Source organism: Planococcus citri, chromosome 1 (genome assembly GCF_950023065.1).
Source record: "Planococcus citri chromosome 1, ihPlaCitr1.1, whole genome shotgun sequence".
In the NCBI taxonomy this organism is placed as follows: Eukaryota; Metazoa; Arthropoda; class Insecta; order Hemiptera; family Pseudococcidae; genus Planococcus; species Planococcus citri.
In genome coordinates this window covers 85,770,906-85,915,084 of record NC_088677.1, presented here as the reverse complement: position 1 = coordinate 85,915,084, position 144,179 = coordinate 85,770,906, and the positions used below count along the sequence as shown (strand labels likewise).

General features: G+C 34.5%; 5 protein-coding genes across 6 annotated transcripts; all 5 read left to right on the top strand.

Moving 5' to 3' along the window:
• The first annotated feature begins 12,366 nt into the window (after positions 1 to 12,366).
• Positions 12,367 to 14,754, top strand: LOC135837066 (uncharacterized protein K02A2.6-like). Its single transcript, XM_065352218.1, has one exon. The coding sequence runs from the start codon at positions 12,367 to 12,369 to the stop codon at positions 14,752 to 14,754; it is 2,388 nt and encodes a 795-aa protein (XP_065208290.1).
• Positions 14,755 to 52,876: 38,122 nt separating this feature from the next.
• Positions 52,877 to 65,975, top strand: LOC135839237 (uncharacterized). 2 transcript variants are annotated; one of them, XM_065355172.1, is made up of 7 exons: positions 52,877 to 56,576; positions 56,721 to 56,854; positions 57,209 to 60,571; positions 61,201 to 61,461; positions 64,570 to 64,632; positions 65,074 to 65,134; positions 65,358 to 65,975. In XM_065355172.1, the coding sequence occupies exons 4-7, from the start codon at positions 61,210 to 61,212 to the stop codon at positions 65,759 to 65,761; spliced, it is 780 nt and encodes a 259-aa protein (XP_065211244.1). In that variant the 5' UTR covers positions 52,877 to 56,576; positions 56,721 to 56,854; positions 57,209 to 60,571; positions 61,201 to 61,209; the 3' UTR covers positions 65,762 to 65,975. The 2 variants fall into 2 exon arrangements, with proteins under 2 accessions (XP_065211244.1, XP_065211250.1); XM_065355178.1 differs by lacking the exons at positions 52,877 to 56,576; positions 56,721 to 56,854 and having other exon boundaries at positions 56,912 to 60,571.
• Positions 65,976 to 80,264: 14,289 nt separating this feature from the next.
• On the top strand, positions 80,265 to 85,041 carry LOC135839226 (uncharacterized). The gene is made up of 5 exons (XM_065355162.1): positions 80,265 to 80,854; positions 82,973 to 83,233; positions 83,908 to 83,970; positions 84,073 to 84,133; positions 84,318 to 85,041. Exons 2-5 carry the CDS (start codon positions 82,982 to 82,984, stop codon positions 84,704 to 84,706), a joined length of 765 nt encoding a protein of 254 aa, XP_065211234.1. The 5' UTR covers positions 80,265 to 80,854; positions 82,973 to 82,981; the 3' UTR covers positions 84,707 to 85,041.
• A 6,916-nt stretch (positions 85,042 to 91,957) lies between these two features.
• LOC135839219 (uncharacterized) lies at positions 91,958 to 95,188 on the top strand. The gene is made up of 5 exons (XM_065355150.1): positions 91,958 to 92,236; positions 92,958 to 93,206; positions 93,800 to 93,862; positions 94,346 to 94,406; positions 94,505 to 95,188. The coding sequence occupies exons 2-5, from the start codon at positions 92,967 to 92,969 to the stop codon at positions 94,876 to 94,878; spliced, it is 738 nt and encodes a 245-aa protein (XP_065211222.1). The 5' UTR covers positions 91,958 to 92,236; positions 92,958 to 92,966; the 3' UTR covers positions 94,879 to 95,188.
• Positions 95,189 to 110,028: 14,840 nt separating this feature from the next.
• On the top strand, positions 110,029 to 131,520 carry LOC135839213 (uncharacterized). The gene is made up of 17 exons (XM_065355136.1): positions 110,029 to 110,215; positions 112,060 to 112,533; positions 113,459 to 113,764; positions 116,385 to 116,855; positions 119,023 to 119,496; positions 120,436 to 120,738; positions 121,202 to 121,504; positions 121,968 to 122,270; positions 122,718 to 123,023; positions 125,062 to 125,158; positions 125,231 to 125,336; positions 125,493 to 125,727; positions 125,860 to 126,125; positions 129,326 to 129,519; positions 129,584 to 129,724; positions 130,389 to 130,488; positions 130,610 to 131,520. The coding sequence occupies exons 1-17, from the start codon at positions 110,134 to 110,136 to the stop codon at positions 130,712 to 130,714; spliced, it is 4,266 nt and encodes a 1,421-aa protein (XP_065211208.1). The 5' UTR covers positions 110,029 to 110,133; the 3' UTR covers positions 130,715 to 131,520.
• Positions 131,521 to 144,179: the final 12,659 nt, after the last annotated feature.

Sequence of the window (144,179 nt, the reverse complement as noted above, 5' to 3'; positions counted from 1 at the left end):
AAATTTTTAAACTCAAATTCTATAACTTAACAAAGCAGGAGGTTGACATAAATTTCAATGTGAATGTTGATCCATCCACATCCGCCACTTTTGGATGCCCCATGTCTATGTGAATTTTGACCCTGTGTGAAGCCAATTGTCGACACGAATGTAGATCAACATCAGTCGACAATTACATCGACAATTAGCTCAACACAGGGTCGAAGTTCACATCAATATGTGGCATCCAAAAGTGACGGATGTGGATGGGTCAACATTCACATCGAAATTAGCATGGTCATTGTTGTACGGGTTATAACTAAGGGAGAATAAAAACTAAATATCACTTTATAAACTGAAAAGAAAAAGAAATAAAAAATACAAAAAATATAAAAAATACAGAAGATAAGGAGGTAAAGTGAGAAATTATCATAAACAAAAGAAAATATGATACTAACAACAAAAGATAAGTACCTAAGACCATTAATAAGTGGTGATTTATGAAGAGAAGAAAAAACAAAAAAAGAAAAAAAAACAAACTCTACCAAAAAATAAAGCAAAAAACAAAAAAAATAGTAATAATAATAACAGGGTAATAACAACGTGGCCCACAAGTAACTCCCAATGCACCCAAGCCCCTACTGGCCTACTCCCATGCCCCCTCACCAAACGCCTGAAGGCTGACCTACCCATACTAAAAATGTCAGCATCTGCACATCTACTGAGAAAAGTATCTGAGATGCCCATGACATTATTCATAGGAGACACCTTCATCCTAGATGTATAGGTAAGAATGTTTTTTTTTGTCTAGAATGGATTTTGGGGGCTCAGAAATTGATTTTTCCCCAAAGGTTACTATCATTTATGTTACCATGGATAACATCATTTATAGGAACATCAGTGCTATTATTTCTCTCCTTTCTTCTAATGAGTTGATTTCAAATCCTTCTAACAGTTTCTTTTGAGTTAGGTCATGAGGATAATATTCGAAGGTCTTTAAATAGGTATATATGTAGGTATTTTAGAAATCAGTTTTGAATTTTTTCAAGTTCTTTTATGAATTTTTTGGTATGAGGAAACCAGACTAGTATTCCAAGCTCAAGGATTGATCTTATGTATGAGAAATATAAAATTTTGGATGTGCTTATCCTCCTGAAATGCGAAGAATTTCTGACCACAAAATACGCCTTCCGTCTTGCCTTGACTAACACAGTATTGGCATGATCCTTGAAGGTAAGCCCCACATCTAGATTGAAAATTAGTTCAATGAGTTGGTCAATTCGCCATAATCAAATTAGGTAGGTACTAAATTGAAATACAAATTCTGAATTAAAATAAAATAAACAAAAATAAACTGAATTAGTAAATTGAAATTGAAATTGGTTTTAAAAAAATTGAAGATGAAGATTGAAGTAGATGAATTACCTGCGCCTAACATATCTAATTTTTATCAATTCAATAAATCGAAACTGATTAAAAGTAAGTAAATGGAAATGAAAACTAAACTCAAATTATATTTGGAAACTAAAATCAGAATCAAATCCAAAATTAAAACTAAAAATTGAATAGGATTTTAGAATAAAATTAAAATCTACTTACAGTTGAAATAAATTAAGATGATTTGAAACTAAAATTGCAAATAAAGTCGAAATCTTCCAAATAAAAATTCAACTTAAAAAGGGCAAATAACAAAACAACCCGACAATTTCAACTGAATCAAAATAATTTTCCAGGCTTTCTCTTCCATTCAATCTACTCTAAACTAACTCGCGTTTCTTCGAGGGAAAAAACATAGTAAAAGTTGTAGGTAACGAAATTTTAACAATATAGTAGAAACATCGAGTGAAAAATGTCCATAATAAAATTCACTAAAAACAGTCAACTTTACTAAAAAAAAAAAGGAAGTAAAAGTTGCCAAAAAACGACACAATTCACAAAAATTATGGTAAAACCCAATGAAAAGCTGCAAAATTTACAAAAAAAAAGTTTGAAATTTTTAAATAACGGAACAAAGAACAGATATTAGCATTGTCAAAAAAAATAAACAATCGATAAAAAGTTGAAAGAATTACTTACTATTCTTCAAGTTGCAATCGCTGATTTATAATTTTTTTATTAAACACACGCCAATGTGCTGGGAAATCGAATGATACGAAACGCGAACTGCGCATTGTCTGGTGCCGGCATATGAGCTCAACCGAAACGAACAGCCCTGCGAAATACACGTCGAGCTACCAGTGGGTTCAACTCGTGAACAGAATTAAAGTACTCCTATGAATACTACTGCGTACCTCTCGTATGTCCTTTCAGTTACATACGCGGAAAACGCATTCTGATGTGGTGTTTTCCTCGCTACCAGTGACGTCGCGAAGGGGGGGGGGGCAAGAGGGACGAGTCGCCCCTCCCAGTCAAAAATTCAGTCGTCCAAGTCGACTCCGTGTCTTCGGAATTCGTCGGCAAAACCATTTGCCGAATAAATCACTAATCTATTTTTCAAAATTGTTATTTTTTCAACAGCTTCTGCCCTCGCTTCGCTCGGGCTAATTTGTTGTTTTCTATTTCACAAATAATTCATAATTGTGCTTGGAAAGTATTTTTGTTGAAAGTTTTAAAAATGTCAGTAGTGGAAAAACTGACTTTTCGCATCAAATTTAGTGCTGTTTTGCTTCTTAAACTGTAAATTTTGAACAGCTTTTCCCCTCGCTTCGCTCGGCCAATTTAATTCCCTTCTTTTCACTTGGAATCTTAAGAAACCATTGATAAGATTGAGAAAAAATTGAGGTTAGAAAAACCGAATTGTTACATTAAAATCGATGCTTTTCTACTTTTCAAATCACAAATTTTCCAAAACTTTTGCCCTCGCTTCGCTCAGGTCATTCAAACTACTGCTTTTAAAACTGTTAAGAAATATGAAAATTAAACAGAAAAATTCAAAATTGCAGAAATACTCATAATACTTAAAGCGTATGAAAAACCAAAGTTTTTCATTTTTTAAGAACAGAAGCTAGCTTTAATGGGTCAATTTGGTTCGCTTCTACAGAGTTACAGTTAGGTATCGAGAAAATTATGATAAATTTGAAAATTGTTAAGATTCGAAAAATTGAATTCTCTCATTAAAATTTTTGTTGTTTTCTACTGTTCAACCCACTACTGCCCTCTAAAAAACTAACTATCTGTAATATGTACATTCCTCCCCATCAGAATATATCGTCGTCGTCGTTTCCTTATAAGCGGTAGGCCTATTGGCCTGTCTGCTGTGGTGTGGAACCTGCCGAGGATGAGCCTGAGGTATCAGTGAGTTTCCTCCTTGGTCTCCCTCTGCTTCTTTTCCCCGTTGGTGTATATTGGAGGACCTGTTTTGGTGATCTTGTTTCCTCCATCCTTTTGACATGATTTCTCCAATCTTTCCTATACTTTTTTATCTTTTTCATGACTGGCATCACTCCGAGATCTGCTGTTATTTTCTCAGATGGGACTCTGTCTCTGAGAGTCACCCCTGCCGTTCTCCTCATGAACTTCATCTCAGCTGCCGTTATTCTTCTTTTATCAGATTTCTTCAGTGCCCAAACCTCGCTTCCATAAGTCATCATTGGTATTGCTAGGGTATTGTACACCTTCAATCTTGTTTCTTTTCGCACCTTACTGCTTCTCAGGGTCCTATTTATCAGTCCTGTGACTCTCAGGAACTTTGCAATCTTTCCACCAACATCTACTTCTCCCTGGTATGATATCGTGTTTCCCAGGTATTTGAAATTATCGACCTGTTCAATGATTTTTCCGTTTATTACAATCTTGCTTCTTACTGGTTCCTTTCCTTTGAAGGCCATTGTTTTTGTTTTCTCTGATGATATTCTCATATCATACTTTTCTGATGTCTTTGTTAGATTGTACATTGATCTCTGTAGGTCATCTTCTGTTTCGGCTAGTACTGCTTGATCATCTGCGAAAAGTACTGTTGATATTTCCTGCCTTCTGTCTGTCTTGATTCCTTTTGGTTTCATTTTCTGCCATTCTTTCACCATGTGATCCATGTACATGTTGAATAAAACACAAGACAGTGGGCATCCCTGGCGAACTCCCCTGTTTATTTCTGCTTGTTCTGAGAGTTTATTTCCAATTCGTACTCTTATTCTGGTGTTCTTATAAATGCTGTTTATTACTTTTCGCATTTTATATGTTATCTCTTCATCTTTTAGCACTTCAAACAGTTTTTTTCTATTGACCCTATCATATGCTTTTTCCAGGTCTATAAAGCACATGTGTGTTTCTAGGTTGTATTCGATCCTTTTTTCCATCAATAGTTTTACTGTAAAACTTGCATCAGTGCATGATCTTCCTTTTCTGAATCCGTTTTGACTTTCTGACATCTTTTCTTCTGCATGGTCTGCCAGTCGTTTTGCCAGTATTTTTGCATATATCTTGTAGCAGGTATTGAGTAGACTTATTCCTCGGTAGTTTTTCAGGTTTGACATATCACCTTTCTTGAACAGTGGTATTACAATTGCTGTTTTGAATTCTTCAGGTACCTTTTCTTCTTGGTACATCCTATTTAGGAATTCCAGCAGTCTTCTTTTGAATTCACCACTTGCATATTTGTACAATTCTGTTGGTATGCCATCTTCTCCTGGAGCTTTTGCATTTTTTGCTGTTTTCAAAGCCTCTTGTAGCTCTCTAAATGAAATTCTGTCTTCTGGTTCTCCAATTTCTTCTTCTATCTCTATGTCTTGTGCGTTTTCATCACTCCAGAGTTCTTCAAAATATTCCTTTGCATCATTGATTTTTATTTTTGGCAAACCCACTCTTTCATTAAAATTTGTGTCAATTCTCCTTATGATCTTATACACCTTTGGCCGTAACTTGTATGTGTCATGCTCCAGGAATGTGATGAAATTTTCCCAGCTCTCTCTCTGTAATTTCCTGGACTTTCTCTTGACTTTTGCCGACTGTTTTCGATATTCTTCACCATCAACCTCACTTTTTGAGCTCATGAATTTTCTAAATGCCTGTCTTTTCTTTTGAATGAGTTCTTGGATTTCGTTGTCCCAATTCTTTATTCGCTTTGCCCCAATTCTGCATGGAACCATTCCTAAGCTTTCTTTTGCCGCTTTTATCACAATGGATTTGATATTTTTCCATTCTTCTTCTATGTCCTGGCTTTTTGGTATTTCTTCACTTATGATGTTCATCCGTCTTTGGTACAGCCATTGGTTGGTTGGGTCATCCAGGGCTCTTGTGTTGATTTTCTTTTCATTTTTCCTGGCTGGTATTCTTGTTGTTTCCATTCTCATTACTCCTTGAACAAAATGATGGTCAGTGCCTATTTCTAGACCCCTGTATGTTCTTACATCCAAGAATTTCTTAGCAGCGTTTTCATTGGCTATAAAATGGTCGATCATTGAGCTTTGTCCTCTTGTATTGCTCCATGTCATCTTGTGATCTTTTTTGTGTTGGTAGAATGTATTCATGATTCTCAGTCCGTTGAAAGTGCAAAAATCTATCAGTCTCTTCCCATTTGTATTCATTCCTTCTGTTCCATACATACCAGTTACTGTCTTGACACGCCTATCTCCTACCTGAGCATTCAAGTCTCCTGCTATTATCAATTTATCTTCTGGATTTACTGCTTGTACTGCCTTCTGTAGTTGTTCGTAGAACTCTTCGCTTTGTTCCTCTCTTCCCTCTTCTGGTGCATATACTCCGATTATTGTAAGAAAGTCTTTTTTCAATCTCATCCTTGCTGATACAATTCTTTCATGCCATATGTTGTATGAGTCGATGTTTTCGCGGTGTTTATTATGTATGTGTAACATCACTCCGCCTGCAGCTCTGGTTTTCTTATCAACTCCACTGTAGATAACGATGTAATTTCCAGATTCGATTGTTCCACTTCCTTTCTTCTTTGTTTCAGACATTACGGCAAAGTCTATATTTCTGCTGCTTAGAATTTCGTTTATTTCTGCTTCCTTGGCTGCATATCCTCTTACATTCCAGTTTCCGAGTTTGTATTTTCTTTCGTTTGCGGGTGTTTTTATTTTAACCAGGGGTTCACCTCCGCCTGGGATCCCATAGTTCCATCCGTTTCTTGTTGTTTGTGTATTTTGAGTAAGGTTAATTTTCGTCTGACTTGGTTACCAGCCATGCCAGATATATCACGGTGATAGGGCTGCTATCTAGGCCTCCGTGCTTGCCTGGTCCTCTTTTAGTCGCCTTTTACGACAGGCAGAGGGTACCATAAGGATATTCTTAACCCGTCCCTACACGGGGGATCAGAATATATCTGTTGATGAAATTTATGACTTAATCAGTCAACTACCTACCCCCTACATTATACTAGGAGATTTCAATGCCCATTCCCCTACTTGGGAATCCCTAAAATCAAATAATCGTGGAAATGTTATAGATAAATTCCTTTCAAAAAGTGACATTTTTCTTTAAAATAATGGTTCTCATACCCATTTCCACCTCTCAAGTGGAACCTTTTCATCAATTGATCTCTCATTTTGCTCTCCAAACATTGCTCATCTTATTTCATGGAAACCCCAAAGTGACCTTTATTTTAGTGATCACTTCCCCATAGATATTGAAATCTCCACATCTAGAGTCACACCCAGGTCCCTAACTAACTGTCGTTAAGCAAGAAAGTTCTTCCCCATTGGCTGTATATGTGCAATCTGTACCATTTTTTTTCGAGTAAATGTAACTGTAGCACATTTAGAAACATTTAGGGGAAGTTTGTTTTCAATGCTCCATTCAACAAACCTATCCAAATATGCCTGAACCATATTGTCGATTCTTCACTGTAAAACAAAATATTACAACGAATTAAATGAAGAACATAAGTATTCGCTCGAATAAAAAATGATCCACGCTAGTACATAGCCCATTTGACCATTCACAAATTAAGAACTAGAAAAGCAAGTTGTCAGGAAATGAATCAAAATTCACCCAAATTACCTATTATTTTTTTGCTTTTATTCACTCGCTGCACTGCCCACCATCACGTGTTACAGGTATACAGATAGGTAATACAAGCTACTAGCCTATAGCTGTATCTGGCTCATTAAATGAATAAATAAATAAATGAACTAAAAAAAAACTTGCGAGTGAAAGCAAACTACCTACATTGATTTCTCATCGTTTACGCCATCATAATGTATTACACATGGTAATTAGATAATTAATAATCAAAGAAGATACCTTAGCGTTCAGAGGCATTGCCTTGTTTGTACATATAAGTTTTTTGTGTTGGGTGTGTAACATTTGTTATTATCTCTCATCAACATTAAAATGTTCATTTGGTTATAAACAGTATGTTGCCTACTTCTTTCTATGTTTTTAATTAGTTGAAAATTCTGAAACGATTTGCACGTTTCACTGGTTGACTCAGTGAGCCGGAGAGCAAATTCCGGATACTAAGCATTTTATGGCTTGCGGTTTTTTGTCTTTTTTATGTGGTTGGGAAGATGGTGAGAAATAGGTTTGAGCGTAGTCTGTATTTGTTTTTGGTATATTTTTGAGAAGGAATTGTATGTACCAGCTTGGATGAGGATATTAGGGAGTGCTGACGTGAGGTGAAAAATAAATTTAAAGTTTTCACGAGCTAATAAATCATTTTTTTGCTGATCAAGATTCATCAAGAAGGTAGAATTTTAAAAACGTATTCTTATTTTTAATTTTTAGTGAAGTAATTGAAATAGAGAAAGGAATAATTTATATTTTCTTGGGATAGTATACTTACCAATACCTATTTCATAAGGAGCGAAAGTGCAAGATGCATTATTTGGATCTACATATGTAGATACAATTTTTAACCTTAATTGAAAAACGAAATGAAAAAGATATTTGAATATTTTTAAAGCTTTATTTATAACAATTTAGGTCTTTCCAACAGCTAGAAGCCAATTACAGATGAGACCGCTGATAATTAAGGGGAAATAAAAACTAAATTTTGTTTTAAAAAACTGGAAGAAAAAAAATGCAAAAACAAAAATAAGGAAGTAAAGCAAAAAAAAACAAAAAACAAAAGATGAATAAACATTAATAAAAATGATGATCTATTAAGAAGAGAAAAAAACAAAAACCAAAACAAACTAGAGAAAAACTGATATTTACCAAGATGGCTCTTGAGGAGCTTGTAATTATCTTGGCTGTCCGACTGTCAACGGTCGAGTAATGCTCACTATTTTTTTATTTGAAAAAAAGGTCAAGTTTTAAGATCTCAAGGAGAGAAAAGGGAAGGGGAGGCGAAATGTTCCATCTCATTAAAGATTTGCTGAGACAATCTGATGTCAAGTCTCCATCAATCGAGAATTTAAAGAAGTAATTGAGGATTCAAATCCTACACCAAAGTTGAAGAAAAATGTAACATTTTGGTTAAAAAATTATGAAAATGTAGCCGATAAAAAAACGACGTAAACTACTGCGAATACCTTTACCTACCGAGGAAAAGTAGAAAATTTGTAATTTTGTAATTACCCCCCCTTTGGTTTTTTTGCTCGTCTCTTCAAATTGTCTGAAAATATTTTCCAGGGCATAATACGACAGGTTTTCAATCATCCATTATATGTATAAATATTAATCAAGTATGTATAATGTGGTATCTAGGGTTACAGAAAAAGGGGATTTTTATTGCAATGAAGTGACGGTTTCAATTGAGTAGGTATAAAGGAAAATAGGTTCGGAAGAAGATAGGTAGATGATTAAGAGGACCGAGACTTGGGAAATAGGAATCGACTAAGTAGGATAAGAAAACCTCCTAGACACCACATTACTAACCAATAATTCAGATTTTCAGAAATCATCCAAAATGAAAATATCTTCTACATACATAAAAAATTAGAATTTTAAACAGCCAAGAAGGTAACAAGATACACTTGTAACAATAAATTTAGTACCTAACGAAATCATTTCACGAATGAATTACTTAATTATTAAATTAAATCAAAGAAGTTCCAAAAGAGAAAATAAATTGGATCTCATAATTGAGATACATCAAGTAATTTAAGGAGATAGGATGAACCTTTCTAAGATTTATAATCAAATCATATCGAGATAAATAAAATAGGTATATAATAAGTCAATAATTAGACTATTTCACATATTTACAAAGGTATTCTAAAGCATTTGAATTAAGGCATATCTAACCTGAAGGGGACTTGTGAGCTCTCACCACATCTCGATGCAAAGCATCGTCACCTGCACCTCTGTGCTCTTGCATTAAGCAGCCATTTCCGATGACATATCAAAGCAGGAAGAAAACACAAGTCGCGTAATTCGAAGAAATAAGAGCCAATTCGAAGTTCAAATCATTGTAATGGTTTTTCACATTACATAAAAATAACAAAATATCAAAAATAAATCAATTGCGAAAGAATGCACAAAAACGTACGTTAGTAAGTCTTTTCGGGCGACCCTCCACAACTCCACAATCTGTGGAAGTTCCACAACTTACTTCAGGTCAAATCCCAGAATTTATCAAAAATATGAACAACCTACAAATTGACCTAGTAAACCTTATCCATAAACCAATATCTTATCCCCCTTGGTCTCTCAAATCTATACAGATGGAATTCTATTTAAGAAACTACTCAAAACATGATCACTCCCCATCATTAATCAAGAGTCATTCCTTAGAACTGTTATCAAACTATACAGAATATAACTTATGCTTCACAGATGGTTCAAAAATTTCCAACATTCATACTGGTTATGCTTACTCAATTAATGACAAAGTTCTCAGTTTCAAAATTCACAACTGTGCCTCAATTTTTACTGCTGAACTCACTGCCATAAAACATCGCCTAATAGATATAATTTCCATTCAATCAGAAAATAAAAAATTCTTAATCCAAAGCGACTCACTAAGTTCACTGCTATCCATTCAAAACATTTTTTCTGACTATCCCATAGTCCGAGACATACATAAGTCCCTTTTTAACCTCCAAAATTATGATTACTCAATTAGCTTCATGTATGTTCCCAGCCACATAGGTATCACTGGAAATGAAACTGTTGATAGATGAGCAAAAACAGCCACTGCCTCCTCTCCTCTTACCTCTCTCACTCCTGATGATATTAAATCTCTAATCACTCGCAACACATTCACCAACTGGCAGAACTTTTGGTCACAACAAACTTCAAACAAACTCTTCCAACATAAAAAAAACAATCCTCCCCTGGAAAAATCTAGGCCACCTGAACAGAAAAGAAGAAATCCTTATTACTAGACTAAGAATAGGCCACGCAAAAATTACTCATAACCACTTATACCATAAAGAACCAAAACCCCCATGCCAATTTTGCAGAAACGAACCCGCATCCATTCAACACATACTTTCCAACTGTCCCCAACTGAAACAATACAGACTTATTTTACAGATAAAAGAAAATCCACCTACTATCCCTGACGAACCCTCTGAAATACTTACAAAAATTCATCTCCCTAATAAAAAACATCAACCTGACAAACCAAATCTAACCCCTTAACCCCCCTTCTTTTACAGGTATAATATTCTTGTAGTTACTCGTATAAACACCCCAAAAAAAAGAGTTGATTTTATTGAATTTTCAACAGTTTTTTTTTGCCCTAAAAAACAAAAAAAAAACAAAAAAAACATTACGGAATTTTTTCGTTTATCGTTTTGTTTTGGCATGAAGATTTTTTCATAACGTTATAATTTCGTTAACGTTTGTTCCGCAGAAAATTTCGTTTTCGTTTATTGATGTTATTCATACATAATAACGCATGATGGCTCAGGTTTCCCAGTTGATGCTGAGAAGCGGACTAGTGAAACAGCTTTCAGAGACAAGTTCTGCAGTGCTGATACTAGTGATACATCAGAATTTGGACCACAGATAGATTAATATTAGTTACCTATTTATTATGTCATTATTTTTTACATAGGTACCTAGTTAACTACTTATGTTTCCTTGACCGTTAATTTTATGTTAGGTAGGTATTGATATTTTGTTTGTTAGTCAAGGACAATCAAAATTGAAAAAAGAGTACTTAAACATCGCTTCATGTTACGTGTCCAAAGCGATGCCGAATCAGTTAATCAGTTTGTTACAGAACTGAAACGCCAAGCCGCTTTATGCAATTTTACGTGCGGTCATTGTACTAAACCTACAAGCGAGCTACATCTACGAGCACAATTTATTCGAGGTATTCGTGATAGCGACACACGAAGAGAATTTCTACAGAAAGGCGGCAGTGAATCTACTACTACTTTCACATTCGATAAAGCAGTCGAATATGCCGTTGCAGCTGAATCGTCCAAACTTGGCAACGATGTAATTCAAAATTCTCATTTCAATGCCTCAACTTCCGGACCAAAACCTGTAAACAAGCTTCAAGTAAATAAGAATAAATCCACCAGGCCATTTTCACAGCTCCGGGGATCTTGTTTTCGATGTGGTGATAAAGATCACCGAGCAGACAAATGCCCTCATTCTAAAGAAGTCTGCTCATTCTGCAATAAAGTTGGGCATATTACGAAGGTTTGTCAACTTAAACTACGGCGTAATAAATCAAATTCAGGTCGCGGAGGTCACAGTGGACGCGGTGGCCGTTCGAAACGTCCATATTATCGCCAAAATATTCCTAGTACTGGTGCAACGAATCCTACGAATCCGAACGAAGTAAATTATTTCGATTTTCACGTTCTTAACCTACAATGCAACTCGAATTCGAATAATTCCGATAAGATACTTCTCAACTTCGATATTGGTAATAAAAATAAGCAGCTTGAACTCGATACCGGCGCAGCTGTTACTACTTTACGTGTATCTGTTATCAGAGAGTTGATTCCTGGTATAAAAATACTTCCAACTACTGATGAGCTTAGATCTTTCGATGGCACTATTATTGATCCGAACGGTGTGGTGAATCTTTTCGTCAAGTATAAATCGAATGCTGAAAACCTAACAGCTTACATAGTGCCAAATTCTCATCCTGAAGTTGTTGGGCGTACGTGGATAAAAGCGTTTCGAATATTACCTCCTGAGTTGTTGGAAATTAATACTGTTTCAACCGAGGTGAATTATACTGACGAAATTAAGAAGTTGATTCGCGAATATTCAGATTTATTTTCCGGTGGATATGGCAAAATTCCTAATTTTCAATGCTCACTACGTTTGAAAGATAATGCTGTACCTGTGTTTATGAAGCCTAGAACTTTACCATATGCCATAAAACCATTAGTCGAAGCTGAAATTGAGAAATTACTTGCCTAAGGCATACTTTCACCTGCTAAACACCCTACTTGGGGAACACCAATTGTACCTGTTATTAATTCAAAAGGTGCTTTACGAATTTGCGGTGACTACAAGGTGACAATCAATAAGTACCTGATTGCTGAAAAGTATCCGATTCCGAACGTCGAGGAAATGTTTAGTAAACTTGCCGGTGGTACTCACTTCGTTTCGCTCGATATTTTCAGAGCTTATTTCTGCATGGTTGTAGATGAGCTAAGTGCTATATTACAGTGCCTTAGTACTCATTTAGGCGCATTCTACGTTCACAGACTTATGTTCGGCGTTGGCAACGCTCCATGGTACTTTCAGAAATTTATGGATGAAATATTATCGCATATACTCGGTGCTGCGGCGTTTTATGACGATGTCAAAGTTCAAGGAGCCACAGCCAAAGAGTTACTTGACAGACTACGTATGGTTTTCCAAACATTCCGTGAACATGGTTTGAAATTGAACAAAGATAAGTGTCAGTTCAATTTGAAATCAATTACTTACCTTGGTTTTGTTATCGATGCAAACGGAATTCGAAAAACACCAGAGAAAATCGAAACCATCGTTAAATGCGATTATCCGAAGAATATCGAGCAGCTACGTAGTTTTATTGGTCTCATCAATTACTATGGCCGTTTTATTCCGAATATGGCCGATATTCTCGCTCCAATGTACCAATTAATGCAGAAAGATGTTCAATTTGTTTGGAATAACCAATGTCAAGCAGCTTTCGTTCGATTAAAACAAGAAATGACAGAAGATCGTATCCTAGTGCCATATGACCCTAAATTACCTCTCGTTTTAGCTGCTGATGCGTCATCGTATGGTCTAGGCGCCTGTTTATCGCATATTTTACCAGGCAATGAAGAAAAGCCAATTGCTTTTTGCAGTCGTACGTTATCGAAAGCTGAACGTGGTTATAGCCAACTGCACAAAGAAGCTACAGCTATTTACTGGGCTGTAAAAAAGTTCTTCGTTTACCTTTTTGGTCGCAAATTTATTCTACATACGGACCATAAACCGCTGACTGCGATCTTTCATCCCAACAAAAACTTACCTGATTTAACTGCAGCCAGATTACTTCGTTACGCTTGTTTTCTGTCGAATTTCGACTACGATATACAGTACCGAAGAAGTGAAAAGCACAGCAATGCCGATTTTCCTTCTCGTTTTCCACTACCGATTTCCAGTAACGAGAAAACTGATGCAGCTAGTTCAGTTTTACTGCTAGAGCAGATCAGCATTTTACCAGTTACAAGAGCTGAAATTGTTTCAGAAACGGCTAAAGATCCAGCGCTAATTCCTGTTCTCAATGGCTTACGTTCGAATTCCGGCCTTGAGAAAACCTGCTTCGCTGGCCAAGAAGCTGAATTTTCGATTGAATCCGATTGTATTTTCCGAGGTTGTCGAGTCGTTGTACCTAAAGCTCTACAGCAACGAGTTCTTCAAGAATTACATACTGCTCACATCGGTTCTACTAAAATGAAAAACCTCGCTCGAAATTACATTTATTGGTCCGGTATTGATCGAGACATCGAAAATATTACAACTCAATGTACCGGATGTTCTCAAGTTAGAAATAATCCTCCTAAAATCGATCGTCATCCCTGGTTGTATCCAGAAATATCGTGGTATCGTCTTCATTTAGATTACGCCGGACCATTTCTCAATAACTACTTCCTACTTGTTGTTGATGCATACAGCAAATGGGTAGAAATTTTTGTAATGAACTCGATAACAACTTCTAAGACGATATTCTTTCTTCAAGATCTGTATACTCGATTTGGTCTTCCGGTTATGATTGTCACCGATAACGGTCCTCAATGGACGAGTGAAGAATTCAAAATGTTCAACTCTTCAAACGGTATTATCCATAAATTTTCTGCTCCTTACCATCCTGCAAGTAATGGGCAGGTTGAACGTTACGTGCAAGTCCTAAAAAACAGCTTAAAAGCTAGCTTGTTCGATAGCAGTCAAAGTTCATCCATTACGGAAAGAGTGAATCTGCTACTCATTCAGCTACGCAGAACTACTCACAGCCTGACTGGCAAAACTCCGGCTGAGTTGTTATTGCGCCATGGTTATCGGACCAAGTTAGATTTGCTTATCGATCCTCATACGAAACGTATCCGTTCGGATCAAATTCAACAAATCGAGAATACCAAAATTCGTGACATCAAACCTGGAGATCCAGTCAATTATCGAGTTTACAACGATACGAAACGTAAATGGGCAACTGGCCTAGTTATTTCGAAAGGTCCATTAAATGCTGTGATACGTGGTGAGAATGGCGAAACTCACAGAAGACATCTCGATCAAATGGTATCAGCTCCTCATGCCGAACCTTCTTCTGCAGGGGAAGGTACTAGCGATCAACAACAAGGAACTACGTCGACCAGCAGCGAACAGCAGCCTTCAACTTCTCAAACTCAACCGTCTCAACCTGATCCTCCGAAACCTCCTTCTACCGACGCTGAGCTCCGTCGATCAAGTCGATCTCATAAAATTCCATCTAGATTGGATATTTAGAAATTTAGAATTTACCTACCTAAATATTTTACCTTGTTGTGTCGTTTCGTTTTATTTTTTTAAATGTTTTATTGCATTTTCTTCTTATTGTTTCAAATTTTAATGTCTTATTAAGGGGGGAGGAATTGTTGTAACGTTATTATTTATTTCTGCGATAGATAGCGCTTTATTAATTTACTGGCTCAACCGGTTGTATGCTATTTTTTACTTACTTTGTTATTATATTATTATTCGTTATTATGTTATTAAAAATGGTTAGAAATGAACGTGTATTTTATCCTGGTTTACTCCGTAATGGTATAATAATTTCCATACCTGGTATTTAGTTCCTTACAACCTACAAATGTGGGGAAAAGATAAATAATGTAGGTACCTAAAATACATAAGTATGTAGGTATGTACTTTCAATAAGTTCACGCAGTTGTGTATGTGTATGAGATGAATAATTTAAAATTAGAAGCTGGTATTCTGCTGACACACATCTAGAGCTAAAACTAATCATAACCTTAACCTCAACCCTAGATGTAATCTATTTGTAACAGTAATCACTGGGATGGGAGCAAGACTGGTTGTCTGCCTGACCCAGACCCCCTGGATATTTGTCAACAGTGTGGCCACAATTTCAGTTTCACAATTCCTGAAACCAGAATTATTTTTGATTTGAGAAGTCAATTTTTCTACCCTCCAACTTCGGTCTGAGAAAAGGAAAGAAAAATGATCTAGCCCGAATGAAGCGAGGGCAAAAGCTGTGGAAAATTGATAAAATGAGAGGTAAAACAACACCATTCCTGATTTTGATCAAGTAGCAGAATTATTTGAAAATTTGGAAAAAAGAAGTACCTTTGGGCAAAAAGGAGGGCTTTTTACCAACTTTTTCGAAAAGAAGGACCCATATAGGCAAAAAGACAAACTTTTACTGACCTAGAAGGACCGGAAGGACTGTTAGACACCCTGGCCATCCATCCTAATGTAGGTTCAGATACAAAAAGATATCAGGGCAATGACCCAGACCCCAGAATAAAAATGCGATTAGAAAATAATCTTAATAATGACTATAATCATCATTAAAAAAATTATTATTATTCATTAAAATTCAAAAAAAATCAAAAAGTCATAAATACTACATTTTGAGTTATAATAATGCGTTTGCAATCCCTATCACATTCTGAATCTCGTCCTGTACCTAGTTTCTCTTGTTCTACATGGTTTTCTGTTCTTTACTTTGGTTTCTTTTTATTTTCTGTTTTACTTTTTGAATTGCTACAATAATTTTCAGCAGAATGAATTTGTTGAATAATACAACTGCAACGACTGTTAATATGAAACAAATTCCACGCTGAATATTCAATTCAGATTCTGTGTATACGGGGCTCTTGTTTTTTTTTTTTACAATATCAACACTACTGTAGGGGTATGTGTTATCAAGTCAGACAAGCAAGAGCATTTTGTGTTATGTTTGACTCAACCTAACGGAACTCGAGATATCTAAAAGTGGTTCTTGTGGAGTCCGACTCATTCCACATCCACCCTCATATTGTACAGTGATACTGCATTTAGAACTCACTCTTTTTGTATATGTATCACAATGTAATACCATAGGGTAGAACACTCTAAACTGAACCTTTTTTCTTACAAAGTTTTCTGTAATGTGATTGGTTTAACCATCTACATGACAAAACAACATTATTGAAAAAGGTTTCAGGCTAGCTTCTTCCCTATTGGTCTATAGAAATAAGGGGTTTTGTATATCTATATATAAGCTGTATCCAGCTTAGAAATTAGTCTATGTTAGAAACTGGGTGGAATAAACTTCACTGTTATAGTACTCTCATTTCTTTTGCGACTCAGTCTCCCTTGTCGGCCATTAAGTTGACCATTACAAGGAAGTTTGTAAGACCATTCAGTTGGTCAACATGGAAGATAGGCACTAAGCAGCCTGTGTTTGGCCATTCAGTTGGTGACAACAGAGGTAGGACAGCAGCCTGCGTACTGCCATTAAGTTACCCATGATGGGGAAGCCTGTATGGCTCTTCAGTGAGCCACCACAGGGACATGGGTACATATCATCACAGCCGCGAATCCATATAAGTTGCGACCAAATAGGTATGTACATAAGAAGGTCTATCTCGCTCTCCCCTCTATGACCTTGTACCAAACCCACACTACTATCGATATTCATGTTGTTGTTGTTGTTGTTGTGCACAGAATTGTCTGTACACTTCAAGTAGTTTTCACTTTAATGATGATTTGGTATTTAGAAATCCATTCTGTGTCGTGGTATTTGCATGTGTACGTACCCGTCTCATCAAAGTTAATATCTTTTAAGCTCACTCTGCTGGAATCATTGCAGGAACATTGATCAGTAGTTTTTATCGTATCATCTAGTGCCTAAAATAAGAAATAAATTTTTGAAATATGTAGCTAATTTAAGAGAACTTCACAGACCATTGCTTCCAACTCGTTTTGAAGCTTCTAGTTACTTTTTGGTCTTTCAAGGTTGACATACACAAAACTATACAGGGGATAAAGCTATTGATTAGAATAGACCTCCCTCCCCAAATTTGTTAAATTTTAAAAACGTCTTTCCAGACTCAACGAATCCGTTCAGTTTTTTAAATTTTTAGTTCTAATAAAGGGATCTATTTACCAGGAATGAGACTGAATAAGAAGGGTATTTGCCAAATTTTCCCAAGTCCTGTATATCGTATATGCTTGCGTGCAAAGTTAAATGCATGAATAGTTTCGTTTCATTCAGGCAACAACCGTGTGTATTATTTGCAGCGTCTTTTTTAATGCGGTTTCGTCGAGATATAGTCTTTACACACTACACAGGTATATACTTGAAAGTTATTCGTTCGAAACATGCATTACCTTAAGTTACTTATCTTCAGTTGTGTTTGTCATGTACCTAATGATTATTTACATTTGGGAATTTGTTCAGGTACATCTCCACATTGGATTTTTAATTACTCGTACCTAGCGCCCTAGCGATACAGTTTTCGTTTAAGTTACAATCATTTAAGTGAAAATAGCATTACTGCGAGTAACTACTTACCTAATGCAAAAATCTCTTAAAATTACTCTTAGTTGAACACATACTTACATACAAAACATCGTATTACATAGATGTTGGATTACACAAGCATATTTGTAGTACCTATTCTACATATACTTAATATTTTGAGTGGAAAGACTTGTATGATCAAGGGATCCTATTGAGCTACGCCCGACCTTGAATATGTAAATCAAGAGATATTTTCATTTTATTTCTTTAAAATTTTATTTATAGTATCTAACAATAATTTAGGTCTCTCCAACAGCTAGAAGCAGATTACAGGAGAGTTCGCTTAATAACTAAGAGGAAATAGAAACAAAAAATTTTGTTCTAAAAAACCGCAAGAAAAAAATTACAAAAACAAAAATATGGAAGTAAAGCAAAAAAAAAACAAAAAATAGATAAACATTAATAAATAATGATCCATTAAGAAGAGAAAAAACAAAACAACAAAACAATGTGGAGAAAAACTGGTACCAATATGGCTCTTAAAGGAGCTTGTAATTTTCTTGGGTGTCCACTGTCAACGGTCGAGTGATGCTCGGTATTTTTTTATTTGAAAAAAAAAGGTCATGAGGAGGAAGGGAAGGTGAGGCGAAATGTTTCCTCTCAAAAAAGATTTTTTTCAAATTCAAAAACACTTGCCTCTTGACAAAATTTTTTCGAAAAAAAATCAAAAAGTTATCAAATTTTCAGAATAATGAAATATTAAAAAATTTCTACACAGGAGGTTGAAAATTTTTAAAAGCCATGTACTCTTAAAATAAATGGATTATTGGTGGACTAGAGTTTAAGTACTGATTGTGAGTAGGCACTAAAAGATAGAGGTTTTGTAGACTTACCCTATAATAATCGCTAGTGTAAATATCTCGACTCATTCCGAAATCCGAGATTTTGACCGTCAGTCCTTCCCCAACTAAACAATTTCGGTAAGCTAAGTCTCGATGCACAAACCTTTGAGCAGCTAAATACTCCATTCCAGAAGCGATTTGCAATGCAATAGATAATAATTCTTTCTACAACATTGGTCAATTTATTTAAAAATTTACTTTTATGAAAACTTTAATTCACTCCAAGCTTTTATTATTCTTTGATTTGTGAGATTAAAATTTATTATATTGAATCCATAAGAAAAAATTATCGACGAAGCAAAAAATGAGATTAATCTCGTTTGTAAACCTCAATTTTCAAATTCAAAACAGAATTTTTTCTGTCTTTTCAATTTTGAAATTAAAGTTTATCTACATTACTTACCACACATTTAAAAAAAATTAAAAGGGTCATCCTTTATAATTGATCAAATCTCCAAGCAAAAGGAGAAAGATGAAAAGAAGGGGAGTTGTAAAAAAGACTCATCTCCTTGGAACTGAATTCAGTCGAGTGTCACGGGTATTTTTCACTTTATTAAAATTTTATTTATTTATTTATTTATTTACCTATTTAAAATTATCCTCGCTTCAACCTTTGTAGGTTATTTTGCGATTTACATAATAATTCATACAATAAATTTGTACAATTTTGTGTTTAAGAGATAATGTGCCAGATTTTAAAGATTTTTCAGAGAAAGAAGATTTGTTTTATATTTTCTTCTTTCACTGTCAAAGTTGGTACAGTTTAAAATTATATGTTTGACGTCAAATTCATTATCACCGCAAAAGGGACAATACCTGGGTATGGAAAACAAAAAACAAAAAAATTGTTTACTTAAACCTCAATTGAGTACCTTAGAGTCAAACCCAGAATTCTCCAAATTTTTCAAAAATGAGGTTATGATCGTTTTGGGTACAGTTAGTAGGTGTGCATCGATTGCCATTCTCCGTTTTTACCTATCCGACACAATGACGCAGTCAGGGGGGTCCAAAGTACTGGGTCAGAGTCAAATTCCGAAAAATGTCCAAAATTTTCAAAAATGAGATTATGGTTGTTTTGGGTACAGTTAGTAGGTACGCATCAATTGCCATTCAACATTTTACCCCATTCGATACTATGATGGTTGGGGGATCCAAAGAACCGGGTTCGAGTCAAACTTTGAAAAAAATACTTCAAAAAAAAATTTTTTTTTATTCTAGTCGACTATAAACAACCTTGAGATACTTTCAACGGACTTGAATCTAGAATTATCCCTCATTTTATCATGCATTTTCGTGTATTTTCGATATTTTTTACAGACTTGGAGTCAAAACCAGAATTCTCCAAAATGGTATCGTAAATTACTGCTATGGAAAGACTTGAAAAAAACTTTTTTTTTGCCAATTCGATTGTTACCCGAAGCACTATATATAGGCGAGATCAGAAACCTGCTACTACTGATTCCCACCTTTCATCAGTTTTTTGCGTTTTTCTCAAAATGGTGAAAAGTGGAGAATTCTGGGTTTGACTCTAAAGTACTCAATTTTGAAATTAGGTTATCCTTTTAGGACGTATTGTATCTAAAAGTGCTAACAAAATAAGAAAATCAGGAGCATATCATCAGGTCAGATGGTTTGGATGGCAAAAGCCATCTGTCACATCAAATTGTTTTACCACCGCAAGAATTTAGAATTATGAATATAAGGTAAAAAGAGATTGTTAATTTGGTGAAAAGGAAGAGACTTCGGCAATTTTAGCAAAAAGTAGCAATTTTGGCAGTTATTGACAAAAAATAGCATAACAATTCATACAAAATTGGAGAAAAAATCAATCATTAGGTAGTCAAACTGACAAAAAGAAACACTTAGCTATTCAACTTTTACTATTTTCTACAAGTGAATCGGTGTGAACAGAAAGGGGCTAACATAAGTCCATTTTCGCAGTTTTCAGGAATAACAAATAACTAATTTATTCGGAAATCTTAAATTTTTGGTAAACATGCTTAAGGTCCTTGAAAGAGAACCCCAAGATTTGGGGACAATTTACCTTGCGCAATTTACCACGCGCAATTTATCTCCAGAGAAAATTGTTCTCAGGCGAAAATTTACCTCATAAGATGATTGATCTCGAGAGAAAATTTACCTTGTAAGAAAATTTACCTTTTGAGAAAATTTACCTATTTGAAATATTGAACATGTATGTAGAAACAATCAGGACAAATTCAGGAACACAACTCGTTGCTTCGGATTTGAAATTCATAATGCTCCAATCGATTCGAAATGTCGAACTTGTGATAGGATTAAATTTTCAGTTCTGAAGTTGAAACGATTTGAAATCACCTACTGGATAAAGGTTGTGCACCCTAGATATATAAATATTGAGATCTCATTTTGAAAATCGACTTATTAAATAACAGCTAAAAAAATTCCCTCACTGTATTTTGTGCAAATTTTTCAACAGTAGCTTTCAAATTTTTACTCATTTTAAAAAGATGAGTTTCACTCTGCTTATCTGAGCGGCACGGTAGTGCCGCCCCCCCGCCCTCCCGTTCCGAGATTTCCATGGAAATCCGCGGAAAAGGCCGAGATTGTCCGATATACGGCCGAGCGTGCATGCTTATATATTCTGTAATCATTTAGAAATTTATTTAAAAAATTATGTATCTCGTAAATGGTATGGTTTTAATGAAAATTAAAATTGTACCTAGGCTTATTTTCATGAGCTCTATCTAGGTACACCAAAACCAATATTGTATGTTGAATAGTTTTTAAGATACGAAACCACATTTTGCATTTACTCTAAATTTATTGTAGAATTTTTAGTAAGCGATTTTATGGCAAAACTACTGAACGGATTTTGATGAAATTTTGAATACTGTTATGAATCGTCTCAATGAAGACAGTAACGTCGAGAAAATTCTAAAATTCTCAATTTTCACTCTTCCTTCCCCTTTTTGACCCCCTAAAAATGTTTAAAATTTCCTGAAAATAACAAAAGGCACTAGTCCTATGTTCAAAGTGCCTATATTTAAAATTTCAGCTTTCTACACCTTATAGTTTTCCCTGTAGCCTTGTCTAAAGAATACATTTTGTATGAAATCAGTGTTGATTTATTTGTAATCAAAATATCTCTATAACATTTGCTGAATTTACCCCCTTGCTAGGCATTTAATTAAAAATCGAAATCAATCTATAGGGAATTTCGTTATCTTAAGTTTAAATATATTGGTAGCTTGAAATTCACTGTGCAATTTTCCGATTTTCTGAATAATTATTTTTTTTAAGGACATTTATGGCAAAACTACTGAACGGATTTTGATGAAATTTTGAATACCGTTAGGAATCGTCTCAATGAAGACAATGTCGTCGAAAAAATTCTAAAATTCTCAATTTTCACTCTTTCTCCCTCTTTTTGACCTGCCAAAAATGTTAAAAATTTCTTAAAAATATCAAAAGGCACTAGTCCTATGTATTCACGGAGTTGTTATTTAAGCTTACATTTATTTTTCAGCGTATTCAGTTTTAAACAGGAGATATACTTGAACGGAGTTGTAATTGAATCGGTCAGTATGGAAAGGTAACAAGTCACATTTTTGAAAAAAATTTTTTGTGGAAATGGGGGTTTTAAAGTACGGCGGATCGACCGGTGATGTCAGATTTCCGCAAAACTGCGGATGCCGGGAAAGTGGTATTTGGGCGCAGAAAAAGGGCGGATCCGCATTTATGTCTTTTTTGTAAAATGTTTTAAATTCCTTGAAAAATAACTAACATTTTTGAGAAGACCATTTTTTGAAATTTAAGTTAATCTCTGAACTGAAAAATGATGAAAAAATTAACAACTTCGGCAAAAAGTCTGATACCTCAAGGGGTTTTTGGTCAATTTAAACGAGATAGCAGTCTAAATGATGTACTTAGATGTAGGTCAATTGAGTGCAGAAAGGGTCTAAGTCCCATTTGTTTAGGCAGCAACAGCACCGGCGCACGTGAATATTTTTTTTTGGAAACTGCGCTAAAAGTTGTGTCTTGGGGTCCTCTTTCAATGACCTTAAGCATGTTTACTAAAATTTTTTGATTTTTGAATGAATCAGTTTTTTGTTATTCCTGAAAAATGCAAAAATGGACTTATCCCCTTTCCATACTGACCGATTCAATTCGTAGCAGAATTTTGCAGCATTTTAAAGGAAAAGAATTTCACAACCTAGGATATGATACTCCTACATAGGTGGGCAATTACACCGCACAATTATTTTCGACCATCAATTCGTTCCATGAGTAATTTTTTTCTTCTAATAGACAAACCTGTTTTCGCTTCAAAGCCTCAAAGGTCCCTTTTATAAATCACAGATATCAGGCAATGATGAACGAATTTTGCAAAAATTTCTCATTCAACCTATGCATAAGACAAAACTACCCTCTAAAATTGAAAAAAAATAAAATCGAAAAAATCAAAGCAATTCGATGTTTTCTCTATTCTGAAAAAATGTAAATATCAACACAAGGGCCATTATCGTGAAACCCCTCTCATATATATATATATAAAACAAAATATAGAAATATGAATCAGTATAGGTAATGTGAATTTGAGAAACTATAGCCTAAAACAAGATATAGGAATATGAATATGTAGGTAATGTGAGTTTGAGAATTGGGTTATCAAATGCATTAAAAAAATTATCTGATATCCGCAAAAAATCTTTGGGAAAGAATTCTAATCCCTCCGCCCTCCCTCTAAGGAATGTTATTAGAATTATGAAAATAGAGGTTGGAAATGAAAAATTATTTTTAAAAAAAATTAATAATAATAGTATTAAAATTTATTGATATAAATAGAGTAAATCCCCGCCATTCAATACATTACTCTATAATTGAAGTACCTATGAATGTACATTTTGAAAATGTGGTTCGGTTAAGAAACAATTGTAAAAATGATGCATACTGTCAATGGAGATAAGATATTTTAGAAATAAAAAATTATTGAAAAACATAATGATAATTAAAGTAACAATATTTAATGATATTTCTAGATAGAGTAAATCCCCGCCATTCACGACATTAGGTACTTGATGATTTGAATGAATCAAGAATTTGAAAATGAAGTTGAGTTAAGAAATAATTGTAAACATGGAGCATTAACTGTTGATGAAAATGAAATACCTATTTTATATAATTTGACTGAGAAATGTATATGATTGAAAATGGTAATGTTTTAAGAAATTTGCAGTAATATTCTCTTGTCAAAAAAAAGGGCGGACAAAACCTTTTTCTAATTTTTTTTTACTTATCAAATTAAATCGTTTCCCTTTCATTATGAATTACTTGAAATTTAAAAAATTTGTGGTTTTGTCCGCCCTTTTTTTTTTGACAAGAGAATATTACTGCAAATTTCTTAAAACATTACCATTTTCAATCATATACATTTCTCAGTCAAATTATATAAAATAGGTATTTCATTTTCATCAACAGTTAATGCTCCATGTTTACAATTATTTCTTAACTCAACTTCATTTTCAAATTCTTGATTCATTCAAATCATCAAGTACCTAATGTCGTGAATGGCGGGGATTTACTCTATCTAGATATATCATTAAATATTGTTACTTTAATTATCATTATGTTTTTCAATAATTTTTTATTTCTAAAATATCTTATCTCCATTGACAGTATGCATCATTTTTACAATTGTTTCTTAACCGAACCACATTTTCAAAATGTACATTCATAGGTACTTCAATTATAGAGTAATGTATTGAATGGCGGGGATTTACTCTATTTATATCAATAAATTTTAATACTATTATTATTAATTTTTTTTTAAAATAATTTTTCATTTCCAACCTCTTGTTATAAAGGGGATTGGAGTAACTGGTATTGAGGAATAAGGTAGACATCCCTCTATAAGGTGTTTAGGTTTAGAATTATTCCTTACGTGGGGAATAATTACTAAGGTCCAGACTAGCTCAATTCGGACACTGGGTAACTCCAACCCTCCCATATACATCATACTAGAGAGTATAAAACAACAAATAAAACGAGTCATATCCGTAAGGTGTACGCAATATGTTTAATCGTCGTAATATACAGTATTTATAAAGTAGTGTCTTTCGGTAATCATACACACATGTGTATGATTCCGAGATTTAAGAGTAATTTAAAGAATAGCGTGAACACATTAAATGGGAAGCATAACATATTCATGTTATTCACTGGGGTCAAAGCAGTATTATTAAGTTTACATAAATACAAAAATGAGAACATTGAAAATATTCATGCAGACTTACTGAAATGTGCTAATTGCAACTCATTGCAATTAAGTAGAGATATGCGATATTTACTGACACTGTCACTGTCCAGCCGTCTCTCCGTTGCACTCAGGCATTCGACGACAATTAAGAGTTGTTCGCGTTATTTCATCAAAATAATAATTTTATTCAGTTTCGTTTAGCAGAGATATTTAAATTACGTTAATGCGTTATTTGAGTATTTCAGAGTCATTTATAAAGTTTTCACAAGTTATTTATGTTTTATTTTCACGAATTCACGAGTTGTTTATTTAGAAATTCACGAGTTATTTAAATTTTCACGAGTTATTTAAATCATGTGTAATTTAGCGGATCACTCGCGAGGTGAGATGATCCATGTTAAAAACTAATAAGAGATATTTTAAATAGCTCTTGTCATAGTTAAATCTCCACGCTAGAAGTGGTACAGACAGATAAAAGAAAGACACAGGCAAAATGCCTGTGCATTTATGCATCTGGTATGCCAACGGATCGACACACCAATCGAGGTGACTTAATTCCAGAGAGCTCGAGATTCCGATGCTAAGTAAAGATCTTATTTTTCGCGATGTACCTGGTAGCTACCAGAAAACATCGCGTCTATTAGGAACGCCCACTTTACCACACTTCCAGTTTAAGGGTTGTTCTTTTAGAAGAAGGAGAACAGATCGCACTTTCTCCTCTCAGGGATGATTATCATCATTTCCCCTACTGTGATTATTACGAGAATAACTGCTAGGCAGTTGGGCCATACTTGTACCTTACACTCTATTTTCATAATTCTAATAACATTCCTTAGAGGGAGGGCGGGGGGATTAGAATTCTTTCCCAAAGATTTTTTGCGGATTTTAAATTCCTTGTTTAAAACGCCGCAAAGGGATCTTCTCCAACTTCACAATTCCTGAATTTAAAACTAGTTTCAAAAATATACATGATAATATGATGAAATTAACAAGAGTGTCTACAACTTCATGTTCTCATCACTATTATAGAGTACCTACCTAATGTAAATATAGGTACATATTCAAAATCAAACATACAAATTACCACCTACAAAATGTATTTGGCTTTATAAAATGAAAATTAATAGGTAATTTAGGTCTAGACACCTATAGGAATGAATACAAGGTGTGCAAAAATAATGTGAACCCCAAAGAAAGTTTTGTATTAAAAATGTAGGTTGGCAATGTGAAATACATATGTAGATGCATATGATTGGTGAGATGTTACCATCTCAGTCTAATAACCAATCATGTGCTACCTATCATTATTATCATTCACTGTGATCAACCAAAACATTGAGCAGAAAACTTTTTTAGGGGTACACAATATTTCTGCACACCCTGTACTTTGCAAAAACATCATTTATCAATATGCCTAGTCTTGAAGGAAGCCCACCTAAAATTTACACAGCATAAAAACAATGTTACTTATCCACACACAGAACATGAGTCAAGTGGCTGTACTTGATCTTATTATTAAATCACCATTTTTCTCACTGATGGTGGGAATAAAATAGTTAATAAGTGACAAATACTTATCATTTTACCACATACTTCATTCAGGCCTTTGCTATGCTTGAGTAAATCTACATTGCTCTGAATAGCCAGATCTGTTCTGTAAAATTTAAATGAATTTTTGTAAAATTATAGTCATGTAGGTTCTTTACATTCTACTACCTAATTCTATTTTTAAAGTTAAGGTTCTTGAGCTGAAGATGATAGATGAACAATTGTAATTTGATTCTCTGCAATATTGGTTATTCTTATCATCTGTTTCTGCCCATGAAGCATGGTTTATTTATAAAATTTCAAAAAAACGTTTTTAATTAGGTTTTTATAAAATGAAAAATATTAGCTTTGCCTTTAAACCTACCATTTGTAGGGATAAGCAATTCAGCATGTAAACCAACTCAACTTAATTTATGTGTATACAGTATATGTAATGCAATAGAGCTGACTTTTCAATTGACAAGAAATCGTTAACCTAGTAACTACTTCCATATTAGTGTGAAAATGTATTTGTGTAGGTAAAGTTCACTACTCTTTATAGATGTACTGACGAGTCAGGTAGAACTAAATGACCAAATCCATGCTTTTAACCCTCTTTGTTCCACTGACTGTATATAATTGGTGTGATTATTGTATTCATAAGCGCCAATTACACGAGTGAATTCAGCTCTCGAAGCTAAAAGCAAATAAAAATTCGACAAAAAGTAAATAAATTTTGAGTTTGACTCGAAACAAGTGATACTTACAACTAGCCATTATCGTGATCACACACTTTGTAGGCTCAAATTATGGTATGACCTAATAGAATTGCATTTGTGACGGTACCTATGTTATCAATTCAAAGCTCATATTGTGTAAAGCTTCGTGTAGTTTCACCTTAAGGCACATGAAGTTACTGCATTGTTTAGTTATGTTTTGAGTAAGCATAATTTTGCCAAATCCTTATTAGGACCATTTTGAAAATATAAAATGTCCATTGCTCAAGTCAACTTTTTTCCTGATCAGATTTCACAAGATCAGGTCCTCCTCTCTGATGACTTTCTCACACAGACGATGTTATTAAATTTCTGCTTTCCATAAAATTAGATGAAAAAATTTGAAACTACTAAACGCAGTGATTGTACTTGACTTTATTTCCTATGTAACCTAATCTTGAGTTTTTCACTTGTAAATACAAGCCACTAGCCTATAAGTAGCTGTATCTGGCTCAATAAATAAATAAATAAATGAACTAGAAATAAACTTGCGAGTGAAATCAAAATACCTACCTACGCCATCATAATGTACACAAAGTAATTAGATAATTAATAATCAAAGAAGATACCTTAGCATTCAGAGGCATTGCCTTGTTTGTATCATGAAATTTGCTGTTCTATGTCGGATGTCTAACTTTTATTATTATCTCTCGTCAACATTAAAATGTTCATTTGGTTAAACAGAGTGTTGCCTACTTCTTTTCTTTCTATGTTTTTAATTAATTGAAAATTCTTACACTATTTGGACGTTTCACTGGTTGACTCAGTGAGCCAGAGCAAATTCCGGATACTAAGTAAGCATTTTATGGTTTGCGGGTTTTTGCCTTTTTTATGTGGTTGGGAAGAGGGTGAGAAAGAGGTTTGAGCGTAGTCTGTATTTTTTTGTTGGTATGTTTTTGAGAAGGAATTGTACCAGCTTGGATGAGGATATTGGAGAGTGCTGACGTGAGGTGAAAAATAAATTTAAAGTTTCCACGAGCTAATAAATCATTTTTTTGCTGATCAAGATTCATCAAGAAGGTAGAATTTTTAAAAAGTATTCTTATTTTTAATTTTTAGTGAAGTAATTAAAATAGAGGAAGAAATGATTTATATTGTCTCGGGATAGTAGGTATGCATATTTCACAATGAGCAAAAGTGGAAGATGCATTAAGTAGTTGGATGGTTTGGTCTTTCACTATTCTAATGTACTTGAGTACATAGATACAATTTTTACCCTTAATTGAAAAACGAAATGAAAGAGATATTTGAATATTTTTAAAGCTTTATTTATAACAATTTAGGTCTTTCCAACAGCTACAAGCCAATTATTACAGGAAAGATCGCTTATAACTAAGGGGAAATAAAAACTAAATTTTGTTAAGAAAAAAAAATACAAAAACAAAAATGAGGAAGTAGGTAAAACAAAAAAAAACAAAAGCTGAATAAACATTAATAAAAATTATGATCTATTAAGAAGAGAAAAAACAAAAAAAACTAGAGAAAAATTGTTGCGAGGAACTTGTAATTTTCTTGGTTGTCGACTGTCAAGGGTCGAGTAATGCTCGCTATTTTTTTATTTGAAAAAAAAAGGTCAAGTTTTAAGATGGTAAGGAGAGCGAAGGGAAGGAGATGCGAAATGTTTCATCTCAAAAAAGATTTGCCGAGACAACCTGATGTCAAATCTCCATCAATGGAGAACTTAAAGAAATAATCGAGAATTCAAATTCTACACCAAGGTTGCAGAAAAATTTAACATTTTGGTTAAAAAATTATTTTAAAAACTCGGAAAATGTAGCCTGAAAAAACGACGTAAACTACCGAGAATACCTTTACCCTACGGAGGAAAAATAATAGCGACAAGAGAAATTATTAAGTAATAAACTATCTAGCGCCAGTGGCGTGCATACTGATACTTTTCCCGGTAAAGTTTTGGGGTGGTGGTGGTGGTGGTGGTGGTAGTAGTGGGCAGATATTTAATGAGTTCATAAAGAAAAATTGTAGGAAACAGAAGAAAAATTCATCTTGAAATAAATCGTTGTCTTCACTAAACACAGCAAGTTGATAATTGCTGCATACACTCACCATAAAATAGTACCTGGTATACCTCTCTATACATATATTACATAAGTTATAACTTGAATGAAAAAAAAAATGGGTACCTAAATGTTGTATTTTACAACAATTTTGAAAAGTGATCTCTCTCATCCATATTTTAAAAATTCGGAATCGTCAGAGGCCCCAAAACACCAAGCGGCCCCCGGGGCCATTTCTAAACCAAAAAATATGATATTTGGACTTTCTCCAACGAAAATTTTTGTGAGCTTTTGCCCTCCTTTCGCTCGGGCCAGTTTGTTTCATTTTCTTTAAAAATCTAAATTTTCAATTTTAGTACCTAGATATATTCAAATTCTGAAATTGTGTGATCAATAAAATAAACTCATCAGTCACCACAAAAAAAATTGTTTTTTCCACTCAAAATACAAATTTAATTTTCTGTCCTCACTTCACTTGGGCTTGTGTGGTTTTTTTTCAAATTGAGATCGAACTTTTATAAAAATCTATTAGGTACCTAAGTAGGTATTCAAATTTCAAGAAATTATCTAATAAAAAAAACACACTTTTCACCGCAAAAAACGTTGTTTTTCGATTTCTCGAAAGTAGCTTTTGCTCTCACTCCGCTCTGGATCTGTTTGCTAAAAAATGAATTCAAAAATTTCGAGACTTGAAAAAAAATGGCTAAAAAGTTGAATTTTTTGACAATCAACAAAATTGTTATTTTTTAAAATGTTAAATCATGATATCAAAATTAATTCAGGAAGAAAAAACGCAAAACTTTTTTCAGAGTTGAAATTTTGTTTTGGAATCTGAAAAAAGTGAGGTGTACTTAAGCATCTGATTTCGGTGTAACGATTGAGAAAATGTCAAATTTTCAAAATTTAATTCCAAATGGGAAATACTTAAAGATATCCAGACGGCTCTCAAAAGCCAGATTAACAGGTCAATGACCTTCGAAAGCCAGACCGAACTCCAGATGGCCTTCAAAACCCACGCATGATCAAATTGAGGTTTAAAAACATCAAATAGTGTTTTCGAAGTGTGGAATCAATAAGCAATAGTTTCGAATCGTTAATCAGGAATTTCCAACAAAATTTTAGTGAAAAACTTATTGCGTTTCACAGTACATTACAGAAATTACTAAAATTTTGAATTCTCAATGCTGGAAGCCAAAATCCAAAAATCGTTCCGTGGTACAACAGCTTCCCCTATACTGCACTCAACTGTCAATTCAAAAAAAAAAATTACTTACTGCGACGAGCTGACGTTGTCCAAATGCTATGAAAATATTGGCGACATTTAAAAACATGCACTACTGCGAAGATGAATCCTAAATTACGCATACCTTTACATTTATTCAATCGATGACTAACTGTCAGTAGGTATTAGATATCAATTTCTTTTTACAGCAAGTAATGCGCTCTTATCTTCACAATACTGTAATTCACGCTTCTCAATATTTAGGTATATTTACAACTTGGTTTTCGCGAGTAAACATTTGTACCTACACTCGATCAATCTATCACGGTAAATAAAATAAATTACACCCCCCCCCCCCAATGAAGTTCAATTGTTTCATTAAGTATGTACCTACAAAGTATCAAAAATGAGCTAGGAATAGCCAAACGACTAAATGGCTGGGTACGTTTCATTAAAGGTTGTTCAGTGGGCTAAAATATGTACAGGGTGCCCAAAAATATTGGGAACCCCTAAAAAAGTTTTCTGCTAAATGCTTCGGTTGGATACACAGGTCAATGACCTCCAAAGGCCATGATGAGAAAATTGAAATTTGGTGTATCAAACATGAATTACCTGTAGCAAACTGGAAGGGAAATGAGGCAAAATTCCTTCAAAATTTTGAGCATCAGTATTGAATTCCTAGAAATCAGAAATATGCAATTATAGCCAATTTATGACTCACCAAATCGATTGGAAATGGTTTTGATTCGTTTTGAGTACCTAGGTCTGAAGCTTCCAGCAGATTTTTGAAACTTGAAAATTCTACAAAATTTCACCAAATAAAGCTGGAAAACCAAATGGGAAGAGACTGATAGATTTTTGCACTTTCAATGGACTAAGAATCATGAATACATTCTACCAACACAAAAAAGATCACAAGATGACATGGAGCAATACAAGAGGACAAAGCTCAATGATCGACCATTTTATAGCCAACAAAAATGCCGCAAAGAAATTCTTGGATGTAAGAACATACAGAGGTCTAGAAATAGGCACTGCCCATAATTTTGTTCAAGGAGTAATGAGAATGGAAACAACAAGACTACCAGCCAGGAAAAATGAAAAGAAAATCAACACAAGAGCCCTGGATGACCCAACCAATCAATGGCTGTACCAAAGACGGATGAACATCTTAAGTGAAGAGATACTAAAAAGCCAGGACATAGAAGAAGAATGGAAAAATATCAAATCCATTGTGACAAAAGCGACAAAAGAAAGCTTAGAAATGGTTCCTTGCAGAATTGGGGCAAAGCGAATAAAGAATTGGGACAATGAAATCCAAGAACTCATACAAAAGAAAAGACAGGCATTTAGAAAATTCATGAGCTCAAAAAGTGAGGTTGATGGTGAAGAATATCAAAAACAGTTGGCAAAATTCAAGAGAAAGTCTAGGAAATTACAGAGAGAAAGCTGTGAAAATTTCATCACATTCCTGGAGCATGACACATACAAGTTATGGCCAAAGGTGTATAAGATCGTAAGGAGAATTGACACAAATTTTAATGAAAGAGTAGGTTTGCCAAAAATTAAAGACAATGATGCAAAGGAATATTTTGAAGAACTCTGGAGTGATGAAAATGCACAAGATACAAAGATAGACAATGAAATTGGAGAAACAGAAGACAGAATTTCATTTAAAGAGCTACAAGAAGCTTTGAAAACAGCAAGAAATGCAAAAAGCTACAGGAGAAGATGGCATACCAACAGAATTGTACAAATACACAAGTGGTGAATTCAAAAGGAGACTACTGGAATTCCTAAATAGGATGTACCAAGAAGAAAAGGTACCTGAAGAATTCAAAACAGCAATTGTAATACCACTGTTTAAGAAAGGCGATATGTCAAACCTGAAAAACTACCCGCCGAACATTTAGTGTCATTTTACTGTCAACTGACGCGTCAAAACATTGTCAATTGTGTCAAAGAATTTTGACCAATCAGAATAGAGGCGGCTCCGCCTACTTTCCAGTTTCAGGTTTGACGAAGATTTGACGCTGTCAGTAAATGGTCAAATTTGCGTCAAATTTGTGTCATGAAATCCATGACACAAAGTTGGCACAAATTTGACATATTATTGACAATTTTTCAAGGACACTGAATTGATTCATTTAATGTGGCAAAACGACAACAGGTCTTTGACGTGATTTTGACGCTTATGTGACACTTTGGTGAGACATTCCAAAAATTGCTGTTTGTTGAGCAATTTTTTGATTTGTAAGAATTTTTTTTGAGTAATATTGCCAATCAATTTTTTCAAGAGTCCTGTATAATAACAGTTACCTACCTCTTATCAATACCTATTGTTTTCGTCGATTTACGCATTCGTAAAGGTGAGTGTAACGATCGATCGAATAAATAGGACTCATCAAATTATACAAAAAAATCAACAATATTTATTTACACTAAAAATTTACAACAAAAAATGAGAAATTATAGGCAAAAAAGATCCTGTTAAAAAGCAAGTCATTTTTCTATTGGTTCAACATGTAGCTCAATACCATAAACAATGAGCATCTCGTTGCTCCGATAAACCGGTTAAAGCTTTCAAAGCTTCAACATGTCGAGAAAAACAACAAATAAATAAGTAGGTATAAATTCATCTACCCACACAATTGATAGCAACACCTATTTTGAAAAATTATTTTAAAATTGCAAGTAGGTACTGATAGGTAGGTACTTTGTAAAAAAATAAATCCAAAATAATTTTAAAAATTGCAAGTAGGTTACTTTGTAAAAAAATAAATCAAAAATTATTTTAAAAATTGCAAGTAGGTAGGTCTAGGTACTTTGTAAAAAAATGATAATTGAATTTTTGATTACCTAATATTTTTTTAAAAATAGATACCTACCTAATAAATTGAGTTTGAAATACCTACCTACATTCAATTTCTTATAAAATCGGATAGGTATTAAGTAGGTACCTATGCAAAAAATAAAATTAATTTTTTATATGCACTAATTAATAAATTAAGTAATTTAAGATCTAATCAGGAGTATGTTGTGTAATCCATAAATATCACATTTCCAAGTATTTAATGAGGTACTGGTACTTACATTAATTAGGCCTAAAAACAAATTAAAATTTTACTTACTATTGTGCATTTATTCAAATTTGGGTGTACCATTTTTCAAGCAAACTTCGTTCAAAATCAAAAATATATTTTATTTTATTTTATTTGAAATATCCAAGTAATTATTTAAATTTATTATTCATGTAAGAAATTTGAGGAAATTGGTAGATTAAATTTACTTATCCATGAGGCAGAGTTTTTAAAAAGTACATTGAAAATTATACTCGTAGGTATCTACTTATCATCTCACCCATATATGAGTATCTACAATGTACATTGCCTTTAATGCCTACATCACATACAAGTCAGTATAGCTCATTTGTTAGGTGTAGGTTGTAGGGTAGATGAAAAAGTAGGGTTGTGGGTTCAAATCCCAGTTAAGTAAGGAATTTTTGAATTTGAATATGAATTTTGGTTATGCCAATTGATTCCTATTTGTAGCAGAAGGGCGATCAAAGTGGAATTGCATTAGTCAATTAATTACTCGATTTTTAAAAATTAATTTTAATTGTATAAATTTGTCAAAAAGTGGTCAAAATATTGTCAAAATAACGTCAAGTATTTGCCAAGAGATTGTCAAAACAATGCCATGTTGTGAAGCAGCGTCAGTAACTTCCCAAACACCCTAATGCAAAACCAGTTTGGTGGCATGGTATTGACACGTTTTCAACACTTTCAGCCTCTTCCTGATTGGTTGAAAATTGTCAAAATAGTGTCAAACGCACTGTCAAAACTATCACGTCAAAAAAGTTGATATAGTTAGAATAGGATAGATTACTTAAGGGAGAGAAGGAAAGTAATGATTTCGTACTCAGTGAAGATAAGAATTAATCCTTACGAGGGGAATAATTGCCTATTGCCAGCTAGCTCAGAAGGCTGTAATCTATCAATTCAACCATACACATTCAATGTTTATAGTCATAAATAAAAACGCTGTTTTACTTATACTAGGTATATATTTACACTATTTACAAATCGTCATAAACATACATCGTGTGCAATTATGTTTTCACATAGCATTTGAATGAATGATATTTGGAGATGTAAATGACTTAACTCTACCTATAGTGAGAAAGCCTGCAGAGAGATATGAAATTTTACGAGTATTACTACTTCATCCATGCCACTTGCGGGTGGAATAGGAGGTGCAAATTATATACCTATTAGGCACCTGATAATATAACTAGGTATTTGTCTAATTAAGGTCATAGCACTAGACATTTTAGTCAGACGTACTATGACGAAAAACTTATAATTAAATAGTATACATATTTCACTACTTACAGAACACTATACACTTTTTTCCATCTCTATCAGTGGCCTCCCCAATACTAAAGGCATTGATGGAACTTAACTAAAAGAGATAGCGCGTAGCACTTTGCATAATCCAAATATGCCGCAGAACGTAACGAACTACCAAAAAGATACTATTTATCGATCACGGGATCGATCAATATATGTATTAAAACAAATTGAATTACCTTGCTAGAAGAGGGTACAAATAACCATCACTTGACCGTGGCCTCCCCTGGGGGCACATCCATGATCTGGTATATTAACAGGCGACAAGGAACCAGCTAACGCGTATTTACCGATACCAAGTGAGGATTTTTCTCAAGAAATCTCTAATATAAAGACGTACAAAGCAGCAAAATCCCAACCCCTAAAGAGTGGTGGTATATGCGCAATGTGCGAGAATTGCTATGTACAAGTACAGAGCTAATAAATAATTTTCTTGAACCCTATCTTCGATCATAAATGTCATCACGACACGAGCCGCGAGATCATTGATTAATTGACCTGTCACAGGGGGTGGATGCCGCCATATACGTTGCTAAATAGAGATCTCATAAATCTGCCATTCTAACATCCTTGTCACGAACCCTTCAATAATATAAGGAGGGTTCGGACAACGATCTGACGTCATGTACGTAAAGTACAGAAGAATGCGAGATTTTTACATTTCTTAATAATTTCACACGTTCTCAATATTTCCAATATAAGGGGTCAGTGAAATAAGCACTACCTTGGGCAGTGGGGCCCATCTGCCCTATGTCAAAGTGTCATTTGACACTCCTGCTTTGCACGGCGGGTACCAAGGAATAAGTCTACTCAACACCTGCTACAAGATATATGTGAAAATACTGACAAAACGACGGGCAGATCATTTAGAAGAAAAGTTGCCAGAAAGTCAAAACAGATTTAGAAAAGGAAGATCATGCACTGGTGCAAGTTTTACAGTAAAACTACTGATGGAAAAAATGATCGAATACAACCTAGAAACACACATGTGCTTTATAGACCTGGAAAACGCATATGATAGGGTCAATAGAAAAAAACTGTTTGAAGTCCTAAAAGATGAAGAGATAACATATAAAATGCAAAAGGTAATAAACAGCATAGGTATATAAGAACACTAGAATAAGAGTACAAATTGGAAATAAACTCTCAGAACAAGTAGAAATAAGCAGAGGAGTTCGCCAGGGATGCCCACTGTCTTGTGTTTTATTCAACATGTACTGTACATGGATCACATGGTAAAAGAATGGCAGAAAATGAAGCCAAAAGGAATCAAAACAGACAGAAGGCAGGAAATATCTACAGTACTATTCGCAGATTATCAAGCAGTACTAGCTGAAACAGAAGATGACCTACAGAGATCAATGTACAATCTAACAAAGACATCAGAAAAGTATGAGATGAGAATATCATCAGAGAAAACAAAAAGGATGACCTTCAAAGAAAAGGAGCCAGTAAGAAGCAAGATTGTAATAAATGGAAAAATCATCGAACAGGTCAATAATTTCAAGTACCTGGGAAACACGATATCATACCAGGGAGAAGTAGATGTTGGTGGAAAGATTGCAAAGTTCCTGAGAGTCACAGGACTGATAAATAGGACCCTGAGAAGCAGTAAGGTACCCTAGCAATACCAATGATGACTTATGGAAGCGAGGTATGGGCACTGAAGAAATCGGATAAAAGAAGAATAACGACAGGGGAGATGAAGTTCATGAGGAGAACGGCAGGGATGACTCTTAGAGACAGAGTCCCATCTGAGAAAATAACAGCAGATCTCGGAGTGAAGCCAGTCATGAAGAAGATAAAACCGTATAGGAAAGATTGGAGAAATCATGTCAAAAGAATGGAGGAAACAAGATCACCAAAACAGGTCCTCCAATATACACCAACGGGGAAGAGAAGCAGAGGGAGACCAAGGAGGAAACTCACGGATACCTCAGGCTCATCCTCAACAGGTTCCACTCCGCAGCAGACAGGCCAACAGGCCTACCGCTTATAAGGAAACGACGACGACGACCATTTTTCTCACTGATGGTGGGAATAAAATAGTTAATATAAGTGACAAATACTTATCATTTTACCACATACCTCAATCTGCTCTTTGCTATGTTTCAGTAAATCTACATTGCTCTGAATAGCCAGATGTGTAAAATTTGAATAAATTTTTGTAAAATCATCATCATGTAGGTTCTTTACTACCTAATTCTATTTTTAAAGTTAAGGTTCTTGAGCTGAAGATGATAGATGAACAATTGTAATTTGATTCTCTGCAATATTGGTTATTCATATCATCTGTTTCTGCCCATGAAGCATGGTTTACCTATATATAAAATTTCAAAAAAATGTTTTTAGTTAGGTTTTTATAAAATGAAAAATATTGGCTTTGCCTTTAAACCTACCATTTATAGAGATAAGCAATTCAGCATGTAACCCAACTCAACTTAATTTATGTGTAAGTATACAGTATATGTAATGCAATAGAGCTGACTTTTCAATTGACAAGAAATCGTTAACGTAGTAACTACTTTCATATTAGTGTCAAAATGTATTTGTGTAGGTAAAGTTCACTACTCTTTATAGATGTACTGACGAGTCAGGTAGAACTAAATGACCAAATCCATGCTTTTAACCCTCTTTGTTCCACTGACTGTAACACTTGGTGTGATTATTGTATTCATAAGCGCCAATTACACGAGTGAATTCAGCTCTCAAAGCTAAAAGCAAATAGAAAAATTTGACAAAAAGTAAATAAATTTTGAGTTTGACTCGAAACAAGTGATACTTACAACTAGCCATTATCGTGATCACACACTTTATAGGCTAAAATTATGGAATGACCTAATAGAATTGCATTTGTGACGGTAAGTTATCAATTCAAAGCTCATATTGTGTACGGCTTCGTGTAGTTTCACCTTAAGGCACATGAAGTTACTGCATTGTTTAGTCATTTTTTGAGTACCTCTACCTAAGCATTTTGCCAAATCATTATTACGACCATTTTGAAAATATGAAATGCCCATTGCCCAAGTCAATTTTTTCCCTGATCAAATTTCACAAGATCAGATCCTCCTCTCTGATGACCATTCTTACACAGACGATGTTATTAAATTTCTACTTTCCGCAAAATTAGATGAAAAAATTTGAAACTACTAAATACATTGATTGTACTTATCTTTATTTCTTATGTAACCTACTCTTGAGTTTTTCACTTGTGAATACAAGCCACTAGCCTATAAGTAGCTGTATCTGGCTCAATAAATAAATAAATGAACTAAAAATAAACTTACGAGTGAAATCAAACTACCTACATTGATTTCACATTGTTAACGCCATCATAATGCACACATGGTAATTAGATAATTAATAATCAAAGAAGATACCTTAGCGTTCAGAGGCATTGCCCTTTTCTGTCGGATATTCATCTTTTGTTATAATCTCTCGTCAACATTAAAATGTTCATTTAATTAAAAATTCTGAAACAATTTGGACGTTTCACTGGTTGACTCAGTGAGCCAGAGCAAATTCCGCATACTAAGCATTTTATGGTTTGCGGTTTTTTGTCTTTTTTATGTGGTTGGGAAGAGGGTGAGAAATAGGTTTGAGCGTAGTCTGTATTTGTTTTTGGTATGTTTTTGAGAAGGAATTGTATGTACCAGCTTGGATGAGGATATTAGGGAGTGCTGACGTGAGGTGAAGAATAAATTTAAAGTTTTCACGAGCTAATAAATCATTTTTTTGCTGATCAAGATTCATCAAGAAGGTAGAATTTTAAAAACGTATTCTTATTTTTAATTTTTAGTGAAGTACTTAATTGAAATAGAGAAAGGAATAATTTATATTTTCTTGGGATAGTATACCTACCTATTTCACAACGAGCAAAAGTTGAAGATGCATCAAGTAGTTGGATGGTTTGGTCTTTCACTATTCTAATGTACTTAAGTACATAGATACAATTTTTACCCTTAATTGAAAAACGAAATGAAAGAGATATTTGAATATTTTTAAAGCTTTATTTATAACAATTTAGGTCTTTCCAGCAGCTACAAGCCAATTATTACAGGAAAGATCGCTTATAACTAAGGGGAAATAAAAACTAAATTTTGTTTTAAAAAACTGCAAGAAAAAAAATACAAAAACAAAAATAAGGAAGTATAGGTAAAGCAAAAAAAAAACAAAAAACAAAAGATGAATAAACATTAATAAAAATTATGATCCATTAAGAAGAGGAAAAACAAAAAACAAAACGAACTAGAGAAAAACTGTTGCGAGGAGCTTGTAATGTTCTTGGTTGTCGACTGTCAAGGGTCGAGTAATGCTCGCTATTTTTTTATTTAAAAAAAAAGGTCAAGTTTTAAGATGGTAAGGAGAGGGAAGGGAAGGAGAGGCGAAATATTTCATCTCAAAAAAGATTTGCCGAGACAACCTGATGTCAAATCTCCATCAATGGAGATTGGAGAACTTAAAGAAATAATCGAGAATTCAAATTCTACACCAAGGTTGCAGAAAACTTTAACATTTTGGTTAAAAAATTATTTTAAAAACTCGGAAAATGTAGCCTGAAAAAACGACGTAAACTACCGAGAATACCTTTACCCTACGGAGGAAAAATAATAGCGACAAGAGAAATTATTAATAAACTATCTAGCGCAAAGCACAGCCAGTATTGATAAAACAGAGTTGTGGACAAGATTTTCTTTGCATATATACGTCTTATTATTATGCTCGGCGAATTCTCTACTATTCTGACAATCATAGACTTAATTTTACTGGAGTAGATACCAATTTACCATATATTTCAGCGTAAAAAGCATTTTCGAGGAATTGGATCTAAATCGTATTTTGATGGAAGGAATTGTTATTGGGGTGTGTTTCACGTTTAAGAAAGATACATTTCAATCTTTATATACTACAACTCGGATCACCCCCCCCCCCACATCACTACTAATAGTTGTTAAACCAATAAGTTGTAAAATACCAACAATTTTGAAAACTTATGTAGGTAGATACTTGATATTTCCTTACTCAGCAAAATAGCCTTTGGGTTAAAACAAACATTTATAGTATAAGTACATAATCGCAAGTAACTACCAATTTTATTATAAGTAATTACCTTACGTTAGAATTAAGATGAAAAATTATGAAAGAAAACATTAAAGTTAATACCTATAATTTCCAAAGGCTCGCTCGTAGATAAATCAAAAAAACAGTTTACAACCTATTAATGAATTTCGAAAATCAAGGTCATTCAACCAAAAAAAGGCGATTTTGAAAGTCATGTCTTTCGATTTCGCTCAAAACTTGTTTACAATGTCTACCCACCCAGTAAGTAAGAAACCCGCAATTAGTTTGGCCCCAGCCCCCTCAGGGGGCTCCCATTATTTTCACATTGTCTCGAGGTACTCAACTTCAGCAGCCCATTTCTCCAAAACTCTGATACTTTGATAAAAACTGATTTCACAGTTCAAAAGTGCATTGCATTAAGAACTTTTTAATAATTTGAAATTCTCAAAAGTTGAAAGTTGAACTTCCAAATTAAAAGTCCAAATTTCCAAATAGCGCTGTAAGTGGGAGCTACCATTTAAAAATTTGAAAAAATTTCCATAGATGTACCTTTTGATGTTTTTTCGAAATATTCAAGTTTCGAGATGGGAACTCTCATTGGGGGGGGGGGAGCACTTCCACCCCCAATTTTGGGTGGAACTTTTGAAAGAAAATCTGGGGCATGTGATATATCGAATGGTATGTTTATGGTGACGCTGAACACGAATATGACGTCAGATTTTTGATAGGACCCCATCCACGGCCGCCAGCACCTCCCCAAAGGGAGTAAAAATTCAAAAAAGTGTTTTGTTCGTGCGACAGCTGAAATAGGTAGTATGTTTTTTTGTGACGCTGAATACGAATATGACGTCAGATTTTGGATTGGACCCCATCCACGGCCCCCAACAATTTTTTTTGAATTCAATCTATTGAAGAGAGGTTCTGGGGGCCGTGGGGGTGAGGTCGATTTGAAAAACTATGGCTATATTCGTGTTCAGCGATATCGAAAACCTACTATTTCATGTGTCACACGAACGTAACCATTTTTTTCAAGGTTACCCCCTTTTGAACAGTAGCTTTCAAATTTTACTCATTTTAAAAAGTGGAGTTTCACTCTGCTTATTTTAAATTCCTTGTTTAAAACGCCGCAAAAAGGGATTTTCTCCAACTTCAACTGCCAGCCGTAAACGAAATAAAATCAAAAGACTCCACTTCACTTTTGGCTTGAACTTTGAATAACGTACCTACATATGTAGTAAAAACGTCGTTATTATTTACGGCAAACTAGTTATGCAAATTTATCAACATGCCAGGTCATCAGGTCGTACAGAGTTTCTATAGGGGAACCATCCCTCTGAACGTTTTATTTTATTAAAACAACATCTTCCTTCAGCATATAAAATTTAATACCTTCTGCTGAAAATTTCACTGTTACAAACACATATCCACAATGTTGATGCCAGTAATACGTACAAATGGTTTTCAGCCATCCATTATTTATTAAATATTAATCAAGTATACACTGTTATTATGTTATTCAATGAGGGTAGTTGACTGTATTGTGCCCTTGATAGTTGATTTTCTGTTATTTTATTTTATGTTTTTGATTTGTTAGTTAGTCAAGGGAAAAAACACTTATAAGATTCCTTCCTTCAACATATCAAATTTTTTGATATTTAAATGGAGCTTTACGGTTACAGCACGTCTACAGACTACAATGTTGGTGCCAGTAATATAACTAGTTTTCAATCATCCATATTAAATATTACTCGAGTATACCTACAATGGTATTATATGTTATACAATGGCTCAAGTTTCCCAATTGATGCTGAGAAGTAATCTATTTAAACAGCTTATACGCATCCACTTCACGTTGCCAACCTATTTTTTAAATGAAAAACTTTCTTTGGGGTTCACGATATTTTTGTGCACCCTGTAACTGATATTCTACGGCCTGACACTATTTGCACTGCACTTGCACGCAGCCCTCACACCAGTCAACACACTTACGCGAACGCTATATAAGCCTCTCCCATTGGTCCTCCTATAATGTGTATGTCGCCATCCGGTATATGGATATTGTTGAATAGCAGCCGTATGTGTGATGCATTTGCATCAAGAGGCAAGTTCTGAAGTCGAAGGATTATGGCCATGGTCAATTATCTAAATCAGAATTTGGATTACAGATGAATTAATATTAGTTATATGCATTATGTTATTATTTTTTCTGTAGGTAGGTACCTAGTTAACTATGTTTCCTTGACAGATAATTTTATGTTATTGATTTGTTTGTTAGTCGAGGACAATCAAAATAAAATTATTGAAGAAGCAAAAAATGAGAATACCCTAGTTTGTAAACCTTAATTTTCAAATACAAAATACATACAATTTTTTCTGTTTTTTCAATTTTAAAAATGAAAGTTTTTCTACTTACATTACTCATCACACATTTTTATGTAAAATAATTAAAAGCGTCGTCGTTTTTAATCGATCAAATCTTCAAGCAAAAGAAGAAAGATGGAAAGAAGGGAAGTTGTATAAAAAGATTGTCATCTCCATGGAATTGAATTCAGTGGAGTGTCATGGGTATTTTTCACTTCATTAAAATTTTTCTAATGCTTACCTGGGTATAGAAAACAAAAAAACAAAAAAATTACTTACTTACAAAGCACAAAAGTAGATATTGATTTTTTTTTTCAGTACATTGTTTTTACTACGCCAAAGCTTATTATGTACTTAGATAAAATCATATTAAAACTTGGCACTAGGTACTTACCTACGAAGGTCCACAGTAGAATTCAAGAAATTATGGAAGTAGCACTAGCAGTAAAGGCGAACCAAAGGCAGCCAACCACTTAGCTATGAGGAATGAATAAATAATAGTTAAACTTGGGCCATAACTCTAAAGATTTTTGAAAAAATTCCGTACAATCTACCAGAATGGGCCACAATTTAAAAAAAAAATGTTCAAAATGAATTTTAAGCTTAAAGGTGATTATTTTTGGGATCTTTGAAGAAAGTGTCATGCAATCTAACAAAATTGGTTATTTTGGCAAAAAATTGAACATTTTAATCAAAACTTTTTTTTGACCACATTCAGAAATATTCCCTGACCAAAATTTGGTGATGATTCTCGGGATTTTTGGGTTAAGTATGTACCATATCATGTGACGTAGGAAAATAGCTGAAATTTCGACAGAAAATAAAAAATTTGTTTAAATTATTTTTTTGGGGTGCTTCTGACGAACTTTGAGCCCAAACTTGGGTAGTTGGGTCATGGCTCTTGAGATTTTTCAGGAAGTTCCATGTAACGCATCAAATAAGGATTACAATAATTTAAGGAAAGAATCAAAAATTTGCAACAAAACTTTTTAAAGTACTGTTGAACAATTTTTGACGCTGAACTTGGGTCATAGACTCATAGGATTTTTGAAAAAGGTGCCATGCCATGCCATGCCATGCCATCTATAAAAATGGGTTACAATGTCAAAAAAAAAAATGAAAAATTTTCACAAAACTTTTCTTAAGCACCTTTGAAGAATTCCGAGTCCAAAATCAGGTCATGATTTTCAGGATTTTTAAAATGAGCCATCTCGACAGTAAATCAACAATATATTTCATATGAAGTGAAAAATGTTTGAATTTGGATAAGTACCTATTGTCAAAGATGGATTTTCTATTAAGTAGATGGTCAAAAAAAAATTGAAAAGTGTAAAAAAAAGTATGAAAATTACCTAATAATGAAAAAGGAGGAAATAAATGTGTGAAGACATGTTAAAACCAAGATTGGTGGCTTACCTATTCATATTTTCAAAAGATGAAACTTTGTGTCTACCACTAATTTCAACTGCTTCAGGTTTGAAAAAAGTTTGAAATTAAGATTGAGGTTGTCAGGTCCGGAGTTCTGGCTTGGCTGGAACTTGGATGGATGATAAGCGATCTGTGATTAAAATAATCACTTTTGAGTACACACACATACTTACTACTCATTGATCATTCAAGGCTCATAAATAACTCGTAGATAACTCGTAAATAATCTCTTCTCATAAATAAACATCCTTAAAGATCACTGTCTCAGGCCTCGCCGTCTCAGCAATGACCAACTGTGGGGGTTGCTTCTGACCTGAGTGCCAAAAATTGACCCATGGTTCACCCATCAGTGCCAGCATAATGGAATGATCCTTAACAGCCAACCAGCAGCATCATATCAAAGACACCCTAGGCACCAAACCCAGATTTATTTGTGAGGACCACATTGTTGCCAGTATGGCATTTCACACATACCTCACAGTGGTACTCCTTCAAGTCCCCCATGGGGTCATGACTCACTGACAAGACGTACAATGCATGTAATAAAAGCTGACACTATTCTAAATCAAAATCACTATCCTAATTAAATTAATATCTTAGTGCTTTGTAAATGTACTGCACCAAGATAAAATGCAAACATGTGAACAATGCCTATAATAAACAAGTAGGTATTCATGTATCAGTGTACTCAGTAAGATAACTTACATATTCATGTAATATTTTGGTGTCGTAATCGTCAATATATGTATCGCCAGTGGAGCAGGTATATCTTAGGTGACCAGGGTAAGAAACAGCAATGAGCACAGGCACTTCACCACAGCACAAACTTATGTACATATAACGAGTGAGATCTCTATGCTCAGCCAAACTCTTTGCTGGTACAATGTACAGTAGGGTCGGGCACATTGAACCAGTTTTAGGTTTTTTCATCATTGCTTCAAAAGTTTTGAACCTAGAATGCTCAAATAAGTTTTAAATTGAAGCTTGATATTTTGGCTATAAACCCTATGAGTTTAAAGTATTTTGATCAGTAAGTTTTTTCAGAAAAAATTTTTAAAGCGGCGTCCATTTTTGGTTCAATGTGCCTGATCCTTCGGGCACATTGAACCATCCCCTCGGGCACATTGAACCAACATAGAATTCACATAAGAGGGCACATTGAACCATGATGATTGATAACCATGGAGTGTGTACGTGAAATTAATGCTTAATCAAGATCACAGAGACTGGGGAATGTAATTATAAGTTATTTGCTATGGTATGATCTGAAAAATGAATGAAAAAATTGAAATTCCTGATAGGGATGGTCACAAGAGGTAGTGGTTCAAGCTGCCCGTTTTGCACATGCATTACTCATAGCGGATGCAAAAAAAGAGTGATACACTTACAATAGATTTTATTGAAGAAACATGACGCCGATGTATACAGCATCAATAATAAGTAACGCCGATCTCTTAAAAATGGAAACTTTTACCAGAATTTGAACTTTCCTGCTGGCAAAATTAATTTTTTTCGTTTTTTTTTTCATTAAAAAAGTACTTTTTTTGACTTTACTCATAGGATTTTTGTGCTACAGTGATGAATTTTTGTATGAAAATACAGTTCAGTGTTACCAACAAATAAACATTGAAACCACATTTTTACACACGATAGGAAAAAAGTTATGGCCTCTGGTTCAACCTGCCCGGTGGTTCAACGTGCCCAACCCTACTATACTCACTATGTGTCTCAATGCAGTTGCATATTTGTGCATCGTGAAAATATATAGCAACCACATTGGTCACTAGCTCAGTGAGCTGACACCCTACAGAGCAGTGATGTCGTAACGTTATTCCAAATGTAATGAAAAACGAAAAAACTGGAATTTTTTCCATTATAATAACGAAACAATAAATGAAAGTGAAATTTTTTATGGAACAAACGATAACCGAAATTATAACATTATGAAAAATGTTTATGCCATAACGAAACGAAAGACGAAAAAATGACGTTATTTTTTTCGTTTTCTTTTTACCTACTACCCGTGAAATGTGCAAAGGTGCGTATACGCAAGAGTTTGGTAAGCGTATACGCATATGTGTGCATAAAAAGAGACACTTAAGGCGTTAATGTATGCATTTCAGCATGTCCAAAACTTCGCGTTTACTCTCTGCGTATACTCCACGCGTTTATCACTGCAGTTTGAACTGCATAATGACAGACGTTTTTCATGGCACAGAGCGCAAGCATTTTTGCAACTATCTTGTGCATGCATAAAAGCATGCATTTCTCAGCGTAACTATCTATGCAATGCGTAGATATCCACATTGGATTTTGTTTTACAAATTAAACTAGGTGGATAGTTCCGATGTACCTACTAATAATATGTAATCTTAGTGCTGTATTTTTTGTGCATTTATGCACAGCATCTGCATAGTTATCCAATTAGGTACGTATCATTTTTTAAAGTGAAGCACATTCAGAAAAATGTACTTTTCATACATTACAAAATATACCTATTACATAGGTACTTACTTTGGAATGGGAAAATAATATTTGCGATGCTATGAAAAGTGTAACATTTTTGCTGGAAATACATTCAGAAATGACCAATTTATTTTTCAAAAAAAATTTCACCCTCATAAAAGTATCACATGCTGCTCAAACCTACCTCAAAAAATTAGAAAAATGATTTGCTACACTTCCGTATTTTTGGGGGATGAATTACTCAAAATCAACAAAAAAAAATTTATTTTCCTAAACAAGGCTAGATTGGCATGTATGCATATTTCAATACCCATTTTTAGACCTGTACTAGTGGTGTACTCCTGTAAATGAAGAAAACATCCCTTCACGTACGCGGGGGTAGGAGAAAACCAGCAGCAACCTAACGGCAAATATCCACGAGAGAGTAGAGAGAAAACCGGTTCCATCACTGTGTTGTGGTAGGGTGTAACGGAAGAGACGATCAACATACCACCTACACTGGACAGTCCAACATACAGGCAACAGTGGGGCAAGGTATCCTTCCCTCAATTGTAGTCCCAGTATGAAAGAATTTTTTTGTTAGGCTACATAATAGAGAATCACTAGGTTTTAAAGGAAGTGGAAACGCATGCATAAAACTATGCGGAATGTGTCTCCTTACACACATAATGCATTAACTCGTGCGTAAAAGCATGCTGAAACACCTTAGAAGTCTCTTTTTACTCATACACTTCTGCATGCATTTGCGCACTTCAAAAATTTCACGGGTAATAGATGAAAAAGTGTAAGTATATGTAGTTATTTCATACATTAACGAAAAAGTACTTAATGCAAGTAAATTGTTCATAGTTCATCTAGGTAATGTATGAAGAATCTAGTTATTCTATGAAATAGCGAGGTGTGATCAGTTAAATCATGAAATGAGCTGTTAAAAATTGAAGTTTGCTGGAACCAATAGCAAATTTCATGGAGAATTTTTTGATGTGGCTAATACAAACTGCACCAGATCTTTAAATGAGAGTTTAAAAAAATGAAATTTTTGAATTTTTCCAAGTTTTTGTTCAGCATTGAAAGAGGTGAAACTTTTTTATAAATTGAGATAGAGAGGCGCGGGTTTGTTGTACCAAAAATGTCACACTTTTCAAATTCAAGGCAACTGATAGAAAGGATATGTCATGAGGAAAACTTTTCTAAGTTTTACAAAAGCAAAAAAATGCCAATTTTTGAACACGTTTTTCCAATTATTTCTCTTCGTACAACTCTTCACTGTTCATCTGGCGCAGTTCTTAGCCATATCAAAAAATTCTACGTTGAATTTGCTATCAAGCCCCGCAAACCTCAACACTCTACCTATCAGGGTCGCTCAACGGTGTAATGTTGAAAGTAAAGTACCTACCTACTAAATGAAAAAACGTTTTTTTTGGGCGGCCAAAAATCTGTCCCTGGGGGCTTGAAGGTTATTCTGTGGCGGGACACCCTGTTCTACCTTTGAATTAAACTTCATTTCTTATTTTATCGCAGTTCATTCATTGATTTCACACTTTAACCATACACACCTCGTGTATGTATGAAATAACTAGGTAAAGTGTAGAAAAAAATTCAATTTTACACTTTCTCAGGTAATGTATGAAATAACTAGTTAAGTTATCAATTCATAGCTAATATTGTGTAAAGCTTTGTGTAGTTTCACCTTAAGGCACATGAAGTTACTGCATTGTTTAGTTATTTTTTGAGTAAGCATAATTTTGCCAAATCCTTAATAGGTATTAGGACCATTTTGAAAATATAAAATGGGTGCCCATTGCCCGAATCAATTTTTTTCCTGATCAAATTTCACAAGATCAGATCCTTCTCTCTGATGACCCTTCTTACACAGACGATGATATTAAATTTCTACTTTTCAGAAAATTAGATGAAAAAATTTGAAACTATACTAAATACATTGATTGTACTTAACTTTATTTCCTATGTAACCTAATCTTGAGTTTTTGACTTGTAAATACAAGCCACTAGCCTATAAAGTATAGCTGTATCTGGCTCAATAAATAAATAAATAAATAAATAAACTAAAAATAAACTTGCGAGTGAAATCAAACTACCTACATTGATTTCACATTGTTAACGCCATCATAATGCACACATGGTAATTAGATAATTAATAATCAAAGAAGATACCTTAGCGTTCAGAGGCATTGCCCTTTTCTGTCGGATATTCATCTTTATTTGCTATTATCTCTCGTCAACATTAAAATGTTCATTTGGTTATAAACAGTATGTTGCCTACTTCTTTCCATGTTTTTGATTAATTGAAAATTCTGAAACTATTTGGACGTTTCACTGGTTGAATCAGCGAGCCAGAGCAAATTCCGGACTAAGCATTTTATGGTTTGCAGTTTTTTGCCTTTTTCATGTGGTTGGGAAGAGGGTGGGGAGAAAGAGGTTTGAGCGTAGTCTGTATTTTTTTTGGTATGTTTTTGAGAAGGAATTGTACCAGCTTGGATGAGGATATTGGGGAGTGCTGACGGGAGGTGAAAAATAAATTTAAAGTTTTCACGAGCTAATACATCATTTTTTTGCTGATCAAGATTCATCAAGAAGGTAGAATTTTTTAAAACGTATTCTTATTTTTAATTTTTAGTGAAGTAATTGAAATACAGAAAGGAATGGTTTATATTTTCTTGGGATAGTATACCTATTTCACAACGAGCGAAAAAGGAAGATGCATTAAGTAGTTGGATGGTTTGGTCGTTTGGTCTTTCACTATTCTAATGGTAAGTACCTACATAGATAAAATGTTTACCCCTTAATTGAAAAACGAAAAGATGAATAAACATTAATAAAAATGATGATCCATTAAGAAGAGAAAAAAACAAAAACCAAAATAAACTAGAGAAAAACTGATACTTACCAAGATGGCTCTTGCGAGCAGCTTGTAATTTTCTTGGGTGTCCAACTGTCAAGGGTCAAGTAATGCTCGCTATTTTTTTATTTGAAAAAAGGTCAAGTTTTAAGATGTCAAGGAGAGAAAAGGGAAGGGGTGGCGAAATGTTTCATCTCAAAAAAGATTTGCCGAGACAACCTGATGTCAAATCTCTATCAATCGAGAACTTAAAGAAATAATCGACGATTCAAATCCTGCACCAAGGTTGGAGAAAAATTCAACATTTTGGTTAAAAAATTATATAAAAAAATTAGGAAAATGTAGCCTATAAAAAAATGACGTAAACTACCGAGAATACCTTTACCTACGGAGGAAAAATATAAGCGACAAGAGAAATTAAATGACACTGCGAAGTGTGACGAACTGCAATGGAAAAAATTCCTTCTGTCTGTTGAAGTTGTTGGTATTCATGGGAAGGAATTTTTGAAAAAAAATTACTATCCGGAATCCCCGGTAAGCTTACACACATATTTTGAGAAATGATTTTAGCTTTTTCAAATTTAAAGACACTTTTGCCTCTTGACAAAAATTCGTCGAAAAAAAATTGAAAAGTTACCTATCAAAATTTTGAAAATAATAAAATATTTTAAAATTTCTACAGAGGAAGTTGAAAATTTTAAAAAACTATTTTCTGTTAAAATAAATGATATCGGTGGACTATAGAATTTAAAAAAATAATTGAAAAATACCAATTGGTTAATTCTTTTTGAATTTACTTTTCTGGAAACTTTAATTTACTCGAAGGCTGTATTGTTCTTCAATTTGTGAGATTGAAATTTATTATATTGAATCCCTGTGAAAAAATTATCGAAGAAGCAAAAAATGAGAATACCCTCGTTCGTAAACCTTAATTTTAAAATACAAAATACGTACAATTTTTTCTGTTTTTTCAATTTTAAAATAAAAGTTTTTCTACTTACATTACTCATCACACATTTTTAAAATAATTAAAAGCGTCGTCGTTTTTAATCGTCAAATCTTCAAGCAAAAGGAGAAAGATGAAAAGAAGGGAAGTGGAGTGTCAAGGGGATTTTTTACTTTATTGAAATTTTTCTAATACCTGGGTATAGAAAACAAAAAAACAAAAAAATTACTTACAAAGCACAAAGTAGATATCAATTTTTTTTTCGAGTATGTAAATCCACGCGCCACAGCTGATGTAGGTAATTCATATTCAAGAAAAATTCTTTAGTTGGCCTGTGGACATAGTTGTATGTACATAGTTGTACTTACCCAGGTAATAAGGGTGTTGTTCAAAACGCTGACATTAGATTAGCAAATGGCACAATTCGAAAAACGAGTATACAGAATCTCGCCTTGCTACCAATTAATGGGTAATTTCATTAATTTCGTAATTTTTGAATGCATTTTTTTCCATGTATCATTAGTTAGTTTACCAATTTGTATCATTTTAGGTTAAAAAAAGGTGCCATGCCATGCCATGCCATGCATGCCATCTATAAAAATGGGTTACAATATTGGAAAAAATGAAAAATTTACACAAAACTTTTTAAAGCACCTTTGAAGAATTCTGAGTCCAAAATCAGGTCATGATTTTAGGGATTTTTAAAATGAGCCATCTTAGAGTAAATCAACAATAGGTACATATATTTTATATGAAATGAAAATGTTTGAATTTCGATAAGTATCTACCTATTGTCAAAGATGGATTTTCTATTAAGTAGGGGGTCAAAAAAATTGAAATGTGTAAAAAAAAATTATGAAAATTACCTAATAATCAAAAAGGTGGAAATAAATGTGTGAAGAAATGTTAAAACCAAGATTGGTGGCTTACCTATTCATTTTTTTCAGAACATTGCATGCCACGGATTTTGTATATTGGTTAGGTGGATGCATCAATACGGGTGGATGTAAGTAGCATCTATAAAAATTGAAGTTGAACCATATGTGCTCAGAATAAAATCTTTTTATTTCCAAACTACTTTAAATTATCCGTATCCCCAAAAAATGAATGTGATTGAATGCAAATTAACGTTACTGAATTATACACATGTGCTTACTACTTCATAAAAAAAATAACTGATATCCACAAAAAAATCTTTGGGAAAGAATTCCAACCCCCGCCCACCCACTTTGGAAACATTTAACAATTCTAAAAATAGAAATAATCTGAAAAACAATATCAAAAAAATTGGGGAAAAAAATGAAAATTTCAATATAAAATTTACTGATATAAAGAGAGTGTGACCCCGCCATTCAAGGCATTACAAATTTATTTAATTATGAATATGGATTTTGATAATGTTTCTTGCAATTATCAACATTACACGCCAAGTACCGGGGGACTACCAGTTTAGCCGAGCTAACAGATAATGCACGCCATCTGTTAGCAGAATCAAAAAGCTGAAACTGGTTCAAGCGTCTATAGAGGTCAACACTGAGGAGCTCAGGGTTCTAAACTACCCGGCTAGCTCCAAGGTGCTTGTGTAGATGTCACTAGAAAGCAATGGGAAACTACTAGTGGAAGCTCGAAACAACGTCGATTCCCTAGAATAATCGCAGTGGCAATAGGCATTCGCCTCACCCTGTTAGGGTACCACAAAAATGCGATTTCCAATGTCCTGTAAAGGACAAGGAACCACGACGACGAATTCAGTAAAATAATGACTGCATAAATGATGAATTCACTGTCAAAGAAAATAAAACAATTTTTATAATTTGATTGGTGAAAATATATGATTCAAATTTATTATCGCATCTCTCACATCTTGAATTTGATTCAAGATATAGCAATTGGTATCTCATGAAAGTTAATACAATTGAAGTAATTTGGGACAAGAATTACTACATTCATAGCCTATTCTTGTGGATTTGGGGAAAAGAGTATTTTTGGTAAAAAATAAGATAAATAAAAGGATATAAATACCTGGGATTTAGAGGCAGACAATATAATTACAAGTCCAACACCAGAAAAGTAATTAAAAATTGCTGTTTGGTGTTATTACAGTATGTACTTCTGGAAAAAATAGAATTAATAGGGAGTATTCCGAGCCAGTGGAAAAAGAGTCCCTTGTGAGCATCATCTCTGTGCTAGTTTCTCTTCACTGGAATCAATAGAATCAATGAATGAATCTAGACCTCGCACTTCCCTGGCAGTGCAAGCATCGTGGTCTTGGAGCTGACCAGGTCAGGCGGCAGTAGAATGAATACTGAAGTTCTTAGAAACTAGCTGTAGAGAGCTTAGGGTGAAAAGATGAATATGGGACGGGCTGCGGATGCAGCAGCTGCGCGCGTTGATGCGCTGCGATTGGATGGATATTAGGTCATATCTCGAGGAAATACCCCTTTCTATGATAAGGCTCACGGCGCGGATATTCGAGTCAGGTTAGGTAATATAATAATGTTTTTTCTCCCACTACAAGAGATTTTTTGACAAAGCGCCAGCAGATGTTTCGGACAATTTTGACCAATGTAAAGGATACTCTGAAAATAGGGTTTATCCGGAAAAGCCAATCGATAATTACCTATGTCAGGAAAAGCCATTACAAACCAAACAACTTTTATTAGCTAAAGAACATAGGTAATTAGGTATTTGTCAGGTAAGAAATAAAATGTCACATGAATAAATTCGCAAGTATGCAAATATTGGTAATCAATATTCAATAATCAATCAATCAATTATTGAGGTTGTCAGGTCCAGAGTTCTGGCTCAGCTGGAACTAACGCGTTCAATTGCAGTGAACGTGAGCGTGAACGTGTTCAATTTTAGGTGAACGATATGATGAACATACTGATTTCAACATGCGTTTTCGACTCATTTTCATCACTTTTTGCTTGAAAATAGACATTTTTTACGAACGTGAATGTGAATGTGAAGGGCGCCAGATGAACGTGAGCGCAAACGCGTTCCCACCTCAGGGAACGTGAACGTGAACGCATTCACACTTTCCGCAAACTTTGCCAACTATGCCTCGCTGTCTCAGCAATGACCAACTGTAGGGTTGCTTTGGACCGGAGTGCCAAAAATTGACCAGTGGTTCACCCATCAGTGCCAGCATAATGGAATGATCCTTAACAGCCAACTAGTAGTGTCATATCACAGACACCCTATGCACCAAACCCACATTTATCCACGAGGACCACATCATTGCCAGTATGGCATGTCACACATACCACATAGTGGCACCCCTTTGAGTCCCCTATGGGGTCATGAATCACGGACAAGATGTACAATGCGTGTAATAAAAGCTGACACTGTTCTAAATCAAAATCACTATCCTAATTAAATTAATATCTTGGTACTTTGTAAACATAAGTACTGCACCAAGATAAAAATGCAAACATGTAAACAAGGCCCATCATAAACAAGTGTTCATGTATCAGTGTACTCAGTAAGATAACTTACATATTCACATAATATTTCAGTGTCGTAATTGTCAATATGTATTTATGTATCATCAGTGGAGCAGGTATATCTTAGGTGACCAGGGTAAGAAACAGCAGCGAGCACACGCACTTTACCACAGCACAAACTTATGTATAACAACTGAGATCTCTATGTTCAGCCCAACTCTTTGCTGGTACAATGTACTCACTATGTGTGAGAACTTCCACCTGTCTCCCATGGTTGCTAAGATAACTCCTCAAATACTCATCTCGATACAGTTGCATATTTGTGCATTGTAAACATATATGTATATTAACCACATGGTCACTAGCTCAGCTAGCCTTTGTAGTAAGTGCAAAAATGAAAAAAAAAATTGCTTACATAGCGGAATGGAATTTGAATAATTTGATACAAAGTAAGCAGTTATTTTTCCAAGTGTGCTATTAATTAAGAAACATTATATTAACCAGATATCTATGTACCTACCTTGAAATTCAAGGAGCAGTAATTGCGAAAATTACAAAAAGAAATTTTTTATTGTTGTCGTAGCTACACTCCTTAAAATTTATCAATACCACCTGGGTATCTTAAGTATTCGTGAAACGTTTTCTGAAATTTGACAGACAACGTTTGAAGAGACACCGTATAATAGTGTTTTTATAGAAATGAAGGCGGACAGAAATCTGACAAAAACATTTCAATTTTTCTCCAATATTAAAAACTGATAGGTAGGTATTGAATACACGCTTGAAATTCTAACAAAAAAAATGCAAACATTCGAGACTAATGAGTTTCTATAAAATTAAATGTTTGGAATACTAAGCGAAGTGAATTAAATTGAAGCACCTCGTCAAACTGGGAAATGTACAACTTTTTATATCAATTGCATTCCACTCTTTTCAATGAAGTCGGTATATAAGTACGTGAATGTCTTGAAAAAACCTACCTAATAAGGTTGCCTTTCCTTTTCTCATGTGGCAATTTTTGCCCTGTCACGATACCTATTTGTACGTATGTATGTATTTGTATACCTTACCTAATATTATCGATTCAATAATAGAGTTTAATTTGAAATTCATACTTATTTACTGTCGCTCCATTTTGGTGTTGTAGCAATAATAGTACATATTTCCTCATTTGCCAGTTTACATACATCATATACTTTTTAAAAAAATAGATTAGGTAAGTACATACATCAAACGTAGATAAAATGTCGATAACTTTTGCAAAATGTTTCTGTTACAGGCACTTCACCACAGCACAAACTTATGTATAACGACTGAGATCTCTATGTTCAGCCAAACTCTTTGCTGGTACAATGTACTCACTATGTGTGAGAACTTCCGCCTATCTCCCATGGTTGCTAAGATAACTCCTCAAATACGCATCTCGATGCAGTTGCATATTTGTGCATTGTAAACATATATATTAACCACATGGTCACTAGCTCAGCTAGCCTTTGTAGTAAGTGCAAAAATGAAAAAAAAATTGTTTTTGTAAATACCCCGAGTCGATTTTTTCTGGGATAATTGCAAAAACATCGACAGTTTTTTCTATTTCACATGCATTTAAAAAAAAAAATGCCTCTCGCTTTACTTATGAGTGGTTTCAACATGCTTTGATAGAAGTGTTGAGCGACAAGTTGAACTCCGCAAGTTGTGACCAGGTGAATATGTCGGTAAAGGTTGTTGCTTCAACACCCCCCAGTTGACACAACCAGAAAATTGATATTTCTTTGCATGAGTTCACACTTTTGCAATTACCCCATTTTTGCAATTACCCCACTCTACCTTATCACATTTGAGTATTTAGAAGGAGAAATACTTGGGTGTGTTCACTTTGCTTTTTGAAATCTCGTATACAAGACCTTGAATATCACCATTTAGCATAAATCTGAGGTTCTTCTCACTCTCCAATTCATATTCCTTAAACCTCACCTTCCCTATCATGCCCAAAAAGCAACACCTCCCTAAACATTACTCATTTACTAATAGACTATCGTACCTACCAGAATGAAGGGTTGAACGCACCAGACACCTGATACATACAACATACAACCAACTACAGGTCCTCCTTTCTGATGACCCTTCTCATACAGATGATGTTATTAAATTTCTACTTTTCACAAAATTAGATAAAAACTCAATATGTACATTGGTTGGACTTGACTTCATTTCCTATGTAATCTAATCTTAATGTTTTTCACTTGTAAATGCGAGCCTCTAGCCCTAAGTAGCTGTATATGGTTCATAAATAAAATAAATCTATAAATAAATAAATTAAAATAGGTATTTTTTTTTTGCAAATTTGAAATGAATTTTGAGCTCAACGGTGATAATTTTTGGGATCTTTGAAAAAGGACTTGCTCAAAGTGGAAAAAAATTGTTCAGTTTTTCACATAATGCCTGACTTTTAAAAATTTAAAAGAAATGCACGATTTGGTACATATCCATTTTTACACATGAAGCATGGTTTGTTTATAAAATTTCAAAAAAACTTTTTATGTTTCTTTAAATTAGGCTACAAAATATTAGCTTTGCCTTTAGAACTGCCAGTTGTGTTGTGGGGATCAGTAATTTAGCATGTAACCCAACTTAAATTATATTGTGTATAATAGCTTGCTTTTCAATTGACACGAAATTGGAAATTGCTAATGTACCTAGTAACTACTTCCATAATACATACACGACACACGCGTGTATTATCGCTAAATTGACAACTTTCATTTTATCTCAGGTGGCACATTAAACTTTAAGCGAAAACTAAAAACCAAAAAGCATTATGTTGATGATAATACAAGACACGCGTGTGTATTACGAAAACAGTGGTAAATGGTCGTATAAAATGTGAGATGTAACAGAATGTTTGAATTGCTTGCCGGTAATTTAAGCAATAGAAGCAACGTTTTAACGAGACATATTCCCAAAATTAGCCAACGTTCGGTACTTTGCAAAGATAAAAAGATTCTAACTTTACTCGCACAAACGTCTAAACTTTTGCTTCGCTTCGAATAATTCCTTACCTATATGTAAATTTCGTTCGCGCTATCCGATATCTTCACCGTTTGTTCTTTTCTTTATTCATTATATTTTACCATACTACCCAACAAATAGACAAGCAGGTAAGTACCTATCTAAATTACATGTATACATATTACATACCTATACCTGCCCTTCTCAACATGCAGATACCTAAGTAAGATTCCCATCATTTCGTTGTTAAAAAAAATAAAACATAAAAATAAACCAGACATTTAATTTTCCAGGTTACATTCAAGCATAATACTTAGTACATAATAATGATTCCTTTGTGAAATGAAATTTCACACGGACCAAAATTTCAGACTTAACAGACACAACAAATCATATCATCGGTTTTACCAAAGCAAAAACGAGTCAGGTAAGTTCTTTTTCTCTCTTCAAGAGAAATGTGACTTATACAATTGACTCATGTACATATTTTTAGTCATAATTAGACTAACGAATTTCTAAAATTAAGATTTTTTCGAAAAAAGATACTGAATATTTCGTGACACAAAATATTATCATCTTCAACGTCACGAGACATTTAGAATCTCAGCATTGGAATTAGATCAGCCAACAATTTTTTGATTAAAGAAAAATTCTTGCTGAATAATTTCACAAAATTTTCTCTCTAACTTAAAAATCACCAGATCTTAAACGTTGTGAAACTTCGTAACTTAGAAAAACGAAAGTTCAGTGTTTAACGCCTGGTAAAAACATATTTTTTCAGAAAGAAAGATCAATTTACTGGAATGAAAGAAGAGCTCCTTTTTTGGTAGTTGGAAATAGAGACTTCATGAAAATCTTATACAGTAATTTTCGCATAGCAATAATGAGACGATGCAAAAAAAACACGAGTGTCGTAGTTAGGTACCTACTGACTACACCTACAGGTCCAGCTACTTAATGCTTACTTAGATGAAAAACCAAGCGTTGAATTTGGTGATTCTGTATTTGGTAAATGTGCTTACCCATATCTAATAAATGAACATTTATTTTAAGAAAGAACATTTTGACGAATAAAATGCAAAATATTAATCAAATTCAGCGACATTACGATATTACTTAATTTATTTATGAATTATCAAAAATATTCTCCTACCTACTTATAAAAAATAATAATCAAGGTTAAAATAAAAATTAAGAAATAAAAATCATAAGTGATTTTGAAAAACAAAAAATATGACCATAAATAAGTTTACAAAAATTCAAAACGTGATATTAAAAGTTTAGAAGCAGAATAGTACGTATCCCAAAAGTTATCTCTTTTTGATTTAAATATGGCCCAGAGGACCCCTTGGTGTCTCATGGTCCTTCTTCGGGTAAAAATACCAGTTTACAAGTTGTTTAAATGATCACTCAACAAAATCTTGAAAAAATGATAACAGTTTAAACGATTAATCATGTCTCAATGATATCTAATGCAAAGATTCCCATACTTTTACCTGCTGAGAAGGATCATTTCACTTGTTTTCTTTTCAAAACAGATCATGTTGATAATTACCACATCAGTGTTTTGCACACCCTATCCGAATTGAGAAAAAATTACTTACTGGATCCCAAAAGGAATTGACTAGGTACTTGTGGCGTCGCTTGACAGGCATCTGTCGAGTGCCAAGTGATAGGGCAAGCTGCCAAGCGCATCTGCACGCGCAGCAAACTGGTGGGAGGCATTTTATTCCACCTCTTGCCACAGATGTAGTTTATCAATTATTCATTCTGTTTCTATGTCGCGCGAGATTACCATGTACGAGTATGTTACTTTGTATGTCCCTCAAATAAACATCACACATGCACCTGTCTGACTATTTATTTTATCCAAGTCGTAGCTTGATTTCGAGTTGAGGCCCAGACATCACATTGGTGACCCCGTTGATGCGTTTTTTGAGGCAATTTTAATTATATTCAATTGTTTTTGCGTGTGTACACGTTCCAAGCGATTTTTTGCGTGATTTTTACTTGTTTTCAGCGATTTTTGAATGATCATGGCGATTTTTAGTTCCGTTGCAGACACACCTTGTTCTGGTGAAAGTTTTGATGCTGCCCTACAAGAACTCAAGAGTCCAACTTGCTGCTGTTACCAAAGCTGTCAATGAGCTGACCAACGACCAACTGTCTGAGCAGTCAAGTAGCCAGTCATCTAGTCACAGGTATGGACCTCGTTGTCATTCAAAAAACCAGCAACGTGTTCCGTGAATCATAGTTTCTGCTGGTACCACAACCAGTGGGGTGAGCGTGCCAAAAGTTGTCCCAGGGCATGCACCTGGCAGTTGTCAGAAAACTGCCAGTATAGCGCCGCAAGTACAAGCAGCGGCTTGTGGCAGTTGTGGCACGCCGAAAGTCAAATCAAAGCGAATATTTATTTACGATTGTGGCACAAATCTCACCTTCCTCATAGATAGTGGTGCAGATGTGTCTGTCATTCCGGCCAAGCCAACCAATTCTTATCATAGGGCGTCATACACATTGTATGCAGCAAATTGTGCCAAAATCAACACGTATAGTACTCGCCTGTGCCGCCTAAGCTCAGGCCTAGGTTGTGACTTTGTCCCACCATTTGTTACTGCCAACGTAGATCAGCCAATTATTGGCGCTGATTTTTTGGCGAAGTTCAACCTACTGCCTGACTTGTGTCAGGGTAGACTGGTCGATGGGTCCATGTTGCTGTCAGCTGGCTGTACAGTCAGAAACATCAACATAGTCGCAACGTCTCTCAGCACTGTTGATCAGTCTGCCAAGTTTTCTAAACTCCCAGCCAAATTTCCAGAGTTCACACACCCCAATGTCTGTCCTAGGTGCGATGTCAAGCACACAACGGAGATGTCATCAAGACAGAAGGGCAACCTGTCACTGCTAAGGCAGGCGTGTCGCCTTCCTCCTGAGAAATTCCCAGCTGCTAAGTTAGCTTTTGAGGAGATGAGACACAGGCAAGTGGCGTATGACAGGCAACTACCGGCGGTTAAATGCTATTACCAAGCCTGATAAGTACCAAGTGCCAAATATTCTCGATTTCAACATTGCCTTGCTTTTGAACTACATAAATGTACATAGGTACCTACTTTCATTAACCTGTCAACAATCGGGGTGTGGATAGGAGATGAACTTTCAGGGATTTTTCCCTATAAAAAATAATTAGCTTCAGTATTTTTAAGCACCATTGAAGAATTCTGAGTTCAAAATTTCCTAGGTCGTGATTTTAGGAATTTTTTAAAATAAGTCATCTCGACATGAAATCAACAAGTCTTATTGCAAGCCCAAATTTGGGTCAAGTTTTTAGGGCATTTTGAAAAAAATAACCCGAAACTCAGGGAAAATAGGGGTTTTCGTGATCATTTTGAAATCTGAAATTTAGGTAACTGAGAGAAATACAATTTTAAACTTTTGAAAATATCCATCAATGATTCACTCGACAAACGATGGACATTTTATTTTCTACAAGAGATAAATTGACTCATCATTGGGTAAAATCTATAAATAAGAAATACTATCAGATAATTATTTACAATGTTCGAGTAGGAAGTATTGCCAAGAGTCTGCTTTAATAGATGACGTTAGGTAGGTATCTCGTTTACATGCGACGAAAGTGCTTCCCTCCTCGTATCAATTGGCAGTTTTATGAATCACTCTAATTACCTACATATCTGCGTAAGCGATAAGCTAATGGTTCATTTTATCACTGTTTATACATTTTTTTTTCGAGGTACCATTTTCAATTTATTCACGCTGCGTTAAGATTGATTTTGTCGGCGAGATTTGGGTATAGATAACCCAAAATCGTCACCACTGATGGCGTACGTTATCAAAATTAGTTTTCTTGTACATAATCTTATGTCATGTCATAGTCCATAAATAAATTCTAATCCCAGCCCAAGCAGCCGTGATCATCCCAAAAGCTAAATAGGTATATATACTATAATCGTTTATTCTTCACGATGCAGTTTCTTATGATTTTTCGAACTGAAATATTGACAAGTAGTTGAACAAAGTGAAACGTAATTTAATTTTTTTAAAGTGTGAAATTTTGATCTGTATACTTATAGGTACACTTACTATCATCGACTTTTTTCTTTTTCCCTCTTTGTTATACGCACAGGTAAGTTTATAGCCCTTATTATTATAGTACACATTTGATGTAAAATTATCAGATATAAGTATCTAAAAAAAGTTTTTTTAAATTTAGATTATAAAGCTTATTTTTGAATGAAATTTCACTCCTACATTTTTAAATAATTTTATGAATTAATAAAATTTAGAAAAAAATTAAAACCTTCATCGTAAAAAAGTTTTTGAGTAAAAGTAAATTATGAATCGTTCTGAAAAAAAAATTGCCAAACACAATTTAATTAAAGTTATGTACTTAGTAGTTGAACAAATTTTCAATTTAGTTTAATTTTTATGATTTTTTCAAAAATTTTGACAATTTCAAATTTCTCTCTTGAGAAGTCGAAAGCAAATAAATTTGGAAGAAAAATATATTTCTATATTATAAAAAACACACTTATGAGAAATGGGTCACAACTTTTCGAAAATCAAACATTGAAATTTTTAACTTGAAAATGTCCAAGAAGATGTTTGAATTTGGATACTTGAATCTCGTCAAAGGAGATGGATTTCCTATCGAATGGTCAAGAGGGAGGAGGGAGAGTTGATTGAGATCTCGATATATATATTTTTTGATTGAACAAATAGCTAGATACTTACTTACTTATATTTTGCTGACAGGTTTCGAAGATGAATTTCGTCAGCATTGTATTATTCGTTTGCTGCTCCATTGGCGGAGTATTTTCGGATCCGAAGTGCCAGGTTCAGTCTCAAGATGGTAAATTTATGAAAGGATGTGAAATCGGAAATTTGACTGTTACCGATGCGGATAATCTCACGATCATCAATGGAACGTCGTGTAATTTGAAAAATACAAGAGGATACATTCCTCAGTACATGAAATTCCATAACTTGTCAAGGAATGTTTCTCAATCCCAGTCGGTAAGAGTAAACACTTGGAAAAGTTACCATTGATATATTAAGGGTATAGGATTCCAACTGAGAGAATAATTTTCTGAACCAAACGAACCTAAATCGAGAAAGCAAGTAGAAAACACATCACTAGACAAAATTCAAGGAGCCAGAGTGCAATTTTTGAATTTCAAGGAATTTTTGAAAACAAAATTTGTGTCAAAAATGGGTGAGGGGAGGATCAAAATTCCACCGAGTGCAATTTTTAAATTTTAAGGAATTTTTGAAAACAAAATTTTTGTCAAAAATTAATGGGGAAGGATTAAAATTCCACCGAAGTGCAATTTTTAAATTTTGAGGAATTTTTGAGAACAAAACTTGTATCGAAAATGGGTGGGGGGAGGATCAAAATTCCACCGAAGTGCAATTTTTAAATTTCAAGAAATTTTATAAAACAGAATTTGTGTTAAAAAAGGGGTAGGGAGATCGAAATTCCACCGAAGTGCAATTTTTAAATTTTAAGGAATTTTTGAAAACAAAATTTTTGTCAAAAATACTTAGGAGGGGGGAGATCAAAATTCCACTAAAGTGCAATTTTTAAATTTCAAGGAATTTTTTAAAACAGAATTTATGCATACCTAAAATGGTAGAAAAAAATTAATTATCCCATCGAAGTGATCCAGAACGCTGAAAATTTGAAAAATATGCCACTTTCGATCACTCTCAAATCGATTAGAAACGGTTCCGAACCGTTTCGAGAAGTTTTGGAGCCTCCAGTGGTTTTTGAAAATTGTTTCCGCATAACTTTACTCAAGGTTGATGAGGATAGGCCACAGGAGACATTGGCAATCGAGCTGAAGGCTGCAGAATGGTTCTAAATTGTGAAATTCGGATTTGGGAGGTTGGTTTGGGGCAAAATACAACCATTCCTGCGAATTCCTAATGTTTTCCCTACAAACAGAAGTTTCAATTTTTTTGAATTTTTTTTTTAATACATAAATAGTTATTTTGGTAAAGAAAACCCTATATGAAGGTCACTGGAAATCAGTTCAAATGCGGATAAATTCTTCAAACAGGTCTAGAATAGGCCACAACTCGATTTTTAGGATCCTAAAATGATGTCCACACCTTCTGGAGAAGTCTTAAAATTCTGTTAAAATTGAAAATCGCGCTGGAAGCCCCATAAGGGTGAAATGTGGCTCGATTGATATTATTTTCAGGGCTGATTTTTTTTTTCATCTTCACCAAATAAGTAAACATTTAAAAAAATCCTCGAAAATGTTCCATTTAAAATTTTTAAAAATCATCAACATTTTTCAAAAATATAAAAATTAATTTGGGCTGCCGAAATTTTGGTTATTGAAGTTCTTGACCATGACTTTCCCAAAAATCTCAGTTCGGTTCAAATCGAAGAGACTCCCACCTCCGATCCTCCGGGACAGCTTTTTTCTTAAAGGGGACATGCTAAGGAACATTTCAAAGCAAACTTGCCCAAAAAAAAAGTTGTCCTTACTTACAAAATGGCCGCCATTTTGGTTGACAGGTCAGCAGAAATCGCAGATTTTGCGTTTCAACAAAGGACTTGCACGAAATTTTTCAAACCTTACAAAGTAAGATCGAAAGATCATGCAAAAATTTATCATCTGTCAAAATTTCAAGTGCTAAAGTGCGTTTTTCGATTTTTGGTGAATTTTTGAAAATAAAATTCAGGCCAAAAATGATGGGTGAAAAAATCAAAATTTTACCAAATTGACCAAGAAATCTGAAATTTGGGATATACCCTATTTTCAACATGCCAAATCGATTGGAAATAGTTTCAATCCGTTTTAAGCAGTTCTGGAGCCTCCAGCAGATTTTTGAAACTCGAAATTCCCACAAAATTCCATCAAGTTGGAGTTGTGAAGCTAAAATTTATTCGAAAAACTAATTTCAATGCGCTACGAAGTACTGCAGGTGAATATAAAGTCGTTTGGAGCCTCCAGCGACTTTTTGAAAATTTCTGAAGCCTCCAGAAGATTTTTGAAACTTTAAATTTTTACAAAATTTCATCAAATGAAGATGGAAAGCTGAAATTTACTCTACACTCCAATTTTAACACCCTCTGAATACGACTTCAGATGGGTTCAAGTCATTTTACAGCCTCCAGCGACTTTTTTGAAAATTACTGGAGCCTCCAGTAGATTTTTGAAGCTTGAAATTTCCCCAAAATTTCATCAAGCTGAGATGGAGAGTCAAAATTCATTCTGCAAACTAATTTCAATACGCTACGAAGTTGATTGCTGGTAGATTTCAAGTCGTTTTGGAGCCTCCAGCGACTTTTTGAAAGATTGTATGGCATTTTTTTAGAAAATTGAAATTTCCTAAAAGTAGCTGGAAGCTTCAAAACCATTTGAAACCACCATGTAGTCTGCAAAGTAAATTTCAGCTTGCCAACTCCATTTGATAAATTAATGTTGCGGGAATTTCAAGTTTCAAAAATCTGCTGGAGGCTCCAAACGACTTGAAATTCACCTGCAGTACTTCGTATAGCGTACTGAAATCAGTTTTTAGAATTAATTTCAACTTTACAACTCCAATTTGATGGAATTTTGTGGGAATTTCGAGTTTCAAAAATCTGCTGGAGGCTCCAGAACTGCTCAAAACGGGTTGAAACCGTTTCCAATCGATTTGGCATGTCGAAAATAGGGTATATCCCAAATTTCAGCTTTCTTGGTCAATTTGGTAAAATTTTGATTTTTTCCCTCATTTGTGGCCTAAATTGGATTTTCAAAAATTCACCAAAAATCGAAAAACGCACTTTAGCACTTGAAATTTTGACTGGTGATAAATTTTTGCATGATCTTTCGATCTACCTTTGTAAGGTTTGAAAAATTTCGTGCAAGTCTTTTGTTGAAGCGCAAAATCTGCGATTATCAAAATGGCGGCCATTTTGTAAGTAAGGCCAACTTTTTTTTGGGCAAGTTTGCTTCAAAATGTTCCTTAGGATGTCCCCTTTAAGAAAAAAGTTGCCCCGGAGGATCGGCGGGGGGGGGGGTGCAATTACTCCTATTGTCATATGTCGGACTATTAGTTCCTTATTACTTCGTTAATTATTGGTATCGAGTATCAATTAATATGTTACTTTATCTTTCTTTTCAGTATTTGTTGGCTGTAGTTGATCTCACTACCAACCAATTGCTAGGATTGTTGTCCAATTTAACCGTGAGTATTTTGCAATTTACCTATCAACTGAAAAATTACGTACGTTGTATGTAAATTCAAGGTGGGTCGTGACAAAAAATGTCAGAAGGTTTCGACTAAATTCGGTGAAGTCCCCCAAAAAATTTTTTAGCCCAGGAGGTGCTCCAAGAGGAGAGATGTGGACTCTCAGAGTTCTTTGTTCTACCTTCTACCCAAACTGTTTTGGAAGAAATGCCCCCTCTCTGAAAACCCATGCCTCCATTCCAGGGGAACCTCCGAAGCTGACAACTTTTTTTGAGTGACTTTCAACTTAAAATGAAGGCCTCCGTCGAATTTGGTCAAAATCCTCTAAAACGTTCTGTTTTCACAGTACACCTTAATGTAAATACCAAAGTACCTACTTAATTAATTTCTGATACGATTTTCATACGCGTGTATTTTTGCATTCATCTGTCTCAATAGATGCAGAATGGCACAATTCACACCTCTTCGAAGATTAACCCGAACATTCAAACGATAAAAGGTAAAATAGTTATTAGCTTTTTTGTTACCTCACGATTCGTATATGAATCTCATTATAATTTGTATATAAACTGAATTCGCAAGAAATGCAGTAAGTATAAATGTAAATGAAAAGAAAAGTTAGGGGGTAGGGGGTGGGGGTAATACGACCAAAGATTATTGCAGAGGTGTAAAAAAAAATATTGAAAGTGTAATTATTAACGAGAAACTTTTTTTCATAACAGGTTGGAACGCATATCCGAATCCAATTTCTGCGAACCACACAATCCAATATCTGGTGTTTGAGGAACATCGAAACAACTCCGGATCAAATTACACTGCTGATTGGACCCTTTCATTATCTCCGTTCAATCTGTTCGTCTGGGTGAAATCTCAAGAAAGTAGTGGAATTTCGATTTGCGGTCCTGTCGCTGGTGGAGATGCAGTGCTTCTTCCTCCGCAAGAATCTCCTCAAACAACGACTGCAGCACCAAAGCCAACACCACCACCACCACCAACAACAACAACAACAACAACAACAACAACAACAGTGAAACCATCAAATTCGGGCAATAAATTAAAATGTGTGAAAAAATGTATGAAAATTAATAACGAAAAAGGCAGAAAGAAATGTGTGAAGAAATGCTAAAAGCAAGATTGGAGGCTAACTTATCTAAATTTACCTATACCTACTACATAAATGAATACCTATATACGTTACCATGACTTTTGCTCGCTGTTTTATCTATGTATATCTAGTCGGTAGTCAGATATAAAAATAGTTACTAGTTGACTTTTTAGTTGAATATCTCTGTCTATTTTTTTTGTAAATATTTGTTATGATAAATTTTATTCATTCTAGACGCAACGTTTTTTAAAATAAATTATGAATGAAAAAATCAAATTTTTTTCAACATCTTAGTGCATTACCTAAAACGTAATTAAGTTATTGGCTCAAATGAGTAATTCATCGAATAGATTTTTAAAAAAGCACTCCCCCTCAATTTTTTTATGATCCTACTATGCTGAAAAAAATTTGAACACTGCGTTATTCATTTCTTTCTTTTCTTGGCAACATTGAGAGATCACGTAAGTTAGGAAAAGTTTTCCCATCAAGACAAAAATGGTATTGAAGTAGAATTACATGCCACTCTTTTATTCAAATTAAAAAAAAAATGAATTCAAAAATTTCGAGACTTGAAAAAAAATGGCTAAAAAGTTGAATTTTTTGACAATCAACAAAATTGTTATTTTTAAAAATGTTAAATCATGATATCAAAATTAATTCAGGAAGAAAAAACGCAAAACTTTTTTCAGAGTTGAAATTTTGTTTTGGAATCTGAAAAAAGTGAGGTGTAGGTACTTAAGCATCTGGTTTCGGTGTAACGATTGAGAAAATGTCAAATTTTCAAAATTTAATTCCAAATGGGAAATACTTAAAGATATCCAGACGGCTCTCAAAAGCCAGATTGACAGGTCAATGACCTTCGAAAGCCAGACCGAACTCCAGATGGCCTTCAAAACCCACGCATGATCAAAGTGAGGTTTAAAAACATCAAATAGTGTTTTCGAAGTGTGGAATCAATAAGCAATAGTTTCGAATCGTTAATCAGGAATTTCCAACAAAATTTTAGTGAAAAACTTATTGCGTTTCACAGTACATTACAGAAATTACTAAAATTTTGAATTCTCAATGCTGGAAGCCAAAATCCAAAAATCGTTCCGTGGTACAACAGCTTCCCCTATACTGCACTCAACTGTCAATTCAAAAAAAAAAATTACTTACTGCGACGAGCTGACGTTGTCCAAATGCTATGAAAATATTGGCGACATTTAAAAACATGCACTACTGCGAAGATGAATCCTAAATTACGCATACCTTTACATTTATTCAATCGATGACTAACTGTCAGTAGGTATTATCAATTTCTTTTTACAGCAAGTAATGCGCTCTTATCTTCACAATACTGTAATTCACGCTTCTCAATATTTAGGTATATTTACAACTTGGTTTTCGCGAGTAAACATTTGTACCTACACTCGATCAATCTATCACGGTAAATAAAATAAATTACACCCCCCCCCCCCCCAATGAAGTTCAATTGTTTCATTAAGTATGTACCTACAAAGTATCAAAAATGAGCTAGGAATAGCCAAACGACTAAATGGCTGGGTACGTTTCATTAAAGGTTGTTCAGTGGGCTAAAATATGTACAGGGTGCCCAAAAATATCGGGTACCCCTAAAAAAGTTTTCTGATAAATGCTTCGGTTGGATACACAGGTCAATGGCCTCCAAAGGTCATGATGAGAAAATCAAAATTTGGTGTATTGAACATGAATTACCTGTAGCAAACTGGAAGGGAAATGAGGCAAAATTCCTTCAAAATTTTGAGCATCAGTATTGAATTCCTAGAAATCAGAAATATGCGATTATAGCCAATTTATGACTCACCAAATCGATTGGAAATGGTTTTGATTCGTTTTGAGTACCTAGGTCTGAAACTTCCAGCAGATTTTTGAAACTCGAAAATTCTACAAAATTTTACCAAATAAAGCTGGAAAACCAAATGGGAAGAGACTGATCGATTTTTGCACTTTCAATGGACTAAGAATCATGAATACATTCTACCAACACAAAAAAGATCACAAGATGACATGGAGCAATACAAGAGGACAAAGCTCAATGATCGACCATTTTATAGCCAACAAAAATGCCGCAAAGAAATTCTTGGATGTAAGAACATACAGAGGTCTAGAAATAGGCACTGCCCATAATTTTGTTCAAGGAGTAATGAGAATGGAAACAATAAGACTACCAGCCAGGAAAAATGAAAAGAAAATCAACACAAGAGCCCGGGATGACCCAACCAACCAATGGCTGTACCATACCAAAGACAGATGAACATCTTAAGTGAAGAGATACTAAAAAGCCAGGACATAGAAGAAGAATGGAAAAATATCAAATCCATTGTGACAAAAGCGGCAAAAGAAAGCTTAGAAATGGTTCCTTGCAGAATTGGGGCAAAGCGAATAAAGAATTGGGACAACAAAATCCAAGAACTCATACAAAAGAAAAGACAGGCATTTAGAAAATTCATGAGCTCAAAAAGTGAGGTTCATGGTGAAGAATATCAAAAACAGTTGGCAAAAGTCAAGAGAAAGTCTAGGAAATTATAGAGAGAAAGCTGTGAAAATTTCATCACATTCCTGGAGCATGACACATACAATTTATGGCCAAAGGTGTATAAGATTGTAAGGAGAATTGACACAAATTTTAACGAAAGAGTAGGTTTGCCAAAAATTAAAGTCAATGATGCAAAGGAATATTTTGAAGAACTCTGGAGTGATGAAAATGCACAAGATACAAAGATAGACGATGAAATTGGAGAAACAGAAGACAGAATTTCATTTAAAGAGCTACAAGAAGTTTTGAAAACAGCAAGAAATGCAAAAAGCTACAGGAGAAGATGGCATACCAACAGAATTGTACAAATACACAAGTGGTGAATTCAAAAGGAGACTGCTGGAATTCCTAAATAGGATGTACCAAGAAGAAAAGGTACCTGAAGAATTCAAAACAGCAATTGTAATACCACTGTTAAGGAAGGTGATATGTCAAACCTGAAAAACTACCCGCCGAACACTTAGTGTCATTTTACTGTCAACTGACGCGTCAAAACATTGTCAATTGTGTCAAAGAATTTTGACCAATCAGAATAGAGGCGGCTCCGCCTACTTTCCAGTTTCAGGTTTGACGAAGATTTGACGCTGTCAGTAAATGGTCAAATTTGCGTCAAATTTGTGTCATGAAATCCATGACACAAAGTTGGCACAAATTTGACATATTTTTGACAATTTTTCAAGGACACTGAATTGATTCATTTAATGTGGCAAAACGACAACAGGTCTTTGATGTGATTTTGACGCTTATGTGACACTTTGGTGAGACATTCCAAAAATTGCTGTTTGTTGAGCAATTTTTTGATTTGTAAGAATTATTTTTGAGTAATATTGCCAATCAATTTTTTCAAGAGTCCTGTATAGAAACAGTTACCTACCTCTTATCAATACCTATTGTTTTTGTCGATTTACACATTTGTAAAGGTGAGTGTAACGATCGATTGAATAAATAGGACTCATCAAATTATACAAAAAAATCAACAATATTTATTTACACTAAAAATTTACAACAAAAAACGAGAAATTATAGGCAAAAAAGATCCTGTTAAAAAGCAAGTCATTTTTCTATTGGTTCAACATGTAGCTCAATACCATAAACAATGAGCATCTCGTTGCTCCGATAAACCGGTTAAAGCTTTCAAAGCTTCAACATGTCAAGAAAAACAACAAATAAATAACTAAGTAGGTATAAATTCATCTACCCACACAATCGATTGATTTCATTGAGGTATATTTTACTTTAACCAATTCTTTCTTAATACCTCACTTTGGCACAAAAAATAACAAGAAATAAATAAATTCATCACCAGCACCTCCTCCCTGGGCTGGTGGTGCCCATGAGTGAAGTTCCCTGGCTAGTGGACTTTTGTTTTTAAGGTTTTTAGTGAGCTGGATTTCTAGAACCTTTTGGCTATAGTAATGTGAAGCGAGTGTGAGAAGCTTGAGAGAGGTTGTTGATTTCAAAAATGATATGATTTTCTTGAAATAATTTATATGTATGTACTTTTTTCTTGTCAATTTCTTGTGTAGAATTTTTGAAATTGTATTGGTGTAGAATGTAAGTCTTGTAGCTAATACAGTGAGTTATAGAGAATAATTTTGTTTAAAAAAAACTACTAAAGTGAATAATTGTTATATCGCTAGTGTAAAAAACTTTTGATTTTTTGTTTTTTAAATCCAACATTACTCTTTGTAACTCACTGTATTCTCTTTGAGACTTACATTCCATTACCAATGGGGTTTTGAAAATTCTATACAAAAATTCACAAGAAAGATATACATACGATACAGTTCATGCACATCGATTAGAAATCTGACGAAATCTACAGACATAGGCTAGATATCCTGCGATATATCAAATGATATACCCTGGAGGCCTGGATATCAAAACTACGATACATCCCTCAGATATCTATGTGCTATACAGAAAAGCAGTACTATGTCTGGTAGAAATCGCTCATCAGATTTCTGAATGTCTCTGAATATAGTTCAGATATAGATAGATTTACAGCGATTTAGCGATATAGGCGGACATTTTGCCATTGTATAGATATAGGAGCGACATGACATCGTTCTGCATAAGACATGGAACGATATCGTTTGGTTGTTAGGGGAGTAATAAGGTCACATCTCAAAAAAGTGAAATTTTACAGGAGAGTGATTTTCTTTTTTTTTAAAACTTGATTCATTATTTTCATCAACTTATAATCAATTGTGAGGAATGAATAGCATGTCATTTTGAAGATTGGGTATCCTACCTTCATTTAGCATAAGAATATTTTGAAAAATAAACTCTTAAAGAGGAAATATTTTAATGTTTAGAAAACATTTTGAGTTATAACCTTTCATAAAAAGTGATCTGGAGGCAGAAAAAAGCGTCCAAAAAAATTTCATATTAACAAAATTGTAGAGAATTAAATTTCCAATCGACATAATGTCGTTAGTTTTTTTCTAGAGTGCTTAGTTTTTGAGTTTTTCTCAAAGAACTAAAATTTCAATATATATGCAAATTCATTTTCCTGAAAAATGGTCTATTTTAAAAATTTTTTGTTTTGGAACAAACCTACCAAAAATACACTCCTTGTGATTATTTTACATCTTGAAAACGTTCAAAACTATCGAAACTGTTTTCTGACACTTTGTATGTGCGAATTTTACTCAAAGAAAGAGGAGTTTTTTGAGATGTGACCTTATAACTCCAAACAACTTGCAATGTTGTAGAAATTTTTGTTACGAGAGAGAGAGAATAATGACGAAAAAAAAAGACACAGGTGATTTCCGTTCAACGGTAATAATACGATTAAATTTATTTCGGTACCGAACAACAAGATAAAATATTACAAAGTAAAAAGCAGTGTTGCCAATTTACAGAGATCCCTAAGATCCCAACATACACCCCCATAAATTAGGCAACGATGATACAAATAATTACAAAATTCGATCGAATAAAATAAGTGTTCAAATGAACGTACAAACGTAATTAATAGCCGACATCGGCAAATGAAATGAATCGATAAAATTAAAATAATGAACAAATCGCAAATGCGAGAAAAATACATTACAAAATCGCACATCAAATACAAAAGGCGAATATCAACATTACAAAAATCGCACAGCAAATACAAAAGGCGAATATCAACATTACAAAAATCGCACAGCAAATACAAAAGGCGAATATGACAAAATCGAGACAAATTTGAAATAAAATAATCGGCATAATTAATTATACAAATGCACAAATAAATAAATGCACGAATCAATCAATCAATAAAAGTTAAAACTTACGATAAATACGCAATTGGGTAGAATGGTTACTAGGTTAGACAGAATCGAGTTTGAGAAAATGTAGAAATTCTACAAAACGAATACCAACGAGACTTTTAGTCAGACCATCCGCTTGTTGATCGACAGAACCAACATGAATTAGCGAAATGACACCGGATTCGACGTATTGATTCACAAAATGATATCGAACATCTAAATGCTTAATTTTTCGATTATTCTTAAAATTTTTTACAACATGGATCGCACTCTGATTATCAATATAGATAGGAATAGGATAATCTAATCGAAAACGAATGTTGGTGAATAAATTGACCAACCAAATAACTTCACTCGTAAGGACAGACAAAGAAACGTATTCTGCCTCTGTAGAGGATAGAGTAACGATCGATTGTTTCTTGGAAGACCATAAAACCGGATTACCAAAAACCTTTATCAAATTCCCAGAAATTGACTTCCGATTAGATTCGTTCGCAAAATCGGCATCACAAAACGCTTCGACAGGTATATTATCTATTAAATCAAACCTCAACCGCCTATTTGAAGTAAACTTCAAATACCTAAGTACATTGAGTAAGTAATTATAATGCGCTTCGGTCGCCTTATCTTGGAATCTACTGAATAACGAAATTGCGTAACATAAATCTGGTCTACTTCCCAGCATAATATACATCAAACTACCCAAAAGCGACTTATACGAATTGTCAGTAATCAACTGTCCTTTCAAATTCTCCAAAATAGCATAAAGTCGATTTTCTACTGGCTGTTTAATCGGATAACAGTCCAACATACCATAATTACTCAAGACTTTCTCAATCAAGGCAGACTGATCAATAAATAATTGCTTTGACTCACGATCATGAGTAATATTCAAATTCAAAAAATTCTTCAACGATCCAAGATCTTTCAAACTGAATTTCGAAGACAAAAGAGAAACAAAATTATCGATCACTTGAACAGTTCTGCCTGCTATAAATAAATCATCAACGAATACGATGAGTAAAATATCCATATTAAAATACAAACAATAATCGGCATTCGAATGGCTCAAACCTAACGACTCAAGGTATTCTGTCAACTCATCATACCACTCTCTTGAAGATTGTCTCAAACCGTAGATAGTTTTGAATAAACGTAAACACAGATTCTTGGCAGCTGGTGTGCCGAATAATGGATGACCTTCAGGTATCGATATATAAATGGTTTCTTTCAAATGACCGTACAAAAATGCAGTATCAATATCGACATGACGAGTAAACCAGCCTAATTTCAAAACTAACGCCAATAAAATTCTTATCGTTACCAAACGCGCAACCGGAGAATAAATATCATGAAAATCTACACCTGGTCTCTGTAAAAATCCTCTCGCTACTAGACGAGCACGAAAAACATTGTTTGCTTTTTTCTTGAACACCCAAGTAGTGTCTAACATATGCGCATCGCTAGGTCTCTCAACAACATTCCAAACTTTTAATTTTTTCATAGAATTAATTTCCCTATCAATCGCCAATTTCCAGTTTTCAGAATCATCAGACTCGACAGCATCACTGTACGACAAACTTTCAGCAGACAAGGCACATAAATTCAACTCGTAATCGTTCAAATAAGAAGGCTGTTTCACATTACGTTTCGGACGATGAGATAAACTAGAGGTAGAGGGTTCGGAGAGAGGAAGGTTATTTTCGTGATTGGTATGATCGGTATTACGAGTAGAGAAAGGAGTATCGGTAACTTGAGGGGTAGTGGGAGTATCTCTCAAATACATACGAGATTCATCGAATACAACGTCACTACTATTCACAACTTTATTTTCAACAAAATTAAACAATAAAAATCCGTTAGATGCGTATCCGATAAAGCAACATTTCACACTCTTATCGTCAAGTTTTCCATCACGCTTCACATCTGGCAAGTGAACAAAACCAACACAGCCGAATGGTTTCAACTTGGAATAATCTGGGAAAAACCCATACCAAAGTTCGGCAGGAACTTGATCGTGTTTTGGTATTCTATTGAAAGAATATACAACGTATCGAAGAGCATAAGGCCAAAATTTCTGACTCAAACCTGAACTTTTCAAAACAGCACGAGTGCGCTCACAATAGGTTCGATTAATTCTCTCACTTTTACCATTACTCTCAGCCGAATAAGCGGTAGTAAATTCGTGAAAAATTCCTTTCTCTTTACAAAAATCACGAAATTCAACTGAAGAATATTCTCCACCATTGTCACTCCTTAAACGCTTCACTCTCTTACCCAATAAATTTTCAGCTAAAGCAACAAACTCTTTGAACTTGGAAAGTGTCTCTGACTTGTTTTTCAACGTATAAACATGAGAAAAATTACTAAATTCGTCTATAAAAGTAACAAAATATCTTTCAGGTATCGGAGAGTTGGTTATTTCGCAAACATCAGAATGTATCCTGAACAAAATTTCCCAAGCACGATTCGTTGGCTTATAATTTGATAACTTTGACAAAGAAATGCGAGGTCTTCGAGATTGTTTCGATGTTTTACAATCATCGCACATAGATAACGACTTCAAAGAATTCTGACTAAAAACGCCCTGTTCAGCTACAGATTTCATTTCAGCCTCACCTGGGTGACCTAAACGCAAATGCCACAAATCAGAACTAGGTACACTCGATAATAAAGCTTTTTCCTTCGAAGAATGACTGACCAAATCAAACTCAACAATATATAATTCGTTCACTAATTTTCCACTAGCCAAAGTAATACCATTTTTAGCAATCAAAGGTTGACTATTTTGAAATGAAACAACAAAACCAGATTTTTCCATACATCGAACAGAAAACAAAGTATGAACTAATTTAGGCACATAATAGACGTTTTTAATTTTACAAATAAAACCCTTATTCGTTCTAACTGTCAAAGAACCGCATTTCGTTGCTTCCAAACTACGACCAGCCTCAGCAATTCGCACTTTAATAGGTCTCAAAAGTTCAATAGAATTTTCTAAAATATCTACGTTTACCATGTGCCTTGTGGCACCACTATCTAATGCTCCAACGACTTTACCAGAACTACAACAATCAAAATCTGTAGAATCACTAACAGTAATAAAGGCAAATTGGTCAGATTCTGTTTCAGCGTGGCCTAAATTCGAACTAACAGATTTGTTCTTGTTTTTTAGCTTAAAACAATCGTTCTTGACGTGGCCAGGTTTTTTACAGTAATTACAACGAATATTACGATTATTTTGACCATTAGCTGAATTACCACGACTATTACCACGATAATTCCTATTATTATTTCTACTCCTACTATAATTATTACGATTTTTACCATTATTTCTAGAGTGATTAGTATTATCGTTACCAGAATTACCACTAAAAAATGCGCCGTTTACAGGAGGTTGTTCCTCTTTTGACTGGATATTACTTTTTTCAGGTACAGGTATCGACGTCGAGGATGATTTACTTGCTATTTTGCTTTTTAGATTTTTGGTCTCGAAGCTGGATAATTGAGCGGTGACATCTTCCCAAACTAGATTATGTAACATCTGGAGCGGCGTAGTTATAGGAGAGAACTCAGTAGGCATACTATCCAAGTATTGAAGGATATATTCACGTTCGGTAACACCATCGTTGAGCTCTTTTAGCTGATTGACTGCGGCACGATATTTTAGCGTAAAATCTGCAAGGCTTTCAGTACTTTCCAAACTGTACCTATACTCGTAAACTTCATTTCGCAAACGATTCCTTTTTATTTCAGATTTTTCTTGGAAGGTGGTTTTTATCGTATCCCACATAACTTTTGCCTCTGTTTTGCTGCTGATTAGGCTCAAGTATCGATTACTGACATATGTAATTATGATCTCCATGGCGAGGTCATTCTTATCTTCCCAGGCTTGGTCTCGTCTACAGGCAAGTGGAATAGCATTATTCACAACGTCCCAGACTTTCTCCTTCTTTAAAACCATTTTAACGCGAACACTCCAGGCTTCGTAGTCCACACCATCGAAAGGTTGGATATTTCGATGAAAACGACCGCCGCATTGACTCGCCATAGCGAATTAAAATATATCAAATATTCGCGAATTACAGAGAAAAATATCGATCAAGTTAAAAACAAATCCGACGACACCAGAGAAAATTACTTCAATAAAATTCCATAAAACATGACTAGAAAATTCAAGAACGCGCAAAGTTTGACTAGAAAAAATTCAAGCACGTTAAAACTGAGCACCATAACCTATGTTACGAGAGAGAGAGAATAATGACGAAAAAAAAAGACACAGGTGATTTCCGTTCAACGGTAATAATACGATTAAATTTATTTCGGTACCGAACAACAAGATAAAATATTACAAAGTAAAAAGCAGTGTTGCCAATTTACAGAGATCCCTAAGATCCCAACAATTTTGAGTTAGGCCCTTTGCATTTTTCACATGATCTAAGCAGCATACCCGACTCAAAGTGTTATTTTTGGTTGCAGGGGGTCATGCAAACCCCAAAAATGCAAAAACATCAAAATCAATTTTTTTTGAGATGTGACCTTATTACTCCCGAGGTGCGATATGATAGGGTCAATAGAAAAAAACTGTTTAAAGTCCTAAAAGATGAAGAAATAACATATAAAATGCGAAAGGTAATAAACAGCATATACATATAAGAACACTAGAATAAGAGTACGAATTGGAAATAAACTCTCAGAACAGGCAGAAATAAACAGAGGAGTTCGCCAGAGATGCCCACTGTCTTGTGTTTTATTCAACATGTACATGGATCACATGGTAAAAGAAAGACAGAAAATGAAGACAAAAGGAATCAAAACAGACAGAAGGCAGGAAATATCTACAGTACTATTCGCAGATTATCAAGCAGTACTAGCTGAAACAGAAGATGACCTACAGAGATCAATGTACAATCTAACAAAGACATCAGAAAAGTATGAGATGAGAATATCATCAGAGAAAACAAAAAGGATGGCCTTCAAAGAAAAGGAGCCAGTAAGAAGCAAGATTGTAATAAATGGAAAAATCATCGAACAGGTCAATAATTTCAAGTACCTGGGAAACACGATATCATACCAGGGAGAAGCAGATGTTGGTGGAAAGATTGCGAAGTTCCTGAGAGTCACAGGACTGATAAATAGGACCCTGAGAAGCAGTAAGGTGCGAAAAGAAACAAGATTGAAGGTGTACAATACCCTAGCAATACCAATGTTGACTTATGGAAGCGAGGTATGGGCACTGAAGAAATCGGATAAAAGAAGAATAACGGCAGGGGAGATGAAGTTCATGAGGAGAACGGCAGGGATGACTCTTAGAGACAGAGTCCCATCTGAGAAAATAACAGCAGATCTCGGAGTGAAGCCAGTCATGAAGAAGATAAAACAGTACAGGAAAGATTGGAGAAATCATGTCAAAAGGATGGAGGAAACAAGATCACCAAAACAGGTCCTCCAATATACACCAATGGGGAAAAGAAGCAGAGGGAGACCAAGGAGGAAACTCACTGATACCTCAGGCTCATCCTCAACAGATTCCACACTGTAGCAGACAGGCCAACAAGCCTACCGCTTATAAGGAAATGACGACGACGACGAGCTGGAAAACCAAAATTTACTCCCCACTTTAATTTCAACACGGTTTCAAGTCGATTCTAACCTGGATAGAGTACCTACCATGAAAAAGTCCAAGCAGTTTATCAATCACAACATAAAGAGGGGTTTGAGAGGGGCGAGGGTAGGACTCGTAATTTTTATGTAGGTATTTGCGATATTTTTCTGAACTACTGATAGACTTTGAAGGCTCAATTTTCAAGATTAATTCTAAAATCTTGACAAAATGGGATTTTTAATACCCTATGAGAAATAGAGAAAAGTGTAGGAGGCACAAAAACCTTTAATTTTTACAATAATTAAAAAAACCGCGCGATATCGATTTTTATCATTGATTTTGAAGGGCCGAGTTCGAATATTGAATTATTCTTTGAATCTGATCCCTCTGAGACGTCATCAATGCCTTAAAATATTATGAAAATATCTAAAAATTTAAAAATTGGGCACAAAAGTTCGTTTAGTTTTTGGATATGATCCTTCGGTGGCTCATCAGTCTCTCTATTTTGAAAAAAAAAAAGGTGGGAAAATGATGAAAATTTAGTGTGAAATTTTGGATTTTACAATTCGAGCTGACTTAGTTCAAATATCGATTCAGTTCCAAGATTCAACTTTTTATTTTCATTTTTTTTTTTTGTTGTTGAAAATTGAGAGCTAGAAAGACCTTGAGGAATCGAATTTGAACAAAAAAATATTATTTGGACGCAGTGACCTCGAATCTGCGAAATACTTGCTCTAATTCTTTGAAACTGTAAAACACGCTTTCTAAAATTATACAGAAAACTGTGAATAAATGGACTCAAAATTGTCAATCAAATGATGATTCTGAATCGAAAAATCATCTCTGATTCGTTCAAAAATCCATTCAGATTCACAATTGGCTAAAAAAAAAACCGTGAAAATTCATCAAAAAAATTAAAAATTATTCTCAATTTTTTCGATAAACCAACTTCAATGATTTTAAATTGGTAAAATTGTTTGTAAATCATTTTGAAATTATCGAAATAATCGTTTAAAAAATGGAAATTTATTTAAAAGCGTAAAAAAATTAAAATCGATATAGCCTAAGAAAATTAGCATTGAATAGGGAAACGCTGCCGTACAAGCTGAATTTCGGTATACTAGCCCATTTTTGTGCCCAGAACACGAATCCGTGGAGTCCCCACCTGTCCCTAGCGAGCTTCTCCCCCAATTGTGGATTTTAGCCCCCCAAATGAGGTTTTTCGCCCCTATGTCCTCAAATTAAGGTCCTAGCCCAAAAACTGGGTCTATAAAAGTTGTTCTAAATCAAATTTCCTGTCAGATGAGCTATGAACCAACTTCGTCCCCCTAAGGGGGGTGGACCTGTAGTCAATAATAAGAAAATTAGCATTGAAGGGGGGAACACGCGGGGGCAAGCTGAATTTTGGTATACTGGCCTTTTTTTGTACCCTGAACACGAATCCGTGGAGTCCTCACCTCTTACAAGTGAGCTTTCCCCCAATTGTGGATTTTAGCCCCCCAAATGAGGATTTTTAGATGTTTTCCCCCCTACCGCGACAAATTGCGGTCCTAGCCCAAAAACGAGGTATAGAAGTTGTTCTACGTCAAATTTCCGATCAGATGACCTACGAACCAACTTCGTCCCCCCAAGGGGGGTGGAGCTAGACTCAATCAAATTTTTAAATATGAGTCATACCGAAATTCAGCTTGTACGGCAGCGTTTCCCTATGACCCCCTTTTTTTGGCTAATTTTCTTAGGCTAATATTAAAATGTAAAAATGCATAAAATCGTAAAAAAAATCTTTTCATATTGAAAATTCGTTAGAAGTTGAAAAATTTTACCAAAATTTCCGGCGAAGTTGAGTGTATAAATTTTCAATTTTTTTTTTTTTTTTAGTAAATTATTCGCCAGTTTTACCTAAATGTAGAAAAATATAAAATCGTTGAAAAATCATTTCCACGTTCAAAAATATTTTTAAAATCGTTCTAAGGACAAAAAAAAATCTTCTGTGAACCAAAACACACGAGATCGTTTTCAAATTGATTCAAAATCGTCAAAAAATATTCCAAAAATTAGACAAAAATTACTTACTTGAAAATCGAAAGATCGCCTAAATTTTTTTGGAAATAGGTAATTGCTAAAAAATCAAGATTTTTTAAAAATATGAAATGGAAAGTTTTTCAAATTTCTGGCAAAAATCAGGACTTTTTTAATACTTATTCGGCTACGAATCCATTAAAAAATTGATTTTTGATTTCAAAATTGCTTCGAAAATTAAAATAAAATTGACACGTTATTGAAAAATTATCTGAAAATGGACTCGGATTTGAAATGTCATCTGAAAGTGACTCAAAATCACTTTTAAAATTATCCAAAAATCGTTTGAAAATTCATAATCTATCGAAAATTTGCCAGAAAATCAATTCTCAGCATAAATTCAAAAAATATTTCAATTTTAGGAGACAATTAGAAATTTCCATCAGACATTATTTTTGAAAACTTGCACATTCAGAGATTGGTTTTTGGAAACAAGTGAAAAAAGCAGTAGATAGATATGGCCTATCAAAGAAAGTAGGTCAAAAATAACACTAAGAAATTAATCGTAGGTATAAAATGTCTTATAATTTCTTTTAAAAAATTAATGAAATTTTCCTATACGTAAATAAGATTATGGAGATAAAACAAAGGGAAAAAAATTAAGTATAGTGGGATCTGGATATGTAACTCGAAACTCGAAGGGATGGACTTTTGAATTCGAGTTATACAGAGGTTTTCGTGTTAAACACACACAGAATCATTTTGAAATCTGAAATTTATTTTGAGAAATTTACGTAAGTAAATAAGATTATGGAGATAAAACAAAAGAAAAAAAATTAAGTATAGTGGGATCTGGATATGTACCTAACTCGAAACTCGAAGGAATGGACTTTTGAATTCGAGTTATAGAGGTTTTCGTGTTGAACAGACACAGAATCATTCTAAAATCTGAAAATTTTGATAAATTCAACTTTCAACTTTTGAAAATTTCCACCAATGATTAGTCGACAAATGACGTATATTTTATTTTTCTATAAAAAATAAACAAGCTCATCATTGGGCAGAAGAAATTAATAATACTGTCAAATATAATATTTACGTACGAGTAGAAAATATTACCACGAATTTGCATTACCTATACATTTACCTACCTACGCGTTATCTCGTTTGCATTCAATGAAAGTACATAAATATGTACTTCCCTCCTCGTATCAGTTGGCAATTTTATTAATCACTCTGAGTACGTAGCTGCGTAAATGATAAGCTAGGTACTGGTCCATTTTATCAGTATTTGTACCTACATTTTTTATTTCGAGCTGACTATCTATTTACATTAATTCATGCTACGGTAAGATTGATTTTCTCGGTGAGATTTGGGTAACCCGAAATCGTCATCATTGACGACATACGTTATCAAACTTCGTTTTCCTGTAATCTTATGTCATAGCCCACAGGTAAATTCCAATCCGAGCCCAAGCTGTGGTCATCCCAAAAGCTAAATAGGTATATATACTGATGGTTTATTTTTCACGATGCAGTTTCTTATGACTTTTCGAAGTGAAATATCGACGAGTAGACCAGTTGAACAAAGTGAAAAATAATCCATTTTTTTAAATTTACTTTCCATCGTTGACTTATCTCTTTTTTTCCTCACTATTACACGGACAGAAGCGAGAGTAAGTAAAAGTTATTCATTTAACAAACGGTGTACCTACTTAAAATTATTCATCGGATATATCTAAAAAAATTAAGAAGTGTTTTTTTCTTTCAATTTTGACTATAAAGCTTATTTTTGAATGAAATTTCACTCCAGGATTTTTAAATTTTATAAATTAATACAATTAATTTTTTTCCTAAACGTTTATCACATTCAAAAAGAAAAAAAAAACTGAAAAAAAAATTATGAAAATTGCGAAATGTTTTCCGACCAAATGATGAACTCTTAAACGGGGGTCAAAAAGTATTCGAGTAAAAGTAAGATATGAATCGTTTTGAAAAAAAAATGGTCAATCACAAATTAATTATCTAAAACTAAAAAAATTTTCAATTTAACTCAATTCCAAAGATTTTTTCACAAAATTTTGACAATTTCAAATTTATTTCTTGAGAAATCGGAAGCAAATAAATTTTAGAAGAAAAATATATTTTTATATTAAAAAACACATTGATGAAAAATTGGTCACAACTTTCGAAAATCAACCAGGGTCATTCCACGTCAATTGGACCAAGAAGTGGTAGGGGGGTTCGGCGATTTTATTTAAGTTTTTCCTGTGGAAAGACCTTCCGAAGGGATGACCAATGGCGCAAATCGCAGCCCTCTAGCTCATTTTTAAAGGCAGCCAGGGTGCCAGGGGGTGTCAAAGTTTTCAGTGACCCTAAAATATTATCAATTTCAGTAGTGGGTTACTCGATAACCGAGATACCTACCAAAATGGAACTTTTCCCCATAGTTAGGGGTTTTGAAAGGCTTTTTGGTCATATCATAACAATCAGTGTTGCCACTTTTTTTCGTACAAAAAATTAGCTCAAAAAGTTTCGAAACGTAGTTTACATATCGTTCCGTCTCTCAAAAATTCTGAAAAAAATATATTATGGACAACTTTTCATGCTGAACAACATATCAAAAAATTGAGATGGTAACATGTTGCAAAGTCGATTTTAAGAAATTCGAACTTTGCGAAAAAATGCGATTTTTTAATTTAAAACATGAAAAGAAGTTTTGATTGGTAAAGTTGGCCCATTTGACCCCTATTTTCACGTATCTGTTGAAAAAGTTGGAAAAACGCTTTTATCCAATGATGATGAACTCATCACAAAAAAAATAAAAATTCGAAAAGATTCAAAAAATGAACGAATTTTTTTTTTTTTTTTGTTGTGAGTGTAATTTTTAACATTTTTTTCATGAAATACGTCAGAAAGAGGTCAAAATAAGACAACTGAATAAATTTGAACTTTTTTTGATGTTTGAAATCAAAAATTGAATTTTTTCGAATTTTGAGTTTTTGTGAGGAGTTCATTTCATCGAGTGAAAGCGTTTTTCCAACTTTTTCAACAGATACGTGAAAATAGGGGTCAAATGGGCCAACTTTACCAATCAAAACTTCTTTTCATGTTTTAAATCAAAAAATCGCATTTTTTCGCAAAATTTAAATTTTTTAAAATCGACTTTGCAACATGTTACCATCCCAATTTTTTGATATGTTGTTTAGCATGAAAAGTTGTCCATAATATATTTTTTTCAGAATTTTTGAGAGTCGGAACGATATGAAAACTACGTTTCGAAACTTTTTGAGGCAATTTTTTGTACGAAAAAAAGTGGCAACACTGATTGTTATGATATCACCAAAAAGCCTTTCAAAACCCCTAACTATGGGGAAAGGTTCCATTTCGGTAGGTATCGCGGTTATCGAGTAACCCACTACTGAAATTGATGATATTTTAGGTTCACTGAAAACTTTGACACCCCCTGGCTGCCTTTAAAAATGAGCTAGAGGGCTGCGATTTGCGCCATTGGTCATCCCTTCGAAAGATCTTTCCACAGGAAAAATTTCAAAAAAATCGCCGAACCCCCCTACCACTTCTTGGTCCAATTGACGTGGAATGACCCACCATTGAAATTCTTAGCTTAAAAATGTCCAAGAAAGATGTTTGAATTCAAATAAATCTTGTCAAAGGAGATGGATTTTCAATCGAATGGTCAACAGGGAGGAAGGAGCGTTGATTGAGATCTCGATATATTTTGTTGGTTGAACAAGTAGCAGCTACCTATTAACTTATTTATATTTTCCTGACAGATTTCGAAGATGAAATTCGTCTGCGTTGTATTATTCGTTTGCTGCACCATCGGCGGAGTATTTTCGGATCCGAAGTGCCAGCTTCAGTCTCGAGATGGTAAATTTCAGAAAGGATGTGAAATCGGAAATTTGACGGTTATCAATGCGTTTAATCGCACAATCATCAATGGAACGTCGTGTGATTTGAAAAATACGAGGGGATACATCCCTCAGTTCATGAAATTCCAGAACGTGTCGAGGAATGTTTCTCAATCCCAGTCGGTAAGTATAAACACATGGAAAAGTTACCATCGATATTTTAAGGGTGTAGTATTCCAACTGAGAGAACAAGTTTTTGAACCGGAAGAAGCTAAATCGAGAAAACATGTAGAAATACATCACCAAACAGAACTTAAGGGGCCAGAGTGCAAATTTTCAAAATTTAAGGAATTTTTGAAAACAACATTTTGTGTCAACACGGGGGGGGGGAGATCAAAATTCAACCGAAGTGCAGTTTTTAAATTTTAAGGAATTTTTGAAAATAAAATTTTTGTCAAAAATTGAGGAAGGGGAGGAATCTAAATTCCTCCGAAGTGCAATTATTAAATTTTAAGGATTTTTTGAAATCGTAAAATTTGGATCTAAAATAGGAGAAAGCAATTAACTATCCCATCTTTCATTTTCACCAAATAAGTAAACATTAAAAAAAATCCTCGAAAACGTTCCATTTTAAATGTTTTTAAATTCTCAAAATTTTTCAAAAATAAGTATAAAAAATAATTTGAACAGCCAAAATTTTGGTTATTGAAGTTCTTGATCACGCTTTTCCCAAAAATCTCGGTCCGGTTTAAAATCCCTTATTATTTCCTCAGCCTACCTACTTCGGTAATTGGTATATCGAGTACATGGTACATATCAATTAATATACTCGTATTACTTTATATGTTTCTTTTCAGTATTTGTTGGCTGTAGTTGATCTCACAACCAACCAATTGCTAGGACTGGTGTCCAATTTAACCGTGAGTATTTTGTAATTTACCTCCCTAATAATGTAAATACCAAAGTAATCAATTTCGGATAAGATTTTCATAGAGTGTATTTTTGCATTCATCTGTTAATAGATGCAGAATGGCACAATTCACACCACTTTGAAAAATAACCCGAACATTCAAACGATAAAAGGTAAATAGTTGTACGCTTTTTTGTTACCTTACGATTCGTAAGAATCTCACTAGGTATAATTTTTATAAGTTGGAAAAAATAAACCAAATTCGCAAGAAATGTATATTGCTGGGGAGTAAAATAAAATAAGACATTGAAAGTGTAATTAACGAGGAACTTTTTTTCATTTTTTTTTCCACAACAGATTGGAACGCACGTCCGAATCCAACTTCTGCGAATCACACAATCCAGTATCTGGTGTTCGAGGAACATCGAAACAACTCCAGATCAAATTATACTGCTGATTGGGCCCTAACGTTATCTCCGTTCAATCTGCTCGTTTGGATAAAATCTCAAGATAGTGGAGTTTCGATTTGCGGACCTGTCGCAGGTGGAAATGCAGTGCTTCTTCCTCCGCTGGAATCTCCACAAACTACGACTGCTGCACCAACGCCAAGACCAACACCTAGAATTACAACAACAACAACAACAACAGTCAAACCACCAAATTCGGACAAAAAATTTAAATGTGTAAAAAAATGTACGAAAATAAATAACGAAAACGAAAGAAAGAAATGTGTGAAGAAATGTTAAAAGCAAGATTGGAGGCTTACTAGTTATATACTTAGACTTACCTAAACCTATCTAATTTTACCTACACAACTATGAACTACGTTATTATGTCTCTTGCTTGCTGTTTTATCTAATATAGGTAAGGTACCTATGTACCTACATATTCGATCTACCTATATATAAGCATATTATTAAGCAATCTAGTCGGTATAGTCAGATATGTATAAAAATAGTTACCTATTAGTCGACTTTCTAGTTGAATATCTGTCAATTTTTTTGTATAAATATTTGTTACTATAAATTATGTATATTTTTAGACGCAATGTTTCTTAAAATAAATTTCAAAGTATGAAAAAGTCCAATTTTTTCAACAGCTTATACCTAGTGCATTAAAACGTAATTCTGTTAAAGGCTCAATGAGTAATTTGTCGAACAGATTTGAAAAAAAAAACACTCCTCAATTTTTTATGATCTATACAGAAAAAATCTGAACATTTCATTTCATTTCTTTTTTTGGGCGACATTGAGATACTATTTGTACATGCCACTATTTTATTCGATTTCAAAAAAATGAATTAAAAAATTTTGAAACTTGGAAAAAAAATTGCTAAAATATTAAATTGTTTTACAAGCAACAAATTTATTATTTTTTAAAATGTTGAATCATGAAATAGAAATTGATGCAGGCAGAAAAAACGCAAACCTTTTTTCAAATTTGAAATTTTGTTTTGGAATCTGAAAAAGTGAGGTGTACTTGAGCATGTCATTCCGCTTTAACGATCGAGAAAATGTCAAATTTTCAGAATCAAGTTCAAAATGGGAAGTTAAGATATCCAGCCAGATGACTCCCAAAAGCCAGATTGACAGGTAAATGAGCTTAAGAGGCCAGACCGGGCTCCAGACCGTCTTCAAAAGCTATATTGACAGGTCAATGACCTTCGGAGGTGAGACAGGAACTCCATGACAGCTTTCAAAACCCAGACAGGCAGGTCAATGACCTCCAAAGGCCAGACAGGACTCTAAACGGCTCGCAAAACCCAGAAAGACAGGTCAATGACCTGATAGGAAGCTAGACAGTAATTGCGCTTTGCTGAATCGGCTCTTGAAAATTATTCAAACGATAGTGAACTCAGAAGGTCTACCAGGATTAGATTTTTTTACGATTGGACCCTCGTCGCATTCATTTCAAAAATGAGGACCAAAACGTCAATTTTATTATTCATTTTTTCATCTTGTATTTTCTGGTAAAATTTTCAATTTTAACTTGTTTTTGTTTTCCAAAAATACTGATGACAGGCGAAATTTTTGTTTTTGGTTTTGAAAATCACAATTTTGCAGGCGACAATTTTTTATTTTTTTGTCCTTTTCCCGCGTTAAAACCTTTTTTAATCCTCTCTGGATCCATTTCTGATGATAATATCGAAATGTGGTGTTTTAAACATGAATCACTTGGAGCAATCTGGAAGGAAATCGAGGTAAAACACCTTCAAAATTTTGAGTATCAGTAAGTATTGAATTTCAGTCGTCTTTGCATTATATTTTTTTCTCTGTACTGACTTCTTTATAATCCTACATATAAGCTCTGGAAATATGTACCTACTTGAAAGGGACGCACAGTGTTTTTGAAATCGACAACACCAGATCGAAAGAGTATGCAAAAATAATACCTTCACCCAAAATTTCTAGTGCTATAAAGCCCATTCTTGGATTTTTGGTGAATTTTTAAAATCAAATTTGGATCCAAAATGAAAAAAAATCAAAATGTTAAGAAATTGACCTGGATACGCATCAGAAATTTGCAATATACCCAATTTTTGACTCACCAAATCGATCAGAAACGGTTTTGAGTCGTTTTTGTTTCTGGAGCAACCATCAGATTTTTGAAACTTGAAATTTATGCAAAATTTTACTAAATAAAGCTGGAAAACCAAAATTTACCCCGCACTTTAATTTCAACACGGTTTCAAGTCGATTCCAACCTGATCCAAGCAGTTTATCAACCACAACATAACTAGAGGTTGAGAGGAGCGAGGGTTTTTTTAATTTTTTTATTTTTGGTTCCCCGAACATACAAGGTGCCGGGGGTTTTTTCAAATAAACAAATTTATTTACATCTTAAATCTAAGACTAAATCTAAACAAAGTGTATTATCTCAATGTATCCCTAATCCTAGATCTAAGATGCGGGGAGGGGGGGGAGGGGGAGGGGGGAAAGACGGGTTATCCACCACGACCCATACCCCCTAGGCGGTTGCCAAGGACACAATCACCCTACCAGGCTTCGTTACTCACTCATGCCTATCAGGTAGTTGGAGTCCCCCAACCCGTCTTGGGAAAAGGATTTTAGGGAGCAGAATTTGGTGCCTAGGGGGGGGGGTCAACAAGTGTTGATCTCCTCTTTGCATTACATGAGTTTCGGATATGGGGGGGGGGACATTTGCGAGGAGGCCGGTGCACTTGCTAAAGGACTTCACACAAGCCTCTCACATTGGACTTAAGAGTACAATAATACATATGGCTAATTATTTTAGGCTGAAAAATGTAGGAAAATAGGCATGATTAGTTAACTTGTTCTACTTTGTAAATATGTACAGCATTATAATACAAAAAAGAAATTATAATACAAGAATGAAGCCCACACTAAGTGACTAAATTAGTTTAAGGTTATGGTTTTGAGAAGAATATATGAGGAGGTTAGTGACAAAGTTAGACAAACGCCACTTCCAAAAAAATTGAGTTAGGTATTGATTCTTATAGGATTTTTAACGCTCTTTTCATTGCCGAGGTCCGTTAATTACAAAATAGTTCATAAAAGGGTACAAAACTCAGTCAAAGATTTGCCTCAAAAACTTTGAGCGCGTTTTTTACCCTGTTATGAACTATTTTGTGAGAAATGGACCTCGGCAATGAAAAGAGCGTTAAAAATTCTATAAGAGTCAATACCCAACTTCATCCATACTTTACAGTAAGAAGGAAAATTCAGCGCTGCGTATTTTTGTACTTGATAAAAAACCTCAATTTTCTTGAAACTAACTTCATGGCGTTTGTCTAACTTTGTCACCAACCTCCTCATATTTAGGATATGCATAGGTTTTGAAAAAATCTAACTATAGTTATTTACAGCTTGAGGTAGGGCATTTTAATGGGTTATTTACAGGGCTTTTACTGGTCGATGTTTGGTTGATAGATCAGGATTGAAGCTGTTACTCCTTCTGGGTGCATACTCTGACAGTAACTGGGTGGTCCCTGAAGCATTTGATGATGGATTGTTTCACTGTTGGCCACTCCAGTTTATCCAGACCACACCCTAGTCTTGGTACTGCTATCTTTTTGATCTTGAGTTGGTCACATTTGGCAGCAAGTGCTTTCATTGTCATTACAAAGTCCTTGATTGACGGCTTATCATTATAGTGTTCTTTGGTGATTGCGTAGAGTATGTAATTTCCACCTTTTTTGAGCTCAACTACTTCACCAACCTTAGCACCCCTTGACTTCAGAGTGTCCTGGTTGCTGAAGCCTCGTTTAAATAGGAGCGCAATGCCCTTGGACATCCTGAAATCCCTGCTGACACAATGGGCCAGGGCAAACTGTGGGTATTGTCTAAACAGATCGTCCTCTAATTCCTCTAGGGTGAAGATCCCATTTGATTTGGTCTATCTTTCCCCAGTTGGAGTGTTGGATTTTCTTTTCTAGTTCCTTCTCAGCTTGTTTGAGAATTTTCTCCACCCCTGCCCGGGGTTATTTGGCCCATCTGAAGGTAATCGCTGTATGGCAGTAGACAACCCACAGCAGCTGGCCCAACTGGGTGGTAGAATCTCTCTTTTATCCCTCTTAGTACAAGGTACTGCATTGTGGGTTGGTATATGTGATGTGAAAATATCAGAGAGTAGGGATGGCCCAGTTCACCATCAGTGATCAACTGGTCCATTGCCTTGTCAACTATGTTACATGCCACATTTTGGTTTTCAATATCAGCGAAGTGTTTACCAAGGATTGATTGTGGACTAATAGGATTGTCCAGCCTTGGTTTACATGTGTGTCTGAAAGTTGTTCTAACAAATAAGACGCGTTGGTTGACATCTTCAAGTGTTAATCCATTTTCATAAGGTCCCAAAGGTGTGTAGTTTCCACCAGGAACCCGCCCCCCTGAGGGGAGCACCCTTTGGCCTCCAGATTTTCTCCGGCTGCCACACGCAAAGCTGTGTGCTTTTGGGCACACTTCAACACACTGGCTACCGTGGCGCCTTCAGCTTCTGGTCTGGTTCATTTCTGGCTGACTATAGAGACCCTGGCCATATCTTCATACATTGATTGAACTCCATCTTCTGCTATTGTTATGTTACTAATGTTAAGTAAGTTATTGGCACCCTGTGGTTTGTTTAGGGCTATTGTTTTTCTGAGGTTGGATTGGGTATTAAAATAACACTCCATCATGGATGGACTGCTCTTGTGGTGAATGATGGTTTTTTGCTGTTGATTGGTTTCTAACTGGTCTGTGTCGCTTTCACTCTGGCTCCCACTGGATGTGTCAAGCATTAGCATTCTTTCCTCTTCAGTTATGTGAATTCTTTTCCTTTTGGGTGATGATGTTGGCGTGTCATTCCTGCTGCCACTATACCACTCTGGAAGAAATTTATCATTTCTGAGGTTGGCACGAGCGGCTAGGTTGGCTAGGGATTGGATTTTGGATGTTCTGACCCTATCAACAGGGGCTGACATGGCCTCTTGACATGGTTGTGTTGCCTGACGGAAAGTTACATCAAGTAGGTGCCTTTCACTATAGATACTGCTGTCTGAGCCCGAGTTGGTCACATCGCTGTCTCCCACCAGATGAATTGGTGAGAGGTGGGGCGAATCTGCTTCATAGTTGATTGCTACTCCTGTCCATCTGAGAAATTCTCTTTGTTTGAGGGGCGAGGGTGGGACTCGTAATTTTCATGTACTTACAATATTTTTCAGAACTACCTACCTAGACTTTGAAGGCTCAATTTTCAAGATTATAATTCAAAAAACTTGGCAAAAATGGGATCTTAATACCCTTTGAGAAATAGAGGAAGGGGTAGGAGGCACTAGAGTCTTCAATTTTTGAAATAAATCAAAAAATAACGCGGGATATCGATTTTTATCGTTGATTTTCAAGGGCTGAGTTCGAATGTCGACTTATTTTCTGAGTCCGATCCCTCTGAGACATCATCAATGCCTTAAAATATTATAAAAATATCAAATAATTGAAAAATTGGGCACAAAAGTTCGTTTTTTTTCAGTGGCTCATCAGTCTCTTTATTAAAAAAACAACTGGGAAAATGATAAAAATTTAGCGTGAAATTTTGATTTTAAGAATTCCAGCCGACTGAGTTCAAATATCAATTAATTTCCGAGATTCAACTTATCAGCATTCCTTTTTTTTTTTCGAATATAGAGAGCTAGAAAAGACATTGAGGAGTCGAATTCGAACAAAAAATTATTATTTGGACTCCGGTGACCTCGAATCTGCGAAAAACTCACTCTAATTCTTACTCAAGAGCAAAATATGTAGGTAATCGAAAATGTAAAACACGCTTTCAAAAATCATGCAGAAAACTGTGAATAAACGGACTCAAAATTATCAATCAAATGATGATTCTAAATCAGAAAATCATCTCGGATTCGTTTGAAATTCCATTCAGATTCACAATTGCCAAAAAAAGCTTAAAAATTCATCAAGAAAGTAAAAATTATTCTTAATTTTTTCGAAAAAATCAACTGAAGATTGTAAATGTGGAGAAATTGTTCGTAAATCATTTTCAAGTTATCTAAATATTCGTTTTAAAAAAATGGGAATTTATTTAAAAGCGAAAAAAAAAAAATGGAATCGATATTGAAATGTTGATTACATAAAAGCATAAAAAAATCTTTTCATATTGAAAATTCGTTAGAATATTTCCAAAATTTCCGGCAAAGTTGAGTATACAAATTTTCAATTTTTTTTTTTTTTTTAGGAAATTATTCGCCATTTCTAAATGTAAAAAATTGATATAAGATCGTTGAAAAATCCTTTCCACGTTCAAAAATATTTCAAAAAATCATTCTAAAAACAAAAAAATCCTTTGTAAACCAAAACACACGAAATCGTTTTCAAATTGATTCAAAATCGTCAAAAAATATTCCAAAAATGAGACAAAAATTATTTACTTCAAAATCGAAAGGTCACCTAAACTTGATTTGAAATAATTTAACTTCAAATATTTTGTTCCAAATTCATTAAAAGATTGACTTTAGATTTCAAAAGTTCTTTAAAAATTCCAATAAAATTGACATGTCACTGAAAAATTGTCTGAAAATTGACTGAGATTTCAAATACATATCATCTGAAGGTGACTAAAAATCACATTTTAAATTATCCAAAAAACGTTTGAAAAGTGATAATCAATAAAAAAATTTGCCAGAAAATTGATTCCTAGAGTAAATTCAAAAATATTTCAATTTCAGGAGACAATCAGAAATTTCCATCAGACAATATTTTCAATATTTTTGAAAACTTGCACTTTCAAAGATTGATTTTTGGAAACAAGTGAAAAGGGCTTAGATATGTGGCCTATCACAGAAGGTAGGTCAAAAATGACACTAAAAAATCAATCGTAGGTATAAAATGTATTGGAATTTCTTTTTAAAAAATCAATGAAACATTGCAATAAATAAGATTATGGAGATAAAACAAACGGGGAAAAAATTAAGTACGGTGGGATCTCGATAGGTAACTCGAAACTCGGAAGAATTGACTAGATTTCGAGTTATAGAGGTTTTCGTGTTAAGCACACGCAGAATCACTTTGAAATCTTAAATTTAATTCGAGAAATTCAACTTTCAACTTTTGAAAATTTCCACCAATGATTTAGTCGACAAATGACGTACTTATATTTTATTTTTCTACAAATAATAAACGGGCTCATCATTGGGGAAAAAATCAATAGGTAAATAAAAAATACTGTCAAATATTATTTACGTACGAGTAGGAAATATTACCACGAATTTGCATTACATTTACGTACGCGTTATCTCGTTTACATTCAATGAAAGTGCTTCCCTCCTCGTATCAATTGCTAATTTTATTAATCACTTTAATTACCTACCTGCGTAAGAGATAAGCGGCTGGGTCATTATCACCGCGTTTATATATTTCTTTTTCGAAGTATTTAAATTTATTCGTGCAACGTTAAGATTGATTTTCTCGGTGGGTTGGGTTACCCAAAATCGTCATCACTGACGGCGCACGTTATCAAAATTCGTTTTCTTGTAATCTTATGTCATAGCCCATAGGTAAATTCCAATCCGAGCCCAAGCCGTGGTCATCCCAAAAGCTAAATAGGTATATATACTGATGGTTTATTTTTCACGATGCAGTCTCGTATGATTTTTCGAACCGAAATATCGACAAGTGTACTAGTTGAACGTTGTGAGAAATAATTCATTTTTTTTTTGTCAAGTGTGAAATTTTGATCTGTATAATACTTTCTATCGTTGACTTTTCTCTTTTTTTCCTTACTATTATACGAAATTACGAACAGACACGAGAGTAAGTATTTCATTCATTTAATTACACTATAGGTACCAATTAATGGTGTAAAATTCATCACATATATTTATATTTGAAAAAAATTAAGTTTTTTAAAAATTATTTTATATTTATATTATACTTAAAGCTTTTATGCATTTGAATTAAATTTCACTCCTAGTTTTTTGAGATTACAAATTGATGAAATTGAAAAAAAAAAAAAAAAAAAAAAAAAAAAAAACGTTTGTCTTATTCGAAAAAAAAATAAATTAAACAATGAAACCTTTGAGATGTTTCCCAATTAAAATCAGTTTTTTTTAAACCGAATGAAAAAGTTTTCGGGTAAAACTAAAAGTAAAAAATGAATCTGCTCTGAAAAAAAATGTCAAACACAAATTAATTAAAATTGGAAAAATTTTGAATTTAACTCCATTTTCAACAAATTTTGACAATCTTGAATTCTTCTTATCTCCTGAGAAATTAGAAACAAATAAATTTAAAAGAAATATTTTTATGTTAAAAAAAAAAAAAAAAAAAAAAAAAAAAAACGCATTAAATCATCAATAATTGAAATTTCTTCGCTTGGAAATTTTCAACACGATGCCTTTTTCAAGACAAAAAAAATTCAGAAAGACAATAATGTTTGAATTATTTTAATTTTTTCATTTGATTGCTGATAAACCGCATTTGAAAAATACATAAGCCTTTAACGATTACGATACTACATATATTTTTCTTACAGGTTTCCAAGATGAAATTCGTTTGTATTGTGTTCGCTTGTATCATCGCCGGAGTATTTTCGGATCCAAAGTGCCTGGTTAATCCTCGAAACGGTATATACTCGGGAGCATGTAAAATTCGAAATTTGACCGTTGTCAACATACATAATAACGCAATCATCCATGAAAGGTCGTGCAAGGTGGATAACGTAAGGCAGTACATCCCTCAGTACATTAAGTTCCACAACGTGACAAGGAATGTTTCTCAATCGGTAAGTAAACGCTTTGAGAAAAATTACCTTAGATATGTTAAAGGGGATGGTAACCAACTGGAGGAATGATTTTTGAACTGGACGAAGCTGAATAGATTTTGGAAAAAACTCGTAAAACCACTTCAGTTCATTTTTCGATTTTTGGCTAACTTTTGAAAATCCAAAATTGCTCATTTTCAGTGATTCTTAAAAAAAAAACAAAAAACAAAAATACAAACTTGATTAGGTACACTAAAAATGATGAAAGTTGATCTTAAAATTAATTCGTATCACCCTCCCTCCCCCACCCAAATAATGGCGAAACGTTGTTCGGTTAATATTATTTTCGGGATTAATTCCCATCATTTTTACCAAACACTTGAGTAGGTACCCATTTAAAAAATCCTCCAAAATAGTTCATTTAAAATTTGTCAAAAATATTGAAATTATTTTGGGCTGTCGAAATTTTGGTTCTTGGGGTTCCTGACCATGCTTTTTCCAAAAATCTCGGTCCGGTTTAAATCGAAGGGAGGCATCTGAGAGGCTCCCTTATTAATTTCTTAGCACTTGGGGATCGAGTATTAACTAATACGTTACTTTATTTTTCTTTTCAGTATTTGTTAGCTGTAGTTGACACCACTAACAACAAGTTGCTAGGACTGATGTCCAATTTAACCGTGAGTTTTTTGCAAATTTACCTAATCAACTGAAAAATTATGTAATGTAATATTATGTTCTATGTAAACTAAGGTGGGTCGCGAAAAGAAACGTCAGAAGATTTTGACCAAATTCAGGGAAGAGATCGAAGGCCATCATTTTGAGTTGGAAACCACTCAAAATTTTTTTAGCCCTGGAGATGCTCCAGGAGGCATGATACAAATTCTCAGAGGGGGATTTTCGAAAAATCGTGGTTTTTTCTTACTAGCCCCCAACTCAACCTGTTTTAGAAAAACTGGACCAGTCTCGAAAGATACAGTACCTAATATGTATTTGATATTCTGTGACGAGTGACGTTTAACTCAAAATGAAGGTCTCCACCGAATTTGGTCGAAATCCTGCCACATTTTTTTTCGCGCATTTCACCCTAATGTAAGTACCAAGGTAATTAATTTCGGATAAGATTTTCTTACTCATGTATTTTTGCATTTATCTGTCAATAGATGCAGAGTGGCACAATTCCCACCTCTTCGAAAATTAACCCGAACATTCAAACGATAAAAGGTAAATATACTAGTTATTAGGTATATTGATGTGGTGTAAAAAAAATATTGAGAGTGTATTATTAACGATGCATTTTTTGTTGATTTTTTTCTCAACAGATTGGAACACACGTGCGAATCCACGTTCTGGGAATCTAACAGTCCAGTATCTGGTATTCGAGGAACATCGAAATAACCCCAAATTAAATTATACTGCTGACTGGGCCCTTAAATTATCTCCGTTCAACCTATTCGTTTGGATAAAATCTCAAGAATGTAGTGGAATTTCGATTTGCGGACCTGTTGCAGGAGGAAACGTAGTGCTTCTTCCATCGCTGGAATCTCCACAAACAACGACTGCTGCACCAAAGCCAAGACCACGACCTAAAATCACAACAACAACAATCAAAACACCAAATTTGGTCATAAAATTTGAAGGTAAAAAAAATTCTAATAAAAGAAAAGACCCTAAAAAAAAGAACAAAAATGTTTGAAGACATGTTAAAGCAAGATCGTTGGCAGTGTACCTAGTTACTTATCCTAGTTTACCTAGACAACTATGAATACGTTACTATCTCTTTTGCTTGCTGTTTTATCTTATAAGTATAAGTCTACCTACTTAAACATATTATTAAGCAATCTAGTCGGTAGTCAGATATAAAAATAGTTACTAGTCGACTTTTTATAGTTAATTAATATCTGTCTATTATTTGGTAAATATTTGCTAAGTACAATCATTTAAGTATGTATTTCTAGATGCAACGTTTTTTAAAATAAATTTTCAAGTATGAAAAAAATTGCAATTTCAATTCATATTTTATTTGAATAGGTAATTTCCAAAGAAATAAAAAAAGGGGCCATGTATAGGTATTAGGTACTTAGATTGTTTCTCCGTGGTTTTGCTGGGCGTGTGGCATAGTAGGTAGAGCCGCGGTCTTCAGTTAACGAAGTACCTACTCTGTTCGAATCCAGCTGTAGAGGGGCAAGCTTGATCGTGTAATTAACAAATCTTACGTGCATTTATCAACTTTACACGTCAAGTGCAGGGGACTATGCCAGTTATTATACATAGTCCAGGAGAATTAGCATTCCATAGGGAAAAGTTTGATAACAAGCTGAATTTTGGTATACGCGGGTTTTTTGATATGCTGAACACGAATTTTGGGTGTCCGGGTGAATCCGGTGTACGCTTCCCCCTTTTTTGTGGACCCTAAGCCCCCCCCAAATTCGGTTTTTGGCGTATTCATGGGACTTTTTGTAAATTTGGGATTTCCAAAAAAATTCTGCAGGATTTAAAAACGTCATGAAACCACCTCCAATAGACTCAGCTTGTTGAAATGCGGGTATAAAGTAAATTTAAATTTTCCAACTTTATTGAGTCAAAATGTTGAGGGAACTTCAACTTTTAACAATTCGCTGGAGGCTCCAAAATTGCTCGAAATGTTTCTCAGCGACTTGGGACGTTGAGAATAGGATACATTTTACATACCAAATTTCAGCTTTCTAGGGAAATTTGGCTACACTTTGTCTTTTCCCCTATTTCTGGCCCATTGCTATTCAAAAATTCGTCAAAACCCAAAAAAGCACTTCAGCACCAGAAATTTTAGGTATCTAGTGATAAACTCTTGCACTTACTCTTTCAAATCAGATTCGTCCGGATAAAAAAATTACTTATCTCCATTTGAAGTGAAAAAAAAAAAAAACAGAAAGGAGTAAGGTGCCAATAGAGAACAAAAATTTTGAAAACACTGATCAGAATTTTTTCACAATAAAGCACTTCAGGAGAAATTTTGAATCAGCAATGTTTATTTTTGTAAAATTACCCCCTTTTCCCTTCTGAAACGTCTCAAAACACAATACATGGAAAACTGCGAAACGACTTCAAAGGAGCCAAGTTTCAAGCACCTGTTCAAAATTATTCAATCTTTTCTACAAATCAACATGTTTAGAAGCTTAAAAAATTTTCTAAAATCCTAAATTTCACAATAAAAAACTAAAAATTTCGTAAAATAGCTCAAATTTAAATTAGTATCTATCAGACCACATCAGGTTTCCTCGTCAATTTGGTGAGATTCTATCGCTATTTCCATCACTTTCAACATCGACCATCGACATTATTGCCTATCTTCAAAATTGAAGGGGCAAGCACAATTTCAAAATTCAAAGGGACACTTGAAATTTGGAAATTTTGAATCAGGTTTGCCCCTTCAATATTGAAGATAAGCAATTGGTCATAATAACACTTTTTGTTCGTCCACTGAAGTACTATGGGTTAAGGGGCATCATTTGAATGATGCAAACATTTTCTGATTTTTGATGAATTTTTAAAATTTGGTAAATTTCCGGTTTTGCGAAGCATGTAGCACCTTCATTTTACAAGATAGGCAACTTATCATAGTAACGTTTTTGTTCGTCTCCTCGAGTACTATCTACATTTGAGGAGGTGGATAGCAAAACGCAATAACTCCAAAATTACGAAAATTGAGTTTGATATCTATCTTTATGTAAAATTCAACGGGGAATTCATTCCCGGTGTCAGATTTTGTCCATCAGTTGAATATCATAGCGCAATCGAGGAAAACAAGTCTGATTTTAGAGCTAAATGCATTGAAAAATGAGATTTTGTTTGCAAAACGCAATAACTCCACTACTTTTTATACATTTCGGTTGCGCAGATGTGGTAACACTGTTTTTTTTCATCGAGTGGGTACTGAAAATCGTTGGGTAGGAGTTACTTAAAAAAATGGTGCTTTCGTTGCCACTCTCTGAATGCCATATCACACACAGGAATTGTTTGAATTTCACATTCCAGTTTTTTAATTGTTTTTTATCGAAAATTCTCGATTAAACATCAATTTTTTCAAATAAAAAATACGTTTTTTTGCAGAAAAACACCAAAAAAAAAATTTTGCGTTCAAAACACAATAACTTTTTTTTCTTTTCCTCACTGTGCTTACCCAGGTGACCGAAATTTTGAAATTGAGTGGAAATTTTATTTGTGGCACCTTCCCCTTTCATTTGACACCAATTTCGGAACTCGACCCCCCCACCCTTCCCCTCCTGACAATTTTTCCTAATTTCCCAAAAAAACCAAAAATGGAGTTATTGCGTTTTGCTATCCACCTCCTCATTTGAATTTAACCAGACGACTCCGGATTCATCCATACACCTACTCAAGGACCAATACAAACTAACACTATTGCACAAAATCTCGAAAAACTTTTAAAATATAGTCACATCCACCATCCTCCTCACAGCTTTTCATAACCACACGTTCAAATGCAAATAAACGTTCGTTTACAGAAATGGTAGAGTGAAACGATGTGAATTGTCAAACCATTTAACAAAAAAAAAAAAAACAGAATTATTTCAGTTAATTTGATAAAGAGAGGGCCGAGAAAGGGCGGAGTGGGAAGATAAACGTATCTACTTAATGATTACCCACTGACCCACGAAAGGGTCCTCAACGCGATTAAATACCTTTTTTTTTAAAAATGAAAAGTGGAATATGAACCATCTCAATTACGTATTTTGGAAATTTCTCCAAACATCTTCTTTGAGTGACCATAGGTCCACCCCCCTTGGGTCCCCCTTGGGGTTGGAAACTTCGCTGACCCCTCATTAGACGGGGAATTTAGAGTAGAACAATATCAATAAGAAGCATTTTTTCGAAAAAAATGCATATTTTCGGTGTAATACGCCAAAAACCGAATGGGGGGGGGGCTTAGGGTCCACAAAAAAGGGGGAAGCGTACACCGGATTCACCCGGACACCCAAATAGACTATATTCTAACCCTCAAAAAAGCGATTCTGTAAATCAAATCGGGAATGTGAAATGTCTTGGGCGGGAAATGGGCTTATGGACGAGCTCTTGCTAAAAATGCAATTTCCCCAGCGCTGGACCCGTTTATTTTCGAGATTGGGGCCCAAATGGGGCCAATTTTGGGTCCGTAAATCATTCGAGGAATGTGTGGGGAAATTGCATTTTTGGGTAGTGTTGGTATCGTAGATGAGCGACCTCGAAAACATACCACATACCATTCGATATATCACTCGACTTTTTGATGATTTTTTGAAATTTTAGCCCCCTTGTTGGAGCACAGAAGGACATTGGGGGTGGGACCCAAAAAGTAAGTTTATATTCGTACTCAGCGACCTCGAAAACATACCATTCGATATATCACTCGACTTTTCACGATTTTTCAAAATTTTAACCCCTTTTTTGGGGCACAGAGGGGCTTTGAGGAACTGGACCTAAAAAATGAGTTGGTATTCGTATTCAGCGACCTCGAAAACATACTATTCGATATATCGCATGTCCAGATTCGTTTTTCAAATATATGATTCAGTTGTGTGTTACTTGAAAAATCAAGCACCCCCCACCAACCCCCCGGGAGGATTGAAGACCAATCAATGGTGGTGTAATTAATAGTTGAGTGAGTAGACTTTGTAAAAAAATTTTGAGCGAAAACGAATGATATAAAGTGGTAACCTTGATCAAGTTATTGAATTGACCTATTTTGAAACACGTTCTCTTTCCACCCCTTTTTTCAGACACCCCTTTTGAGATATGGGTATCGAGCGTAGCATCAAATTGTCGAGAATTTGAAGGGGAACATTTTTTGTCATGGTATTTTTTATCATAAACCTAATATTTTCGGAGTAAATCGCAAAAAACGTGAATCGGAACCGGTTTTAGCCCCCTAAAAAAGTTAGCTCCAGGGCTAGAAGGCGCGGTTTTTTTTTGGTAGTTCTGGGGGTTCATCTGAACACATTCCCGAAGAAAAAATTTATGTGCCAATTTTTTCCTTTTTAAACCCGCTATTTGCCCGCTCTAGATGAGTCAATCAATATTTCATTTTTTACATTTTTAAAAATCATCCTAATATTGAATTGAAATCTACACAATTTGACCTACATATGAAGAGTGATATTCCAAAACTCGCTTTGTCCATTTTTATCAAAGTTGGGTTTTCAGCAGTACCTGGTAGATGAAGTATTAACTCACATTCCTGCATCATCAACCTACTAAAATGAGGTGTTAAACTCACCTAAATAGCCAATTCACTAAAAATTTTTAAAAAAATAATGTTCCAAAACGCGCTTTGTCCATATTTATTGAAATTTTTTTCAGCAGTATTTAGTGGATGAAGTGTTTACCTACACTCCTACATCATAAATCCACCCAAATAAAGTGCTAAACTTGCCTAAAAAGCCAATTTACCCGTTTAAAGGGGAACTGTTTTTCCTCTTTCCTGAAAAGTTGTGAAAATGGACAAAGCGAGTTTTGGAATATCACTCTTCATATGTAAAAATAATTGATTATTCAAAAAAAAAAACAATAATTGCCAAAAGATTATTTTTTAGGCCGATTAATAATCGCCCTTCACTACCTACCAAAATGGAACTTTTTCTAATAGTTTGGGGTTTTGAAAGGCTTTTTAGTGTTCAGGTGATATCATAAAAATCAGTGTTGCCAATTTTTTTCATACGAAAGATTAGCTCGAAAAGTTTCAAAACGTAGTTTTCATATCGTTCCGACTCTCAAAAATTCAGAAAAAAATATATTATGGACAACTTTTCATGGTAAACAACATATCTATCAAAAAATGGGGCGGCATCATTTGAAGTTGATCTATTTAACCCCTATTTTTACGTACCTATCTGCTAAAAAAAATTGAAAAAATCCTTTCACTCAATGAAATGAACTCATCACAAAAAAATCAAAATTCGAAAAAATTCATTTTCAATTCCAAACATCAAACAAAGATTTTAAATTAAAATTCATTTAGTTGTCTTATTTTGACCTCTTTCTGACGTATTTCATGAAAAATTTGATAAAAATTACACTCATAGCAAAAATAATGATTTTTTTAAATGGATGTGTAAATAAAGGTCAAATGGGTCCACTTCACCAATCAAAACTTTTTTTCATGTTTCAAATCAAAAAATCGATCGCATTTTTCACAAACTTTCAATTTTTTTAAATCGACTTTACGAAATAATGCCATCCAAATTTCTTAATATGTATGTTCAGCATGAAAAGTTGTCCATATATATTTTTTTCTTAATTTTTGAGAGTCAGAACGATAAGAAAACCACGTTTTGAAACTTTTCGAGCTAATTTTTCGTATGAAAAAAATTGGCATCACTGATTTTTATGATATCACCTAAACACCAAAAAACTTTTCAAAACCTCTAACTATTGGAAAAAGTTCCATTTTATAGTAGGTATCGTGGTTACCTAGTAATCCACTGCTGAAATGGATGATATTTCAAGTTCACTGAAATTTTTTATACCCCCTAGCAGCCATTGAACAAGGGGCAGAGGGCTGCAATTTGCGCCATTGGTCATCCCTTCGGTAGGTCTTTCCACAGGAAAAATTTCAAAAAAATCGCCGACCCCCCCCCCTTCAACTTCTTGGTCGAATTGATGTGGAATGACGAATGACTCGATTACATTTTCACAAGTATTATATCCACTCATTCCGGGTACTGAGATGAGGTGCACTCTCAAATCGGACTTCATATTCGTCATCGGCGTGGTCGTTTCATACGAAAACACGACACCAATATCGACATTTTACCCTAACTTCAAAATTGGGGATGGGGGTGCTCCTGCAACTCCAATTGGGGCCTGGAAAAACCAAAACTCGCCAGATATGATTTCTTCATGTCTTCATTAGTTAGTATACAAAATTTCATCCAAAAGTGTAAGTTTCTCGTACTTCATTGAATTTTTATAGGGCAAAACGCCCTGACGTCACAAGGTGTATAAATGGTGGTATCTCTTGATTCCCCTTACATATTCTAGGCTACATGCTAGTGATTGTTCTCTCCACTTTGCATTTTGATATGCCACAACTTTCAAACCATCTCGAGGATCCCATTATTTTATGGCTCTAAATTGTAGAAAAATTTGTGCCCTTTCCAACGGTAATAAATTTTTTGAAATCCTCAAAGGTCTTCCTTCAGGAAATTGACTTAACGAGCTGAAAAATGTAGCCCATTCAAACATATTTTTCAGTACACTTTGAACTTTGAGGCGACAGAACTTTCAAACCATCTCGAGGACCCCATTATTCTATGGCTCTAAATTATAGAGGATTTTGTACTCTTTCCAACGGTACTAAATTTTTTGAAATCCTCAGAAGTGTTTCTTGAGAAAATTGACTTAACGAGCTGAAAAATGTAGCCAATTCAACATATTTTTCTGTACACTTTGAACTTTGAGGCGACAGAACTTTTAAACCATCTCGAGGACCCCATTATTTTATGGCTCTAAATTGTAGAGAAATTTGTGCCCTTTCCAACGGTAATAAATTTTTTGAAATCCTCAAAGGTCTTCCTTCAGGAAATTGACTTAACGAGCTGAAAAATGTAGCCCATTCAAACATATTTTTCAGTACACTTTGAACTTTGAGGCGACAGAACTTTCAAACCATCTCGAGGACCCCATTATTTTATGGCTCCAAATTGTAGAGAAATTTGTGCCCTTTCCAACAGTAATAAATTTTTTGAAATCCTCAAAGGTCTTTCTTGAGAAAAGTGACTTAACAAACCGAAAAATGTAGCCAATTCAACATACGTATTTTTCTGTACACTTTGAACTTTGAGGCGACAGAACTTTTAAACCATCTCGAGGACCCCATTATTTTATGGCTCTAAATTGTAGAAAAATTTGTGCCCTTTCCAACGGTAATAAATTTTTTGAAATCCTCAAAGGTCTTCCTTCAGGAAATTGACTTAACGAGCTGAAAAATGTAGCCAATTCAACATATTTTTCTGTACACTTTGAACTTTGAGGCGACAGAACTTTTAAACCATCTCGAGGACCCCATTATTTTATGGCTCTAAATTGTAGAGAAATTTGTGCCCTTTCCAACGGTAATAAATTTTTTGAAATCCTCAAAGGTCTTCCTTCAGGAAATTGACTTAACGAGCTTAAAAATGTAGCCCATTCAAACATATTTTTCAGTACACTTTGAACTTTGAGGCGACAGAACTTTCAAACCATCTCGAGGACCCCATTATTCTATGGCTCTAAATTGTAGAGGATTTTGTACTCTTTCCAACGGTACTAAATTTTTTGAAATCCTCAAAAGTGTTTCTTGAGAAAATTGACTTAACGAGCTGAAAAATGTAGCCAATTCAACATATTTTTCTGTACACTTTGAACTTTGAGGCGACAGAACTTTTAAACCATCTCGAGGACCCCATTATTTTATGGCTCTAAATTGTAGAGGATTTTGTACTCTTTCCAACGGTACTAAATTTTTTGAAATCCTCAAAGGTCTTTCTTGAGAAAATTGACTTAACGAGCTGAAAAATGTAGCCAATTCAACATATTTTTCTGTACACTTTGAACTTTGAGGCGACAGAACTTTTAAACCATCTCGAGGACCCCATTATTTTATGGCTCCAAATTGTAGAGAAATTTGTGCCCTTTCCAACAGTAATAAATTTTTTGAAATCCTCAAAGGTCTTTCTTGAGAAAAGTGACTTAACAAACCGAAAAATGTAGCCAATTCAACATACGTATTTTTCTGTACACTTTGAACTTTGAGGCGACAGAACTTTTAAACCATCTCGAGGACCCCATTATTTTGTGGCTCTAAATTGTAGAGGATTTTGTCCTCTTTCCAACGGTACTACATTTTTTGAAATCCGCAAAGGTCTTTCTTGAGAAAATTGACTTAATGAACCGAAAAATGTAGCCAATTCAACATATTTTTCTGTACACTTTGAACTTTGAGGCGACAGAACTTTTAAACCATCTCGAGGACCCCATTATTTAATGGCTCTAAATTGTAGAGGATTTTGTCCTCTTTCCAACGGTACTACATTTTTTGAAATCCGCAAAGGCCTTCCTCGAGAAAAGTGACTTAACAAGCTAAAAAGTAGAAGTGAACAGCATTGTTTACAGCTATACTTGTAAGGTTTAGCCTAGGATTCACATGGTTCACGTATGCAACCTGAAATGCGCGTTTTGCCCTATTGGAAAGTCGAAATTTTGAAAGGGGGGTGAGCCCAAAATAAGCGCCTGGGGGGTTGGGGAAATTCCACATTTCTCATCTACGATACTAACACTACCCAAAAATGCAATTTCCCCACACATTCCTCGAATGATTTACGGACCCAAAATTGGCCCCATTTGGGCCCCAATCTCGAAAATAAGCGGGTCCATGCGCTGGGGAAATTGCATTTTTAGCAAGAGCTCGTCCGTAAGCCCATTTCCCGCCCAAAACATTTCACATTCCCGATTTGATTTTACAGAATCGCTTTTTTGAGGGTTTGAATATAGTCTAAAAATTCGTATTCAGCGTATCAAAAAACCCGCGTATACTAAAATTCAGCTTGTTATCAAACTTTTCCCTATGATCCTATTTTTTGAGCTAATTCTCCTGGACTATTAGCCGAGTTAACAGATCATGCATGCCATCTGTTAGCAGAATCAAAAAGCTAAAACTGATTCGAGCGTCTATAGAGGTCGACACTGAGGAGCTCAGGGTCTCCAAACGGGCATATACAATTTCGGCACAAGATAAGTAAGCACACCAGGGGGTCAGTAATGATGCATACAAACTTGGCACATAAGAAAAAAAGAACGAAAGTAACACATACCAATTCGGCACATCAGAATAAGTACGTGAACGAAATCGAAAAGAACACATACATACAAATTCGACACATTAGAAAAAATGAACGAAATTGAAAATGATGAGGACATACTAATTCGACATTCTGGAAAATAATCAAATGAGTAAAATAGATAGAACATGTATCCACACATTATGTTCTCAATAGATTTCATCCAAGGCAGATATGTAATGTACATATGTACAAATACTTATCAACAAAGTAGGTAGGTACTCTGCTAATTCATGTACCATACTTATGTCAGTAGCAAGCTGCGTGAGAGAACCGCCTTTTCGCTCAACTCGTAGGTAGAGGTACCTACCCAACATTTCTACGTATATCCTTCCCTGGCTAGTCTCATAAAAATATACTACCTATGTGTTGTGTTTTACCTAATGGAAAAAGTGTGCGAATTTGGCAACCAGTCGGCCAAATTTTGTGCAAGGTTGGCCACGCTGCGGAGTTGCGAAAATATTGCCAGCTGTAGGTATTCAAAAATGTTTAACTTACCAATTTCATCTGTGCTGCTGACTCCACTCAAGACTTGGACAAACGTTGAAATAACAAAGATAACGTAAATCTGTAACATTTTGAATACCTACTTAATTTTCGCAGTTCTCGCGTTAATTTACAAGTAGGTACCTAATTAAATTCCATTTGTGATTTTATGTAGGTAAATGCTGTAATATTTCGCGGGGAAGTATCAGTTCGGAAATTTGTCTATGTATAGTCATCATTAAAATGCGTCAATGGGAAAATGATTCATTCCGCGCTATTTATTTTATCCTCGGTTGGAATTGATCGAGATTACATGGTATTCTATAAATTTCTATTTGAAACGAATCTCTCGCGATAGTAAATTGCAGTACTTTTTAAACTTTTTAATAAAATTTTCATGACACAAAAACTAATCATTTTGGGATAAAGCTGAGAAATGCATGCTTATGTTGGATACTTACGAGTATTTTCCCTAATATTTGAGTTTTCAATAGGATGATGATATGTGAGGATAATTAGTGAGGGGAAGGGGATTAAAATTGTAAATACAGTAAAACCTCGATAAGTGCAAATTCGCGTTAAGTGCAACAAAAATGTAATCCCTGGTCCCTACAGTCAATTTACCATGTAAATTCACCTTCATAAGTGCAAATAGTAACGTCGATAAGTGCAACAATTTTTCGGCAGTAGAAAGCACTTTTACCTCTATAAGTGCACGTTGCTGTATGTTTCACCTCTATAAGTGCAAAATTACCTTTATAACGGAAATTGTTGGTGAATTTAACCTCTATAAGTGCAAGTTGCTGTACATTTCACCTCTATAAGTGCAAAATTACGTAGGCAATGGAACTTGCTGGAGAATTTAACCTTTGTGAATTGTTTACCTCGATAAGTGCAAATTGTGGAAAAATAACCTTGCTAAATGCAAACCTCCTCAAGTGAAAAACTCGATAAGTGCAATAATTTTTCCTGTCCCTTGAGTTTGCACTTATCGAGGTTTTACTGTAATGGCATAAAAAATGGGAACCACTGTGACGTGAGCATTTCTCACTTTTTTTTCGGTGTCATCGCTTCAATCGAAATAAATTTTTGATAAAAAATTAATTAAAACATAGACATTGTTTAAATGATATCGAATGTTTCTTTGTAATCTCGTTTCACTTGAAATAATTTTTTCCATTGAGTTGAGCAATCAAACATCGACGTTTTATGATTCACTCAGAAACGGGAAAGAACTACCTACGTAATTAGTCCCTATACAAACCGAGCAACGATTCAAATTTTTGGGGACGTTAAGGGCGTGCTTCAAAACTGACTCGCCGAATTGAATGCTTCAGTAAAATGAACGTTTTGAGGTTATAGTCCGGCATATGACAATAGGAGTAATTGCACCCCCCCTCCCGCCAATCTTCCGGGACAACATTTTTCTTAAAGGGAAAAAAGTTGGCCTTACTTACAAAATGGCGGCCATTGTGATTGACCGGTCAGCCGAAATCGCAGATTTTGCGTTTCAACATAGGACTTGCACGAATTTTTTGGAACTTTACAAAGGTAGATCGAAAGATCATGCAAAAATTTATCACCTGCCAAAATTTCAAGTGCTAAAGTGCGTTTTTCGATTTTTGGTGAATTTTTGAAAATCCAATTTAGGCCAAAAATGAGGAAAAAAATCAAAATTTTACGAAATTGACCAAGAAAGCTGAAATTTTGGATACACCCTATTTTCGACATGCCGAATCGATTGGAAACGATTTCAACCCGTTTTGAGCAGTTCTGGAGCCTCCAGCAGATTTTTGAAACTTTAAATTTTTACAAAATTTCATCAAATGGAGATGGAAAGCTGAAATTTACTCTACACTCCAATTTTAACACCCTCTGAAAACGTCTTCTGGTGGATTTCAAGTCATTTTAGAGCATCCAACAACTTTTTTGAAAATTACTGGAGCCTCCAGTAGATTTTTGAAACTTGAAATTCCCCCAAAATATCATCAAACTAAGATGGAGAGTCGAAATTCATTCTCAAACTAATTTTCGTGAATTTCAAGTCGTTTTGGATCCTCCAGCGACTTTTTGAAAATTCCTGAACCCTCCAGCAGGTTTTTGAAACTTTAAATTTTCACAAAATTTCATCAAAATGGATATGGAAAGCTGAAATTTACTCTACACTCCAATTTTAACACCTTCTGAAAACGATCTCTGGTGGATTTCAAGTAATTTTAGAGCATCCAACGACTTTTTTGAAAATTACTGGAGCCTCCAGCAGATTTCTGAAACTTGAAATTTTCCCAAAATATCATCAAACTAAGATGAAGAGTCGAAATTCATTCTGCAAACTAATTTCAATACGCTACGAAGTTGACTGCTGGTGAATTTCAAGTCGTTTTGGAGCCTCCAGCAACTTTTTGAAAGGTACGTTGTATGACTTCTTTTTGGAAAATTGAAATTTCCTAAAAGTAGCTGGAAGCTTCAAAACCATTTGAAACCACCATGTCGTCTGCGAAGTAAAATTCAGCTGGCCAACTCCATTTGATAAATTAATGTTGAGGAAATTTCAAGTTTCAATAATCTACTGGAGGCTCCAGTAATTTTCAAAAAAGTCGCTGGAGGCCCTAAAATGACTTGAACCCACTTTAAGTCGTCTTCAGAGGGTGTTAAAATTGGAGTGTAGGATAAATTTCAGATTTCCATCTTCATTTGATGAAATTTTGTGAAAATTCAAAGTTTCAAAAATCTGCTGGAGGCTTCAGAAATTTTCAAAAAGTCGCTGGAGGATCCAAAACGACTTGAAATTCACCTGCAGTACTTCGTAGCGTATTGAAATTGGTTTTTAGAATAAATTTTAGCTTTACAACTCCAATTTGATGGAACTTTGTGGGAATTTCGAGTGTCAAAAATTTGCTGGAGGCTCCAGAACTGCTCAAAACGAGTTGAAACCGTTTCCAATAGATTTGGCATGTCGAAAATAGGGTGTATCCCAAATTTCAGCTTTCTTGGCCAATTTGGTAAAATTTTGATTTTTTTCCTCATTTTTGGCCTAAATTCGATTTTCAAAAATTCACCAAAAATCGAAAAACGCACTTTAGCACTTGAAATTTTAGCAGGTGATAAATTTTCGCATGATCTTTCGATCTACCTCTGTAAATTTTGAAAAAGTTCGTGCAAGTCCTATATTAAAAGGCAAAATCTGCGATTTCGGCTGACCTGTCAATCAAAATGGCCGCCATTTTGTAAGTAAGGCCAACTTTTTTTGGCAAGTTTGCTTTAAAATGGTCCTTAGGATGTCCTCTTTAAGAAAAATGTTGTCCCGGAGTATCGGCGGGGGGGGGGTGCAATTACTCCTATTGTCATATGCCGGACTATTATTAATGCATAAAAATGAACAATGTTATTTTATATTATAATTAGGTACTCTCGTGTCCTAATAGAACGGATACTTACGTGCAGTTTGCAGGTTTTTAAATTTTTTTTAATTTTAAAAATTATTTGGCCCTGTGAAATTTTGATGCCATGCCATATGCCACATCCAATATTTTCAAGAGCTCATTCGTAAATTGTTATATACTGAATGAAAATTGCTTTCTATATCGAATCATTTGCTTCATGATTTAGGTTTAGTCCCCCTTTTTTTCGTATCATGATAGGTATAAAAGAAACAAAATTGATAATTTTACCTATTTAGGTAATAGTTTGTGGAATTTTGTGGTCTGGCATTCATTTTAAGAAGACCATAATTATCTGCCTTCTTCTGAAATGATGATTGACGCCAGAATCAACACGAAATTCAAATATTATTTCACGCTATGAAACTTATGATAATAAATAATGACAACAATCAAACAAATTGCTAATGATGGAAATTCTGTCTCTCTCTCTACGATGGTAATCATATTTCATCACCATTGCAGCGCTGCATTTTTTGAAGATACATTTCTATTTGATTCGGACCATATTGCCTCTTTTGTAATAACGTAGGTATGAAGGAGCCGTAACACTTCGGATGAGGTCTATTAATATAAGCAAAATGCCAGGTGACAATGGAAAGTAGACCATGGAATAATCATACTTGTCAACTTCAGGAGAATCCAGAAAATGGGGATTGTTCAACACTGATAACATTTTCATAACAAATGGTATACATAGTTAAACCATTAAAACGCGATGGGAGATCAAGATTTTAAAATTTGAGTGAGTGCTTGATTTTATTTGAGAATTGAATTTTTCAACAGGAAACAACAATGAAAAACTCAAATGTCACATATTTTCAAATTTCAACTCGAGTGCATCTCCAGATTTTGCGATTCTGGATCAATGAAAAGTTAAAAATTATGTAGAGACAGAATTTCCATCATTCGCAATTTGTTTGATTGTTGTCATCTGTATTACCATAAACTTTCATGACGTGAAATAATATTTGAATTTCGCGTTGATTCTGGCGTTAATAATCGTCATTCAGAAGAAGGCAGATAATTATGGTCTTCTCAAAATGAAGGCGAGACCACAAAATTCCACAAACTACATACGTAGTACCTAAATAGGTAAAATTATCAATTTTGTTTCTTTTATACCCAACATAATACGAAAAAAAAGTACTAAACCTAAAGCATCAAGCAAATGATTCGCTATGGAAAGCAATTTTCAATCAGTATAATTACAACAATTTACGAATGAGCTCTTGAAAATATTGGATATGGCATATGGCATCAGAATTCTACAGGCTAAAATGATTTTTAAAATTGAAAAAAAATTTTAAAAAAACTTTAAACTGCCACGTAGGTATCCGTTTCATCAGGACACGAGTAGGTATTTAATATAAAATAACATTGTTCATTTTTATGCATTTATGAACTCAAAACGTTCGTCTTACTGAAGCTGAAGCATTCAATTCTGCAAGCCAGTCTGAAAGCACACCCTTGATGTCCCCAAACATTTGAATCGTTGCTCGGTTTGCAAAGGGACTGATTCATTCTTTCCAGTTTCTACTTGAATAATAATGATACACTCATAAAACGCCAACGTTCGATTGTTAAACTCAACGAAAAAAATCATTTCACATGAAAAGAGATGACGAAGAAACATTCATTTCATTTAAACGATGTCAACGTTTTGATAAATTGAAGCGATAGCACTAAAAAAAAAACAATGCTCACGTCACAGTGGTTCCCATTTCTTATTCCATTTTTCACGATTTTAATACCCTTTCTACTCACTAATTATCCTCATATAGGTATCATCATCCTATAGAAAACTCAAATATTAGGGAAAATACTCGTAAGTATCCAACATAAAGATGCATTTTTCAACTTTACCGAATGAATAGTTTTTGCGCCACAAAAATTTTATTAAAAAGTTTAAAAAGCACTGAAATTTACTATCGCAAGAGAATCGTTTCGGATTGCTATTTATTAAAAAAGTACCATTTATAATCTCGATCAATTTCAACAGATAATAAATAACGCGGAATGAATCATTTTTTTCCCATTCTAATGATGACTTCCGAACTGATCGGTAGTTCCTCGCGGAATATTACAGCATTTAGGTACATAAAATCACAAATGGAATTCAATTACCTACTTGTAAATTAACGCGAGAACTGCGAAAATCAAGTATTCAAAATGTTACTACAGATTTATGTTATTTTGGTTATTTTAACGTTCGTTCAAGTCTTGAATGGAGTCAGCAGCATAGATGAAATGGGTAAGTTCAACATTTTTGAATACTAATACAGTCAAATAGGAATTTCACCTGGAATAAATTGGGTGAAAAAATTTTTTGCGCCAAAATGCTCATAGGCGCCGCTGAAGTCAAATTTCGGGGGGGGGGCAAGCTATAAAGGCAAATTACCAGCAGCATATACCTACATATGTATATATTATATTTTTTTAACGTAATATATGATTTTAGTTGGGTATCCGAGTGCCTATACTCGTTCGTTTGCGTTAAAAACAGTGTTTCAAAAGTACATAATATTCATTTTTGGTGCAAATAAAAACTAGAAAAAAGAAAAAAATGAATATTATAAAAACCAGAGCTCATCCAAAGGAAATTTTGGAGCTGCGCAATGATGAGATGAGATGAGTTACTTCTAAAAAGTTTATCATTTACATCTTGCTTCAAAGTTTTGAAATTCAAATGATGATTCTATTTTTTTGAAAAATTCAAAAGCGAAAAAAATGAGTCCAAACGTTCTTGAAAATTATTATTTTGAGAAGCAAGAAACGTGAAACAATGGCATTTGAATGATGACTTTGTTTTAAATCCAAGAAGGAAAATAAAAAAGCAAACGGCCCGAGCGAAGCGAGGGCAAAACTTTCAAAAATCAGTCCTTATTTTAAGAGGTACATATATGATGGTTTTTTCTTAGTGTGGTCAAAATTTCATCACTGCTGATGTTTTCCTTGAAAAAATCATTTTTAGATGTCACTCAAATATTGAACTGATTCGCATTTTCCTAAAAAACCAGACTTTTCGACTTTTCAAGATTTTAATTTTTTTTCAAGCATGGGATGACGATAGTGTTTTTTTTACATAAAATATATGGATTTTGCTTGGGGGGGGCCATGGCAGCTCAGCCCCCCCAGTTGCGGCGCCCATGAAAATGCTCAGGATGGTGTCCTTGAAAGTTTTTTTTTGATTCTTGATAACCGTTTTAGTAAAAGTACTTGAAATGGGATTTTCAATTTTCGGATCCTTAAATCCAACTACCTACCCCTGTTTTTCCCAAAAATGGGTTCCTAATTCGAACCATCCAGCAAATGAACACTTTTGAAGCCTTCAAAAATCCGCGGTATCTTTGCTTATGACACTTCGAATTTCCGATAGCATAAGGTCTTTGGACCATTTCATTTCTACCTTTTCCTGTGATGTTTCTACGTAAAAACTAAAAAGTATCCGAAAATTCTATACCAAGTGGTCGGAATTTGAACATTCATCATAAAGTTTGGTCGAACATTAGGTACTCGTACTTACTCAAATCGATTCGCAAAACCAATTACGGCATTGAAATCAGCACAAAATTTACTTTTAGAACAAAATTACTTATACTTAGAGTCTCAACCACATTAAAACCGCAAACACCATAGATTTGCACCAAAAGGGAACATTGCTTCGAAAAACAACTTTGTTGAATTTCTCCACGAATTTTGGCTTCAAAGACTTCGGAATGGTCTTATTCGTTTTGTCTGTAAAAAATTCACGAGAAAATATCTTTCAAAATTGTTTGTGGCATTAGTTCATGAGATAGGCGGTGGTCGGATTTAGAGCACTGGTCGACAACAGAACACTTCACTGTCAGGAAAGTTTTTTTATTAAAAAAATGGGTTGGCATACGTGAAAAAGATGCATATGATTGGTGGAATGTTATCTCCTCTGTCTAACAACCAATTATGCGCCATCATTATTATCATTCACCGCGATCAACTGAAAAATTTAGCTGAAAACTTTCTAGGGGTGCTCGATATTTCTGGGCACCCTGTATGTATCCGTGAATTCTATAAGCGCAGCCTTAACATTCTTTGAAAACAAGAGTTTTTTTTTTTCAGATTTAAAGAGTAATTGCAAAGCAATACATACCACCTCGGAGCGTTGCGAACATGTTTTTCCATTTTCAAAAAGTAACGGAGGAGAAGTAACCTTGTTATTTTACGTGAAATGCGACGGATATGCTGGCATATTGCTTTCGCCAACGTCAAACTTGCCAACATCATTTGAGGAACAAAAAAACCTGTACCAGATAATTTTGGGTACACATGGAAATACACAGACACACATTTTTAACAGGATAAGCCAATTTAGCGGTCAGTGGCATAATGAGATAAATATTACTTCACCGGTTGAATGGCGCGAATTTTGGATCCGTGTATCTTCGGATGGAATCATTCAAGTAGGAAAGGGTAGAGAAAAAAATGCTTTCTTGAATTGGAAACCACCGATTCCGTATCCAATCAACTATTATAGCTTTTTTACTTATGGTAATGACGACGTATATTGGTTTCATCAATGCACCGATCAAATTGGTAAGGAAATGATTGAATAATTATACATTTCCTAGGTACAAGTTATTATTTCAGATTGGAGGAGATGGAGATGCAGAGAATTTGATTTTTCAACCTTTTCTGGAATTAACAAACTAATTGAAAATTCACATTCAAACTAGCACTATTGAAATTTCGCGATAACCACCAAAACCGGATATAAAAAATTACATCTTTCAGAGCGAGACCAAAAGTGTCTTACACACGCTGAAAAAAAAGAATTTTTAAAAGTATTCCCACTCCCCCTTTAAGATCCTTATGTTTCCTTCAAAATTTTCATGGTTGATTTTCAACTCAAAATTAAGTTTTTCAATGGATTTGGTGGAAGTCCTTCAACATGATATGATATTCTGCGCCACCCCCCCCCCCCATAATGTAAACGCAATGTACATAGTATAAATACCTAGGCACTCCCGCCCGTTTCTCTAGTTTTTTTTTCTAAAAAATGCAATAAGACATTTCATACATCATTACTGGCATACGATGTGTAGTACATACCTATCCAGGGCTACTTTTTTCAATCAGATTGATTTTTATATGTTTTGAAAAGTGGTAACTGTGATTTTGACATCAAACGTGAATATGTAGTATAAGTGAATTGAAAAAAAATTACCCTGAATTTAGACGAAAATTGGCGAGGAAGTTAACTTTGTGGGAGATCACCCAGAAAAATTTTGAGCCCCCCAGTCATTCATAGAACCGAGCCAGGGATCCCAAAAGGATAGTAATTTTTGAAAAATTCAAACTTAATGAATTAATCAGCGTAAGTCTTTTAACGGAGGAATTTTTAATATTTATACACATGCAAAATATTTTTAAAAAAGAATCTATTATAGCCAACGTGCAATGATTGTTTGATTTGACGAGGAACGGACCTTACCATTATTTTTCTTATGCCTATTTTTAGAAAAAAATCCATGTAATCCTTCGCCATGCGGGCCAAACAGTGAATGTCGAGTAGAAGATATTTGGGCAGTATGTTCTTGCCAGAACAACTACTTTGGGTCGCCTCCGACGACGATGTGTACACGCGAATGCAAATCAGACTCTGAGTGCCCGCAGAACAAAGCCTGCCGAGAGTTAAAATGTCAGGATGTATGTGTAGGAAAGTGCGGTTATAATGCACAATGTCAAATGATTAATCAGGAGCCTATATGCAGTTGTAAGCAAGGATTTACAGGAAACCCATTCGTGCACTGCATAAAAGAAGAAGGTGAGCAGTGCACACTGTTTTTAGTAATGCTTATCTTGATTTTCAGCTCAAATATTTGATCCTATATTTTTGATATTCAAAATTAACTCCTTTGGTTGTGAAAATATGTATGACTCGAAGATTTCAAGACTGATCGAAACGAGCTCATTTTATTATTACCAGCATGCAGGTACATACTTCGAAGTTCAATTTCAAAAAGATGAACTTTTGAAGGGAATGAATTTCAAGTTTTGCATATTTTTCCATTTTTCCCACCATGCTGAAACTCAAAACTATGAAAAAACGAAGCATTCTAAAAAATTGGTTTAAGTTTGAAAATATGTACTTTCATAAATACTATAATATAAAATTAATGGTATTCCGTAAACTGGGGTAACATTGAAGGATTTTTCAGTATTTTTCAAGTTTAGATGTATGAATGGCGGAGGTAGGGGAAATGTGTGTGATGCTTTTGATAAAGCTATGTCACCACTATGTTTTGGCGGTTACAGAAGTTTCCTACCTTTTTCCTGTCAAGTGCAAGAGAGCCAAAAGAAGTGCCCTTCAAAGTTACCCAGCGTTTGTGGTAACTTTGAAGGCCCCTTGAAATGCGCTTTGCTCAAGGTCAAAAATTATCAAAAACATGAATAATCACTTCTTGGTCACTTTATACGCATCAAGCATTTACGAAATGATCAATGTTCACAATTGTAAAAGAGTGCTCCAAAATGATAATTTGACATTTTCCGAGTTTTCATGCGTTTTTCATGCATTTTGGCCAATTTGACCAAATTTTATGATTTTTCATTGATTTTAGAGCTGTTTTTCTAGTTTTCACATCGTTTTTAACAAGTTTTCAAGCATTTTTGTGCATTTTTGGCCAATTTTACTGAAATTTCATAATTTTTTTATAGCCTTCAAAGTTACCCCAGTTGGAATATTATTTTTTTACTCCTCAGGGAAGAACTTTGGCACATGAACAAATGCGCTAATTTATAGTCGGATTTCTCAAAGTGGCTGAAAATTGAAAATCATTTTCAATTGATTCAGCTGGACAAGATTACAGCACATTCTAGATTTCAGACTTCTAGATGAATTTTGTAAAATTCTGATTTTTTTCTCATTTTGGGACCAAATTCGAGTTTAAAAATAAAAAATTCATCGAAAAATGAGAAACAAAATGCACTTCAGTTTTTGGAATTTTCAAAATTTCGGATGGTGTCAAATTTTCCATGTTAATTCAATGATTCGATCTAGCTTTGTCCAGTTTGAAAATTTTCCTGCCGGGTGGGATCCCCCCCCCCTCCCTGTTGGAAAGGAACAGAACGGAACGAAACAGAACAGAACTGAACTGAACTGAACTGAACAGAACAAAACAGAGTGAAAAATAACAAAACAGAACGGAACACAAAAATTATGAACAAAACGAAACAGAACAGTAAAAATTCGAAGTAATTTGTTCATGAACGGAACGGAACAAAACGATCGTTTCGGTCACCAGCCCTGGGTATCTATTATGAAAATTCGTTAAAGTTAACGAATTCGTTAACTATTCGTTAACTTAACGAGAGATATTTTCTCACGTAAACTTAACATGGCTTAACGAAAAGTTAACGAAAGGTCACAGAAAAAATATGCGAGTTAACGAATTCGTTAACTTTAACGAATTTTCATAATTCCAGCCCTGGTATGTCATTTAGGACACCATCCTGAGCACTTTGGCGCAAAAAAAATGTTCCCCAATTTATTCCAGGTTGAGTTCTTATATGAGCTAATTTGACTAGATTATACCCGTGCAGCTGGTAACATTTTACAACTCCGCAGCGTGGCCAACCTAGCACAAAATTTGGCGGAGTGGTTGCCGAATTCGTGCACTTTTCCATTAGGTTAAACACGTTGTTTATTTTCAGGAAGGATATTAAATGTACATAGGTACCTAGAATTGTTGGGTACCTACGAGTTGAGCGAAAAGGCGGCTCTCTCACGAAGTCTATTGACTGGATTTTTTAAAAATTGACCACCATGACCGTTGGCACCATTGCGGACCAATGCATTTGCCCAATTTCAGAAATTATATTTTCCCGTGTTTCAACATATGTACTTACTTAATTGATACAAAATATTTGAGGAGAAAAAATGTTCAAAAACTCGAATTTACTCAAAAGTCAAAAATTGGTGATTTAAAAAATTTATAATCAAATAATCATTCAGCAGAATCCTTAAAGTTATCTTGGATTTTGATGGCAATGACGCTAAGTTACGCGGAATCTCAAATACATACCACCTACAAAAATTACACAGAACCTAGCAACAATAGCAACATGGCCCTTTTTTCATGTCTTAGGAAATTACCTATCCAAATAAAATATGAATTAAAATGTCAATTTCTCAACATTTACTGATCATGACTGAGCAAAAACTAATCTATTCCCTCCGCCCCAATGATCCTCACAATATTATTCTGTACATTTTTCTTATCAAATGATTGGATAGTTTAAAAGAACATTCAGGTACCTATAGTTAAATTACTTCTTTCAGACCGAGACCAATACGGTGCCACGCACACAGAAAATAGTTATACATCTGTGTATTCTATAAGCAAAGCCTCAATATGCTTTTAAAACTCAAGTTTTTTTTTCAGATTTGAAGAGTGATTGCAAAGCAATACATACAAAATCATACAATTATGAAAATTTTTTTCCGGTTTCTAAAAATAACGGAGGAGAAATAACGTTGTCATTTTACGTGAAAGGCAAACGAGACGTTCACATATTACTTTCGCCAAGCGCAAACTTGTCAACATCAAAGGAACAAGAAAAGGTGTACGAGATAGTTTTGGGTGTTAACAAAAATGAATATTCAACAATCCGAAAGAATCGAGGATTTGGAAACCTCGGGATTCATTTTGAGACAAATATTACTTCGCCGGATGAATGGCGTGAATTTTGGATCCGTGTATCTTCGGATGGAATCATTCAAGTAGGAAAGGGTGGAGAAAATTATGGTTTCTTGTATGGGAAAGATTCAGATCCATATCCAATCAACTATTATAGCTTTTCCAGTTATGGTGATGCCGACGTATATTGGTTCCATCAATGCACCAATGGAATTGGTAAGAAAATGATTGAATATTATTTTCACATTTTTCTCATTTCCGAGGTACCATTTAAGTCATTATCTCAGATCGGAGGAGGTGGAGATGACGAGGATGTGATATTATAAAATTTTACGGAATTTACAAATTGGTTAAAAATTCACATTTGAACTGGCACTCTTGAAATTTTACAATAACCACCAAAAACGGATATAAAAAATTTCTTCTTTTAGACCGAGATCTAGAAGTGTCCAGCACACACTGAAAACCACCAAAAGTGTAATAGCATATTTTCGGTAAAGTCTGGCAGACTTTTACCGAAAATCGACATTAATGTTACCAGTACTAGGGCTAGGATTTTTAAGCGTTATCAAACACGTTTTAAGCTCTATAAAAAAGCAAAAAAAAACGCTATCAAATCCTACCGCATGTTATATATTAAAATGAAGGTTTTTTCAAACCCAGCAAGATACTCCCTTAAATATATATGTACAACTTGAACCAAAATGAACTAAAAGAAAAAAATGAAAAAAGAGGGGAAAAGTGAAACTGAAAATTTTAAAAAATGATAAAAATTGAAAAATGAGAACCGAAACTGTTATTGTTTAGTTTTTCCTCCCTTGTTTTTTTGAACTGATCTTTTTTCAACAATTATTATTATTTTTTTTTTTTTAATGCAAAACATAATAATTTTTGCAATTTTGGAACTAGTTGCTTCAATTTTAACAATATTTCACCCAAAAAAGCGTTTAACGACGAAAAAAGTCCCAAACAACCAAAATATCTGCCTCTTTGGCCCAAACTAAGCATTTTAGAGCACTTACACCCAAAAAAGGATCAAGTATCAACTTTCACCATTCGCCTCAGAATGGATTGAATCGCAAAGAAAATGTAACCTATTTATGCCGTATAGGGTGTAGCTACAAAAAAAAGCATCATCATAAAAATCCTAGCCATACTAAGTACAAATACAAATACATATTATGTTAGGTATCGTTAATGTTGATTTTTCAGTAAAGTCGACTTCGCCTACTTAGTACGTAAATCAGTTGAATCAGTTAATGTGGAGAAAGTACATTCTTATTGTCAAAAAAAAAAGGACACAATAATCTCCAACCCGCACAATTTATATCACAATTGGTTGGGTAGTTTGAGAGAACACTTGGCTAAAGGAGACAAAATACCGACCATCACCTTTGTTTTTAAAATAACTCAACCAAAAATTAACCTAGAGAAGTCGGCAATAGCTAAAAATGACGACGAACAATCGTAGTTTCAGCCCCTAAAATTTCAACCTCGAAAGTTTTTTTTTGATTCTTGATAACCGTTTTAGTAAAAGTACCTGAAATGGGATTTTCAATTTTCGGATGCTTAAATCCAACTACCCCTGTTTTTCCCAAAAAATGGGTTCCTAATTCGAACCACCCAGCAAATGAACACTTTTGAAGCCTTCAAAAATCCGGTATCTTTGCTGATGACACTTCGAATTTCCGATAGCATAAGGTCTTTGGACCATTTCATTTCTACCTTTTCCTGTGATGTTTCTACGTAAAAACTAAAAGGTATCCGAAAATTCTATACCAAGTGGTCGGAATTTGAACATTCTTCATCATAAATTTTGGTCGAACATTACTCGTACTTACCCAAATCGATTCGCAAAACCAATTACAGCATTGAAATCAGCACAAAATTTACTTTTAGAACAAAATTGTACTTACAAGCAACCACATTAAAACCGCGAACACCATGCTTCGAAAAACAACTTTGTTGAATTTCTCGACGAATTTTGGCTTCAAAGACTTCGGAATGGTTTTATTCGTTTTGTCTGTAAAAAATTCACGAGAAAATATCTTTCAAAATTGTTTGTGGCATTAGTTCATGAGATAGGCGGTGGTCGGATTTAGAGCACTGGTCGACAACAGAACACTTCACCCTCAGGAAAGTTTTTTTATTAAAAAAATGGGTTGGCATACGTGAAAAAGATGCATATGATTGGTGGAATGTTATCACCTCTGTCTAACAACCAATTATGCGCCATCATTATATCATTCACCGCGATCAACTGAAACATTTAGCTGAAAACTTTCTAGGGGTGCTCGATATTTCTGGGCACCCTGTATGTATCCGTGAATTCTATAATAAGCGCAGCCTTAACATGCTTTGAAAACAAGAGTTTTTTTTTCAGGTTTAAAGAGTAATTGCAAAGCAGTACATACCACCTCGAACATTTGCAAAAACTTTTTTCCATTTTCAAAAAGTAACGGAGGAGAAGTAACCTTGTTATTTTACGTGAAATGCGACGGATATGCTGGCATATTGCTTTCGCCAACGTCAAACTTGCCAACATCACTTGAGGAACAAAAAAACCTGTACCAGATAGTTTTGGGTATAGATAAAAATACATGCGCAAACATTATTACAAGGATAAGCCATTTTAGCAAGCAGGAGCATAATGAGATGAATATTACTTCACCGGTTGAATGGCGCGAATTTTGGATCCGTGTATCTTCGGATGGAATCATTCAAGTAGGAAAGGGTAGAGAAAAAAATGCTTTCTTGTATTGGAAACCACCGAATCCGTATCCAATCAACTATTATAGCTTTTTTACTCATGGTAATGCCGACGTATATTGGTTTCATCAATGCACCGATCAAATTGGTAAGGAAATTATTGAATATACATTTCCTAGGTACAAGTTATTATTTCAGATTGGAGGAGTTGGAGATGCAGAGAATTTGATTTTTCAACCTTTTCTGGAATTAACAAACTGGTTGAAAATTCACATTCAAACTGGCACTATTGAAATTTCGCGATAACCACCAACACCGGATATAAAAAATTACATCTTTCCGAGCGAGACCAAAAGTGTCTTACACACGCTGAAAAACAAGAATTTTTAAAAGTATTCCCACTCCCCCTTTAAGATCCTATGTTTCCTTCAAGGGCACCTTCACAACTAAATTTTCCTGGATGATTTTCAACTCAAAATTATGTTTTTCAATGGATTTGGTGGAAGTCCTTCAACATGATATGATATTCTGCGTCACCCCCCCCCTTCCATAATGTAAACGCAATGTACATAGTATAAATACCTGGGCACTCCCGCCCGTTTCTCTAGTTTTTTGTGCTAAAAAATGCAATAAGACTTTTCATACATCATTACTGGCATACGATGTGTAGTACGTACCTATCCAGGGCTACTTTTTTCAATCAGATTGATTTTTATATGTTTTGAAAAGTGGTAACTGTGATTTTGACATCAAACGTGAATATGTAGTAAAAAAGTGAATCGAAAAAAAAATACCCTGAATTTATACTAAAATTGGTGAGGAAGTTAACTTTGTGGGAGATCACCCAGAAAAATTTTGAGCACCCTAGTCATTCATAGAACCAAGCCAGGGATCCCAAAAGGATGGTAATTTTTGAAAAATTCAAACTTAATGAATTAATCAGCGTAAGTTTTTTGTGGGAGGAATTTTTAATACTATACGCATGCAAAATATTTTAAAAAAAGAATCTATTGTAGCCAACGTGCAATGATTGTTTGATTTGACGAGGAACGGACCTTATCATTATTTTTTTTATGCCTATTTTTAGAAAAAAATCCATGTAATCATTGGTCATGCGGGCCAAACAGCGAATGTCGAGTAGAAGATATTTGGGCAGTATGTTCTTGCCAGAACAACTACATTGGGTCGCCTCCAAAGACGATGTGCAGACCCGAATGCAATTCAGACTCTGAGTGCCCGCAGAACAAAGCCTGCCGAGAGTTAAAATGTCAGGATGTATGTGCAGGAAAGTGCGGTAGTAATGCACAATGTCAAATGATTAATCACGAGCCTATATGCAGTTGTAAGCCAGGATTTACAGGAAACCCATTCGTGTACTGCATAAAAGAAGGTGAGCAGTGCACATCGTTTTTAGTAATGCTTATCTTGATTTTCAGCTCAAATATTTGATCCTACCTTTTTGATGTTCAAAATTAACTCCTTGGTTTTGAAAATACCTATGTATTTTGTGGTTGACTCGAAGTTTTCAAGACTTTGATCAAAACGAGCTCATTTTATCAACTTTTTGACACGTGGACGCTGGATCCAAATGCAGAAAGATGAACTTTTGAGGGCAAATAGTTCAAACATATTTTTCAATTTTTTTCGACATGAAACTAAACATTGCGGAAAAACTAAGCATTCTAAATAAAATTCATATAAGAAAACTGAAATTGTGAATCTGGAAATTTCCAATTTGTTAAGAGGCTGATAAATTTTTGTTGAACGCTTAAAAAAGAATTTATCTTTCATCATGCAATGATTGTTTGATTTGACGAGGACTAGCCCTTATAATTTTGTATTGCTATTTCTAGAAAAAAATCCATGTAATCCTTCGCCATGCGGGCCAAACAGTGAATGTCACAAAGAAGATAATCGCGCTGTATGTTCTTGCCAGAACAACTACTTCGGTTCGCCTCCAAAGACAATGTGCAGACCCGAATGCAATTCAGACTCTGAGTGCCCGCAGAACAAAGCCTGCCGAGAGTTAAAATGTCAGGATGTATGTGTAGGAAAGTGCGGTAATAATGCACAGTGTCAAATGATTAATCACGAGCCTATATGCAGTTGTAAGCCAGAATTTACAGGAAACCCATTCGTGTACTGCATAAAAGAAGGTGAGCAGTGCACATCGTTTTTAGTAATGCTTATCTTGATTTTCAGCTCAAATATTTGATCCTATCTTTTTGATGTTCAAAATTAACTCCTTGGTTTTGAAAATATGTATTTTGTGGTTGACTCGAAGTTTTCAAGACTTTGATCAAAACGAGCTCATTTTATCAACTTTTTGACACGTTCACGCTAGATCCAAATCTATAAAGATGAACTTTTGAGGGCAAAGAGTTCAAACATATTTTTCAACTTTTTTCGACATGAAACTAAACATTGCGGAAAAACTAAGCATTCTAAATAAAATTCATATAAGAAAACTGAAATTGTGAATCTTGAAATTTCCAATTTGTTAAGTGGCTGATAAATTTTTGTTGGATGCTTAAAAAAGAATTTATCATACATACATCATGCAATGATTGTTTGATTTGAGGAGGAATAGCCCTTATAATTTTGTATTACTATTTCTAGAAAAAAATCCATGTAATCCTTCGCCATGCGGGCCAAACAGTGAATGTCACAAAGAAGATAATCGCGCTGTATGTTCTTGCCAGAACAACTATTATGGGTCGCCTCCAAAGACAATGTGCAGACCCGAATGCAATTCAGACTCTGAGTGCCCGCAGAACAAAGCCTGCCGAGAGTTAAAATGTCAGGATGTATGTGTAGGAAAGTGCGGTAATAATGCACAGTGTCAAATGATTAATCACGAGCCTATATGCAGTTGTAAGCCAGAATTTACAGGAAACCCATTCGTGTACTGCATAAAAGAAGGTGAGCAGTGCACATCGTTTTTAGTAATGCTTATCTTGATTTTAAGCTCAAATATTTGATCCTATCTTTTTGATGTTCAAAATTAACTCCTTGGTTTTGAAAATATGTATTTTGTGGTTGACTCGAAGTTTTCAAGACTTTGAACGAGCTCATTTTATCAACTTTTTGACACGCTAGATCCAAATCCAGAAAGATGAATTTTTGAGGGCAAAGAGTTCAAACATATTTTTCTACTTTTTTCGACATGAAACTAAACATTGTGGAAAAACTCAGCATTCTAAATAAAATTCATATAAGAAAACTGAAATTGTGAATCTTGAAATTTCCAATTTGTTAAGAGGCTGATAAATTTTTGATGGACGCTTAAAAAGAATTTATCATACATCATGCAATGATTGTTTGATTTGACGAGGAATAGCCCTTATAATTTTGTATTGCCATTTCTAGAAAAAAATCCATGTAATCCTTCGCCATGCGGACCAAACAGTGAATGTCACAAAGAAGATAATCGCGCTGTATGTTCTTGCCAGAACAAATACTTTGGTTCGCCTCCAACAACAGTGTGCAGACCCGAATGCAATTCAGACTCTGAGTGCCCGCAGAACAAAGCCTGCCTAGACTTAAAATGTCTGGATGTATGTGTAGGAAAGTGCGGTAATAATGCACAGTGTCAAATGATTAATCATGAGCCTATATGCAGTTGTAAGCAAGGATTTACAGGAAACCCATTCGTGTACTGCATAAAAGAAGAAGGTGAGCAGTGCACACCGTTTTTAGTAATGCTTATCTTGATTTTCAGCTCAAATATTTGATCCTATCTTTTTGATGTTCAAAATTAACTCCTTGGTTGTGAAAATATGTATGACTCGAAGATTTCAAGACTGATTGAAACGAGCTCATCTTATTAATTTTTGGTGCGCTATTACGTACATGTACCAACATGTAGGTACATACTTCGAAGTTCAATTTCAAAAAGATGAACTTTTGAAGGGAATGAATTTCATGTTTTGCATATTTTTCCATTTTTCCCACCATGAAACTCAAAACTATGGAAAAACGAAGCATTCTAAAAAATTGGTTTAGAAGAAAACTGAAAATTGTGTAAAATTTTCATGGATTTGTAGTTTGAAAATATGTACTTTCATAAATACTATATAAAATTAATGGTATTCCGTAAACTGGGGTAACATTGAAAGATTTTTCAGTATTTTTTATGTTTAGAGGTATGAATGGTGGAGGTAGAGGAAATGTGTGTTTTGCTTTTGATAAAGCTATGTCACCACTACGTTTTGGTGGTTACAGAAGTTTCCTACCTTTTTCCTGTCAAGTGCAAGAGAGCCAAAAGAAGTTCCCTTCAAAGTTACCCAGCGTTTGTGGTAACTTTGAAGGCCCCTTGAAATGCGCTTTGCTCAAGGTCAAAAATTATCAAAAACATGAATATTCACTTCTTGGTCACTTTATACGCATCAAGCACTTACGAAATGATCAATATGTATTCACAATTGTATTAATGAAAGAGTGCTCCAAAATGATAATTTGAAATTTTTCGAGTTTTCATGCGTTTTTCATGCATTTTGGCCAATTTGACCAAATTTTTTGATTTTTCATTGATTTCAAAGCTGTTTTTCTAGTTTTCACATCGTTTTTAACAAGTTTTCAAGCATTTTTGTGCATTTTTGACCAATTTTACTGAAATTTCATAATTTTTTTTTAGCCTTCAAAGTTACCCCAGTTTGAATATTATTTTTTTACTCCTCAAGAAAGAACTTTGGCACATGAACAAATGCGCTAATTTATAGTCGGGAGGTGTACCAACACATCTATAATGTCACTTGACTCGTTACCTAAGTATTTGAAAATTCAAAATTCCAGACACCATCTTTTCATGTTAATTAAAATTGATAAAAACACCACTTTTTTTCGCTTGCTTTTTCACTGGTGTTGGAACCACTTGTTGAAAATGATAAAATGGGAAAAATAATCGCCAAAGTGTACTCTATCCATTCCCGGTGTCAGAATTGTTCCATACTTCATAGTTCCATCGCCATGGAGCATAACGTGATGAAAAACCGCACCCTTCAGTGTTACCCCAGTTTACGGTTGTCACATTTTTGTGCTTTTAACGTCAAAATTTGACTTTATGAGGAAACCATATGTACATCCTGAGAAAAAAAAATATATAATAGGAACAAAAATTGTACCTAGAGCATACATTTTATTCTTTCCAGAATAAGCTATTACTTTTTTTTAATAGGATGCTTTTTTCAAAAGATATTTGTAAGAAACGTAGGTAAAGCTTTTTGGATATTTATTTACGTATAAACCCCAACATTACTAAAAATCGCATTTCATACATGTCTGCGCGCTTCTGTGGCATTTTTCGATCATACCATGAAAAAGAGGATATTCTCCATCAGAATTTAACAAATTTCCAGCTCCGTGTGGCCAGCCCCGACCATGTGGGGGTGGGGGTCGAAAATAGTGCCAATCGTGTGTGCTTCGTTTGTGCACGTTTGTGCACTAATTACTTTCGTTTGTGCTCACCCCCTTCATGGCGTATTTGAAGGGAGCCTTGGTCGGGGCTGGCCACACGGAGCCCAAATTTCCAGTTGCTTTTTTTTATGGGAGCAAGAGTGCATTCAGTTGGCAAACTATTTTAATGCTTTTCAATTCTAAGTAGGTATGCCTATTCACACATTTAACAAAAAAGTCTTATCTTAGTATTTTTATTTTCTTTTGTTCAAAATTATTTCATCATCTCAAAAATCACATTTCGCTATCTTCGGAAAAGATGGTTCTATCAAGATGTTACTGATCTGCGTGTTCATAATAATGTTATTATTCTCAATAATAATAATTGGTACTGTTTTTTGCTGCATATACAAGAGGTAATTGCGTTGAAATGTTTTTTTCATTAAGCATTACCGCTACTTTGAAAAACTAATATGTGAAAATTGCAGGGAAATGAAAAAAAGAAAAGGAGAAATTGCAAACATGACACGACTGGTAAAAAAGATCGTTGTTCAAAAACAAATTGATTCCAATGGTGATTTTCAGGATATCATGGTACATTTATACTAAGTAGATTTATATAACTTATGTAAATATGTATTTAACCTGTACAATACACATTATATGTAGGTACCTACTTAATGTAGGTAGGTATAAGTCAGTACATGTATAAAATTACATGATTTAAAAGGATTTATTCCTGATTCATAGAGCATGCCTGTTGTTTCAATTCAACATTTAATAAGTGGAAAAGATACAAGTGGAATGATATCGGATGGAGAATATGAAATGTCATTAGATGAACGTTGGGAATATCCTCGAAAGAACTTGCGCACAATAAAACTTTTGGGACAAGGCGACTTTGGACAGGTTGTTCAAGCTGAAGCGAGCAATATTTTAGGACAGGAAAACGGAACTACAATTGTAGCGGTGAAAATGCTCAAAGGTTAGTTTAGTCGCCCTTCAAATCAAAATCAACTACTAATGAGTATAATTACTCGACAAATAGGTACCTACTATGTAAACTCAAATAGTAAAATATTGCGTTTACTCTAAAATGATATGTTTTCATTTTCAGACAATCATACTGACTCGGACATGATAGATTTGGTATCTGAAATGGAGGTACTAAAAGTTCTAGGAAACCACCCAAACATCCTACGGCTGCTTGGCTGCTGCAGCCAAGGGGGACCCTTGCTTTTAATCACAGAGTATGCTGATAATGGAAACTTGAAACATTTTCTTGAAAGACACCACCATCAACCTACCGAACAGACAGAAATTACTCTTTTGACTTATGCTCATCAAATTGCAAATGGGATGACTTACCTAGCTTCTATGAAGGTATCCAACTTTGTAATTCACAAGAAACACAATTTTATATTTATTTTAATTTTCAAAAGCGATTAGGATATAGTCCAGTCATTTTAGCAAAATTTTTAGTCGAACCTCGAAAAAATTGGGGGCAAGCTGAATTTCACATTATTTGTTCAGATTGGTCTCTAAAACAACCAATCAAAAGTTGCACCCCGCAACTTGACCGCTACCCGCGCAAGAGGTCATTAACCTTTGCCAATACAGGTTTTTCGGCTGTATCGCCAAAATGAAGGGTCCGAGAGGAAAAATGTTCGAACAAAAATTGTTCTACGCTAAATTTCCTATCAGCAGGACCAGTCGAGCTTTTCCCAAAATGGTGATTTCACCCTTACAGAGGAGGGGGTGAAGTTGTCAATTTTATGGAAATTGTTTTAAAAATGAAAATCGGCATTTTAAAACGTGAACTCGATTCACGGTAGACTCAAAAATATTTTGACCAAAGTTGCACACTGCAACTTGTCTGCAACCTCCGCGAAAAGGTCATTAACCTTTGTCAATCTACGTTTTTCGGCTATATCGCCGAAATTAAGGGTCGGAGGGAAAAAAGTGATTGAACTAAAATTATTCTACGTCACATTTCCTATAAGGATGGCCATGCAGTTCAGTTGAAATATATTTTTCGATTTTTGGTGAATTTTTAAAAATCAAATTTAGGCCAAAAATGAGGAAAAAAATCAAAATTTTACCAAATTGAGCTATAAAGCTGAAATTTGGGATATACCTTATTTTTGACCTGCCAAATCGATTGGAAACAATTTCAAACCGTTTTGAGCAGTTCTGGAGCATCCAGTAGATTCTTGAAACTTGAAATCTCCACAAAATTTCATTAAAAACAGTTGGAAAGCTAATATTTATTCTGTAAACTAATTTCAATACGCTAGGGAGTCGACTGTAAGTACATTTCAAGTCGTTTCGGAGCATCCAGCGACTTTTTGGAAATTACTGGAGCCCCCAGCAGATATTTCAATGCTCGAAATTTCCATAAAAATTTACCAAACAGAGTTGGAAATCCAAAAATGACTGTGTACTCCAATTTCAATTCGCTATCAAGTGGACTGCAGGTTGGTTCAAGTCATTTTCCTTCTAATTCAAAATATTCATAAAACTCTATTTGACTTACAAAATTCAAACTTCTTCATACAGTTTATGTATGTACCCAGCCACGTTGGAATCTTAGGAAATGAAATTGTAGATATTAATGCAAAATCTGCCACCATCCTTTCTCCCCTTAAATTTATCACAGCTGACGACCTCAAATCTATCTTCACCCAAAGCACACTTAAGAAATGGCAAAACTTTTGGTCCCTCCAAACCACAAACAAGCTCTTTCAACATAAAAAATTAGTCCATCCTTGGAAAAACCTCTCCCACTTAAACAGACTTGAAGAAATCATTATAACCAGACTGAGAATTGGCCACACAAAAATCACACATAATCACCTCTATGAAAAGGCCCCAAAACCCACATGTCAATTCTGCCTCTCAGAACTTATATCTGTCCAACACTTACTATTTCAATGTCCCTCCTTACATCAGCACAGACTGTCCCTACAAATAGATGAAAGATCCCTATTCATACCAGACGACCCTTCCGAAATTAAAAAATTCTTAGACCTAATTAAAAAACTTGACCTTACCAACTCGATTTAAATCTCATACGACGGGTGTAATAATCAAGTAATTACAAACACCAAAAAAAAAAAAAAAAAAAAAAAAAAAATTTTGGAGCCTCAAGTATCCTTTTGAAAATCACTAGAGCCTCCAACAGATTTTAGAAACTTGAAATTTCTATAAAGGCAGTTGGAAAGCAAAAATTCACTCTATAAACTAATTTCGGTATGCTATGAAGTTGACTACCGGCAGATTTCAAGACGTTTTGAAGCCTCCAGCGACTTTTTGGAAATTACCGGAGCCTCCGGTAGATATTTCAATGATTGAAATTTCCATAAAATTTCACCAAACAGAGACACCTTATTTTTGACATTATTCTGAGTTGGATCGCAGGCAGTTTCAATCCGTTTTAGAGTCTACAACAGATTTTTAGAAACTTATGTTTTTCAAAATTACACGCTTCAAAAATTTAATGGAGGCTCCCGTAGTTTATAAAAACTCGCTGAAGGCTCCAAAACGACTTGAAATGTACTTACAGTCGACTCCCTAACGTATTGAAATTAGTTTACAGAATAAATTTTAGCTTTCTATCTGTTTTTAATGAAATTTTGTGGAAATATCAAGTTTCAAAAATCTGTTGGAGGCTCCAAGAATTTTCAAAAAGTCGCTGGTGGCCACAAAATGACTCAAACCCACCAGCAGTTGACTTAATTGCGTGTTTAAATTACATTGCAGCGTGAATTTCTACGTTCCAACTTCATTTTGATGAAATTTTGTGGAAATTTCAAGTTTCAAAAATCTACTGGAGGCTCCAGAACTGCTCAAAACGGTTTGAAATTGTTTCCAATCGATTTGGCAGGTCAAAAATAAGGTATGTCCCAAATTTCAGCTTTATAGCTCAATTTGGTAAAATTTTGATTTTTTTTCTCATTTTTGGCTTAAATTTGATTTTCAAAAATTCACCAAAAATCGAAAAATATATTTCAACTGAACTGGTCATCCTTATAGGAAATGTGACGTAGAATAATTTTAGTTCAATCACTTTTTTCCCTCCGACCCTTCATTTCGGCGATATAGCCGAAAAACGTAGATTGACAAAGGTTAATGACCTTTTGCGGGGGTTGCAGACAAGTTGCAGTGTGCAACTTTGGTCAAAATATTTTTGAGTCTACCGTGTATCGAGTTCACGTTTTAAAATGCCGATTTTCATTTTTTAAAACAATTTTCATAAAATTTACGACTTTACCCCCTCCTCAGTAAGGGTGAAATCGCCATTTTGAGAAAAGCTCGACTGGTCATGCTGATAGGAAATTTATTTTTCCTCTCGTACTCTTCATTTTGGCGATACAGCCAAAAAACCTGTATCGGCAAAGGTTAATGACCTCTTGCGAGGGTAGCGGTCAAGTTGCGGGGTGCAATTTTTGATTGGTTGTTTTAGAGACCAATCTGAACAAATAGGCTAAGGTGAAATTCAGCTTGCCCTCAATTTTTTCGAGGTTTGACTAAAAATGTTGCTAACATGACTGTACTAATAACCTTTGTTTTTTACTTCACAGTGCATTCACAGAGATTTGGCTGCTCGAAACATTCTTGTAACAGCGGACTACACGATGAAAATAGCGGATTTTGGCCTAACTAGAAATGTAACAGACTCGGAGTACTACAGGAAAACAACAGAAGGTAGACTTCCTATAAAATGGATGGCACCTGAAACTTTATTTGACAACAAATACTCCATAAAATCTGACGTGTAAGATAACTGATAAATTGATCTTAAAAGTAAGATGATTGGCTTTAATACTGGTATTTTACAGGTGGTCTTATGGAGTACTATTATGGGAAATTATGACTCATGGTGACAATCCGTACCCTTCTGTTAAAACCCTCGCTGGAATGCTTCGCGTGTTGAATGAGAATCGTCGCCTGGAAAAGCCCCCAAACGCGTCAACAGATGTGTAAGCGCAACAGTGTTGTCAGTTTAAAACAGCATCCTATGTTTAAAACGTTTAAAACAGTGTTTTAAACGTCGAGAAAAAAACAGACGTGTTTAAAACAAAATTCTGTTTAAAATGTTTTTTTTTTTGTTTTAAACAAGTTTTTTTTCAACTCCAATTTCCTAAAAAAAAACACGTTTTTGTTCAATTTTTCGTTGAAAAAGTAGTGAAATTAAAGGAACTGAAATTTTTAGATTTTCATTCTTCTTGCAACACTTTTTTTTAAGGCAAATTTTGTGAATTGATTTCAATTTTTTAATATATACTGAGCCTTATAGCTATTTTTTGACATCACATCGTAAAAGTTGATGACTGCTCAACGTATATTCGGAAGACTGAATTCAAAAAACAAATGAATTTGTGTTAAAAACGTGTTTAAAACACATTTAAAATGTGTTTAAAACGCGTTTAAAACACATGAGAATCCAGCAGTTTAAAACCCTGTTTTAAACAAAAAAAAACGTTTTAAACAAAAAAACCGTTTGTTTTGTCTTTTTTTTTTTTTAAAAAAAAAACGTTTTTTTTTCAACACTGAAGCGCAACAACAAAGATTTTTTTCTAAAATTTCTTTGTGAAAATAAACAGCTAAAAATTACCCATATGAAGCAAAAGTCATTTCTCACAGGTACAATTTAATGTTGGATTGTTGGAAATATGAACCTGGCCAACGTCCAAATTTCTCAAATATTGTTGAACGACTAACTGAATTATCAACAAATGCTGAGGTAGGTACTAGTAACACGCCAAGTGTAGATAATAAGAAAATATTTGGTGTAAGTACTCATTCATTATTAAAAATGTGTTGTTTTTTTTCTTTAAAAAAAAAATAAAATTTCGATACCTTAGATGGTCAACGAATCGTCTGATGAATCTGATTTAAAAAGCATAATTTCTACAACAACCCCCACTGAATTGGACGAATTGATTACAAAGTGCTCGTATGATGACTGATGAGAAAGATTAAGTATTTTTGCAAGTGTAACAGTAAATATTAAGTTAATGTTAGAATAATTAATTAGATGAAATGTTAGGTTTTAAGATATAGGTATTAAAATTAGACATTCGATCGTTCTTTCATTATTTTTTGTATAAATTAATGTTGCATCGGAAATAGAAGGGTTTTAATGTTGTGGGAAGGAAGACTCTCCAAGAATTATAATGTACTTAATAATAATCCACATAGGATAGTTTATTTAAAAAAATTATGAATCACATCTCTCATGTGTTTAAGAAATCTTCCAAGAAATCCGTAGCATGAAAATTCAGCCTTCCACTTCTTGTATATTATTCATATATCCTCTTGTGTGTTATATACATAAGAACTCATATATCCTCTTATATGTTATTCATTTATATCCTCTTGTATGTTATTTTACATAAGATGTTGTTATTAGGTGCTATTGACCAAACTTTAATTTAGTAGGTAGGTATATAAGCCCATCGTCAATGTTGTATAGATAGGTCATAGGTGTGTTTGATAACGTATTGGGAAACAAGACAATTTCTAATGTGGTATAGATGGCTATAATCTGGGAAGTTTCTGTCTAATTGAATAAATTGGATGCTAGATTGCGTTACTTGAAACAAGATTCGTGTGTGTTGTTAGAACTTTTGAATCTTGCTTCAAGTAACTTATGAATTTTCGTTATGTAGAACAGACGTATTTTTCCACGTTGATTTTCTATAATATTTTTTGATTTATGCAATTATGTTTCGAATGTGATATTTCTACACATTATAATGATTTTTAGAGTGAACTTTCTCACGAGATTTATTTTTCGCGAATTACTGAATTTCTTACCTGAGCTGCACTCATTGATATGGCTGAGTAGAGGCCTAGCAGCGGAATTGCTGGTAATGGCAATTCTGCCATGATGTGGTGAGTAGGTTTAGGTTCCCCTTTCCGATATGTCTTGATTAAAAGGCTTTAGATTTAGCAATGTACATACATTTGATATAGTCGTATTTGACTTTCCTTTTTATATTTATTTGATATGGTTCGATTATGAATCTTGATATAGGATTTCGATCCTCTGAGTAATTACAAAAATTGATATATCTCGATTATGAGATGACTTACCTTTGGCATTCACAAATGTGAAGTAATCGAATCAAATGTGTTGATATAAATAATCCGGATCTCTAAAATCATATCGAGATATCCTCTCGATACCTTCTTGGCTCTTTACAAATTATATTTTCGTGTAGAAAAATCTTTTGTTTTATTTTGGTAATGGAAACTGATTTAATGAAGGTTATGTGATATGGTTAGGTTTTATTAATCATCCTACTTTGTTCCTACTTCCCTATGCTCGTAATATCAGGCGACGCGGTAGCGTTGCCACCCCGCCCTCCCACGGTTTCAAGCGCGTAATGAACGCGTTCAACCGTAGGCGGCGCAACGCCAGACGGAGTTATATTCTGTAACTATTTCGTAATGCAATTTCCCTGAGTTTCAAACGCAATTTTCTCAAAAACTATGCGTTTATTCAAAAAACGCATAGATAATTTTATTCTTATTTTTCAAATACCTTTCAGAATATATAAGAATAATTTTTGTACGATAAAAATTCGCGAAGTTTCAATTAGCCATTTTTTTGTCATTTTGGCGAAATTGTTCTTCAACACTTACTCAAAGTTTGAAGGATTGGCCGAACCAATTTTGATGAAATTTGGAATATAGCTTTGATTTGTCAACCATTACTGACTAAGGTAAAAAAATTGTAAATTTTTTCAAAATTGACCCTGCACCCCCCCTTTTTGGGCCCCAAAAATTCTCAAAATTAACCCAAAATATCAAAAGGCACTTCTCCACCACAAACTTGATGTTCATGCAAAAATTGAGCTTTGTAGCCCAATTACATCAAGCTTGAGTGGAGTCTAAAGATGCTGAAAAATGACAAATGTTGAAAAAACGAGCAGTATATTTATCCAAAGTACAATCAAACCAAAGCTGGGATAGATGTACGTACATCAAAAGGCACATCTACGATGTTCAAAGTACATTTGAACAAAATTTCAGTGTGAATTGTGCCCTATTCGAGGCTGTAGCTTTGTCTAAAGAAACAGTTAATTTGTAATACTAATTTTCGCCATTATTGATTCTTTAGACAAAGCTACAGCTTCGAATACGGCACGAATTACGTTGAAATTTTGTTCAAATATACTTTGAACATCGTAGAAGTGCCTTTTAATATTTTCAAATTAATGTGAGCTTTAATTTATGTGCAATAATTATTATTATTGCACATACACGTTCAATATCAAAATGTCCGTTAAATTTAAAGCACAACACGTGTTGGCGGCGTTGTATGCAGTTGAAATGCGCTAAAACGTTGAGCAGCCTAGCGGCTGAATGATTTAAGCTTCCGCTCGCCACACAGTAGACTCCGGTTCGAACCCCATCAGAATCAAAATTTTTTTTAAAATTTTTAATTTTGTAAGCTGATTTTTTCAATATGATTTTTATTTAACATGTTCAATTTTTAAAAATACATTGTAAAAAAACGTTTTTCACTTCCTAAAGTACAAATTTTCTTTTGCCCTTGTTTTTTTTAAAAAAGTAAACATGGAAAAAATTTCATTATGCAAATTTATTTAAAACAAACAAGATACATTTTTTCACCTGAAAAAACATGTTTTTTTTACTTCTTGAAATGACGTTTTGCTTTACTTTGTTCAGGTTTGTTTGGTTCTCATTTTCAAAATTTAAATTTTTAAAAAGTTGACATTTAAATTCCAAAATTTTGAAGCCAAAAAATGGAACCTGAAAAACACATTGTTTTTCACCTCTTGAATTTTTGAACGTTTTTTCACTCGCTTCACTCAGTTATTTTTTCTATCCTTTTCCTAAACTAAAAAATTCCATTTTGAAACTTCAAAAAATTCAAAAAGGAAAATAATAATTTTTTAATAGGTATTTTTATCAATTATTGGTAAACTTGTCATTTCATCTCTCATTTCATTTTAGAAATTTATATTCGCTATTTGTCATTTTATTTGACAAAATTGAAAGTCTTTTTTTACTGATCGGCGAATTTTTGGGCAACCCCTTCCCCCATCACCCTTGAAAACCCACTGTTTTTATTCCAGTCAGTTTAATGACAAATGTCCAGTAATCTGTCCACTCTCTGCATGCTCCTGCCACCAATGCTATTTTCATTTATTAGATTGAACACTTCATCACAATAATATAGAAAAAAAAGTACTGATATCCTCCAAAAAAACTCTTCAAAAAAGAATTACACCCCGCCCTCTCCACGATTCCTAATGAACCTACTCCATGAACAAAAATTAAAAATTTCAGTAAGAAAATGTTATGATATCATGGTGGAATCCGCCCCTAAGAAAAACAACCTACCACTTCACCATTTATTGTATAAGACAATCTATGAAACAGCTAATGAGCCAAAAATTTGGGCGGACAGATCCCTCAAATAAGTTTATTAGTAATCTAACTTGACTCTGGAGTGTGGAAGATTTGTCAGCCCCCAAATTTTTGGCTCATTAGCTGTTTCATAGATTGTCTTATACAATAAATGGTGAAGTGGTAGGTTGTTTTTCTTAGGGGCGGATTCCACCATGATATCATAACATTTTCTTACTGAAATTTTTAATTTTTGTTCATGGATATTCCATTTCCAATCTTTCTTCTTCCGATACCTATTTTCTTTCCTACCTATTAACTCAAACCAAATTATTCCTTGTTGAAAATTCCTATTATATTTCCTTTTCTATATCACACTAACAAAAGTGACTACTCAAGTCGGGGAAAATCGTGAAAAAATCAGTTTTTTATATTTTTGAAGGTATTTTGCCCACAATAAAAAATTATGAAAAAACGTGTTGTGCATCAAGACCGAGATGCAAAAATTATAAGTTTTTTTGTATTGCACCTATGAAGAACGTTAATCATTTTCATCCCTTTAGGAGGGGTCAAGGCTGAACTAGTGATCTGAAAATTTTGTCTCGGAAGTTTCATACCCCAATGACCAACTTCCACTGGTTAATTTTAAAATCCCAGCTGGAGAGGAGGCGATTCGTTCATCTTACATGGCTCCCAGCACCTCCCCAAACGGGAGGTAACCTGAAAAAAAATGTTTTTAATCGTGTGACACATGAAATAGTATGTTATCGATATCGCTGAACACGAATATAGCCTTAGTTTTCAAGTTGACCTCACCCATTGCTCCCAGAACCTTCCCCAATTGGTAAAAGTCCAAAAAATTTGTTGGAGGTCGTGGATGGGGGTCCAACCAAAAATTTGACGCCATATTCGTGTTCAGCGTCACCAAAAACATACTATTCCATGTGTTGCACGAAAAAAACTCATATTTTGAACTTTTACCCCATTTGGGGAGGTGCTGGGGGCCGTGGGTGGGGTCCAATCGAAAATCGAACGTCGTATTCGTGTTCAACGTTACCAAAAACACACAATTCGATGCATCACATGCCCCAGATTTCATTTTGAAAATTTGCCTAAATTTGGGGGGCGGGTGCTCCCTGTCCATTAAAAAAATCCCATTTCGAAAATTGAATATTTCGAGCAAGCATCAAGAGGTACATCTGTGGACATTTTTTTCAGAATTTCAAATCGTAGCTCCCACTTACAGCGCCATTTTAAAATTTCAACTTTAATTTTAAAATTTCAACTTTAAATTTGAAATTTCAACTTTCAAATTTTGAAAATTTCAAAATGCTTAAAAAGTTCGAAATTCAATACCCTTTGAAACTGTGAAATCAGTGTTGATCAGGGTATCATAGTTTTGGAGGAATGCGCTGCTGAAGTTGAGTATCTTGAGACGATGGGAAAATAATGGAAGCCTCCCCACCCACCCCCTTAGGGGGCTGGGACTAAACTGACTGCAGGAGGAGGAGGAGGAGGAGGAGTTTTGAGACCTACCCAGACTTTGAAGGCTCAATTCTCAAGATAAAGTGTAAACTTGGCAAAATGGGATCTTAATACCCTTTGAGAAATGGATGAAGAGGTGGAAGGCACGAGATTCTTCAATTTTTCAAATAAACTTGAAAAAAACACGCGACGTATCAATTTTTATTATTGATTTTGAAGTGCTGAAACGAATGTCGACTTATTTTTTGAATCCGATCACTCTGAGACTGCATCAGTGCCCTAAAATATTATGAAAATACCAAAAACTTGAAAAATTAGGCATAAAAGTTGATTCGGTTTTTGGATATGATTGTTCAGTGTCTAACTGATCAGTCTCCAATTTTGAAAAAAAAAAAATGAAAAATGAAAAATGATAAAAATTCAGTGTGAAATATTGAATTTTACAATTCGACGTGACTGAGTTCAAATATCAATTCATCTCCAAGATTCAACTCATTAATATCCAGTTTTTTTTTTTTTTTTTTTGAAAATAGAATGCTATAAAGACACAGACTTAATTTTGAGGGGAAAAAAACTGGAAAAATGATGAAAATTAAGTGTGAAATGTCAAATTTTACGATTCGAGGTGACTGAGCTCAAATCGAATGATTTCCAATATTCAACTCATTAATATTCAGTTTGTTTTTTTTTTGAAAATAGAGAGCTAGAAAGACGCTGACGAGTTGAATTCGCACAAAAAATTATTATTTGGACTCGGTGACCTCAAATCTGTGAAGTTCTTTAATTCTTACTTTAGAGTAAAACAATTGAAAATGTAAAATACGCTTTCAAAAATCACGCAAAAAACTTCGAATAAATGAACACAAAATTGTCAATCAAATGTTGATTCTGATTCGAAAATTCGTCTCTGAATCGTTCGAAAATCCATTCGGATTCACAATTGTCAAAAAAAACCTATAATTACTGAAAATTCATTTTAAACAAAATCAGAAATCATTTTTTCTCAACTGAAAATTTTAAATTGGTAAAATTTTTTATAAATAATTTTTGAAGTTACCTATCGTAAAAATTGGAGAATCCAGAAAATGGGAATTGTTCAACACTGATAACATTTTCATAACGAATGTTAGTTAAGCCATTAAAACGCGATTTGAGATAAAGATTTTAAAATTTGAGTGAGTGCTTGATTTTATTTTAGAATTGAATTTTTCAACAGGAAACAACAATGAAAAACTCAAATGTCACATTTCAACTCGAGTGCATCTCCAGATTTTGCGATTCTGGATTAGATTGATCCAATGGTTCTCAAATTGAAAAGTTACAAATTATGTACAGACAGAATTTCCATCATTTGCAATTTGATTGATTGTTGTCATCTTTATTACCATAAAGTTTCATGATGTGAAATAATATTTAAATTTCGTGTTGATTCTGGCGTTAATAATCGTCATTCAGAAGAAGGCAGATAATTATGGTCTTCTTAAAATGAAGGCCAGACCACAAAATTCCACAAACTACATACGTAGTAGACCACCTAAATAGGTAAAATTATCAATTTTGTTTCTTTTATACCCAACATAATACGAAAAAAGGGTACTAAACCTAAATTATCAAGCAAATGATTCGCTATTGGAAAGCAATTTTTAATCAGTATAATTACAACAAATTTACGAATGAGCTCTTGAAAATATTGGATATGGCATATGGCATCAAAATTCTACAGGCTAAAATAATTTTTAAAATTGAAAAAATTTAAAAAAAACTTTAAACTGCACGTATCCGTTTCATTAGGATACGAGTACCTAGGTATACTTAACATAAAATATATTGTTCAATTTTTATGCATTTATGAACTCAAAACGTTCGTTTTACTGAAGCATTCAATTCTGCAAGCCAGTCTGAAAGCACACCCTTGATGTCCCCAAACATTTGAATCGTTGCTCGGTTTGCAAAGAGACTAATTCATTATTTCCTGTTTCTACTTGAAATAATGATACACTCATAAAACGTCAACGTTCGATTCCTCAACTCTAACGAAAAAAAATTATTTCACGTGAAACGAGATTACAAAAAAATATTCATTTCATTTAAACGATGTCAACGTTTTGATAAATTGAAGCGATAGCACTGAAAAAAAAGGTGGAAAATGCTCACGTCACAGTGGTTCCCATTTCTTATGCCATTTTTTGCGATTTTATAATCCCCTTTCTGCTCACTAATTATCCTCATATAGGTATCATCATCCTATTGAAAACTCAAATATTAGGGAAAATACTCGTAAGTATCCAACATAAAGATAGGTACATTTTTCAACTTTACCAAATGAATACCTAGTTTTTGCACCACGAAAATTTTATTAAAAAGTTTAAAAAGCACTGAAATTTACTATCGCAAGAGAATCGTTTCGGATTGCTATTTATTAAAAAAGTACCATTTATAATCTCGACCAATTTCAACAGATAATAAATAATGCAGAATGAATCATTTCCTTCCCATTCTAATGATGACTAGACACAAACGAATTTCCGAACTGATAGACAATTCTCCGCGGAATATTACAACATTTACATAAAAACATAAATAGTTAGAATTTAATTTTAAGTTCTCGAAAAGTAACTATTCAAAATGTTACCACAGATTTATGTTATTTTAACGTTCGTTCAAGTCTTGAGTGGAGTCAGCAGCATAGATGAAATGGGTAAGTTAAACATTTTTTAATACTAATACAGTCAAATAGGGATTTCACCTGGAATAAATTGGGAGAAATTTTTTTTTGCGCCAAAATGCTCAGGATGGTGTCCTAAATGACATACTAAAACCATGAATGAGAGGTCCGCGCGAGTTTGCGAATTGGAATTGGAAAATAGTACATCTGGAGGTTTTTTGGGACGCCGAATTCAACGCCGCAAACCGCAGCTCATGAAACCCCACCCTAAATCCGCGTGGTGCTTCTCCTCCCAGACCCACATTTGAGCCCCCTAGCACAGCTTTTCGTCATTTTCTCCCCCGCATTGCATTTTAGCGAAAAATATTGTTAGAGTAGGAAGTATATGCCTTAAAGCCACTACCAATATTCGTCAATATAGCATACTCGTATATCAACCCTTTACCAATCTGGTAACAATAGGCGTGGTCAAGGTGCTAATTTGGCTGGCTAGCCAAATTAGCTACCTAAACTCGTCGCAGTTCTTAAACGACACGAGTCGCGAATTGACAAGTTAAAAGTACCCTAAAATACAGGAGAGCTCAGGCCCTCGGTTAAAGGTTTTTTATAGTATTCTATACTATTAGTTCGATTAAGTTTATTATTTGTGTTAAGTTTTTTATATCCGTTTATGATAATCCGTTATTGTGAACTTATTATTTTCGTGTACAATACAAGTTCGAGTACATAAGTGCGTAGTTATTTACTCGTTTACTTTCTTATGATAAATAGTTGTGATAATCTCTATTTCGCGCACCTGGCCGGGGTAAGTATTGGTAAAACAGCTTCTGCTATTTGTCAATTACGAGATAGGGAAAACACTAAGTGATCAGCTCTCTGTGCTAATTCCAATTGCTGTGAACTTAGTGTTGCTAGGTAGCATCACTTCAATCAGAGAATCCAAACTCTTTGATCATTATCTTACGACGAAAGAGTATTTTCTCTCAGTTATTTATCATTGGCGCCTGACTTGAAATCTTTATTTGCATGCTAAAGTCAAGTGCAATTTGGAATATCCTGCGAGACAATCCAAATAGCGCCGTAATTTACCCCAGCTACCTCGCTGTGGTTTTATTAATATAATTTAGAAGTAGATTATATTAACAGCTTCGCTTTTGCTTATTTAATTAACGAATTTATTATTGTGTGTATTTATACGCGAATTGCACAATTCGCAGTCTCGTAAATTAGATAGGTAGGATCGTTGCTCAACCAGGTTTGCGTTTTCGCGCCAATTTACTTGGCGATCCGCGGACCAACGTGTTGAATTTTACCGTTAGTGTCACCTTCAAGTGACAGGTAGATTTCTTCGAGCATTGTCCAGCTTCAAGGGCAAAATCTTTGTACCTGTAAAATACAAAGAACCGTTAGAACAAGTTATTGCTGATACTTGGCTCGTGTGCATAAGTATCACCAATATTCCACATAGAAAAATTAAGCAGCTATTTCGCTACTGAATTTTTACTGTTAAACAACTATTGTCACGCATCATGTCAGATTCGGAAGGTATTAAGAATAGGCTACGTAGGCAACCCAGCAGAAGAAGTTTGAACGAACGAGAGCTGGCAGGGGGGAATGCTACTAATAAACCTCGGAATCGTAAAACATCGCGAAATCCATCAATAACGACTTTGAACGAAGTAGAGGAAAACCAGTTGGAAAGAGGTGCTGCCAGCCAGCAGCACAGCTCCGAAGACGAACAGTTAGACCCTCCCACAACGCCTCCCGGGGAAGTAGATATTGATTACATGACTGAAAGATTAAAATATACTTGGAAATTCGTTAATGGTCGATTCTCCAAATCTGAGAAAAAATATAAAGAGCTAAATGACAAAGTTGATGAGTTAGCCGTTTCCTCACAACAAACTTCTAACGTTGCCAATTCTGCAATAAATTTTGCCCATACTGCTCAAACTACTTCGAAATCTAATCAGAAAGAACTGACGAAATTAACCAAACGGGTTAGTGATTTCGAAGATAGGACTGATAAATATTTAGATGAAAATGATAAACATATGAATGACATTATTGACGATATTACCATGTTGAATGGCGAACTAACCACCCTCCAAGACCAGGTCTCTGAACAAGCGCAGGTTCTTCACAACGAAACGAAAACTTCTGAACACCTTGCAGAAAAAGTTAATAATTTGGAACGTCGTATTAACAACTCAGGAGGTGGTGGTGGAGGAAATCGCCAGCCTAATAAAATTGATGTCATGCTTTTAAAAGCATCAAATGTTTGTTTTATGGAATCGAATAGGTTATTTCCACATGACTTTATTCAGAGATTTGAGCATTTTACAGGGGCAACAAATGCACCTGATGCTCACAAAGCTCACGTTTTTACCACCGTGGTAAACACAAATGATCGCGAATCCTGGATGACTACCTTGTCACCAAATGATTCTTACGATCAAACCAAGACGAGCTTTTTACAATTTTATTGGAATGAAAGGGCGCAAGACTTACTCGAAAAAGCTTGCGATGAATTCGATTGTGCTTCTAGTTTACAGGATGTAATTGGTCAATTAATTAGGTTCACAATTGCGTTGAGCCACTCAGATCACCGAGGACCAAATTACATTATGAAAACTATTGCACATAAATTACCAGGCAGCTATGCGATGAAAATTGAACAAGAAGGCCAAACTTTGGAGCAATTTATTGAGAAATTGAGAAAGCTCAGTAGTATCAATATTGATTTTGCGAAACATCGCAAAGTAAGAATTATGCCAAATATGCAGTCCAAACAGACTCCACAATGGCAAATGGCTTTCCAACAATTTCAGCAATTCGCTAATGCCACTCCATTTGGCCCCATGGCAGTAACATGGCATCAAGCTCAGATGCAAATGCCACCAGTTAGGAATTTTCAGCCTAGAAATTTCCAACGACAACCACAGCTAACATGGCAACAGCCACGTATGAATAATAATGGACAATTTAGGCAAAATAGGGGTCAAAATAGGAATTTTAATAACAACTTTAACAATTTTAATAACAATAATCAGGGACAAAACACGCAACAGCAGGCACAAAATAATACCCAAAATCCACCAGCCAGTGGACAATTGGCTATTACTTTACCTGAAGCGAATCCTAAACAAGCTATTCCATTACCTGCAAATTTCATAACAGTTGATCAATTTGGAAACCAACAAATTGTTCAAGGTTACCCTATCCCGATACAGCCTCAATTTCACGATGACGATGACTTTGAAATTGATAATAATTTTACTAATAATACGGATTGGTTCGGTAACGAGGAAAATATTGATCCGAATCGCCAGCCGTTAACAATTACCGATGTCACTGGCCAACAAATACAGGTTCAAAACTCGATACCTGTAAACTTTGTAAGCGTGCCAGCGTTACCCCAACCTACCGCTGCTAGTGTGACGAATGTTAATACCCAGCTCCCCGCCGCGCCTACCGCTACGACTACACAAACACAAGCAGTACAGAATACCACACCAGCCGCGTCTGCCTCGACGCCGAGCACATCTGCACAGGTACCGACGGGAAACTAAAGGAGCTAGGAGTGAGAGGGGAATCTTCTAGTAGTACTACAAACCCCAACGCTATTTTTAAGGAGTATATTTGGGTAGGCGATAGTTTAGTTCACCATCTTAAGCGTGGATATATTAATGATAGTACAGAATCATTACCCAATTATTTATTGGATCAACTTAGTCTTGAAAAATTATACGACAGGATAAAAACTACTTCGTTTTCATCCGACGGTAAATTTATTATTTCAATGGCACAATTCGAGTTGAATTTTTCAAACAAACCTTACGAGGTCGTAAATTAACAAATGCGTGATATTCTTGACATGTTATTGAAAGATAAGAAAGCTAAACACATATTTTTACTTATGCCTTTGGTTAAACCGCGCAGAATTGAAGACAAGCCTGTGACGATACACCGCTACATCACGTATCGCAATATGCTCGTTAACTTTGCCGAAGATTCACGCATCACATTTTTGAGACAAATTGCTTACGAGTATTTAAAATGCGAACTGGTAGACACAGAAGGCGGCGATGACTATCGTCGGCCAATGGTCAACCAACGTAATGAGATTATACCTCTTATCAACAAGTTTTATTTTTCCCAAAAATACAAGCGCTATTACCCAGACATGTCGGTATATTCCACGGCGTTGGACATGCTGACCAACGCAATTGAGAAATGGGAACTCGCTGATTTTAATCAAGATAGAGTTTCCAACCCGTCTAAATGCGGTCCAATCAGAATTTTACATAACGATAACCCAAACAAATTTAAAAAACCACCTGATGAAAAAGTATACGTTAGTACCAAGACGATGAAAATGATAATCGAATTGCTATCTCGCAAAATCGATTGCTCACCTATTACTGGCGAATACACACGGAGAAAGCAGGGAGCTGAAGGTAAAGCAATTTTTTCTAAAATTATTTACGACCCTCCAGCTAAATCTGCCATGTTATCAAGACCTATGGATTTAGACAATTTACCTAAATATAAAATTATGAGGCGTAATAACAATAAACAGGTTCACATGTACGGTTCAGGCGAAAATAAGGTTATTTTATCAGACGATTCATCTGATGAGGAATCTGATAAAATCATTAAGGATAGATCCACGATCGAAATGGTAATGGATGTTAAGGCCGTTGACCCAATTGACTTTCCTACACCTGATGAAAATCAATTACACCCCCAATCTAACGAACAAATGGTGACCCACCAGACAGTGGACCCCCATTGTGTGATACCAGTGATGATTGGTCTTAAGCCTATGGCACTCCAATTGGATTCGGGAGCACTTCCGAATGTGATTTCGAAACCTGTGGTGGAATACATTACACGTGAACACCCCCAATGGATAAAATATATCCAACTGCGTCGCCCTGTAACTTTGAGATTAGCTGACAGTAGGCTAGTTAAAACTATGACTCATATTGTAGAAATATGTATGCGTATTGGCACTCAATTAATTTACAGTCCATTCTACATACTCGATATTCCAAGTAAATCATGTATTCTAGGTAGAATATCCATGAGATACTTGGGAATCGAGCCTAAATTACTTGAGGGGCACGATTATGCAAACTGCGTACCTAGAAATGGAAAACCGTTTAAAATTCCATACCTAAAAGAGGACGAATTTCACGATGCCCTTGACGTGTTCAAATGTCACTCAGTGAAGCGTTTTGAACACGAAATGGTACATAACCTTACGCGAAGAACTGGATATCTCGACGACGAGTGGTTGCACGAGCAACAAAAGGCTAGGGAACTGTATAAGGAAAACATGCGCGAAGATTTGAACAATTTAGTCGTGAAGGGCAAAATAACCGCGAAAGAAGCAGAAGATGCTTATAACGAAGTTGAAGGTTACGCGGACATTTTTAGTTCATCGCCTGGTAAGTACATAGGCGAAGAGGTGAAATTTGAATTTGAAACTGACCCTGCCTTGGGTCCGTGGAGAGGTGAAAAATTTCGACCTTCGCAAAAAATAATGGAAGCATTAAGGCGTACGATTGCTAAAATGCTAAAACCAGGGCTTCAAACCCGTACCCGTACCCGTACCCGAATACCCGAATACCCGAACAAAAATCCATAAATTTCTGTACCCGAACCCGTACCCGTACCCGAAAAAATAAAACAAGGAATACCTGTACCCGAACCCGTACCCGATTGAACTATTTTGAACCCGAATACCCGATAGATCGGGTATTTTTTCAGGTATTTCATCAAAATTGTATCAAAAATGGCGAAAATGGAAGAAAATCCCATACCCGTACCCGATACCCGTACCCGAAAAATTTTCTGTACCCGTACCCGAAACCCGTACCCGATCCTCTGAA

Excerpts from the sequence above, each read along its gene's own strand:
- LOC135837066 (XM_065352218.1), top strand. The coding sequence starts at position 12,367 with ATGTTTAGTAAACTTGCCGGTGGTACTCACTTCGTTTCGCTCGATATT.
- LOC135839237 (XM_065355172.1), top strand. The coding sequence starts at position 61,210 with ATGAATTTCGTCAGCATTGTATTATTCGTTTGCTGCTCCATTGGCGGA. Across the intron at positions 61,462-64,569 it reads ATGTTTCTCAATCCCAGTCG|TATTTGTTGGCTGTAGTTGA; the intron begins GTAAGAGTAAAC and ends CTTTCTTTTCAG. Across the intron at positions 65,135-65,357 it reads GAACATTCAAACGATAAAAG|GTTGGAACGCATATCCGAAT; the intron begins GTAAAATAGTTA and ends TTTTCATAACAG.
- LOC135839226 (XM_065355162.1), top strand. The coding sequence starts at position 82,982 with ATGAAATTCGTCTGCGTTGTATTATTCGTTTGCTGCACCATCGGCGGA. Across the intron at positions 83,234-83,907 it reads ATGTTTCTCAATCCCAGTCG|TATTTGTTGGCTGTAGTTGA; the intron begins GTAAGTATAAAC and ends GTTTCTTTTCAG. Across the intron at positions 84,134-84,317 it reads GAACATTCAAACGATAAAAG|ATTGGAACGCACGTCCGAAT; the intron begins GTAAATAGTTGT and ends TTTCCACAACAG.
- LOC135839219 (XM_065355150.1), top strand. The coding sequence starts at position 92,967 with ATGAAATTCGTTTGTATTGTGTTCGCTTGTATCATCGCCGGAGTATTT. Across the intron at positions 93,207-93,799 it reads CAAGGAATGTTTCTCAATCG|TATTTGTTAGCTGTAGTTGA; the intron begins GTAAGTAAACGC and ends TTTTCTTTTCAG. Across the intron at positions 94,407-94,504 it reads GAACATTCAAACGATAAAAG|ATTGGAACACACGTGCGAAT; the intron begins GTAAATATACTA and ends TTTTCTCAACAG.
- LOC135839213 (XM_065355136.1), top strand. The coding sequence starts at position 110,134 with ATGTTACTACAGATTTATGTTATTTTGGTTATTTTAACGTTCGTTCAA. Across the intron at positions 119,497-120,435 it reads TCAATGCACCGATCAAATTG|AAAAAAATCCATGTAATCAT; the intron begins GTAAGGAAATTA and ends GCCTATTTTTAG. Across the intron at positions 123,024-125,061 it reads GTACTGCATAAAAGAAGAAG|ATGGTTCTATCAAGATGTTA; the intron begins GTGAGCAGTGCA and ends TCTTCGGAAAAG.